General features: G+C 36.4%; 1 protein-coding gene across 1 annotated transcript; it reads left to right on the top strand.

Annotated features, from left to right (window-relative positions):
- The first annotated feature begins 51174 nt into the window (after positions 1 to 51174).
- Positions 51175 to 104954, top strand: LOC136712928 (transcription initiation factor TFIID subunit 4-like). Its single transcript, XM_066689758.1, has 4 exons — positions 51175 to 51223; positions 68647 to 68867; positions 79678 to 79726; positions 103040 to 104954. The coding sequence occupies exons 1-4, from the start codon at positions 51175 to 51177 to the stop codon at positions 103081 to 103083; spliced, it is 363 nt and encodes a 120-aa protein (XP_066545855.1). The 3' UTR covers positions 103084 to 104954.
- The last annotated feature ends 39225 nt before the right edge of the window (positions 104955 to 144179 follow it).

Below are 144179 nucleotides of genomic sequence, written 5' to 3'. Positions count from 1 at the left end.
TCAGTCTCCCTCGGTCTGGGGCTCCATGCAAGATCTCACCTCGTGGAGTTTGAATGATCATGAGAACGGTGAGGAATCAGCCCAGAACTACATGGGAGGATCTTGTTAATGATCTCAAGGCAGCTGGGACCATAGTCACCAAGAAAACAATTGGTAACACACTACGCCGTGAAGGACTGAAATCCTGCAGCGCCCGCAATGTTCCCCCGGCTCAAGAAAGCACATGTACAGGCCTGTCTGAAGTTTGCCAATGAACATCTGAATGATTCAGAGGAGAACTGGGTGAAAGTGTTGTGGTCAGATGAGACCAAAATCGAGCTCTTTGGCATCAACTCAACTCGCCGTGTTTGGAGGAGGAGGAATGACCACAAGAACACCATCCCCACCGTCAAACATGGAGGTGGAAACATTATGCTTTGGGGTGTTTTTCTGCTAAGGGGACAGGACAACTGCACCGCATCAAAGGGACGATGGACGGGGCCATGTACCGTCAAATCTTGGGTGAGAACCTCCTTCCCTCAGCCAGGGCATTGAAAATGGGTCGTGGATGGGTATTCCAGCATGACAATGACCCAAAACACACAGCCAAGGCAACAAAGGAGTGGCTCAAGAAGAAGCACATTAAGGTCCTGGAGTGGCCTAGCCAGTCTCCAGACCTTTATCCCCCCCAGGGGATCAAATACTTTTTTCCCTCACTGTATATACAGCACCTTTCAAAATTATTCAGACTCTTCCGATGGTGTCACATTTTGTGAAATCACAACATGATACACATTTCTATGAACAGAATATTTTATTCAAATATTAAATGCTCAAACTGAAGACTTTTAAGGGTATGATAAGTTAGATTAAAAGTCAGCAAAAACTAAAGAGAAAAAACAGAAATATGTTGATTGCCAAAGTCTTCAGACCTCTCAACTCAATATGTGGTGGAAGCACCTTTGGCAGCAATTACAACTGCAAGTCTTTTGGGGTAAGTCTCTACCGACTTTGCACACCGGCTTGTTGCAATTTTTGCCAATTGTTTTGGCAGATTTACTCAAGCTCTCTCAAGTTACTTGGGGATCACTTAAGGACAGCAGTTTTCAAGTCTTTCAGATGTTTCTCAATAGGATTCAGGACAGGACTTTTACTGTGCCACTTAAGGATGCTCACTTTTTTATTCTTTAGCCACTGCAGTGTAGCTCCAGATCGTTGTCCTGCTGAAAAGTGAATTTTCATCACAGTTTTAAGTCTTTAGCAAACTGATTTTCTTCTTGTATTTGCCTACATTTGCATTATTGTATTATTATAGTATTTGCACTTTGCTCCATACAGTTCTCCTTCAAGCTTTTCTTCAAGTATCCCTTAGCATGACCAGGCTTGACTGTAGGGATGGTGTTGACTGGGAGATGTGCTGTGTTGTGTCTGCACCAAAAGTAATGCTTCGCATTTAGGCCCAAATGTTCCAATTTATTTTCAATAGTGTGCAGTTTCTTCCAAATGTACTCCAACTCATTTTCTGATATCTTCCATTAGATCTCCATCTGCATTGATTTGTTGTCTAAGGTAGACATAACATTTAACTTCTTTAAGTATCTTTTGATCTACTTAAATGTTCTGATGAACATGTCTTACTCAAGTTCATTTTGAGGTCAGTTTTTTTTTAAGCTAAGCTCACACTACACAAATTTTACCCTGATTTTAGCCTGATGTGGCCCTTCTGACAAATCTGAACTGATCGTGACGACAGGCAGATTGGCTGGGGCGTGTCCCCACTACCAATGAACATGTAGTGTGAGACGGTCCACGATGCAATCGCTTGCCCTCTAATCCAATCATAAGCTAGTTGAAGCCCCTACGATTTGATCAGATATGTTTAATATTTACAACTCGAATTGTCACAGGTCTTCACATGTAGGGTGAGATGATCAGTGACACATTCAGAGAACAGAGACTGGCAGCAGCCAATGAGAGTTGAGCTGATTGATTGCAGTACATGCATTTTTGTTGAATAAAGCCCCACTTGAATATTGAGGGGAGACATTGTTTTACAGAATTATACAACTGATATAGGGGTGGCAGAAAACCAAATACTTTTATTTATAGACGCAAATTAAATAGTGGGTAATCTGAGGTATATTTCTCAGATAAACTTAAAGAAAGTGTATACAAATTGCTTTTTGCTACCTGGATTAATTGTCTCACACCAACCAAAAAAGATCAGAGGAGAATCGGTTTAAAGAAACAGTTTTATAGGCAGGGAAGTGCAGCCTCAGTAGAAATCTCTCTCACTCAACTCTGCTCCAACTCTGAATCTGAATCTGCCTGGACCGGGACCCCTATTTATTCCCACAGTCCCTGATTGCTACAATTATAATTTTGTTAAAAGTCATCATTTTTTTATGTAAACCTAAAGGCACATCGTAATTTTTATTTACAATTCCAAACTGTAGTAACTGTAATTAACATTGTTATATAAGCATATTATTAATTAAAAAGGACATGCTCATTCTCATTCCTCGCCTTGCAAGTTATGGAGAGAGAGGATCGTTTCCCCCCACAAATTCTCCTTGAGAGTTTTGTTGACATTCTTTGACTACAGGCCCAGAAATGGACCGCAGTTCCTATTGTAATGTACTGTGGGTCTGAATTCCAATATATTTAGATCTCTAGAGGTAACCATTGTGTTCTTTTAAACCACTGTAAAGAAATCTGGGATCATGATTGAATTATTACTGGTATTTGAGACTTGTTTCTGTTGCATTACTTTTGTTTTCCATCAGTGAACTCCTTTAGGAACATACAAAGACTGTACTTTGAAAATAACCATTATGACATGGAAAAGCAATACTGAAAAATTGAAAGTGCTTATTTCTTTACTCTAGGGCCACTTTAAGCCCATTAAATATATATTACAACATGATGGGATGACAACAGTTCTCACCATACAGAAAGCGAATTTTCAGCATTGAAGGGAGAGCTGGAAAAACAAAATGTTCTTATTGCTGAACATCATGTCTTCAAATAACTTACTTAACAAGGCACAGACATACAAATTTAATACCAATTGGTAAATTCAAACATGAATAGTGGGTACATGACTGTTATTTAAATGAGGGTTTATCTTCCTCACTCTATGCAGCACCAGTTTCCCCAAATTGAACTGACTCCAGCTAAGCCATTCAGCAGACAGAACCTGTCAAACAGAATGGCAAGGAAACACTCAAGCAACTCAAATAAATTATTCATTCTAGAGGGCACCTAGTAAACTGCCATTTTAATTAAAGACGTTTATAAATGGAATACAGATACCATTGTAGCATAACTGCTTCCCCAATAAATTTAATTATAATTACATTTTCAAAAATAATTTGACCGATCACATCTGCAAATACAAAATAATTAAATAAATATCCAAACATGTAACATGAGAAAATGGCTGGTTTATTTATTATTGTTTATTCATTTGGCTGCCATCCTTATCTTACATGTATCTGACATGTACAAGTTTGTAAGCATTATATGTAATATATATCACGCCTGCAAAGTTTATGATTTCATCTTTCCATCTTATATGTGGTTGTCTACAAGGTCTTTTTTCATCTGATGGAATCCACTCAATAGCTTCCTTTGTCCACCCTGGATCTGTATCTGGCCCATTGCTATTTTTAAAATTTCACCCTTTCAATGATGTAATATATTTTGGTTTGTTAATGGATCCATTTGTTTCTTTTTCTATCTCTTCTTGTTATTCCAAATATACAGTTATCCATGCTTCTTTGTGTTGAGCATAGTTTCTGTATAATGCGACCAAGCCGTGATCGCTGGTAGTATGCATTGATCATCTACTTTTCTCTTCAGGCAAACCGATGGATATCCTTTCAACAGACATAACTTTTGACTCCTTCAAGTGTCTGTTGATCTATTTAAAGGTTTTTAGATTGAACAAAGCTGTTAAATATGAGTTTTGTTTTACTCAGGTTCATTTTAAATCTCCTTGCTTGCATTTGAGTTATTGAGTTATAGATTTATATAAATATACCTCCCACTTAGCTGGAGAGTAACCTCTGTGGCTTATATCCAACCTTGGTTATTTGTTCTTGGACATGAAAAACAGAAGCTCTTCTATTGGTTATTTGCAGTGTGGTCCAGGACAACGGACACAGAATAACTTAGAATGCAAAGTAAGCCAGCAGTGTCGGCTGACAGTTTTTGACTGATGGCTGCAACAACAGCGGTTGCTCTGGTCAGCAGAGAATATCTTAAAGGCACTGAAGGCACCCTCCCCACATACTGGTATTTTTCAGAAAAGGACATTCCTGAAAATGGATAGAGCATGGCACAATAGTATAGGATCCATAACATGGTTTTAGAATTAATTGGCACATTATCTGTTTCTTTACTTGTGTCTTTGTCTTAAATATTTATTTGTTAAGATGTTTAACTGTGAAAACACTATACTACACAAGATACTACCCACTGCACTATTGACTGAACAGTTTCAAAGCTTATGAGTGTAATACTTGACTGCTCTGAAGGGAAAGTGCTCTTCTAATGTAAACAAATATTTGCTGTCATTTTTATGTCAATATCTATAGCCCAATTCTCTAAAAGGGGATTGCCAATACTGTTAATAGACATGGACTCTAATGTTTGTCACCCATTGGGACATAGTTTAACCTCATTAGTAATGCATTGAGGAATATGTTAGCTAAAAAGCACCATCTGTTTGTCATTCAAGAAACTTGTACTTCATTAAACAGAAATCTTTAAGGAGTATCCTTTATTACAAACATGAACAAATATTTAAGGTGCACTATATTAGAACATTAGCATAAATTACTGTCAAACAGTAGAGCTACTATCTGTCTAGCTTTTTAAACACACTGTATCAGGATATATACAACTCACTTTCATTTCATTGATATTCAAAAGTATATAGTGTGATTCAGAACGCTGACCTGTATTAATTGTGTATGTCAGAGCTCTTTTGGGGATATTATGAAACAGTCTAATAATAATTCAAGTCTGCAGGACTCATAGTTGCAATCAATTACTGGCCATTTGAACTCTGAATTCTAAAGGGTACCATTATTAAACTATAGTATCTTTAATAATGGTACCCTTTATCTTTTCAGAGTTTGCTGAGCAGCGATTTAGCCTACAGAAAGCGTTAAACTTCTAGGTGATTGAACTGAGACTGAGTAGAGTGAGTGAGGTGTGCCTAGGCAATGCCTAGTGTTTAAAAAAAAAAAAAACACATTGGTCATGCCATTCAACACTTTTCACATGTAAAACCCAAGCATGTAATAATGGAAAACCAAAATAAACTTTGAAAACTTCCTAACACATAGTATACATCTTGTCGCATATTTCCAATGAAAGCCCGTACAAAATTTCAGGCATTGATGATTTAGTCTGATTTGATTATGCCCCCCAAAGTATTTTACTCTGTCACACTGTCTGATTTTTTAATAATTTTAATGGACTACAGAAAAGCATCAGCTATGCATTGCACAGCTCTCTTGAAAAACAGAAATCTTGGTAAAATATAATTTCCTATCGATAAATTCCAACTGTTTAAAAATAAGAATTGGCTTGGAAACTTGAAAATGGAATTGAATACTAAAGTGAAGCATGTAGATGTTATATCAACAGTTACTACTTCAAACTAATTGAACATGAAAAGTTTACATAACAGCTTTCAGAGAAGTGTTTCCCCTGTTCATACAAAAAAAGACATTATCAAGTCAGGAAAAATACTTATATATAAAAATGTGACTATCATGGCACATAACTATGAGATACACTCACCTAAAGGATTATTAGGAACACCTGTTCAATTTCTCATTAATGCAATTATCTAACCAACCAATCACATGGCAGTTGCTTCAATGCATTTAGGGGTGTGGTCCTGGTCAAGACAATCTCCTGAACTCCAAACTGAATGTCTGAATGGGAAAGAAAGGTGATTTAAGCAATTTTGAGCGTGGCATGGTTGTTGGTGCCAGACGGGCCGGTCTGAGTATTTCACAATCTGCTCAGTTACTGGGATTTTCACGCACAACCATTTCTAGGGTTTACAAAGAATGGTGTGAAAAGGGAAAAACATCCAGTATGCGGCAGTCCTGTGGGCGAAAATGCCTTGTTGATGCTAGAGGTCAGAGGAGAATGGGCCGACTGCTTCAAGCTGATAGAAGAGCAACTTTGACTGAAATAACCACTCGTTACAACCGAGGTATGCAGCAAAGCATTTGTGAAGCCACAACACGTACAACCTTGAGGCGGATGGGCTACAACAGCAGAAGACCCCACCGGGTACCACTCATCTCCACTACAAATAGGAAAAAGAGGCTACAATTTGCACAAGCTCACCAAAATTGGACAGTTGAAGACCTGAAAAATGTTGCCTGGTCTGATGAGTCTCGATTTCTGTTGAGACATTCAGATGGTAGAGTCAGAATTTGGCGTAAACAGAATGAGAACATGGATCCATCATGCCTTGTTACCACTGTGCAGGCTGGTGGTGGTGGTGTAATGGTGTGGGGGATGTTTTCTTGGCACACTTTAGGCCCCTTAGTGCCAATTGGGCATCGTTTAAATGCCACGGCCTACCTGAGCCTTGTTTCTGACCATGTCCATCCCTTTATGACCACCATGTACCCATCCTCTGATGGCTACTTCCAGCAGGATAATGCACCATGTCACAAAGGTCGAATCATTTCAAATTGGTTTCTTGAACATGACAATGAGTTCACTGTACTAAACTGGCCCCCACAGTCACCAGATCTCAACCCAATAGAGCATCTTTGGGATGTGGTGGAACGGGAGCTTCGTGCCCTGGATGTGCATCCCACAAATCTCCATCAACTGCAAGATGCTATCCTATCAATATGGGCCAACATTTTTTTTAAGAATGCTTTCAGCACCTTGTTGAATCAATGCCACGTGGAATTAAGGCAGTTCTGAAGGCGAAAGGGGGTCAAACACAGTATTAGTATGGTGTTCCTAATAATCCTTTAGGTGAGTGTACATAAAATGATGAAAACAACTGAAAGAAAAAGCATATAACCCACATATTTGGTTTTCAGTGTTATTTAATCTCTCATGATGTGTGTGTATGTAGACTGGTGTATGTAGACTGATATCAATATTATCCTTCATATATATATATATATATATATATATATATATATATATATAGTTTATGGCTTCCAAGCCAGTATATGAAATAGTGTAGCAAAGTAATGTGAAAGGAAGTTTGCTATGGAATTAACATTAGTTGAAGAAAAATAATATATCAGACAGACATGTTGACTGATTGACAAACCAACTGATTGACTGACTGATGATTTGAATTTGTGAAAAAAATATTTGAAACACATTGTACAAGGGATGATGCTTATCGACATTAATTTTTCAATACAACAATTTGAAATTTGTGCAGAAACATTATCTCAGATGGCCATTTTGGTTTACAGTAGCTGCCAAGTTTGTATCACTTTGAAAATGTATATTAAAATAAAATACATTTTACAACATAAATAAAATAGCTTATTGAACTTAATGGAAGGTTTTGGAAGTGACCTTGATTCCACTGACTATAAAAAGACACAGAAGCAATCCTGGCAATATCACTCATTATCTTGGGAAAGTGTGACGATCTTAAGTAAAGTTGGACACCCAGTTTCAGACCATGGTGTCAAACACAGTCAAGCCTCCAACATTGGAAATTAGATTTTATTGGAGAGTGGACAAAGTTTATTAGAATTATTTTCTAAAATACCGAAAGTAAAATAACGGTTTTATGCATATTTACGTGTTACTATAGTAAGAAAGATGTATACCACTCTTCCAGATTGATTCTATCAAATAAGGAACTTTTAAAACTTACCAAATAATGACAGAGGTCAAAAGCCAACATATATGCTCCTTCAGTATTTCAGGATGTGTTGTGTCATAACTTCCTAGATAGCAGATAAAACTACTAATTCACCAGATTTGTCTTCTCGATGGTAACTCAAATCATTATTATGAAATCAACCAAATGTTAATGTTTCTTACTCCATATTCTTATGCCTTGATAGTACTTATTGTCTCCATAGACAACATGAATTGTTGGTGTGTCCAAAACTGTGGGAAAAAAAGTCAAGACAGAGTTATTATTTTCTCTTTTCCAGGAACAGATATGAATCCACAGTGGAGACTGTTTGTGCAAGTATAATCCCACATTCAAAAAAGGGAAAACATTCTGCAAGTACTTTTTTCGCTATCCAGGAAGATATGACATAAAACATCCTTAAACCCAGAACGAGCATACATGCTGGATGCAGAGATTGACATTTGCCATTATTTTATAAGTTTTAATTAAAAAAATAAATATAGCTTATATCGAACTGTAGGAGTAGTATACATCTTACTTGTACAATATATCAACACAAGAAGATGCATAAAACCATGATTTTAGGAAGTGTGTGTGTTGTCTTAATGTATATGTTTTCAATGTGGCAAAAATAAATGAACTTCAAGAAATTAAATTCCAATGTTGTCTTATATTTAAAACAATGATTAGCCCTTCATGTGTATTCAGCATAAATATGGTATTACCTTTTATCACCACACTGCTGAATAACAGTTTTGTCTGGATTCAAAGACTGCACTTCATCTGTAAATCCTTTTAGAGCACTTACCCCTGACAAAATGAATAAAATAACAGAAACATTTATGCACTAAATGTAGTTGGTAGTAATAATCTGTAAGTGGCTAACTGAATCTTACTAAAACCTTATTCTGCTCATGAATGGTAGCAAATTGAAAAATGGAACATAAAATATTCAATATTCTATTGTCCATGAATTAATTTAATTTTAAAAAGTGGTTTATTCTTGCACATGTAATTTGAAACATAATAGATTTTACAAAGTAATTGATTTGATTAATTAAAGTGTTAAATTGATCAAATTTATGGTACTGTTTCATGATTCCTATCAATATATTGGAGACTTAACACAGGTCAAATGTCCCCAAATTATGAATAATTAAATTGGAATTCACTGATTAAAAATAATGATTATCTGAATGGCTCTTTAATTAAACATATTTTAGGACAAAATAACATATGGGAACATGTGTGAATAATGAGATAAATCCGAATGTGGCAAGATGGCACTTTAATAATTAATTCTGTAACAAGAATGCTCTCTATATTGCCAAATTTCAATGAGGAAAACATACAATACATGTGTCAGAGTTGCTGATAAGCCATATTTCTATTTTCTCCCTTTGTCTCTAGTCTTAATGCTATAATGGATAATCTACTTAGAACACCAGTTAACATCTGAAAAGGGTGAACTTTCTAATTCAATTAGATTTTGGCCATTTAATAACCTAACTGTATGGATTTACTTTGAAATAAAGAATTGTATTGTAAACTAAACATATCTCCAAATGATGTGACAGATTTTGAATTATATATATTCATACTTCTTTGAATTTCATACAGTTCTGTAATTTAATGCCAATGCTGTATAAGAGCTGAATATTTGTTCTTAATCATTACTATAGTTTAAGAACAAATGAATACAGGGGAATTCAATCCTTTGACTGATTGCATGCTTTTCTACATATGTTATGTAACAAGGTAAGGCACAATTAACATAATTTATTTTCTAGCATTGCCATATTTGTTGAAACTTACTTTCCAACCAAATATGGTCTTCTGGCTATTTATTTTTTTATGAAGCAATACTAGTATTATTTACTAACACTCACTCATCATGAAGTTTTGTCAGTGCATCACTCCAATTCAAATTACCGGAACCTGGAGCACATCCAGTTAGCCAAACGACTCAACACCCATCAGGTGCGCTGGGCGCTCTTCTTCACCCGCTTCCAGTTCACATTCACCTACTGCCTGGGATCAAAGAATATCAAGGCGGACTCCCTCTCTCACCAGTTCGACTCCTCTCCTGCCCCTCAGTCCGCAGAATCCATCCAGTCTCCCTCCTGCATTCTAGCTCCCATTCAGTGGAGCATCTGTGACCAGATTCAGCGCAGACTCGCCTCCTTCGACCTTTCCAGCGAACCGGACCTACGTCCTGTCATCCATGCGACCCCACTTGCTGCGCTGGATTCATTTGACTCCTGCCTCTGGTCATCCTGGTTTCGCCTGCACTGTTGCCTTGGTTTGGAGAACATTCTGGTGGCCCGGTTTAGTGCCTGATGTCACCAGGTGCATCGGTGCCTGCTCCACCTGCACACAGTCCAAAGCCTTCAGACACCTCCCCCCCGTTCTGCTCGAGATGCTGACTGTCCCTCACCATCCATGGTCCCACATTGCTGTGGATTTCATCACAGATCTACCCAAATCGCAGGGCTACACCACCATCCTGATGACCATCGATCGGTTCTCCAAGGGCTGCCGGCTCATTCCAGTAAAGAGACTCCCCACTGCGCTCGAGATGGCGGAGATGCTGTTCAATCACGTCTTTAGCGTCTAGGGACTGCCAACGGACATTGTTTCTGACCGAGGTCCCCAGTTCACCTCCCTTGTCTGGTCTACCTTTTTCAAGCACTACACGTGAATGTCAGCCTCACGTCCGGATATCACCCTCAGTCTAATGGACAGACCGAGCCCCTGAACCAGGAGATCAGTAGGTTTCTGCGCTCCTACTGCAGCACGTCCCAGACTGACTAGGAGTCGCTTCTTGCTCTGGGCCGAGTATGTGCAGAACTCCCTCACCAGCTCTTCCTCCAGCCTCACCCCATTCCAGTGCACCCTCAGATACCAGCCTGCCCTGATCCCCTGGGATGATGAATCCACGGATGTCCCAGCATTGGATGACTGGTTTTGCCACAGTGCTATGGTCTGGCAAGCATTGCACACTCTGCTGCAGCGTGTGATCTGATGCCAGAAGACCAATGCGGACTGTCACCGCTGTCCAGCACCACAATAACTGCCATGACGGGAGGTTTGGCTGTCCACCCAGGACATCAAGATGAGGCTTCCGTCCAAGACGCACAGTCCCCGATATATTGGTCCTTTCTGGATTCTGTACCAGATAAATCCAATCGCTTACCACCTGCAGCTGCCCCCTCACTACCGGATCGCACCCACATTCCACATCTCCCTGTTTAAGCCTGTGGTGTCGGATCCCTTGCCTTCTCCTCAACCTGTCTCATCTCCTGCTGCTGCTGCTCCTCCTCCTCCCCCTCTGGATCTGGATGACGGTCCTGCTTGAACATTGCACTCTCTGCTCCGGTCCTGTCGCCCCCAGGGCCACCTGCAATACTTGGTGGACTGGGAGGGATACGGTCCAGAGGAGCCCTCCTGGGTTCCAGCATCCGATGTCCTTGACCCTTCCCTCATTTCTGACTTTCATGCTGCCCATTCCTCTGCACCTGCTCCTCGGCCCTGTAGCCATCCCCGCCGTGTCTGGTCTGTTTCAGCCACAGCTGATAGTGAAGGGGGGGTAATGTCACGGCCACAGACCAGCACTCTTTTCCCAGTCCAAGCACTTCCACTTTTCCCCACTTGATGTCACCATCACCCTTCCTTACCAGTCACTTCTGCCAGCTCAATCATTCAATCAACATTCCTGAAACCCCTGTGCACTCATGTGATCACCCTCTGCTCTCAATCGCCCTGCACCTCCCAACCTGGTTCTCTGCTACATAAATAAACCCCTCATTAACACTCAGTCATCGCGAAGTTTTGTCAGTGCATCACTACAATTCCAAGCATTCTCCCCGTGCCTTGTTTAGCCTTGTCTCAGCCTTCTTTCCTCCCACTTCACATCCCGACCATGACTTGATCCTGATTGCCTGTTTGCCTGATGGCCTGACCCTTGCCCATGACCACGGCCATGTCTTTGCCTTACCACTGATTGCCCTGTCCTGCCGATATCTGACCCCTGCCTGTCTTAACCATCCCACCAGCACTGCAACTGGGTTCCCCTGTTCCCGTGACCATGGTACGTTACAAAGGTATTGACAAATATTTTTATACCAGTTAGTAAGAAATAAGCTGTAACCTAACAACTCCAACCTAATTGTTTTTACTGGAATTATGTCTTTAGATGCTTAATATAACTATAGAATGAGAAAAAGAAAATACAATTAATAATCCAGATTCAACCCGTGTGTGCTATTAAACTAAGTAATACATTTATCTTAAATTCGTATTTCTTTCTTAAATAAGGCAATGATTAGAACCATACAGAAAATGGAAAGATATTCTTTGCTTTTTCATTGACACAAACATATTTTCTTTAATGCATGGAAATAAATTAAACTCTTTGAGGTCATGTCCATATTTATTTGAAATATATGACACATAAGTCAAACCAAAGATCACAAAGTGTCATGAGCTATTGTATCTTACCTGTGTCTATGAAGGAAATCTATCTCCATGTGAGTAGGTTGCTGGACCGTACACAACTCCTTTGTAGAAGTAATTCAGAGGATGTTGAATCAAGTCAATATTCATTACATTATCATAGAAACTCGATTTAGTGGATAATTGAATTATTTATGCTTAATCATGATGTGTTTCCATTGATTTTGAACTGTAATATTCAAATGTTCCTGTTAATGAAAAAAAGAGAAAGATGGATTTATATGTTTAAAATGTTTATAAAATAGTTAGATGTGTATGGTGGGAACAGACACCTTTCAGAGACTAAATGTGTGGTATTTATATATATATATATATATATATATATATATATATATATATATATGTAGTGAGGGAAAAAAGTATTTGATCCCCTGCTGATTTTGTACGTTTGCCCACTGACAAAGAAATGATCAGTCTATAATTTTAATGGTAGGTGTATTTTAACAGTGAGAGACAGAATAACAACAAAACAATCCAGAAAAACGCATTTCAAAAAAGTTATAAATTGATATGCATGTTAATGAGGGAAATAAGTATTTGACCCCTTCGACTTAGTACTTGGTGGCAAAACCCTTGTTGGCAACCACAGAGGTCAGACGTTTCTTGTAGTTGGCCACCAGGTTTGCACACATCTCTGGAGGGATTTTGTCCCACTCCTCTTTGCAGATCCTCTCCAAGTCATTAAGGTTTCGAGGCTGACGTTTGGCAACTCGAACCTTCAGCTCCCTCCACAGATTTTCTATGGGATTAAGGTCTGGAGACTGGCTAGGCCACTCCAGGACCTTAATGTGCTTCTTCTTGAGCCACTCCTTTGTTGCCTTGGCTGAGTGTTTTGGGTCATTGTCATGCTGGAATACCCATCCACGACCCATTTTCAATGCCCTGGCTGAGGGAAGGAGGTTCTCACCCAAGATTTGACGGTACATGGCCGAAGCATGGTGGTGGTTCCTTGCAAGTTTGGGGCTACATTTCTGCAAATGGAGTTGGGGATTTGGTCAGAATGAATGGTCTCCTCAATGCTGATAAGTACAGGCAGATACTTATCCATCATACAGTACCATCAGGGAGGCATCTGATTTGCTGTATGTTTGAGGTCGTTGTCATGCTGCAGAATAAATTTGGGGCCAATCTCATTAAGAACTATCTTCAGCGTAAAGAAGAACAAGGAGTCCTGGAAGTGATGGTATGGCCCCCACAGAGCCCTGATCTCAACATCATCGAGTCTGTCTGGGATTACATGAAGAGAGAGAAGCAACTGAGGCTGCCTAAATCCACAGAACTGTGGTTAGTTCTCCAAGACGTTTGGGCCAACCTACCTGCCGAGTTCCTTCAGAAACTGTGCGCAAGTGTACCTAGAAGAATTGATGGCAAAGGGTGGTCACACCAAATATGGATTTGATGTAGATTTTTCTTCTGTTCACTCACTTTGCATTTAGTTAATTGATAAATATAATCTATTAACATGTTTTTTTTTTTAAAGCATTCTTACTTCACAGCATTTTTTCATACCTGCCTAAAACTTTTGCACAGTACTGTATGTGTACTGTTTGTACTGTTTGGTCCATGGTCAAATATGCAACGAATACATTTTATTTTCATTGGTAAACATTTATTTAATTATTTATTTTTTCATGAAAAGTAATGTCTTGAATGATCAAACATGGTACAAAATTCTACACAAATTCAATGTTTTGGATTAGGGATTTCGATCATTTTAAATTGCATAGCCACCAATACTGTAAGTCATGTGAAGTACAATTCTTGCTGCTTCCCCTTCATTATGAATGAATTGGCATTGAGCTGCATAGTTATTTCATTATATAAACAACCTCCTCGCTTACTTGCATTGTTCCACAGGTCAGCCAAACCACATTGCCAGAAAATGAGTGATTCTCTGTGAAACTGTCAGCACAATTGACTGTACACGGGGTGATTAATGGTGCTAAGAATGCAAGAGTAAACAAAATCAATACATACATTGTTTAGGAATAGAGCACAGATACAGGAATACAAATTACACTGCAAACAACAAAATAAATAAATGCCATTCCTGAGACATGAACAAGAAATTGAATTAGGTCATTAGGCAATTTTAATTTGAAGAGATAAAACTAGGTGATTATTCAGAGACTCATTAGGTAATTAATTTCTGTATTTTAATAAAATCTATCAGTCTGTCAGCAAAGGTCCGTTATAACATTCACTGCTAGTATTTGTCAGGATAAATGCATCGATAAATGTGATATTGATATTTTCATTTGGTCTAAATTGATACATTCTAAAGTGAAAGCAATTACAATAAATAGTTGGTGCAATCTCACCAAAAGGAAATTGGACTAGCCTCCTATATGTCCTAGAGATGCCCACATTACCCAAAATACCATGCAAATGAAAGGGGTGCCAAATCTTGAAACACAATTATCTAAATTCAGCAGAAAATCTGTGGAATTAACTACAACAGAGAACCATGGTAAGATAGTTGAGCCCAATGTCCCTGTATTAGAAACTGAGACATGACACAGTATTGCTGCAGCCACCTATACGTCTTCAGCAATTAAACATAAAGATAAAGAACAAAAACTTAATAAAAAAAGGAAAATCAAATAATGATTGCCAAAATTCATTTCTAAATGCATTTTTTTTAATAACATGACATTTTCAGAGAAAAACTAATCAACTACAACAGCTGAAATCATCAGCATGCCCACACAGAGTAAAAACAATGATCACTTTTAAAATTAACTTATTGATTTTGTGTTAGAGTGGCTGCTATAAAGATTGAAATACATATAGAGACCACAAAGCTTTTGCTTGCTCACTATAGTGGATTGATACAGTTCAAGGTTTTGAACTCAAATCCCAAAAGAGCCAAGACAGAGATAAGCAAACAATGTGAATAAATGTACTCTCTACTGCTGAAATAAAACCCAGGGTTTTCCTTGTAGAATTACACAGACCTTAAGCTACAGCTTGTCATTTTTGGAGTTAGACAAAGGACATCTGCAAACTTGTTTTCAATGCAGGATTTAATGCAAGCAAGAGTTCAGCTTAGGGCTAGAACAAATCAAAACTTTGACCTAACCATGAAGTACAAAATAAAATCTGTAGCCTATCGTATTTAGATTTATTGTTAGTAGCTGCTTCATAATTTGCAATTCATGGCAGGGTCAAAGTTGTGATGTGGCCTAGCTCATATTCACGTAAACATAACATTCTGCGTACTATATTTCCATATTTTTTTCTTCCAAAATACTCTTACATCTTTAAATAATGTATCTAAATTAGCACACACTATACTGCTGCATATTTAAATTCCTACATTCAATTTCTGTCTTCCTAAAGGAGTGTTTGTTTTTTTGTTTTTTTGATCATGTTCAGACACATAATAGAACTTAGATTGTAATGTCGGTAATGGAAAATAAATGATTTTGACAAAAAAGTTTAAAGGAAAAAAATGTAAATTAGTTGAGTTGAATAAATATTTTGTGCACAATTTCAGTCTTAGCTCATACAATACAAAGCAGTGTGTCTTACCACATAACACCCATTGAAGTGAAAATTATAGGCAATGGTTTAAAAATCAACTAAATATGTATTCAAAAGTACTTTCTCAAAGCTCTTTAGCAAGAAGGGGGTCAAAAACAATGACAGCAGCTATGTTTAAAAATATATATATTATTATTCATTGTACTTCATGAGTACCCACACAATTATTTATTTAATTATTTTGTAACTGTGAAACATTACTATCCGAGAGGCAAGTGATTGATTGAAGACAGCAGCAGGAAAGGTGGCCAAGGTGGTTAATGAACTGAACAGAAACTTAGTTGGCACTGGATGGAGAGAACAGATGGTGGGCCCGATTCTGTGTCGCATATCTCATATGAACTTTGTGGTAACCTGCATTACCCACATGTGTAGCGAAGGGAAATTATCAGTGGAAACTGAGAAGACCACAAACATCTGTGGGATTAATACAAGCCCAGCTATGCTATTTGACTAGACTACGGAATAAGTTCCTCATTATTATTATTATTTACACTATACTGCAGTGGAGAATTATGTTGGTGGCAATTAAATGGTCTCATATGATCAACAGAAGTTAATTCACATTTCAGAAGGAAACAAATGGAAAATGGTGAAAAATAGATAATGCCTTCAATTAGATACCTCATCCATATGTTTGCTTTTAGTCCTGGCACTCACAAGCAGACCAGTATTGTGTTGCACATTTTGCTGTTTGTATCAGTGAGGCTTTATTTTTAGGAGAGAAAACAAATATTGATGAAAAAAACATCACACTGGAGAAATATTGCAGTGGCAGATTTTTAGACCAGCAACTATATCACAGTAGCAAAACTAGCTCTGACCAATCAGATTTGCTCACTTCCAAAGCCCATTCATTCAGCCTCTTTGCTCTTCAGTGGTGGGAAAATCGACCCTTATACATCAGGACTGCTCTGCCCCTGACCATCTTTTGGTTCCTTATCCAGACACATCTGATTAGACAGCACATGTGAGCCTTAAAGCTCTCAACCACATCCACCACATAAAGTATTGCATTATATTTATTTGATCTCAGTTTGGTACTGTAACTCACCTTGTTCTTGCACTTATTCACTGGAGACAAGAGATACTCACTGACTGCTTCCACTGCTTCCTGTCAGAACTACTTATATATGTTCTTAATTATGCTTGCTTTGTGTTGTGTTGTTTTATATCTAAAAAAAACCCTGCTTATCTTCCTGGATAAGGCTGTCTGCTAAGAAAATAAATCCTAAGAATACAGTAACATTAATTGTGGCATTGTATGACACATTATATGACTCATTTAATTAAATGAGGCAGTAATGTGTTGGCGACAGCAATGTAGTGCATGTGTGTCCTCTGATTGTGTCGTACTGCAGTGTACTGTACACCTTTTGAGGTGCCGCAAAGCCTGTGTGTGTCCTGAAGGTTTATGGAAAAGGATGAAGCTGGCCGCAATACACTTCCATTAGTAAGCTCCGAGTAGCATATCAAGATATTCATTTTTAATTAAATTACTTGGCTACCTTTCAAAATATACTGATATTTTAACATGATTACAGTCTTTTCAATTCAGTAGGTGAGTTTCAGGTGGCTCTTTTATATACATGTAATACTATTCCACACTATTCATAAATATTGTGTACTCTGCAATATACACTGATATTCAACCAAATACTTACACATTTGTTTTTTACAATATATCACAATTAGTAACAATACACTCACTGTCTTTTTTAATCCAGATCTGGCCACTCTTAAATGGTACTTTTGAAGTAATGGAACTAATCATGTATTTGTTTGTTCTAAATGTTTTTATATGTTCTGAAATTACAATAGAGTGGAAGGGAATCGTCAATCAGAATATTTTAAATTTGCAGCAGTCTTAACCCATCATGATGGTGCTGTTAGGTTGCAGAAGATGAAACACAAATTGGAAATTGTCAAGTGGCCCAATATATTGCACAGCTAACACGCTTAAATGAACATTAAAAATACATTTTGTTTATTATGATAATTTCTGCGCAATCTACAGAATAAAATAAAATAAAATAAAATAAAAAACAATGTGATATCTCAAGCAACACATGGGAATAAGCTTGCGACAAGAAAATTGGTAAAAGATGATTCATGATGGCAAAGGAAAATTAAATCATATCCAGCTTGCCAAATAAAGAGAACACAATGGAAGTCAGGAAAAGAACAGCCCTGAGGCAAGTTTTATTTTCAGTTTATTTAGGTTAGACTGTTGAAATGTTTTCACTTTGACACTTTAGCACCTTAGTATTTTTTGTCATCTAAGCGAATATCTGAACAATTAGATATATTTCTGTATTGTTTTTTGTTCCGTTTGTTTGTTTGTTGTTTATTTTACTTTTGTGTCACTGAGGCACAGTACTCTGCGAAACTTTGATATCATTAGGCTTTACACACCTGTTTAGTCAGGTTTTGAACAGTCTCTGGGAAGGTTTCAGCAGCTTTTCACAACTATTGTTAAATGTGAGGCCTGTTCAGTTGGAAAACTGGCAAACATGTTTTTAGTGTTCATTGAAAATATTTCAGCACCTGCTATAGTTGTTTTGAAAAGACTCATATGAACTAGAAACTGATGGTACTGCTAGAAAAAATGTCACTGAGTACATCATTCGAGATATTTGAGTTGTATGCTAATTATTTTGTTTCTGATTTGCATTTTTAATTTATGTACATCTAACATCCATCTTTAAAAAAAAATGATTGTGAAGTTTCTTCATACATTCTCTTGCCTGTAGCCAGAGTTCATATTTACCAAATTCAGGTGAATCCATAGAGGCACACAGATTGTCCACTGAATTACAAGAAAAGGTCAGTGGCCTATTGACAATAAAAATGTTTTTGACAGCTCAAACTGTCAATTAGTGTCACATGGTCAAATAAAAGCAAACTGTTTGTATATAAATTACCAAGACATTCTTGTAACCCTGCCCTGAACTAAGTAAAATGTAACTGTCTGACAATAAATGTAAATGTATTTTTATGCTAGTAAGTGCTTTGCAATCCCTGTGTATAGTGTTTTGGATGGATATTTTGTTTTGTACAATATGATCATGCTAAGTCAAATATAACCCTTGATACAACACACCATATTTCAGTAGCCTTAGATGATAAAGAAGGAATTCCCAGCACTTGATGTACCATGAGCAAGTTATTCTGTTTTATAACAGTTCCTGAGTATAGTATGATGGATTTCCCTGGCACTGTTCTTATAGCAGTCCTTCATTTTTCCTTATCAGAAATATATTCCTCTTGTTCAATTTCATCTATGAATATGTTCCTACTTGAAGAGCACTGTCCTTTGCTTTCATCTTGCGCAGTTCCCTTGAAGTTTATTGAGATTTTTGCATCTTGGATTTTTTTCCAGCATCTGGGTGCACTGTCAAAGGCTTCTGCCAAGGGACTGCTTGCACCTGACATCAATTTTAGAAATAGTTCACAGCCTATAGCACATCAGTTCAGCAAGCCTAAGTAATGCCTGCATCTTCATTCTTAAATGTGGTAGTGCTCATATCCACAGCAAAAGTCAATTTGGCTCTCCAATTCATCTACGTCTTTATCTGTGGGTTTGGAAATGTCTGCAAGGAGTGAGGAAGTTATATGTAGTAGCCCAAATTTAGAAATCATTTGTCTTATAGCTTAGCTTCACAGGCTATGATTCTCTTATAATGGGGGATGACTTTAAAATGGCCTGTCACAAACTTGGACACAGGTGATTAGTCTTAGAAAACATAAAACTTTGCTGAATTTAAGTTTTTTTCCCCCTTCAACATGGAGAGCTGAAGTGCAAAAAGCTTATATAATTGTTTTACATAAAATCTGTTATTCACACATCAAGAGCAGGGTTTTGAACCAAACATTTGACCTAAGCTAGAAGCACAAACTACAATTCAAATACCTGATGGTGGGTTTTGATTTGACAGACTCTCCATTCTAATTAAATGAATTATATGCAGGAAGTAATTTATTTGTAGATGTAGGTTTTAATTATTGGGATAAATATAGTGCCATCCAAATTCAGGCGGTGCAGCAGAACTGGAATCTCCCATCGATACCAGTGGAGCTAAGAAGTAAAAGAAGAAAGTGTCTGGAGCACTAGTGAACTAGTGGACTTCTGGCCTGTGAGACCAAGTACAAAGCCTAGGACTGCAGATCAATCAGACTTGTCAGTTTTCATTGATTAGATAAACATGAACAAACTATGTAAGTGGCAGTAGTGATGTTAAATAACATGGGACCCCTATGATTGTCAGAGCGATCATAGATAGTGGATAGTTAATTACTTTATTAACTATAATAATTAAATAATCTCAGTCATGACACTTTTGATTATTTATTGTTATAAAGTATTTCCTAGCTGCTGTTGGTGATGGTCTAATAATATGGCTCACATCACATTCTTGCTTTGCAGTTTCACTATCTCATTATTAATTGCTACAGGGCACTTTCATATAGCCTCCATAACAGAACAATTGATTAATTTGCTGAACCAATGCAATCTACTGATTTGAAGTTAAAAGGGATTCCCAAAACTAGCCTGTCATTTTTCCTTAGTGTCTTAGTCTTCTAACTCAGGCTTAAAGCTGTGGGGGCCCTAATGGTATTGTGTCACATTAAGTCTGCAATTCAGCAACACTTTCAGATGGTATAATCGTACTTAAGGGTGTAGCTGCAAAGGATCTGTTTTCTAATGTGAGCAATATGTCATGCTTATACTCTCTTCATGTTATAAAACATGATTTCATTTGAGTCTGCTTAGATTGTTTTATAAATATTGTTCTTGTTCTAACGCCTGTAATGGGAAAATACTTGTATTAGAGGCAGTTGGCAGTTGAAAAAAAGAAGAATGATAAATAATAATACATTTAAAAAAAATCATTGTAATTGATTACTTTTACAGTGATGCATTGCTTGGAAAGTGGACAGCACAATGATGTGTCAATTCTTAGGCCATATTGTAATGAAGTTTTAATCATTAAGCATGTTGTCCAGAAGCAGACATCAATGCACAGATAAATTATGAGTAACTAACAAAATCAACTATACAATTAAACAATAAAACTGTTCAGCAGAAAAGACAAGATTAAGTGAAGATGACATTGTCAATTACAATGGTGTAAGTGTTGGCATGATAACACAGGATCTGCATGAGACAATTTAAAAATGTTGGACAATCTTAAAAAAAGAAAATGTGCTGTATGGAACGATCTAGAGATAAAATAGAGGGATATTTTAAATCAACATAGTTAAAATATAGGCAAGGCAAACATATCAATAGTGTTTAAACACAAGCGATGTGCCATTTACCTTGTGTCTTAAGGAAATCTAACATGTGACATCATACTTTTGTCAATATCTACAAATTACTGGCTTAATACATTTGTAAAGCTGATCCCAAAAGTTGATAGTCTAGGAATGCATTTATAATTGCTCATCATCTTGTCCTGCTTGCTCTGAAGCTTACCCTTCCTATGCGAGTGGCTGAGAGTGCAGTCTCAGAACCACATTATTGGGATAAGATAAGCTTAATTAGTGAGGCCATGCATATTAAATGGCCACAGTGCAGAAGGCCAACAGTCTTTAAGCACAGCGTGTTACTGATGTTACTGAATATACCTGCAGGAATTTATGTTAGATTACACACATTACTGACAGCACATTTGAGTAGATTAACTGCAAAAAAACAAATTAAGCGAATAGGCTCTTATTTTTAATTTGTTTCTGACTTTGATGTGCAGAAATATGAATACAAATGAAGACAATTATTTTTGTTGATGGATAAAAATTAAAGATCAAATGGTAATTGAAATACTGTTAAATAACTATCCTTCTTGAGAACATAAAACATTAATATGTACATGAATAAGATCAATACCCAGCTAACCATCTGAAATCTGAACACAGAATAATAAGGCCTTGTGGCAAAACCAAATTGTACAGGGGAATTTGTCAAAACATTGTCAAATATTTTAAATTTACATTTAATTAACTATAGTCCACAGAAACAATATTCACAAACACAATACAAAGACTGAAAACAGTCTAACTAATTATGCTTCATATAGGCATACATAATAATTGAATCACTTTTGAAATGTATTGAAATTCCAGGAAATGTGCAACAATCGGAGAACAGTAAGGTGTGGTCAGGATAATTGTGTTGTTGTGTCATATTTGTGAAAATCTCAATACAACCAAACTAAAATCTCACACAATGTAGCCAAAACAAAATGCATTATTCTGTATTGAATGCATGGTATAGCTGCATGCTGCTTTATTTTTTTATTTTTATTTTTTAACACAAGATATTTGCATTCACCAGAACGAAATGTAAATTTAAGGGTTGGTTTGGGTGTAATGTAATTTGTATTAGCCAGTAGAAACAAAATCTATGAAGTGAAGAATGCTCTGTGCTTTGTGTAGCATCACTTAGGCAAGCACTTTGCATTCTTATCACTACAACACTTCTGGGTCATTTCAGAGTACAGACAACCAAACAATGATGACAAATTTGAATAAGGGGCCAGATGCACTGAAGCAAAAGCTTAGTTAATCTGTCCCAAGATGTTTGCTAGAATAAGCACATTGCACACAATGTATGAGAGTCAGATTATATTGATTCCCTTTCAAGTTATGACACCAGGCTATGTTTTATAGTAGATACTTTGCTAAATATGATTATATTGTGCTTTTCATTGATTTTCTGCCCCCTTTTTTGGTGAGAAATAAAATGTCTGTATTATTACATTACATTACATTATCGTGATTTAGCAGACGCCCTTATCAGTTAAAATAATGATAATTTCTGTCAATATTTTTCAATTTAAATCTAAATTTGGAATACCTATGCTAATTATTATTTAAATAACTAAGGAAAAATACAAACACTGACATGAAAAGGAAAAGGTTATTCAACAGATTTTAAAAGATAATGAGAGTTTCTTTCATATTATATGCAATCAATTATTGAAACTCACAATTTAATTCATGATTATATTTGTCCAAATACTTTTGAGCCCCTAAAATTGGGGGAACCACATATAAAAATGTGTGTAATTCCTACACTGTTCACCCAATTTGGATGTAACTACCCTCAAATTAAAGATGAAAGTCTTCACTTAAAGCACAACTTGATTGTTTCTTTTCACATCCATTGTGGTGGCGTACAGAGCCAAAATGATGACAGTTGTGTCACTGTCCAAATGTTTATGGACCTAACTGTATTTATATGTGATAAATAGTATAAAATAAAATTATATAAGCAGGTATTGTGTAAATAAAATACCAAATATTTTCAGTGTTCGTGTGTTTGGAACCTATGCACACAGTCAGTTCAAACTAAGATATTTCAGTGTTTTTAAGATCTCATAGAATTTGCTTACTTCGTGACCTTTTGAAGGTCAGTGTTCAAAGGATAAAAACAGTTTTGACTTCACTTAAGTGCTGCTGGAAATTAGTTTTTTCAGTTTCTCTAGTGATTTCGGTATTTACCATATCCAAACATGTATAAGCACCATTAAAAATATAACATGGAGTGTATAATTTAAAATTATTAAATTTAATAATAAAACATAAAATGCTATTAGAACATAAGAAAGTTTGCAAACGAGAGGAGGCCATTTGACCCATCGTGCTTGTTTGGTGTCCATTAATAACTGAGTGATCCAAGGATCCTATCCAGTCTATTTTTAAATGTTCACAAATTTTCAGCTTCAACCACATCGCTGGGGAGTTTGTTCAGATTGTGATGACTCTCTGTGTGAAGTGTCTCCTGTTTTCCGTTTTGAATGCCTTGAAGCCCAATTTCCATTTGTGTCCCCAGGTGCGTGTGTCCCTGCTGATCTGGAAAAGCTCCTCTGGTTTGATGTGGTCTATGCCTTTCATGATTTTGAAGACTTGAATCAAGTCCCCATGTAGTCTCCTCTGTTCCAGGGTGAAAAGGTTCAGTTCCTCAGTCTCTCAGTAGGACATTCACTTCAGACCTGGAATAAGTCTGGTTGCTCTCCTCTGAACTGCCTCTAGAGCAGCGATATCTTTCTTGAAGTGTGGAGCCCAGAACTGTACACATTATCTAAGTCCCTTTGAATAGCCTGTGCTGCCGAGATTGTATCTGCTGAGCCACCTATTTTAGTATCATCTGCAAATTTGACAAGTTTGCTAACTATCCCAGAGTCCAGATCATTAATATAGATTAGAAACAGCAAGGGCCCTAGTACTGATCCCTGTGGAACTCCACTAACAACCTCACTCCAGTTAGAAGCAACTCCTCTAATCGACACCCTCTGTTTCCTATACATCAACCAGTTCATGATCCATCTACTTACATGACCCTGCCTACAGCTTCCAATTTGAGGATCAGTCTTTGGTGTGAAACCTTATCAAAAGCTTTTTGAAAATCTAAGTATATCATATCATATGCTTTCACGTGATCTACAGCTGCAGTTGCATGTTCAAAAAATTCTAATAAATTAGTAAGACATGATCTGCCTCGTCTAAACCCATGTTGACTATTAATAAGAAAAGGTATCGTCCAAATTACATACTATAGGAAGACAAATGAAAGACTGAAAATATTTTAAGATACTTAAAGAGTTTTTTGTTAAGGATACATATACAAAATTTGTTATTGTGGTATGCACTGAGGTCACATTTCCAATTTCCAGTCCCTCTCCAGAGTGGTCAAGACGTCTGTGTTTCTTATTCTTGAGCTCTATAATCTGACAGCGAACAAATGCCACAGGATCTTAATACAAAGAAATACATTGAATGGAATTTACTTCTCTTTGGGGGAGGAGGCTTGAGCTTTGTGTTAGTATTCGAACAAGGACTCTCCCAAGTCTCATGTTCCAACTTTGTTTCTTGTTGATTATAGCTGATACAAATACAATACAAAACTCACCAGAAAATGGTGAGGCCACTGTTTCTTTCTCCCAAAACTAAATATCCAGGGAAAATATATAAATTTATGTACTAACAAATATCATGCACAATATACACCGATCGGCCATAACATTATGACCACTAACAGGTGAAGTGAATAACACTGATAATCTCATTATCATGGCACCTGTCAGTGGGTGGGATATATTAGGCAGCAAGTGAACATTTGGTCCTCAAAATTGATGTGTTAGAAGCAGGAAAAATGGGCAAGCGTAAGGATCTGAGCGACTTTGACAAGGGCCGAATTGTGATGGATAGACAACTGGGTCAGAGCATCTCCAAAACTGCAGCTCTTGTGGGGTGTTCCCGGTCTGCAGTGGTCAGTACCTATCAAAAGTGGTCCAAAGAAGGAAAAGCGGTGAACTGGCGACAGGGTCATGGGCGGCCAAGGCTCATTGATGCACGTGGGGAGCGAAGGCTGGCCTGTGTGGTCCGATCCAACAGACAAGCCTGTTCAAATTGCTGAAAAAGTGAATGCTGGTTCTGATAGAAAGGTGTCAGAACACACAGTGCATCGCAGTTTCTTGCGTATGGGGCTGCGTAGCCGCAGACCTGTCAGGGTGTCCATGCTGACCCCTGTCCACTGCCGAAAGCGCCTACAATGGGCACGTGAGCATCAGAACTGGACCATGGAGCAATGGAAGAAGGTGGCCTAGTCTGATGAATCACAAGTACAAGGTGTTGACTTGGCCTCCAAATTCCCCAGATCTCAATCCAGTCGAGCATCTGTGGGATGTGCTGGACAAACAAGTCCGATCCATGGAGGCCCCACCTCGCAACTTACAGGACTTAAAGGATCTGCTGCTAACGTCTTGTTGCCAGATACCACAGCACACCTTCAGAGGTCTAGTGGAGTCCATGCCACGATGGGTCAGGGCTGTTTTGGTGGCAAAAGGGGGACCTACACAATATTAGGCAGGTGGTCATAATGTTATGGCTGATCGGTGTATGTTTCCAAGTTTGTAAAACAAGCTAACAGTTATATTCTCTAATAAAACAATATAAAAATGTGTATTTATTATACAGGCATAATAAACCAAGGCTACAATAGTCCCCTCATAAAAAAAGAATACAAGAAATCTACCCTTACTTCTTCATGCCCATAACACTTTTTTTTAATTCTGCCTGTGAAAAAGAACCATTGTACAAAACATTTCTTAGAAGAGCCTTTGCAATCTCAAGATTTCCTAAGGACAATATACATACCGTAGAGCAGGCAGACATCAGTCAATCTTAATAATTACAGCACTTTCCATCCTGCCTAGATACCTCAGTGGCTTCCTCAATACAATGTGCATCTTTCAGGAGCAGAATTTATTTTTTTAGAGTGCTGTTCATTTCATAATAATGTATTATTCATTTCTAAGCAGACACCTTTTCCTGGGAAGACTTGTCACAAAATACATACACTTCAAGACATGTAGTACAATAAGAGAAAGGAAATACAATATACAACTTCAGACCTAATAAAAGTACTGCGCTCTCTAAACCCACTTTTATAGTAACTCCTCAGTTTCATATTGACCAAATGCACTTTGACAAATCCCTGTCCCCACTATGTGTGTTGTACCCTTTTGCAGAGTTGATGTGCTTTATTGCTTGCTCTCCTATTATCTAACTCATAGAGCTTGACTCTGTATATCTGTGGCCTCTGGTTCAGAGAAATGTCCCAGGGAGCCTCACTGAATCACTACAATCCATGTGGCTATGCTATACCTCTCAGAAGCACATACTTTGTTGTCAGTTCTCCAGTGTTGAATCCCCTATAACCTTAAATCTGTTTTCATTTTACATTCAACCTTTCCCGTGACACATTCCTGAATGACTTATAGTGAATGACGTACTATAGGTACTTAAGGGAAAGATTTTACCCAGTGAACACGCTGGGGTATAGACTTGTAGTCAAGGCAGTAGTAGTGAAGGGGCTATTAACGGATACACTATCCAAACATCACATTTCCTGTTATCATTATTGTAAACTGATGTCTACAAAATAAAGCACTGCATACAATCCAATGAATCAGCAGATTAAGGAATGAAGTACAGCTTAATTTAATGTAAAACGTACCACAGTTAATATTTTAATTGGAAAACTGTTAAGAGGTTGAAATCCTGCTAAAAGCAGTTGTGATTTCAATTCAAATATATTCATGAATGTAACAGTTTAACTCACAGTAGGAGTTTCATATAACACCGCAGCAGTCAGCGGTTTAATGCTAGCTATTCAATGTGCAGTTTATTAACACTTTTCAATTTAATCCTGCCTGGCTGAGTCTTACAGCAGGTAACTGATAACTGCAAAACTTAAATGTGAAAGACAATGTCAGCTACCTAATGTTTTCCATTAATAATGCCTAGTTTTGTATTTTTAAGTATTGTTTCTAAAGTTTTAATATGGCAAAATCTTGAAACAAAGTATATGAACTACACGCTTATGTGGCAGACATAATTTAAACATAAGTATACACAAGGCTAGTAAAAGCAACTGCAGAAAACACATGAAAATGGAAGAAGTGTGTCTAGAGATACAACAGTATGGCACTCCGATGTTTACATAAAACAAGCACATATTAGATGGGAATGGGGAAGTAGAAAAGCTTAGTAATTGAATGCACTTAACATGCTTCAGCAGATTGAAATGTAACAGTGAATGTAGTTTGGCAAACAGCAAATAGTTGCTGGGAGAATAAAAGTTCACAGTTGACTTCATACTCCACACAGAATAGAACTTTAACAACCCTAAATTGTGTATGACATCTAAGAGGAGTGATCTCTGATGTGGAAAATGTAATTGCTTATTAGCAGCTGCTTTACTTTAAGTTCAAACAAAGGTAAATGCATGTGAAAAATGTTATACAGCTGTATGTGTTTGTTTTTGTAAGCTAAAATTGATCTATATATCTTGCAATAAAGCAGTTTGGGGAATGTGGTGGATTGATTCTGATTTTTGTGTTGAGAATGACTTTAGAAATAGCCTTCATCTACTAACTGATGATGCCAATTCTTCATTTATTCTGATTAGATTTGACAGCTTTCGATGTGTATAATGTTTCTTTAATTTAGAGATTCTTTGAAATGTGATACAGCAGATGGAAGGTTCTATATAAGGTCAATTTTACTTGATCATTTCTTCTTTATATATTAAAGCACTGCAGCTACACGTTTCTGGAAAGGATGATGGAATAGCTTTGTATCTGTTGGGCGCTATAGTAACCATAACTTGTTCTGTTTTGGATTGTTTGCTTGTCTTGTTGTTCGGCTTTTGTTTTTATAGTCTTTGCTCTAAAGTAGGTTTCATGAGTATCGTATGGTTTGGAAATGTCTTTGTTTGGACTGTCAGAACTCCCTGTACTACAAGAGCCTAAACATTGAAGCCTGTGGCAATGTTAATGTATTTCAAAAGCACCCAAGGAAGTCATTTCTCATGTTTATCCTCATACAGCTGCCCTATTGGTAAAATGTTTAGTGTTGTTTTGTTTGCTAGAGGTTTTTATTAGAGGACTTTTCTTGTTTTTACTGATGTTGAATTCATCACGACATTAATACATTCTTTTTTGTATGCGTTATATTTTAACCCTTTACAATATATACATAGGGCGGCACGGTGGCCTCACACCTCCAGGGTCCTAGCTTCAAGTCCCGGGTTGGGGTGCCTGTCTGTGTGGAGTTTGCATGTTCTCCCCCTCTCTGTGTCAAAGATGGATGGATGGATGGATGGACAATATATGTAAACGTTTGCATTCAATCCACACATGGTTGCTAGGTTTTAAATACTGTAACAAGGTGCGGGGTTGGGCTAATGTAGTCTCTGCTGGACAGGTGGGTAACAAATGTCAAAACACAAGACTCAGGGAGAGGAATATTGTAAAATACTATTGTGGTTTATTTGTCTCCATTCTGGAAAAATTAAGATATGAAACCAAAACCTAGCTCCTTGTAGGAAGCACTATATGTAGAAGGGATGGTTTGCTACACACAAAACCTAGCTACCCCTGGACAGCTAAGCAGTTTCCCAGGTATAACAAACAATCAAAACAGCACACAAAACACTCTTGAGGAGTCAGGCAGTCAATGGGTTTTTCCGGGGTTGTAGTCATCCAAACCCCATTCAGGGTCCTCAGACAGTTCAATTCATCATCCAATAATCAATCCAGTCAGTTGTTGTTGTTGTTGTGTGCCTTCTCCTTCTCCTTCTCCTTCTCCTTCTCCTTCTCCTTCTCCTTCTCCTTCTCCTTCTCCTTCTCCTTCTCCTTCTCCTTCTCCTTCTCCTTCTCCTTCTCCTTCTCCTTCTGTTGCTCCTGTTGTTGCTCCTCTAGCCACCAGCTACTAAAACTAAGAAAAACCACAGGGTGGGGTTAAATAGCCGACTCACTGATCAGCTACACCTGTTCACAGTCTGGGTGATTCTTAATCCAAGGCAGTTGTGGCTATTTGTTTGGTTTCCCCATAGTGCTGTCCATGGTCCTGATCCACTGAGACCTGGCTGCGCTGTCCGTGGTCCTGTCTATGGAGACCTGGCTGTGCTGTCCGTTGTCTTGTCCGTGGCAAAAGAGAGCATTTGTGCAGGCGCATAACAGTGATCAAAGGCCTGGCCCCTCACCTCGTTACATACCTCTGGGGGGAGTGATATAACGAGGTGAGGGCACGGGTCTTTGATTACCATGGACAAAGCAAATACAAAGAGTGTAGGTGGGAGAGGGCACCGGCGTTGCACAACGCAAGCGCTGCACCACCTGGAAATAGAATACCTTAGACTCAAGAACCACTATGTTATTTGTTGGTTTACATTTAATCCAAGCCAGGGGAGCATAGATAGTATGTCATGGCCAACTTGATACCAAATACTCCTTTTCTATATTTCTGTATGAGCTCTCACAAAACAGCCCCCAGTCCTTTATCTGAGTCATCAGTCTAGACCAGGAATGATGCCAAGAAATCAGGTGATTTTCCCAGGTGTGACTGTGGATAATGACATCGTCTAGCTACACTGCAGCATGGGCTTGGTGGGGTCTGAGGATGTGGTCCATCATGCATTGAAAAGTGTCTGGGGCTCTGTATATTTCGAAAGGAAGTACTGTACACTGGTATAAGCCTCAGGTGTGGCAAATGCAGTTTTCTCCTTGGCTGCTTGGGTCAATGGAACTTGCCAATATCCTTTTGTGAGATCTGGTAGTGGTATACTTGTTCTGATTTTCTTCTCCCTGGTTGACAAATTAGAAAATTCACTGGGCTTCCCTTGGCCAGGGCTTCATATGGGACTCTCTAGGTGTCAATGAACTTACATTTTCATTGTGGGTACTAGGACCAGTACTCGGTCCCCTGTGATTCCAGGTGGGTGCTGTTTCCCTTGCGGTGTTGATCATCACTACTGGCTTTCCAGTGCAGGGGCAACAGTGAACTGGGGCGTCATTCCTCTGACACCCTCGGGCTCTTCTTCTGCACAGAGGATTTCTCATTCCTCTGTGATTTCAACAACTCGTTTGAGGTGTGACATTGTTCCACGAAGTCCACCACCTCATCTGCTGTGGTGAGGCTGTACTGGCTGACTATTTCCTTGAGTTCATATGGCAGACCCCTCATGAACCTGTCCATTACAATTCATTCAAACATGGCCCCGGGGTTGAGGCTGTCTGGTTCTAGACAATTCTTGGCCAAATGAATCAAGTCAAATGTTTGTGACTATGGAGCTTGTTCATTTTGAATCATCCAGGAAATAGATGAGCCCTTACAGCTGTGGTGACGCCAAGCCAAGCAAGAATTTCCTTATTTAACTTATTTTAGTCATTGGCATCGGCTGGCTCCAAGTCTGAGCAGGCTTTTTGGGCTTCCTCACAGTGTAATGGTAAGATGATTCCTGCCCACTTTTTCGTCAGCCACTGTTCACACTTTGCTGTCCACTCGAATGTCTTCAGGAAGGCTTCCACGGCATCATGTGTCAATGATGGGGGATGAGGATGCTTGTAAGTTGAGCTTGGCAACAGGTAGTTCAGCACCATCCTCTGCATTTCCATTTTCATAATGTTATGGCTGATCAGTGTATATAAAGCTCCGGAAAAGATTAAGAGACCACTGCAAAATTACCTTTTTCTCTGGTTTTACTATTTATAGGTATGTGTTTGGGTAAAATGAACATTTATGTTTTATTCTATAAGCTACTGACAACATTTCTCCGAAATTCCAAATACAAATATGAAAGCAATGGAATGGCTGCAATACATGTAGAGATGCTGATTTAAGAAAATATTGCAGTGATCTCTTAATTTTTTCCAGAGCTGTTTATACATTCATATCACTTTCATATTAATCAGATATACTAAACATATATTACAATTTATGAGCAAGGAATTTATAAAGGTACATGTTCTTACAACTAATTTTAAGTGTCTATATGGAAATGTAACTGATCACTTTTGAAATTGTATGGGACTAAATATTCATCTACTTAATTCAACAAACATTTACCTGATCATGGGTAAGGAATTCACATGTTTTATCCATTTTAATATATCCAGAGATGTACATAACCAATATCAGACAATTACATTTTGAAGGTACATGTTTTGGTTTCATTCCAGTGCTCGTATCATTTGTGTAAATGTAGGCTAATGTGATTGTTTGTTATTAACATTGTTTATAGTCTTTATTCAGTTTTTTTTTAAAGAATAACATACAGTAGCATGTATTTAATTATTTAAGTACAAATGAGTCACATTTATATGCATAAAGAAAATAACGTGTCAGCTGATTATGAAGTAGCACAATATAAGTCTTAAATATTTAATGGAAATAAAAATATACAAAAATAAAAATAGAAATGAAGGCTATCCAGAATGCTACCAGATAGATGATTTTATGGATGATGTACAGTGGCTCAACACCAGGAACACTATAGTATATATTATAGTATAGCATCATCCTGAACTATTCCCAATCATGGAGCAGTAAGACTCCTGCTTCATCCATGTGGTTATTCTTAATGATCTCATGATATAAAACCTTCACCAATGTTTTAGAGACTACAGCTCAAACATGTCAATGGTAATGTGCATCCCATACTTGTTTGCATTGCAAATTATGATTAAGTCCTTAGCATGGCTGCTCAGCCTTACAGACATAGCATACAACCCATTACAGCATCGATGGGTTTTTGGAGGTGGGGTCAAGAAGCTGGTTTAAGTTTGATCACCTGGTGTATCCTCCAGGGGGACAGATTGGGTTATTTCTCAAAAGCTGGGCCACATGCTTGGGATCATCAAATGGCAGTTTAAATGAGAAGAAGAACAGATGGAACAAGTATTTCATTAAGTTATTCAGCGACCTAGGAGGCCCCGGATTGGGTAGACTCCCTCCCCTGCTGGAAGATGGCATTTCAAACGGTTTGCTTCATACCTGCTTTGTTGCTCCCCCCAACTGTTTTATGAAATGAGGCCTCTACTCATCTCTCCTTAGAGAAAAAAAGTTATAGTTTAAAGCTGTATGAAACAATATATGATTGTATTATTCCTAGTTATAGGGGCTTTCAGGCCCCTTTCCCTGACCTGGCAACGACCGAGAAAGTATCAGGTTGTGGGGCCACTGTTTCACGGTTGGTTCTCACTCAGCTTGACAGAAATTCTAGTGAAGAACCACCTGGAACTGAAACTCAGCAAGACAGCAAGGTTCTGCCACACTGGTGCCAAGGACAATTCAGTTATAACATACCATATATTTCAAACTTAATATACTTTGCTATTGCTGGCATTATATTGAAACTTTCTTGAAATACAGTATAAAAATAAGTAATCAAATATCTAATACGCGGAAGTGCGCAACATATTAGGAAAACAGCAACATTAAATGTAATGAATGAAACACACACCAGAAGCAGAATATAACATCAATGAAAGATGTCTGTATTCATTGAATAGTTTTCCTGTCAAACGTAATAGAGCAGAGGTCATCCAGTGACTCCCATTGCTAAGAGAGTGAGTACACAGTGAGTCATCCATTTCTGAGTTCACTGCCTGTGTTCAAAATACTAAAGAAGTGCAGTATAGTGATGTGCTTCTGTTATTAATCTGAATGACTTTTCACAACTTTTGTTTTTGCAAGATTATGTTTTCTTTTGATGTATCTAAGCATGTAAACTGCATTTGGGACTGAGGATGAATTTGTTATGATTGTTAAACGTCCTCCCTTTGCAGGAGGAGTTGGCTTTGCTTTTAATGTCCTAGAGGTGAGGTGATAATTCTGACACCTGAAAAACAGCAATATCTCCAGCTGAACTGAAGGACTATCTATTCATTACAACCACAGTAGGATGGCCACACAATTAGATTCAAATGCTTTTTAATTATCAGCTCTCCTGGACTGCAAATGGATTTGAGTATAGAGGGGACTTTGAATGTGTAGGATTTGACGAAATCATAGGTAGGATGAAAACTAAACAAAAGAGAAACCTGAATGGGTCAAAAATAAATATAGTAAGCAGAGCTAATTATAGTGTTAATTATAAAAGCTTCAGGCATTTATGAGAGTCAGGCTCCTGTGAGTCACAAAGGCTTGTACAGGCTTTTTCTTCTCAGTCTTTTTAACTGTTTTATGGCACAATATATGTTCCAGGAAGAGAAGCAGCTTAGTGAAATAAGGAAATAAGTTTAGTCACTTCCATTATAATATACACTCACCTAAAGGATTATTAGGAACACCTGTTCAAATTTCTCATTAATGCAATTATCTAACCAACCAATCACATGGCAGTTGCTTCAATGCATTTAGGGGTGTGGTCCTGGTCAAGACAATCTCCTGAACTCCAAACTGAATGTCTGAATGGGAAAGAAAGGTGATTTAAGCAATTTTGAGCGTGGCATGGTTGTTGGTGCCAGACGGGCCGGTCTGAGTGTTTCACAATCTGCTCAGTTACTGGATTTTCACGCACAACCATTTCTAGGGTTTACAAAGAATGGTGTGAAAAGGGAAAAACATCCAGTATGCGGCAGTCCTGTGGGTGAAAATGCCTTGTTGATGCTAGAGGTCAGAGGAGAATGGGCCGACTGATTCAAGCTGATAGAAGAGCAACTTTGACTGAAATAACCACTCGTTACAACCGAGGTATGCAGCAAAGCATTTGTGAAGCCACAACACGTACAACCTTGAGGCGGATGGGCTACAACAGCAGAAGACCCCACCGGGTACCACTCATCTCCACTACAAATAGGAAAAAGAGGCTACAATTTGCACAAGCTCACCAAAATTGGACAGTTGAAGACTGGAAAAATGTTGCCTGGTCTGATGAGTCTCGATTTCTGTTGAGACATTCAGATGGTAGAGTCAGAATTTGGCGTAAACAGAATGAGAACATGGATCCATCATGCCTTGTTACCACTGTGCAGGCTGGTGGTGGTGGTGTAATGGTGTGGGGGATGTTTTCTTGGCACACTTTAGGCCCCTTAGTGCTAATTGGGCATCGTTTAAATGCCACGGCCTACCTGAGCATTGTTTCTGACCATGTCCATCCCTTTATGACCACCATGTACCCATCCTCTGATGGCTACTTCCAGCAGGATAATGCAGCATGTCACAAAGGTCGAATCATTTCAAATTGGTTTCTTGAACATGACAATGAGTTCACTGTACTAAACTGGCCCCCACAGTCACCAGATCTCAACCCAATAGAGCATCTTTGGGATGTGGTGGAACGGGAGCTTCGTGCCCTGGATCTGCATCCCACAAATCTCCATCAACTGCAAGATGCTATCCTATCAATATGGGCCAACATTTCTAAAGAATGCTTTCAGCACCTTGTTGAATCAATGCCACGTACAATTAAGGCAGTTCTGAAGGCGAAAGGGGGTCAAACACAGTATTAGTATGGTGTTCCTAATAATCCTTTAGGTGAGTGTACATATATGTACTTTGTTAAGGGTCTTCCTCCTTTTTTGCCTGCAAATTACAAAAATGTCGGTGGTAGGAGTGAATGCAAAACACAAAAGTCATGTTTTTTTAGAGAAGAATCAGCCAGGGGTCAGATCTGGATAAAAAAAGAATGAGATAGATACAAGTTATTTTTGGTGGGGTTGGGGGGGGGGGGGTAAATGTGTTTAAACTGCCCCATGGAAAGTTACAATGTTCCAAGCTCACAAACATATCTATGCCTACATAAAGCTAGATAAGAGCAATACCTGAAGGTTTTTTGGACATGTTTTGACAAGGCTTCAGAAAATGTTGGTCTTCCAGCATTCTAATTGCTTTACGTAACACCTGATCTTCTTGATTATATATTAATTGAAGAGGTAAAGTTGTGGGCTACTAGTGAAACCCTGTGCATTTTACCTTCTAATTATAGCTCACAATTATAGTGTTAGGAACTAATTTGAGCTCCCAGATGTAGGATTTATGTAGTGCATGTGATTCCAAAACCTGAGATTCTGTACACTGTCATGACATATATATTTTGCAGTTCAAATGCAAATATAGAAATCTTACCATTTAATACACAATAGATCAAATCACTGGCATACTGCTGAAAACAAAAGGTGAGGTGAAACATCATAATAGAATGAAAACAATTAATTCAAATACCCAGACACACACACATAAACTTTTTAATGTTAAAGTAAACCTTATACAAATCATTAAATTAATAAACAAATGCCTTCAGGGGATATATTATAATGTAATGAATGAAGATGAATGTATTTTGTCCATTCCAGTAAACATGCTTAAACAAACAAACAACAAGACATGGAGGTGGGAAAATTCTGCATTGTATTTCTGTATTGTATTGCTTTGTTTTCACTTATTGTACTAAAAGAATCATCAATATTATTACACATTATGAAAAACAATTGGTAACACATTGGCAGCTTCCAAAACACTATTTTAATTCTATTTTGTATAAATATAAATGGTAAATCATATCTTATAAAGGTTTATTGCTAATGTATCAATTTAATTATTAATGTTTCTTAACTGTTTCATAAACTGCCAGCTACCCCTCTGCACTGTGTTGCATTTCTGTTTTGTGTGTTCACATTTAGAGACCACAGCAATTTAAATCAGAAATCATTTATTGCAAATGGTATGGTCTTTCTTTTGGTGATGAAATCTGTACTTTCCGAATTTGGTTATGTGAAATGTCTATGATCAGTGATTGACAAATTATTATAAAGTGAAACACATACATTTGAACTGTCTTGTAAACCAGAAAATTAATAATATCCCCTAACTAGACATCACTGTCATAATAATATAAGTACTTTCATAGAAATTTGTCTTCTGTGCCTAGAAATAAGATTTAATGCCACAATGAGTTAAGTGAGTTTATAGATTATAACGAGACTACAAATCAATACATTATGCTGCAAGCTATGATAAAATATGTCAATGGATGCAACCACTGTTGGCCACATGCTTGAGCTGACGATAAAATTGACTGCTTGTACGAAAGTTGTTGTCACTATCCAAACAAATCCTTGACTTCTATTCTGCCAAAACACACTGGTGCTGAATACAAACTGTTACCTTCACTCAAGAAGCAGTGTGATCTTGATTCAAGTGCTTAATGCGCTGCATGGAAGAAAAAAAATTATAGGTCGTATTAATGCGGGATCAACTGCCAAAGATTTAATAAAGGCAGTAGTTTTTAAATGGATGGAGCTTGAAGAAAAGATTAATAGCACTACAAAAATACCATACTGGGTGCTTTCATCCATGTGAAAAACTGAATGATGAAGTAGTTACATTACATCAATACATATTTCAGATTAAATGCTATATTTAGTACAATTATCAGTCTCAAGAAAAAAACTGCAAGTTGAAAGGAAAGACTGTGAAATTCCTTTTTTTTTCCAGAACACAAACTGAAACATGGAACAAAGCCTGACTGGGCCACACAAATACTCCCAATCCGAAAATACTACAAATTCTCAAAACAAAATTACAAACTGTATTGCCCAAACAAGCAACTATGCTAAAGGACTAGTCTCCAAGCACAGAATATCCCTATGATTTCCCTATGAGCCAGGGCACACTTATTGGGTTGTAATACATCTTTTCATATGTTCCACTCAAAGCTTCCTTTACTTTTTAATCAACAAAACTGATGGCGTAACTCAGATTAAATTTACATCAATGTTCATCTGTGCTGTGAGTTTGTTTCTGTTAGCACCTCGAGTTGTTTGCTATGTATCATTGCAATAAGAATTTAAACACACAGAGACCAATATTATATTTTTTGTACAGGGATATATTACACATAATAGAGTAAAGACACAGGTGAAGTGAATGAGAAATACATTTAAAGTCAAACAGGATGATTTGAATGGTTAGTTTTGAAAATATAATAACAATATATTTTGTATCCTAATCCTGCCATTGTAAAAGACAAGCTCAGGAGATCAGTATCAGGAGAATTCATCCAAAGTGAATTCATCACACTATTATTGCTATTGCTGTTAGCAATACAATATTTTTTTTAACTACAAGTAATTGGTAGAAATGAAATGAATAGGAGGATATGTTGTGAATCTCAAAACAAACTAATTGGAACACAGACTAGGTTTTCCAGTGATGACCTTATTACAGCACTGAATGTTAAGTTATGACGTGGCTCAATGACACTATGTAACACAACATAAAGTCCGAAAAAATATAAATATAATTCAGACTAGTAATGGTAATGTAATGATGTCTTAATATCCATAGTTAAGGAAAACAACGGTTTTAAAGACAGCTAGGAAGATTCTGGTAACAGTGGTGTTTGTCTTTTTCAAGGATTACTGATAACATTTTAGATAATCAGAAAAGTGCAGACTTGCCAGGAGTGATAAAATCCTGTAGGCAAACTTCACTTATGACAGCTTCAGATTTCATGCAGCTGTCAAATGTTGCTCCAGTGAATTGTTGCCATCATCAATAATCTTCCACAGTAACTATCCAGCTTATATATACTGGTGGAAACCAAATTGTTGCAAGATAGTTTAACCCACTGTAACAATGGGTAAATAAATGGGTAAAGAAAATGAGGATTAATAGTAGAACCTGTCAGCAACTGCATTCGTATGCACTAAATATTTTTGTTGGGATCAAGATGTTTCAAAAGAGGTTTTTCATGTTGAGATTGTAATGAATAGATGGTGATTTTCTTGCACAGTTCAAAATTAAGTTAATATTTGGGTTATGCATATTTTTACAAAGGTTAAACTGTGTGACCTATGGAGATGTACACATAAAGGAGAATATGAAGTGATTAATTTGACCATTTTTAATACCAGAAAAATATGCCCACGATTCAAGTGCATAAATAAGAACCTAATCCCTATGCATTTACACGTGAGTATTTCCACATACTGGGACCAATTTTGGAGATCTTGGAATGCTTAGAAATTCAAATTAAGTTAAGTTATTTAACTCTAGCCAACAGAACACAAATATACAATATATAAACACAACTTTTTGGCAAACACCAAATATCATATTGTAATGAGAGGAACTCCATCTGATCCAGCGTGGGAATGGGACAGTGTGGAGGTTTTCAAATCAAATCCAAGAAGTCTATAGGCTTACAATGTTTTTTGTTTAATTCTATTTTTCTCCATTTTGTATCTGATACATAACGTTTGGAATTGAAAAAGCCTTAGAGGATTTGATCATCTGTAGACTTCATTTTCCCTGTTAAAAATATTACAGTAACTGTAATTGAGTAAAAACTCGCTTTTAGGTCTCAGTAGAACATCCTTTCAAAACAAGGAATTGTAAATTGCTTTTAAAACTCTAGATTAATCATGATTATATTAACAAGGGAAAAGTACATGTTGGGTAATATGAATTACATAATAAACATTACACTTCTATAGCGCTTTACATGTTAGCAGGTCACAACTCCACCACCACTAATTCAAAGCACCCACATGGATGACATTGGAACTCATTTGGGATACATTTTATTTTCATTTATGTATATTGTTAGGTTTATTTCCCTATATAAAATAACATTGTAGGTAAGTAGAAGGGAATTTATTTTTGATCTTGAAACAAATGCATTTGAATAAAGTAGTTATGTAAGCATTTAAATCATGAATTGACTCTAATATTTGATCATTCCACCAGTTCCGTACAAATTGCAAATCCAAGGAAAAATCGCCCACTTTGAACTATTTAACATGAGCAGATCTTATGATGGCAATCTTTTGATCCTAAAATGAAATTATTACTCTATAATGAAGATTTTCTTTGAAGGTATCTGGCAGATATCAATAATATCTACTATATATAAAACAGCCTGAAATGTAAGCAAAGCAGAGAATTAAAAAATAAGTAAAAAAATGTAGGCCTACCCTATCATATTAAACAGATAAGACATCTTCAGCAATGGATGGGAAAAATAAACGTTTCTTTACACACCATTAGGGGGTGTTAGTGAGACCATTATCTTAGCTGGTATCTGATAGCTGCTTATAATACAAAAATCCAAGTTTGTATTCCAATATGGTAATATCACAAGAAATGAGAGCTTTTAGGTCCATAAATGTATTTCCTCTGAGCCTGTGTGTTTCAAAAGCAGCTGTTCTTTTCCCTCCTGTGCCATCATCTGACGTTGTTTTTGGCGACACCAACATTTTTACAGCATGAGCATTATTTGAAGCTTCAGCGTCACTGACAACCATAATCTTAAAATTTGCATTATTACTTCCTCATAATCATAATCTCTGTCATGTGTGACCCCTTTTTTGTTCCACTCTTTTCCACACAATCACTGCAGGTAGGTTTATCAATGTTTTAGAAGTAGGGCCATTCGGCCACTCATTTAACTGAATAAACTATTTAATCATTTCGCAAAACACCCTTGACTTGACTCAAATATAGTCCATGAATATAGGACAAGATATATTTTTAAAATTGTATTTTTTTAAATACATTCTTATATTTGGTCATTGCTGTAAAATATGTATATGGAATTTCATCACATGAATGATATTGAAATAGTTATTATAAAATGGTGTTTATAAATTCCTCCAAATTTCTTGTAGTGCATACAAAATATGACATTTTATCACAGCAACCAACAATACAGTAATTAGTGCCGGGGATATTTTCAAAGCAACTAGATTTCCAAAGTGAGATAAGATGACGAGCAAATCATGAAACATTGTAGTCTTGCATCAAATTAATTTAGGGTGTGAAGAATGAATGACAGGAAATGTTATATTTCTTTGAAATTTTTAGAATTAATATCCTTGCCTTTCTAGAAATCATACATCATGCACATTAGTTCTAATATAACATCATTTCTATTCCATCTCTTCTGATATATATAATATATGGGTTATTTAAAGACGGACAGAGTCATTTACAGTTTAAATATGCACGAGGAGTCTAACCGGAATCTGTGACTTGTTTCAATGCAGTGTTTATAGCCAGTGTGTTATGTACCCCACCAAACTGTATTGTTCAGAATTTACAATATGTCCACAAAATAATTTGAAGGTGTCAGTTAAACATTTCCTCACACAGAAAACCTGTAAGAAAAACAACTTTACTGCTACTACTACTGCTGGTGCTGCTACTACTGTTGTTTAGTTTTGCAGATTAAAATATCAGTGTCTACAGCCTGATAAGACTGTGTTGGCTTTTAAAAATATATGTAGATGTAGACCTTGATTCCTGAAATATGAATCAACTAATCAATTAATCAATACATAAATATATACATTTGAAAAATTGCTGGCATTACATAGTTCCAAATGTAAAGAGTTTTTTTTTTCCTTGAATCTGATTAAGGCACTTAGTTTGAACCATCTATATGTTCAAAAATATATACTTTATTTATTTTTAATTCAGTTTGAATTCCCACTGTGGTCACTAAGGGCATATACTTCATGTATTCAAAGCATTGAAGTTATTAGCATTGATAAAGAAAACTACCAAGCAGCAGCTGTCATAATCAATGCCCTAAGGCTGCATCTTCCCTCGAGGCAGGGACTCAGATCCTGCTTGAACTCTTTCTTTAGATGCTTTCTATTAACAATGGAAAGTAAACTTATAGATGTGCTTGTAATTTAATAAGTCATGAAAAAGGTTCTAACTCTGATTTTGAATCCTAACCAAGTTTGTCCTGTAAATGATTTTTCAACCAATCAAATAAAGTAAACGTAAGGCTTATGAAGGACTGAAACCTGTACAGTAAAGTAGAAAAGAGTTTTATTAAGGGAACTATTGATTTAAAATAGAATTAAAACCTGCCGAAAACAAAGGAAAACAAAAAGTAAAACAAAATGAATCCAACTTGACAATTGCGTTCATATTGAATCTACAGAGTTACAAAACTGATTTACAGCTAGTTTTACAGACCTCAGTTAGCACTAATCTTAAAATACTCAACCAAAAAAAAAAAAACCACACTGGGTAACCAATGTTAATCTGTGTCTGTGAAACCAGCCCTTAGTGTCATTGCATGGCATACTATTCCAAAATGATATGCTGGAGCTTTAAAGAAAAAAAAAATGTAAGCCTGAGGAAAGGTTACATTTTACAAGCCTCCCCAAGCTTTTTGACAATTTAATAATTTAGAAAACTCCAACTGTGCTTGTTCAAGCAAACAATTTTTGAATCATGTTTGAAATGCTATATTATCTTGCTATTGAACCTTTTTGAAGTTTTCAATATGTTTTCTCAATGTCTGTAATTTCCATATATATATATATATATATATATATATATATATATATATATCAATCATAAAGCAGTTGATATATTTAGCCAGTTTTTCTTTATGCAATAAAACAAAAAGGAAAACAATAAAACAAATACAAAAATCAGTATATATGTAGCATTATGCATTATATATATATAAACTTGCCAAGGTATTGCATTCAATGTCACTATATGCACTCCAAGCAACAATAATGTTATGTTTTCAGGCTCTAATTGTTTATAATTCCAACAGGCTGATCAGCATCTGATGTTTGGAACATTTTCATATGACAATCTGTTCCCTTATCTGTTGTTATAGTTGCAGGCTAGGATAAAGATGCTCTGAACACTCAGATGCAAAGCAGTATACATTTTAAAACTTTACAGATCTAGTTTTAGACATCCATCTCTGATTTGTGTATTTTTGCATATGTTTATTTATTCATGTGAAAACATTATACTCTTACAATGTATTGGTAATGTATATCCTATAGTTGTATGCATTTTGTCTTATTGTATCATTTTGCTAAGAAAAAAATAAAATATTGAATGACAATTACCACAAAAACTTACCAAACTGAACTCTCTAGTAATAATTTAGCTAGATAGCTAGATAGATTGATATTGTGGCACTTTTGGGGGATTGCTATGGTGCTGGGCATTTGAAATAGGCAAAGTCTATGGAAACAGATACACAAAGGCAGGCTTCTGGGGCATGCAGTGCCTTTTTCAGGGCAACCATTTTGTGCACCGTTTAGCACTGCACTTCTCTCTCTCTCTCTCTCTCGCTCTCTCTCTCTCTCTCTCTCTCTCTCTCTAAGATGTGATATAGTATTGCTCAGCATTTATAACACAGTAAAAGCAACATACATTATTACATTACCTATTATCTAACAGTTGTCCCATCATGCTATCAGGGTTTTGAATATTTTTCCCAAAAGGTTCCTTGTACCAGCAAGTGCTTGTCAGGGTTACCCAGGCTAATAATGGAATCTGACTCATCATTTTATTTTTCCCTGTAATTATATTGCCGTGACAGGACCAATCAATGGCAGCAGAGATTGGGTACAAAGTTTATGAAGTGAATGAACAGCAGGTTGGATGTGTGCTAAACAATGTTTCTGTCATGGTTGGTGTCACAGGTTTTTAATGAAGTTTGAAGTGTTTTCATAGACATTTTAAAACAAAAACACAGGCTGCCATTAACTGAAAAAAGCAATTTTAACATTATATTGAAGTGTTTATAGAGATAATGCTGAGATAATGTACCTAATTATGATTACATAGGCTACATGGCTACCATCTTTAGATGAAGGGCATTTTTCATTTCAATGATTTATATTAGAAACCCCTTTAACAACCTAAATGTGAGGTGATGTTATAATAACCAAATTCTGTCCTCTTCCTTTATATGTGAACCAGGTTTTCTAAGAACCAATGAAGAGTTACTGTTTACACTTATGTCAGCCAGTACACTGTAACCATCTTGGAATATGTAAACCCCTGTCCCAAGAGTTTTGTTTTTGGCTACAGCATATCTTGCACACATAGCAGGTATAGCCCTAAGTCAGAACAGCTTTTCAATTACGACAGTAACACACTGAAAATTAACACAGCACAAACAGGAACACAAACTGAAGCACTAGTCTCCCAGTCCCAGTTGCATGTTATAGTTCATATATATATATATATATACACTCACCTAAAGGATTATTAGGAACACCATACTAATACTGTGTTTGACCCCCTTTCGCCTTCAGAACTTCCTTAATTGTACGTGGCATTGATTCAACAAGGTGCTGAAAGCATTCTTTAGAAATGTTGGCTCATATTGATAGGATAGCATCTTGCAGTTGATGGAGATTTGTGGGATGCACATCCAGGGCACGAAGCTCCCATTCCACCACATCCCAAAGATGCTCTATTGGGTTGAGATCTGGTGACTGTGGGAGCCAGTTTAGTACAGTGAACTCATTGTCATGTTCAAGAAACCAATTTGAAATGATTCGACCTTTGTGACATGGTGCATTATCCTGCTGGATTTAGCCATCAGAGGATGGGTACATGGTGGTCATAAAGGGATGGACATGGTCAGAAACAATGCTCAGGTAGGCCGTGGCATTTAAACGATGCCCAATTGGCACTAAGGGGCCTAAAGTGTGCCAAGAAAACATCCCCCACACCATTACACCACCACCACCAGCCTGCACAGTGGTAACAAGGCATGATGGATCCATGTTCTCATTCTGTTTACGCCAAATTCTGACTCTACCATCTGAATGTCTCAACAGAAATCGAGACTCATCAGACCAGGCAACATTTTTCCAGTCTTCAACTGTCCAATTTTGGTGAGCTTGTGCAAATTGTAGCCTCTTTTTCCTATTTGTAGTGGAGATGAGTGGTACCCAGTGGGGTCTTCTGCTGTTGTAGCCCATCCGCCTCACGGTTGTATGTGTTGTGGCTTCACAAATGCTTTGCTGCATACCTCGGTTGTAACGAGTGGTTATTTCAGTCAAAGTTGCTCTTCTATCAGCTTGAATCAGTCGGCCCATTCTCCTCTGACCTCTAGCATCAACAAGGCATTTTCGCCCACAGGACTGCCGCATACTAGATGTTTTTCCCTTTTCACACCATTCTTTGTAAACCCTAGAAATGGTTGTGCGTGAAAATCCCAGTAACTGAGCAGATTGTGAAATACTCAGACCGGCCCGTCTGGCACCAACAACCATGCCACGCTCAAAATTGCTTAAATCACCTTTCTTTCCCATTCAGACATTCAGTTTGGAGTTCAGGAGATTGTCTTGACCAGGACCACACCCCTAAATGCATTGAAGCAACTGCCATGTGATTGGTTGGTTAGATAATTGCATTAATGAGAAATTGAACAGGTGTTCCTAATAATCCTTTAGGTGAGTGTATGTATATATATATATATATATATATATATATATATATATATATATATATATATATATATATATAAAATATATTTTGCTCCTACCTTTCTAAGTTGTATTTCACTATATTCCTTGAGACTCTTCTAATATACAAATAAACATTCTGGCTCTTAGTATTTCACTTTGACATCTGTACTACTATTCCAGCTATGTGTTACCATTGCTGAAATTACTATTGGAATGTATCAGACATTCAGTGTAATTCACTTTCTCTATATTCCTGTTGTCAGACTTCAGTAGAAAAGTACGGAAATGAACTACGGAGAGACATCTTATCAGCAACCTAAACAAATTAGCGCAGACACAGGAACAACAACCAGGTTTATAAGTACTTCTGGAGATACTCTGTAACCATAGAAACCATTTCACTGCAGTGTTCAATACTAGAAATTGTCCTCAGTTACCAGATGAAGCACCTGCTGAATGAGAAAACATTAAAAAGCAAAGCAAAACAAACACAATAGTCTAAACATACAAACCTACATAAGGTCAATATATATATATATATATATATATATATATATATATACACACACAAGGCGATTTGATGAGATATATATTTTGTGACTAGAAGATCATATTTGATTGTTACCTGGAAAAAATGTGCAGAATATTTTACAAAACAAAAATGCATTTTATTATTATTATTATTATTATTATTATTATTATTATTATTATTATTTTGAAGATAACTAAAATGTAAATACAATACAATGTTAGAGGATTGCTTTTTTTTACCATAGGCTTGTTGCTTCTACCTAAAGGAAACCTCTCACTAGGCTTGTAGTTCTTCATTGCCAGGTGTTTTGATTGAATTTGGCAATGGGCTAGACTGCACAAGACTAATAGGTAATCACTGGACTAAGAAAATCTGAAGAGACACTGGACAGCAAAGAACAAGATCACCTGGACAATGGTAGATAAAATCAATCTGTTGGATTTTATTAGATCATAGGTGTGCATTGGTGGAGGACAGCCAAAGACATATATATATATATATATATATATATATATATATATATATATAAACTAATGTATTCATCCACCAATGAGTCGACAAGGTCTAGTAAAGAGGATGATGATCCAATATTGTGCACATCTTGTGAGAAAACATTTCAAGCAAATTTGTAATTTCCTGAGCTTTGCATGTAAGAAATCCACAAAGTAATCTTAGATTAGAAAAAAAAAACCATGACATTTCTTAGAAGTGTATTTGGGGAAATTATAATCCTGGAATGCAATATGAAATGCTGCTAAGTCAGCAGTTTCCCAGATGAAAGACTATGATTGGCTAATATTGTTGTAATGTAGTAATATTATGTTGGTGGAAAGAAATAAAGCAAGGGCAGGGAACCCATTTATTTTGATGTGGGGAATTCATTACATTCATTTTACTGCTGTGAACAGTTGACCCAGCTAGCTGTATCTGACTGCATCCTGTATCCTTAGTGGCCTTGAGCGTACGCAAAACATTCAAAAAAGAAGAAATAAGTTTATTGCTAAAGGCTTCTACCCAACTGAATTACTGTATCTAGTTTCTATCAATTTCTGGCTGTGTGCCCAGTTTCTAGAAAACCTTCCTTCATTTACTATAATGCTTTACTCCTTCAATGAGAAGATGATGAAGGGCAAGAGCATTTTTTACACAAGCTGACAATCTGTTTTCTCTAATCTATCAACAGATATTATTTTTTTCACTGTGATTCTCAGGTGTGTAGATCCAGGCAGAAACTATAATTCAAATGTTGTGTAGTTGCTACAATACTACATTTCCTACAGTTTTTCATCCTCTAGACTTTTTTGTCTAAACAATAATTATAATGATAATTAAAACTGGGAATACATTTTAAAGTATATACCTGTTTGTAATGTCTTTGTAGTATGAGGCATTTATATTTTGTATATAGGTTTACAAATAAACCAAATGGCAGTCGAATAATTCCTATGCCTGTTTACCATGCATTGTTTAGAAAGTGTGAACAGGATTTTAGAAATGTATTGCTATTTCATTAAAACACTAATGAGGCTTTAGTGTAGCTGATAGAGCAGCTGATATAGCAATACTTGCTGGATTGCATGTAGGCAGTATTACTACTTTTCAAAATAAATTGTGATTATGGGTATGAATACTAAAATCCAATTATTTCAAATAGGTGTATTTGATAATGTATACATTGGCTACTGTATCTATCACTGAAATTATTAACACCAACACTGACTCGAGAGTACGGTGGCTCATTGAGGACATGAAAAAACATCTGGTTATCTCGTGATCACGACATAACGAGTTGTTGTGTCGTGATCATGACATAAATTACCTCCCGTTAACTCGTGATCACGACATAATGGGCCGTTATGTCGTGATCACGAGATAACGTTACCTCTCGCTATCAGAGAAAATGGAAGTGATGTCATTTTCTTGAGAAAATGCTGAGACTGGGGCAGTGCTGTGTCAACACATTCGGTTTTATTTTCAACAAGGCTAATACAGACAGAAATTGTGTTATGCCTTTCAATAATTGAAGGACTACACATCAAAGCAGTGGCCACCCCTTTACTGGCGACACAGGGGCTTTAAATACTCTATTCAATTATTCATTAAACATCAAACTGCACGGGGACTGCAAACAGGGAACAGAAATTAAAACGTGCAAATGTGATATAGGTGTATTTAATCGAAGTGAAAAACGTACAGTGGGCTGAGACCGCTACATTTGTAACAGTTATAACTGTATAAAACATACACAAACAATGTCATGCTTATCAAAGGGGAGCACTGTGCGGTGATTCAGACCACTGGGACAACTCGTCAATGTGGTCCGGACCTCAGCAAGTGTACACAGACGAAGACTTAAAATATATAATTTCAATGAGGCATAACTAGACTCAGTGGTTAACAGACTTATTCCACCCCCTGTATTGTACGGAATAATAATAACAGTACAAACATATGTGACCAGTGCATTTGAAACACCCCACTCAGGATTTAAACCGCATTTCTTGAGCATCTCCACCTCCACAGCAGAGTGTTCAGCCTGCTACACAAAGAGCCTTCCTACAAGTGTGGCTTAATGCTGTTCTGAGGGGTTACGTCACTTGTAATGTGTTCATTATGCAGAATGAACCTATTTACGAATAGGCACACGTAGAATATGCTAAAATGAACATGTTTATAATTATTATGATTGTAGTTTGGATAGTTTTTAGGAGTTGTGTCAAGAAAACTAAAACAAATGCCAGGCGCGGAGGCCCGGACCACTCGGTTCGAACCCCTACTGGCATCGCGGACACACACTCAGACAACGGGCAATTTTGAGTGACTGGGTGGAAATGGGAGGAAACCAGAATACACTTAGAAAAGAAGCGAGATACGTAGAGAATATGCAAACTTCACAGAAGTGTAATGCATTAGGCACGTTTCAGTCCTGTGGGTAGCCTATACATTGACCATGAGGTTGTGTACAAACCTGTACATCATAGCATTTACATTTCTGATTAGAAGAAAGTGGCATCTTAGTAAAAATGAAGCCGCAACTGAGTACAGTTCTGTAGTTTTCTATTAGTGGGTGGGTAAAAGTTTTGATTTAATCCGGCCCATAATCTAATACTAGAGGAGCTGTGAGATCACATGCAGGTGATTCAATCGCAGGTATTTCTTTGATTTGAAATTGCGAGAATGTGACCTCTCCCATGGCATTGTTGTGCAAAGGAAAATCTGTGAGAAGTTTGTGTAGCACCATTTATCTTTGATACCATGAAGGTTTAGCAGATAATGCCTCTGCAAGCTATTTACAGCGTGAATATTTTTGATTTAATTGGACCCTTAGACCATAAGTGCACATAAATAACCAATCTGCATATATTAGTGATGGAAAACCAAAAACATCTGATTCTCTCTCTATTTTTTTAATAAATAAGTGCAGACCATGTCAACTGGCAAATGACCTCCCTAACATGTAATGTCAGGAGCAAAGCGTCTGCATTCCTACTGCATGCTCAGTAAACACTATCCATAGAGTCCTCCTCCATATCCTGAAAGAGATAACCATTAACCTTGAATGACTGCAATCAGATGTTAATGCCCAGTGGGTTAAGAACTAATTTGCTTAATAACAGCCAGAATCTAACAGTGTAAGGTGAAAATAGCCCACCAATCAGAGGATTAGATACTCAAGAACATTCAGTTACAAGGAGAACTGGAGTAAATATATGATCTTAACTGTCAGAAAATAGTGAATGTGGGAAAGATTGATATCATGTCTAAAGAAAAAATCCCTTGTAGGCTCAGAAAAAGAAAAGGAGGAACAAACTATTTGAAAGTCACAGTAGAAAGAAAGGTAGTTTCATGACATGCAAAATGAATATCCTGAGTAGATCTGGACACACATTACTTTTCTGTAATAAACTATAAATACTACATGACTAGCAGGTACCAAGTGAAGGACATGGCTTTTCTCAGGAAGACAACAAGCAGTGCTTCCCAAACATTATGAACGACAATGACAAACTTTGAAGCAGCACAATACAGCTTCAGTTATAACAGCCTGTATTGCAGACAGCATGGCAGCAGCTCTCACAGGTAGCCTTTCAGCAGTCATTGGTTGTCACAAAGATCGTACAACGCAAAGATAACCGACCTTCTCAAGTGACTGCTTGCTTGCTTGACCAATGAAATCGGCTTGGGGGCGGGTTTTGCGCTCCACTGTGCTGGAGTCAGAGCCATAGAGATTTCTCTATATGACTATCGACTATGTCAACAAACCGGGCAGGGCAGGCACCTTAATCCGCCGAAGCGTTATGAGGTAACTAGAGAATTGTACTAGTCGTCTGCTTGTAGTTCATTGCCATGATTCATCACCACCCAGTCACACGTCATCTGACAAATAGCTCCAGTGTGTGGTCGCGCTTCGTTAAACAGTGGCTGTCCATAATGAGTAAACTAGCTAGCTACCAACATTAATTCCATCCATCCAATGACCGACTGATATTATGATATGCTTTTCTTTCATATCCATGCAAAATAATCCTTGAAACATTTATGATTTCAGGCAATTCTTATGTGATGGTGTATTGTTATCAATGAACATTCATATAGATTAGTCTCTTCTGTATTTCCATACTGTTGTGTGGATCATTCATTGCAATATTAAACCTGATTCTCATGTATTACTGCTTGAAAGATCATTTATGCTACTGCACACTGACATGGTTTTAAAGCTATTATTATCCAACATCTTAAAAGGCACATATGTCAATCAGGGAAATCAATGTTCTTTGCCTCCCAACCCTGCTAGCAAACTTAGTTTTTGGACCTTGGTATTTTTAAAACCCTGCATACGGCCATGGTCTTTCCTACACTATATTTTAACACTGTTCTGTGACAGCCCTTACACTCTCCCCTCACAGTCATGGTCCCTTGTGTTATGACATAATTCCTCATCTTATCTCAGGTGGTACAAGGAGTAATATTAGGAATACGTGCAAAATACTTGCATTTCTCAAAAAGTCGGTGGCTGTAGATCACTTTGCTGACATTACTGAGCATAAAAGGACTACTTAACTAATAACCATGAAGAAACTGTTTTCTGCAGGGGTTACATTATCCATGTTTTTGTGCCATTTTCATGCTGTCATGGACAGCAGGTCATTTTTAAAGACAATTTTTTTTAAAGATGCATTTCACATTTGGCAAGAATAATAAGGACTTCCATAGCTTGCAGTATCTCCTCACTTTCCCACCAGAATGCCTCTGGGATGTCCTATGGATAGCAATTTGTCATCTCCAGAACCTTGATGTGATGCTTGATGAGCTGGCAAACTGTATGGAAGATGGCTGGCATCAAATCCCTCAACAAGCAATCACTCAGAAACATCCTAAGGGAACGGGGTCTGTATCAATGCCAGTGTTGGACCATATTGGTAACAGAGCAGCTACATTTTGATAAATAAAGATTACTGAATATGTTCTGAAAATACATATAATGCACTATTTTCTTATGGAAGTGCAAAAGTAGCATAGTGCTGTTGAATGTAGAAAAGGTTGGTTAATAATAATGCAGTATTTATAATGTACACAATTCATAAAAAAATGTGGTATGATTAAATTAGGATTACATTCATTACAGAACATTATATATATATTGTGTTGTTAGCAAAGGTATGTTAATGTGAGGACATTGTTTTTTCCCTTCTTATTTGTGAATGCATTAATCATGTTGTCAGGTGTGCCTGATATTTATGACGCTACAAGGAGATTCTGCTGCAGACCAACTGATTTGCATATTATAAATTCACAAAAGCAACTAATTTGTGGAGATGCAATTCAACTGTTAACTAGTTAAGTATCATTGACAGCAAAACGAAACAACTCAGAATATGATTAGTGGTTTAGAAAAAAAGCTGTCCAAATGTATTTGTTATCTTTGTATGTATTTATTTATCTATATGTGTAGATATAAAGCAAATTAATCTTACTTGCTCAGTGGAGCATGGCAGCACTAAAGGATTAAAGCAGTTATAGTTTTTTATTACATACAAACTGTTCAAAATGTAAGAAAATAAATAAATTGGAGCTATATATTAAAATGCTCCAGTAGAATGGGAATATGTTAACTGTGGCTAACCTCCAAAGACCCATATAGATCAGCCAGGTGGACAACAGCCAAAATGAGCCTCATCCTGCTGGGTTCAGCAACCCAGCAACAGCTGCTTTCAGGTAGACAGAGATAGTAAAGCCAGGCATTTCTGTACGAGGTTCCCAATACAACAAAGAGACCTATGTCGACTATTTTAATCTTGTAATTATAACACACACATTTCAACTGAGGATGTATAAAACCGATGAAAGCAGAAAGTGTGATTTGCCCACATAAAGAAAGATTGCATTACTGGTATAATCTAACTACAATTTAAAAAATCATCAGAATGAATGGCACAAGTCTCTCCCCCTCAAAAATATACTGAATCAAGGGCAATGCATTGGGACTGACAGTCTGCATTGTGAGATTTTGGGCAATGTACAGCTAGCATTGTTTGAAGCTGGGCGAGTAAACTCAGTTTCACTGAGTAAAGTGCTGAAAACTAGACAATGAAAGAGAAGAAAAACACAGGAGTCTTCCAGTCATCTATCGAGTCATTTAAGACAAGATTGTGTCTCCACCCTATTAATCATACTGTGAACAACTATCTTTTGACATTTAATTGCCCCACTAGTTTTAGTAATATACAGATATCCCAAACCAGTTTTCTGCTTGGATATTATTATTATGATGACTATGATGATGATGATTATTATAATTATTGTGATAAATGTTAGTGCCCATGGCATCTTATCCACATATAAGCAGCATGGCTTAAGGAGTCTATTTGAGAACAATGTTTTAAATAGATGAGGGTAGCATTCGGCAAACTATAACTAGGGAGTAACATAAATAATGCGTGTTGAAAAACAATATTCGTCTCCACACTTCAGTCACTGAATTTGCATTTTTGCTCTTTACTGATTACTGTTTAATATAGAGGGTATGCTCACTAATATTAATAACACTACACCTCACTTGAATACACAGCCATTAATCATAAACCAATGTAGCTTGTTGATAATTTTGTCATACGGAAATGCATAAAACTGCATTAAGACTAATATATTCACAGAGGATAATTTAAATTACAACTACTCATAAGTTTCACTTAATGCTATGCCTATAGCAGCGCTGGCTGAAATAAATTACTCTCCTTCAGCTACATAGATAGTCAACACCATCAGTATCATTACAATAACTCCATCTTAATTCATATATATATATATCAACATCAGTGTATATTGATCCACTGCTGGATGCCCCAAGATATTTCCATCTATTGCTTCTCTTTTCTATGTCATGCTTGCAAAGATTATTTAATCTTCCCATCTTTTATGTGGTCATCTTCTATGTGTTTTTTCATCTCTTGGGATCCATTCAATAGCTTCCTTTGTCCATTTTTGTTGTTCTAGCAATGGTTCCAGCCCATTGGCATTTAAAAATGTTCACTCTTTCAATGATGTCACATACTTTTGTTTGTTCTTGGATCCACTTTATTTTTTCTTTCATGCTTCTTTGTGCTATCTGCAGTTTCTGTAACATTTTTGAGTTATATATATGTATAGTACTGTGCAAATGTTTTAGGCAGGTGTGAAAAAATGCTGTAAAGTAAGAATGCTTTCAAAAATAGACATGTTAATAGAATATATTTATCAATCAACAAAATACAAAGTCTAATCCATATATGGTGTGACCACCCTTTGCCTTCAAAACAGCATCAATTCTTCTAGGTACACTTGCACAAAGTCAGGGATTTTGTGAGCATATAGTCAGGTGTGTGATTAAACAATTATACCAAACAGGTGCTAATGATCATTAATTCAATATGTAGGTTGAAACACAATCATTAACTGAAACAGAAACAGCTGTGTAGGAGGAATAAAACTGGGTGAGGAACAGCCAAACTCTGCTAACAAGGTGAGGTTGCTGAAGATAGTTTACTGTCAAAAGTCATACACCATGGCAAGGCTGAGCACAGCAACAAGACACAAGGTAGTTCTACTGCATCAGCAAGGTCTCTCCCAGGCAGAAATGTCAAGGCAGACAGGGGTTTCCAGATGTGCTGTCCAAGCTCTTTTGAAGAAGCACAAAGAAACGGGCAACGTTGAGGACCATAGACACAGTGGTCGGCCAAGGAAACTTACTGCAGCAGATGAAAGACACATCATGCTTACTTCTCTTCACAATCGGAAGATGTCCAGCAGTGCCATCAGCTCAGAATTGGCAGAAAACAGTGGGACCCTGGTACACCCATCTACTGTCTGGAGAAGTCTGGTGAGAAGTGGCCTTCATTGAAGACTTGCAGCCAAAAAGCCATACCTCCGACATGGCAACAAGGCCAAGCAAATCAACTATGCAAGAAAACACAGGAACTGGGGATTTTTTTTTAACATGTTTCCATTACTTTTGATGTCATTACCATCACAATACAGAAACTACTGAACAATAAATGTGTATCAGAATGTATCTATTTGGTCATATGCAAATGAGGAAGTCTTAAATATGAAGAGAAATTAAGGTCAATATTTTTAGTTATGTCATGTCACCAATCACGTTGTCACTTCTGTAAATTAATTAAAATTGAATATATATGGTATATTTTGATAAAATTATAGTTTACCAAGAGATACTTTTTCAGTATTATCTCCTAGGCCTGAAATCCTAGAGTTTAGTGCTACAAAAGTGTTAAATGCAGAAAAACGCATTTCAAAAAAGTTATAAATTTATTTGCATGTTAATGAGTGAAATAAGTATTTGACCCCTTCGACTTAGTACTTGGTGGCAAAACCCTTGTTGGCAATCACAGAGGTCAGACGTTGTAGTTGGCCACTAGGTTTGCACACATCTCTGGAGGGATTTTGTCCCACTCCTCTTTGCAGATCCTCTCCAAGTCATTAAGGTTTCGAGGCTGACGTTTGGCAACTCGAACCTTCAGCTCCCTCCACAGATTTTCTATGGGATTAAGGTCTGGAGACTGGCTAGGCCACTCCAGGACCTTAATGTGCTTCTTCTTGAGCCACTCCTTTGTTGCCTTGGCTGTGTGTTTTGGGTCATTGTCATGCTGGAATACCCATCCACGACCCATTTTCAATGCCCTGGCTGAGGGAAGGAGGTTCTCACCCAAGATTTGACGGTACATGGCCCCGTCCATCGTCCCTTTGATGCGGTGCAGTTGTCCTGTCCCCTTAGCAGAAAAACACCCCCACAGCATAATGTTTCCACCTCCATGTTTGACGGTGGGGATGCTGTTCTTGGGGTCATTCCTCCTCCAACAAACACAGCGAGTTGAGTTGATGCCAAAGAGCTCGATTTTGGTCTCATCTGACCACAACACTTTCACCCAGTTCTCCTCTGAATCATTCAGATGTTCATTGGCAAACTTCAGACGGGCCTGTACATGTGCTTTCTTGAGCAGGGGTACCTTGCGGGCGCTGCAGGATTTCAGTCCTTCACAGTGTAGTGTGTTACCAATTGTTTTCTTGGTGACTATGGTCCCAGCTGCCTTGAGATCATTAACAAGATCCTCCCGTGTAGTTCTGGGCTGATTCCTCACCGTTCTCATGATCATTGAAACTCCACGAGGTGAGATCTTGCATGGAGCCCCAGACCGAGGGAGACTGACAGTTATTTTGTGTTTCTTCCATTTGCGAATAATCGCACCAACTGTTGTCACCTTCTCACCAAGCTGCTTGGCGATGGTCTTGTAGCCCATTCCAGCCTTGTGTAGGTCTACAATCTTGTCCCTGACATCCTTGGACAGCTCTTTGGTCTTGGCCATGGTGGAGAGTTTGGAATCTGATTGATTGATTGCTTCTGTGGACAGGTGTCTTTTATACAGGTAACGAGCTGAGATTAGGAGCACTCCCTTTAAGAGAGTGCTCCTAATCTCAGCTCGTTACCTGTATAAAAGACACCTGGGAGCCAGAAATCTTGCTGATTGATAGGGGATCAAATACTTATTTCCCTCATTAAAATGCAAATCAATTTATAACTTTTTTGAAATGCGTTTTTCTGGATTTTTTTGTTGGTATTCTGTCTCTCACTGTTAAAATACACCTACCATTAAAATTATAGACTGATCATTTCTTTGTCAGTGGGCAAAAGTACAAAATCAGCAGGGGATCAAATACTTTTTTCCCTCACTGTATGCTAAGAAACACAAGATAAGTATTAAAGTAATATTAAAAAGGAACATTTAATTATCTATTTTTAAAAATAATGTAAATGACTATCAATGATAAAATAAATCGAATTTCTTAGAAATCAAATATAGAAGTAAAAGGTAAAAGTTAAAATCCTTTATATTTGCAAATAAATACACTCACCTAAAGGATTATTAGGAACACCATACTAATACTGTGTTTGACCCCCTTTCGCCTTCAGAACTGCCTTAATTCTACGTGGCATTGATTCAACAAGGTGCTGAAAGCATTCTTTAGAAATGTTGGCCCATATTGATAGGATAGCATCTTGCAGTTGATGGAGATTTGTGGGATGCACATCCAGGGCACGAAGCTCCCGTTCCACCACATCCCAAAGATGCTCTATTGGGTTGAGATCTGGTGACTGTGGGGGCCAGTTTAGTACAGTGAACTCATTGTCATGTTCAAGAAACCAATTTGAAATGATTCGACCTTTGTGACATGGTGCATTATCCTGCTGGAAGTAGCCATCAGAGGATGGGTACATGGTGGTCATAAAGGGATGGACATGGTCAGAAACAATGCTCAGGTAGGCCGTGGCATTTAAACGATGCCCAATTGGCACTAAGGGGCCTAAAGTGTGCCAAGAAAACATCCCCCACACCATTACACCACCACCACCAGCCTGCACAGTGGTAACAAGGCATGATGGATCCATGTTCTCATTCTGTTTACGCCAAATTCTGACTCTACCATCTGAATGTCTCAACAGAAATCGAGACTCATCAGACCAGGCAACATTTTTCCAGTCTTCAACTGTCCAATTTTGGTGAGCTTGTGCAAATTAGCATCAACAAGGCATTTTCGCCCACAGGACTGCCGCATACAGGATGTTTTTCCCTTTTCACACCATTCTTTGTAAACCCTAGAAATGGTTGTGCGTGAAAATCCCAGTAACTGAGCAGATTGTGAAATACTCAGACCGGCCCGTCTGGCATCAACAACCATGCCATACTCAAAATTGCTTAAATCACCTTTCTTTCCCATTCAGACATTCAGTTTGGAGTTCAGGAGATTGTCTTGACCAGGACCACACCCCTAAATGCATTGAAGCAACTGCCATGTGATTGGTTGGTTAGATAATTGCATTAATGAGAAATTGAACAGGTGTTCCTAATAATCCTTTAGGTGAGTGTAAACAGTTTCACTCTTTATTACATTAATTTTAACTTTGTATATTTTATTAAATTAGACTTTTACAATTGTGATGGCAACAACCTTGCTATGATGGCATTGAAAATGGGTTTGTTTGTAAATATAGCACTTTTATTTAATTTTCTATTTAATATTATTTATACTTTCATTTAATAGAAATCAATAGCATTTTGAAAACTCAGATGTAACAAATCCGTACTATATATATATAAGACATATTCAAATATTTTGAGATATCTTTAAATCATTTAAAGATATCTACACATATTTCAAGACATCTTCAAATAATTCCAGATATCTTCAAGTATTTAAAGATATCTCTAAATCATTTAACGATATCTGCAAATCATTTAAAGATATCGAATTTAAAAGTACATTTAGAGATATCTCTAAATGATTTGCAGATATCTTTAAATGATTTAGAGATATCTTTTAATCATTTCTAGATATCTCTAAATCATTTTGAGATATCTTCAAATGACTTCCCGTATGTAGCCCAAGATTATCACTTCCTGTTAACCTCTTAAACTGGCAAAAATGGGAATTTCCTCCTAAAAGGACCGGCCCTATTTCAAAAGCCCATAACTCCATACATATTTGCATCACATGCATATGGATGGTATCATTTGAAAGTAAATAACTTGTTTATTTTTTAGAAATGCTTAGAACATAGCTTGGAATAACAAAATAATTATAATACAAAATAACATGCAGAATACCCTTTTTTATGTTTCACATCACAAAGATGGCACCTCTGTATATAGTAGCCTGAATCTCCGCAATATCCCTTCAGTGACAGGGAGGGGGGGCACTCAGACACGCATAGATCCCTCACATTCGGTCGGATTTCTTTCCAAATAGGCTTGTTTTGTTCAGAACATTTTTAAATCCAGTATATATTATGTATAATGATTTATGTTCAATAAATCACAGAAAAGTTCAGATGCGATGATATAAGATAGTTGTGTATCAGTGCACTGTACAGAGAGTGTTCACTTCCTGACATTCTGAGCTCTGCATATATATTTTCAGATGTCTTTTATTCCTTCTCAGACTAAGTACCACCCCCCCAAAAATAATAATAATAATAATAAAATTCCTTTTTAAGAGTACCAGCGCCATCTGTCAGTTTAAGAAGTTGACTTGTTCATTAATTTCTATGTAATTGAATGAGGAAACAGGAGGTGATAATCTCAGCCAATATACAGGAAGTCTCAATATACAAAAATATACAATTCTCATCTTCAGTTTAAAAGTGCTGATTCCTGAAATGCATGGCAAGTCAAATTATAATTTATAGATATCTCAAAATCATTTAAAGATGTCTTCAAATCATTTATAGATCTCTTCAAATCATTTAGAGATATCTTTAAATGATTTAGAGATATTAAAATATTTGAAGATATCTTGAAATGCATTGTGAGATATCTCAAAATGATAATTTGGCTTGTCATACTTTTCAGGAATCAGCACTTTTAAACTGAAGATGAAAATTGTACAGATATGCATGCATAACTTAAATTGAAGATAATTTAGTACTGGCACTTTGGTGGGAAAGGTATTATTTTCAGAGGCATAATTGAATGCAGTGACCTGAAATTGCACAACTTGTCATTTGGTTGCACATGTGATGACTCAGTTTATTTTAAACACAATGGAAAATAACTGTTTTCCACATGCAATGATATGATTCCTTTTTGTTGAAGCAGAAACAAACAAATCATGGCAGTATAAACACATATCAAAACATAAGCTTTACATGCAATTTAATAAAGTAATGTTTGTTCACAAAATAATAGTATTCGGTTGTATTTCACTCACTGACACTTCATTTCTTTGTGAACAAAAAGTGGGTTAATGACAGAGATTACTAAGGTTAACGTCTACCACTTGTTTTTCTCGGTTTTCTCCATATTTTGGAAAGTCTAGTTGTACACTCCACATAACCCCTTAGGGACAAAGGCAAAGCACCCCTTTTTATTGATCCATTCAACAAGTAAAAACAAGAAAGACAATCTGTGGATTGTGGTGAACCTATAAAACTAAAATTTTAAGTAAAGGTTTGCACCTTTCCCTCACCAGAATTAAAGTACACAGACGTTAATTTGATGTACCATCGATACAAATTTCCACTTGACTGTTGTTAAAGACATATCATATGTATATGAATTTGTATTATTGTATTTTGGTTCATACATCCTACTGATATTTAAAGATCTTTAATTAGAATAGGATTTGGATTCCACATTGAGTTTTGATGCAATATTTGTAATATTTTTATCTTTCAATTAGTCAGGCTACATCAGACTGTTTTTGACAGATGTTCCAGTCCTCAGTCAGCAGACCACTATGAGATGAAAGCAAGTTTCCTCCCTATAACTCCATCTCACAAAAACATTCTAGTCAAATTATTCAAACAACACAGTTGGCCAACTAACTTTTATGGTTCTCTCAAAAGAATATTGATTGCATAAAGCATGACACAAACTTCTTTGGTAGGGGATTCTCACAGGATCTCAGCACCGGACATGAGAGATATATGAAAATCATGCACACCTACATCCCCATTGTTGGACTACTATTAAGTAGCCCTTATTATAGACTTATTGGTAACACTTTATTTTAAGTGTTTTTTAACACTGCCGAAGCCCAAATTCTAACACATTATTAAGTATGTTATTAATTGTTATATGAATATTACAAATCATAAATATATTATTAGACATTTTTATTTAAACTTTTTTGCTATAATATGTTATAATATATTTAATAACATACTTAATAAAAGGTATTATAACATGACATTTTCAAGCCAACATCAATCTATTATTATAATCTGCCATGCCATTTATTTGCTTCTATTAAACATCTTATAATGCTATTTAATTACATATACTATAAGAAGACTGCATTATATGTTATAGCTCTACCTATAAGGTAAGCTTACATTTATAAATCAATTTTACTGATGTATCTCTGCATTGTGATATGTTTTTGCTCTATAGTCTATTCTATGATATAATATATCATTGTGTTCTATTTGTATGTTTCTCATTACATTGCCAGGTATTCTGATACATTACAAAGAAAATAAATATGGTCAGCAACTTTTGTCTTCACTTTTTATATCCTGCAAAACATGCAACTGGGATAAAAATATTACATATCCCATTGACTAGATGTCTATACCTTCCATCCAGACCTGTGGATACTTGATAACCATGTGAATTACATTGTTTTTGAATTGTGTAGTTTCTTCTACATCCTACAACGTGTTTTGAGAGGTAATACATAACCCAGGTAAGTCACCATCATAATTATTTAACAAAAGACACCTATTACAACTGCTATTGCTTGCTCATAGTCATCAAAACATGTTTTACATTGTTGGATCTTTATCACATCCTGCATATTTTTACTATGGAGGGTGTGGTGGATATACTGCACACTAAACCTTCTCTGGCCCATGTCATTAAAAAACAAACCATTCTTGAAAACTGAACCCTGAAACCTGCTAGCTCTTCAAAGGGAATGCCTGGTGATTACTTGCTTTCATTTATAATAGTAAACACGAATTTAAACTCTAACACCATTATAGAGACCTATGCCTAAAATACAAGGTGTTACATTTAAAATAACAGTTGATAAGCTGTTGTTGATCATTTGAACATCATTTTGCCACCCCTAAGCTAAAGTGGTGCACATCTTTCATCTATAACAGCTATGTAAGCATAGACCCTCCTAAATCAAAATATGCTATAAATGAATGTAACAAGTAATAAGCTGTTCTTAACCATTTATAAGTCGTTTTGCAACCCCTAAACTAAAGTGGTGCACAATTTCAATGTAAGAGCAGTATTGATATATATCTCAAAGTGTCTCATAATTAAGTTGTTAATAAAGCTATAATGCTGCTGTTGTTAAGCATTTATTATACATTTTGTAACCCCTATACTAGAGTGGTGAACGTTTTAATGTATAACAGCAATTTAAATGTGTATTTTTGAAAACAGGCCATATTTCCACATTTTAACAAAAAAGGGCACATAAAAAAATTATAAAGTTTTATTTTTTACAGGAATAAGAAGTACCAACCTTTAAATACTGAATTAGTGGTTAAACAGTGGTTAAGATTAAGGTAACACTGACAAAGCTTAAATGTCCTCAAAATATTACAAATCTATATATATATACTCTCTCTATATATATATGGTTGATAATTTTTTTAACTTCTTTCAGTAAATAATGATCCTGTAAATATATTTTACAAGCCTGATAAAAGGATCAGTTTTGCACTGATTAACCAGTGTGCCCACTCTAATGCATTTAGAAAATTTAAAGAATTCTCTGTTCTGTTCCCTCAAAGACGCCAGATCCGATTTGGTGGTGGTTAAAGCAAAGTGCTGAATTGCCAAATTGCCCAGGTATCTCTGTAGGACTTCTTCTGGATTTTCTCCTAAAAGATGATTAATGCATCACTGAAACAGCAATCAGCCCAGTTCAATTTTCGCATGCATCATATTGCTAAATTGTTATCATATTTCACACACACAGTGTATAGATATAGTGCTGTGCAAAAGACTAACACGGCAGTGCATTTCCATATAATAATACATTATATAGCCCTTTGATCACAAAAGGGTAAAAACATTTTCTTTAAACATTTACATTTCTGTTAGTACCTTTCAGATGCAGCTCTGCATAGTGTGTGTGTCATATTTATATATATATATATATATATATATATATATATATATACACCGATCAGCCATAACATTATTACCCCTGACAGGTGAAGTGAATAACACTGATAATCTCGTTATCATGGCACCTGTCAGTGGGTGGGATATATTAGGCAGCAAGTGAACATTTTGTCCTCAAAGTTAGTGTTAGAAGCAGGAAAAATGGGCAAGCGTAAGGATCAGAGCGACTTTGACAAGGGCCAAATTGTGATGGCTAGACGATTGGGTCAGAGCATCTCCAAAACTGCAGCTCTTGTGGGGTGTTCCCGGTCTGCAGTGGTCAGTACCTATCAAAAGTGGTCCAAGGAAGGAAAAGCGGTGAACCGGCGACAGGGTCATGGGCGGCCAAGGCTCACTGATGCACGTGGGTAGCGAAGGCTGGCCCGTGTGGTCCGATCCAACAGATGAGCTACTGTAGCTCAAATTGCTGAAAAAGTGAATGCTGGTTCTGAAAGAAAGGTGTCAGAACACACAGTGCATCACAGTTTGTTGCGTATGGGGCTGCGCAGCCGCAGACCAGTCAGGGTGCCCATGCTGACCCCTGTCCACTGCCGAAAGCGCCTACAATGGGCACGTGAGCATCAGAACTGGACCACAGAGCAATGGAAGAAGGTGGCCTGGTCTGATGAATCACGAGTTCAAGGTGTTGACTTGGCCTCCAAATTCCCCAGATCTCAATCCAATCGAGCATCTGTGGGATGTGCTGGACAAACAAGTCCGATCCATGGAGGCCTCACCTCGCAACTTACAGGACTTAAAGGATCTGCTGCTAACGTCTTGGTGCCAGATACCACAGCACACCTTCAGAGGTCTAGTGGAGTCCATGCCTCGACGGGTCAGGGCTGTTTTGGCGGCAAAAGGGGGACCTACACAATATTAGGCAGGTGGTCATAATGTTATGGCTGATCGGTGTATATATACACCGGAGGGAAATTCCCCTGAACTCTCCTCTTAACGTGACAGCACCACCACACAATATGTACAGGGAGGTGCATCTCTCTGGAAATTACACAAACATCTAATGTGTTTAAAGTTAAATATATACAATATCTATGTATATGTGCTATACGTACATATATATACACACACACCTATACACACACACACACACACACACACACACACACATGTTATAAGTCTACCAATGCAGTTCAGTATTTAAAATCTTATTTATTTCAGGTGCAGAGCATTCATAGCTTCACATCAGTAAACAATAGATTCAGAGCGAAATACATTTCAAAGTGTCCGGCTTCTATGATGTAAGTTGACAATTTAATGTATGCATAATTCAAGTCCATCACTCGTTTAATCATTTGCATACAATCCAATCGCATTGAGTCTTTACTTCATTTTCAATACAGTCCTGCTCAGACACACTAATCACTCACAGCCATATACAGAAAAGAAAAACAAACTTATTTTTGAAACTCCACAAAATTAGAAGTAAATGATATAACTCTCACCATATTAAACAAAACATAAATAGTTCATAGTCTATGCAATATTATTGTTATATATTAAATTATAAACCATGTTTGGCATAAAACAACCAGGGACTGAGCCTTCCCGCTATTGTACAAAGAAAGCTTAAAAAATAAATATCCACATTTATCCATCAAATATGATGAACATTATTGATCTACATTTATATATGTACAATATTAATCGTTACTTAGGAATTAGCAAAATTTATCACGAGAAACTAAATAAAGACAAGGGTCATTACACGTAAACACACAAGGCTCAGACTGAAGTTTCCAGTGAAACGTAATAGAGGGAAATTCTCCTGAACTCTCCTCTTAACGTGACAGCGCCACCACACAATATCTATAGAAATTATACAAACATCTAATGTGTTTAAAGTTAAATATATACAATATCTATATATTTTTGCTTATTCTGGGAACTCATAGCAAAATCACTTTCCTCTGCACAATTTATTTTAACTATTAAATACAAACTATCAAAAAGAATAGCAAGATAAACACAAATCCATCACCTGTTTTAATCTATGTAAGCTAACACAACTAAACTAACACAAGAAGCAAATCAATGAGGGGAATATTAAATGGCAGTCATTTACCCACAAACTTTTAAATTCACGTTACATGTATTATAAGTATATGCATATTAAAATCACATATTAAAATTCTCTTGAACGTAGTCAGTTAAAATTAAGTGTTTCACTTACATTTCTCAGCTTGTAATCACATCAGCTACAGTCCTTTGCCTTTCTTGGTAATCTTCCAGGTCCAACTCTTTTATTTCTTATGGGGTGTTTGTTGTGTGAAAACCTGCTTTAAAGGCAATTGTTTTCTAAATATGCTAAATATTATACAGGTTTAGAGGGAAGACATACATATATATATACACTCACCTAAAGGATTATTAGGAACACCTGTTCAATTTCTCATTAATGCAATTATCTAACCAACCAATCACATGGCAGTTGCTTCAATGCATTTAGGGGTGTGGTCCTGGTCAAGACAATCTCCTGAACTCCAAACTGAATGTCTGAATGGGAAAGAAAGGTGATTTAAGCAATTTTGAGTATGGCATGGTTGTTGATGCCAGACGGGCCGGTCTGAGTATTTCACAATCTGCTCAGTTACTGGGATTTTCACGCACAACCATTTCTAGGGTTTACAAAGAATGGTGTGAAAAGGGAAAAACATCCAGTATGCAGCAGTCCTGTGGGCGAAAATGCCTTGTTGATGCTAGAGGTCAGAGGAGAATGGGCCGACTGATTTAAGCTGATAGAAGAGCAACTTTGACTGAAATAACCACTCGATACAACCGAGGTATGCAGCAAAGCATTTGTGAAGCCACAACACGTACAACCTTGAGGCGGATGGGCTACAACAGCAGAAGACCCCACCGGGTACCACTCATCTCCACTACAAATAGGAAAAAGAGGCTACAATTTGCACAAGCTCACCAAAATTGGACAGTTGAAGACTGGAAAAATGTTGCCTGGTCTGATGAGTCTCGATTTCTGTTGAGACATTCAGATGGTAGAGTCAGAATTTGGCGTAAACAGAATGAGAACATGGATCCATCATGCCTTGTTACCACTGTGCAGGCTGGTGGTGGTGGTGTAATGGTGTGGGGGATGTTTTCTTGGCACACTTTAGGCCCCTTAGTGCCAATTGGGCATCGTTTAAATGCCACGGCCTACCTGAGCATTGTTTCTGACCATGTCCATCCCTTTATGACCACCATGTACCCATCCTCTGATGGCTACTTCCAGCAGGATAATGCACCATGTCACAAAGGTCGAATCATTTCAAATTGGTTTCTTGAACATGACAATGAGTTCACTGTACTAAACTGGCCCCCACAGTCACCAGATCTCAACCCAATAGAGCATCTTTGGGATGTGGTGGAACGGGAGCTTCGTGCCCTGGATGTGCATCCCACAAATCTCCATCAACTGCAAGATGCTATCCTATCAATATGGGCCAACATTTCTAAAGAATGCTTTCAGCACCTTGTTGAATCAATGCCACGTAGAATTAAGGCAGTTCTGAAGGCGAAAGGGGGTCAAACACAGTATTAGTATGGTGTTCCTAATAATCCTTTAGGTGAGTGTATGTATGTGTGTGTGTTTAACGTTGAAATTACTTTTTCAATCACAATACCAGAATGAAATTTAAATGGACTTGTCCAGTTGGAAGTTCTCTTAATTTTGTCTTTTCCGTTTTTCAGGGAATTGACATATCTTGGTGGAAATTGACACTAGAGAAGCCTCTAAAAATATTGAAAATAAAGTATCCACCAACATGACCTTAAAATTAATTAGATGGCTACAAAAGAGGAGAATTGAGCAATGCTTCAGAATACCTGGCAATGTAATAAGAAACAAATAGAACACAATGATATATTATTTCATAGAATAGAACATATCACAATTCAGAGATATATCAGTAAAATTTATTTATAAATGGTACATATAAGCTTACCTTATTGGTAGAGCTATAACATCTAATGCAGTCTTATAGTATATGTAATTAAATAGCATTATAAGATGTTTAATAGCAGCAAATAAAGGGCATGGAAGATTGTGATAATAGATTGATGTTGGCGTGAAAATATCACGTTAGAATACCTTTTATTAAGTATTTTATTAAATATAGCAAAAAAGTTTAAATAAAAATGTCTAACTATATTGATAATTTGTAATAATAATTAGTAACATAATTAATAACATGTTAATAGATTATTTATAATGGACACTTAAAATACCGTCTTACCGACTTATTTACTATGTTCCAAAGTTTGGAACATTTGACATTTTAAATTGAAGTGTTATATGGTAGTGTTTGGTTATTACTCATTGATGCCAAAGCATTGTATTACATAGTAGAATATGACTGAATATAGTTTCTGTGAACATCCTTGCTACTTTACATTGTACAAATAAACCTGCATCATATATACCAGACTGCAGGAAGAGTGTCAATATGGTTTATAACAAGTCATAAAATACTTTAGTGAAGGGAATTGCTGACAAACAGTAAATATCAGTCTTTGTAGGACATCTTATATTTTTCACCTTGTTATCCTTCCACCAAAGTGAAGCTATATTTGCAAGGTATGCATGTATTTTTTTACTGTGTGATAAAAACTTTCCCAGTATTACATTTAAAACAGCACCATATTCTGGAGCAGCACAAACCTTAGCATGTCCTATTCATGTTCTGCACTTTTGCATTAATTTCTCATGTTTAATGAATCTTCACAAAATAAATATATTTTCCTCTGGTTTGCCACTAGCATACATTGTATTGCACATACATTTGATTGATAATGAGATGCTCACATTAAACTGTATATATATATATATATATATATATATATATATAAAGCATGTATCTGTGGAGCATGTATCTGTGGAGACTGTGAAATGCAATCCTGCATAAGTTTAACATTCAGACTCAGGTCATGCGTATAATTAAAAGACCATTTTAATTCCAAATCAAGCAGTCAAACACAATACTAAAAACAAATAAATACATTGTTTTCACAATTTATGCTAGTATGACAGCAATATGTCCATTCTTCATACTGCAGAGCTCAAAGAGAAATACTCCAAGCTCTAAAGAATGCACAGTAATAAAGATGACTGAAGGGACCGACTGACTTTGCCAATTCCATGAAAAGGACAGGCCAGAGTATGTCAATTTAAGAGTTGTCCAGAAAAGACCTACTGGAAATTATGTCATTGTACCTGCCCTTGGATACAACTGTAACAAATCTACAAAAGTAATTGCAAATTATAACAACTAGTTTCATCAAATGACTTTAGCATAATTTGATATGTAAATGTGTTTATCAAACCACAAACCAAGAGCAGTTACATTTTTTTTTGTGGGAAATGAGGCGACACCAACCATTGTTTTTAGAACTCTGTTGCTAATGCTTTTCTTTGTCTATATAGACTTATGGTAAACTACAATATTCATTTAAAGATTGCTGTTTTAGCATGGAAATGTATTTAAATTGAATGGACCATACAGATAACACATTATACCCTATTCATATAATTTCACACCACAATATATAATTGGTTGCCAGCCTTCAAAAATAACCATTTATGTGCACTGGGAGAACTGCATGGGCGAAACAGTGATTTCCCTAAAATGTTTCCAATAAATGCATTCTGTTTTTGCAACCAACAAGATTTTAACATCTGAGGATTATCTGTACACTGCTAATGCTACAGAATTTGACTACACTGCACTGAAAAAATAAATATGTAATGCTTTTCAATGACTTTGAAAAATGCCCTCCTAAAATGAACAGAAATGTCAGATGAGCAGACAAGTGCTGCTTATTGAAGCAGAATCAGCTGTTCTCTGCCTTAGAGATGTTTCAAATATGTCACAAGCCATGATAAAATTAGAAGGGATACCATATAATCCGTGACCTATAGTGTCTTTTTATTTTCTAGTATGTTGTTTTTCATTCAGATACCATACTTAATTATATTTGAATGATATGTATTTTTAATATAAATATTCTAATTATATATTAATTACATTTTCTACATCAATGCTTTGTAATTATGGAGCACCATTGATGTTGAGTTATGTTATTTTATCATGTTAATCCATGGCATTTGCTTTGAGGTTCAACAAATACAATTACGTTTTTTACTTGTTTGTTGAACTTAGTGTTTTCTTCCAAAGTACAGTTCACTATTCTAAATATGCATACACTTGCAATGCAGACATGACTAATGGCACTCACTAACATCATAGCTAAAACCAATCTTGTTGTCCAAAAAGAACCAAAACAAATGAGAACACCAGATTTAGTCCTAGAAATCTCATCCAATCAACTAATTGAAAATCATACTGTGCTTGTCCCCTGGCAACAAAGAAGTTAATTATTTTGTCCCAGAAATTGAGTTCAGGCTACAGTCACTCCTCTGAATTCCCAGGCACATGACTAATCTGCTTTAGCTTTATCTATCTATTTATTTGTTTATTTATTTCAATTTATAAACATGTTTTTATTTTATTTTTTCACCTGTTTATTACTTTTTCTCAGCCTCACTCAAATGTACCTGTTTATCCTGTGATTTCACTGAATTATTTATATTTTCAGTAAGTAATACAGGAGAGGATACTCCAAATTTAACAGATTGACATTTCACAAGCTTCCCCAGTAACAATGTTTTTGCATTCTTATTCAAACCTGACCATTGTGTCCCATGACAAAATACAATAAAACTGTAATTTGTAAGTGCCTCATGATTGATTATTTAATATTTCAGTTTACTACTTTACTTTATTTTTCTTTTTGAAATAATGGTGAGGGAACATACATTTAGTACCAGATTTGTCTTTTAATGTACTTCACATTACAGACTGAAAACCGAGGTATGTATGTAACATCTTTGTGCCCCAGGTTGCCTGGTCTGGGAACACACAGGTTGTATCATATCTGACTTATTCAGCTGGGATTGTTTAATAAAGAATCAGAGTTAGATAATGAACATTTTCATATGAAGAGCTTGTGTCCATTCAAAGTTGGTTGTTTATTCTGTGGATAGTCCTTCAAACTCATGTATAATTGAGATTCACCCTGCTCTTCTCTGTGGTCATTTACCTCAGCCATGAGAACCTGTGTTGCCACTGGCAGGGCCAAAGATGTGGCTTTGGTCACATAGATGTTTAACTGCCGTGATTCATTATAGTGGTTACTGAGGTCTCCTACAATATGTGAGGCAACCTTTGCAATTAAAATAAGCAAATATATAGAGTGTGGCAGTGTCAGAGGCAAGGCTGGGGTCAGGGCGGGTCTTTCAGTGGAGGAGACTACAAAACCCCTCCTCCAAGACTCCAAACCCCAGAAGCCAGCAGGGCTCCTGATGGCCATAGCCCCGCCCACCACTTCCCCTATAAAAGGAAGAAGGAAGCGAACCAGTGTGTGCATGCTTGACTGGGGTAGCAAGGTGCACAGGAGGGCCAGGGCCAGGGCCAGGGCCAGGGCCAGGGCCAGGGCCAGGGCCAGGGCCAGGGCCAGGGCCAGGGCCAGGGCCAGGGCCAGGGCCAGGGCCGGAGAAAGAAGGGATAAGGTCACAGTTGACGGATTCACTGGCTTACGACCCTTTTTCTGGACCTGGACCATTCTCCCTCTTAAACCCCGGACTGTCTGACAACCTCCCACTGGTAATGAAATTTGATTACGGACTGCCCCTGTCATGCTTCTGTTTGCCCGGTGTTCGGCTCTCCCGACCCGGGCATTTACTGTTATTGTTATTGTTTGTTTTGTAGTTGGGGATTGTTTACGTTTAGTTAGTGCTCGGACAGAGCTAAGTTTTGTTTTGCTTTTTGACACTGTGCCTGCCATTTAGGAAAGCAATAAAACAACAGCAAGCCTGTTTTGTACCCTTTGCCTGCCTTCCTACTGTGTGTTTCAAGACCAGACCCCGCCTACATACAGCCCTTTCTTGCGACGGGTCCCCCAACCCGTTACAAGAGATAAATATGAAAAATATTCCTTGCCAGTAGTGTCACAATGGTACTAATGAATTAAAGCATATTAGTGAAATGCAAGAAAACATCAGAGGTTCTCCGATGGTTTCACAGAGGATCTGGAGCTCTTGTAAGATTTCATAATCATCTTGTAGGAATTGACATGTCAGTGTGAAGTTAGAATTAATAAGATTATTTTAGGGTTATTCACCCCATTAATGCTGCTGCTGAGGAAAGGGTAAACATTCAGAAATCATAATATTTTCAACAAAGAATTTGAAAGCATTCATAGCTATACTTGGGAAGCAAGAGTGCAAATATTTATTTGATTTTGCGAAGAAACTGGTATGCTTCAAAAAAGAAGATAGCCAAATCCAAAGGCTCTCTCTATCGCAATTAGTGCTTCGATCTTCACTGTTTTCTTTTTCAGCTGTTACTGTTATCATCCTGTGAGTTATTTAAATCTGGCTCATTGCTTATAGATCACATTCAAAAGCAGCTTATATGACAAATGTTACATTTAATTAAACACGTGCAGGCCATACTTAATGTAAACTATTCCACAGAGGTTACCAGAATGACTTTTGACCAACTTTGAGGACAACCTGATTTTTAGTGCCATGCAAATTGGGCTTTAGAGGCATATAATGTGTCTGTTATTATTTGAGAATATTGAATCCTGTGAAACAATAACTTTTGTCGAGTCATCATAAAGTGCGTTTTAGGTTGTTGTTTTATTGCAGTTTAGATCAGAACAAATATTGTAGTACCAGAGTAAGCGTAAGCAATTTATAAGTAATTGCATGCACAATATGTATCAGGATAATGTTTTTTATCACTAACATTTCCTCAGCAGCATAACAAATATCAGTATTAATGCTTCAGTGTGTGTTCAATTAAGGAAGAGTCTGCATGTTAACTCTAGTGGATGCACTTTTTCTCTGCTTTAGTCTATTTTAACCTTCAGAAAATGTAATCTGTCAGTCAGTTGGTCTCATGTGAGTTAAACTGATTAAATGTAGAAAGAATAATTCCCAAAGCCGGTATAATAAATGAATCCTTAAACCTTGGATTATGGACAGGAGCTCCAGCAAAAGACATTGCTGTTTGTATCAATTTTAAGGAGGCCTAGACCAGCTCAAAACTTCATCCCATTCAACAACCACAGATGAACAGCACAATAATTCTCTGATGACCTGCGTTATGTAGAGGGGAGAATCCTATGTCAAATATCAAGAATTTGAATTTTTGTCCTTTTTGTTTTTAATTTCAGTCCTAACCCTACACACTTTACCACTAGATCAAAAGGAAATAGGAGAGGGAGATCGCGCTAAACACGGTTTCATTTACCACAGTTTCAGAACAACACAGTAAAATAATTAAGGGACAAATTCACTTTGCACGGTCAAGGTTTCAGAACAACACAGTTTGGCAGTGAGTGGGAGTGTGCTGACACCAATATCGAAGACCCTGCCCTTCACTGAGAATAAACCAAGAATAATTTAAAGTCACTCCCTGCATTCTCTCTCACCATTTTGGAAATAGATTACTGAAGTATTTCTTTAAGATAAATGATCTTACATCATTTGTTTAGAATTATGTACAAGTCTCATATGTTTAGTTTTTTAATTTCCTACACTTATTTAGCATTATTTATGTCTTGCTGGCTTCCATTTGAACACATTTGCATTTATAACGTGTATTCCTATGGAGAAATGGGTTTAGTTTGACAGGGTTTCAACTAGCACAGTCATTTTCAGGAATGCATCTACAGTACCTCCCTGTATTTTAAGAACTGGCTGTGCATTACAGTTTGCTTGATAGTTACAATATTCTATTCTAAGCCTTATTTATAATATAGTATTCTAATTTAAAATAATTTAGTTAAAAGTTGATGTGCAACATTAATATTCTTCACAACATTTCTTCAGAATAACAACTAAAAAATAAAGTCATTATATTGGTATATAATAAGCAAAAATAAGCATATTCAACCAATTAAAATGATGCTATATGAGCTACCAAGAGAAATGTAGAATTTGCAGTAAAAGGAAAAGCATATAGTAATTTTAAAATCTGGATGTTTGGAAATAATGCCCACGCAATCATGCACATCCAAATCGATTTCAGATTATTTCTGATTTTATTTTCTGTGCAGAACTTTCATAATGTCAGCTAAATTACATTCATCTAATATTACAGCTTTAACTTAAATATAAATGATTGTTATTACCTTGGAGTTCTGTAGGAGGAAACTATTTTATTATAATGTAGTTACTATGGAAATAATTTTTCAATGTAGAAGAGTAATACAACTTTCATGGAATAGTCCATTTGGATTAAAAGACAAGTTTTGAAGGCAAAGGGTGGTCACACCAAATATTGATCTGATTTAGATTTTTCTTCTGTTCACTCACTTTGCATTTAGTTAATTGATAAATATAATCTATTAACATGACTATTTTTGAAAGCATTCTTACTTTACAGTATTTTTTCACACCTGCCTAAAACTTGTGCACAGTACTATAAGTCGCATCACATTGCCTTTATCATATGATACATTTAGGGTCAGAAACCAAAATTCAATGTAACATCTATTTAACCTAGTAAATTGTGCCCAATGTGTCATCTATACATTTCTGTGTTGCCCAAGTACGTGTCCAATTTCCACCTATATATGCCATAACCTTCATGAGTTTGGGTTTTTGTATTTGCTCTTTGCACTTGTCTATTTTACCATGTCTGTATTAAATAAAGGTGCTGGTGAAAGATGATATAGTCAAACTACCACATATGTCCCATATTATTTGATGGACTCGACCAATGCAATGTTCATACATTTTTGGAGATTAAACCCTCCTTCACATGCCTAAAATGTGTTTTATTTAATAATGACTCAAAGCCTGCATTAAACAAGACAGGATGCACGGCATGTTCCCCCGATCACTTCAGGAATGCATTTCTAGGATATACACTACATGGCATAGCACTTAAGGGGTTAAATTACCAATGAGACTCTTCAGGCCACAATGCCCACAGTTTGCTTTGAGATGGCCAATCCAATCTCATTCCAGTCCTCCATTAACTTGTTTGTAGTTCTGTCTTTGAAGAAAGCTTGTGTTTCCTAAGGCTTTTATTTCCAATTAGCGATAGATATTCAAGTTGAAATAAACTGGGGAGGCCAGCTGAGAAGGGCAACCTGATTCAGGCATGGAATTAAGAATCATATTCAGAGATGGTTTCAAAACATTTCCTGCCATGTTTGTGGATGCTTTAGGACCAGAATGTGCCCAACACTCACACAAGGACAGGTTGTCCGTCCCCACCGATTACGTACAGCCTCATATAATAAGTCCCCTGTCAACAAGGATAAAACGCTATCCCAGCTCTGCATCACCAGAACACCTACAGCCTTCATCAAGAAGTGAGGATTAGGTAGGATTAATGTGTCATATACAGGCCTAATAATTGCTTTATTCTTACTCAAGCACCTTTCTGCAGCATACACTGATCCAGCTCTTATACTCTTTTGGCCAGGTTGGCATGTTGTATTTAGCTGGGCTTTGTGTTAAATAGAGCAGCAAACTGACACATTGTGTTAGCTGGTATTTGCTTGTAGGAGTATATATTTTCATAATATTTTTACGTTCTCACTTAGTCACCAAATATTTGAAATAATAAATTACAAGTTGAGGTATTTTATTATTTTCCCTAATCCTAGGCTGTTTTAGTCAATTGGGAGATTATGTATCTAACCTACCTTTGACACTTAAGAGCTGTTTGGGTTGTTAAAATCTACTCACATGTGAGCTCTGAATATATTTTTCTACAGGATCTTATTTATAGAAGTTTTTAAAACCCGTCTCTCATGGATTGATGTGAGTCTTTTTTTAACCACTATGTAATTTACTTATATAAGATTTGGTCTCTTTAATACTGTTGACGTCAGTCTGGAGTATTTAATCTGTTTGCAGTTTTAACCTGAGAAAACCCCAGCTTTTTCTGATTGAAACCTCTTGTGGCCTTTATCCAAATGCCAAGCCTTATAATGAACTTTTGGTTAGCAATTATAAGGATCCAATTCACACACAGTCCTTTACATATGAGAAATACATATAAGAGAATATTTTAGTGAACATTTAAAGCTATTTCTCTTTGAAGAGTAAAATTTTCTTACAAAAGTTATATGTATAATTATATGAGACAAGACTAATAAACCTTTTTGTCATTAATAGGAACCAGTTAGACTGAGTTAGGTGAATGTTGGGTGCTTGCAAATGAGAGAGAACTAGAAATGTGTCCATTATGTGCATTATAGTGATTTCTTACAGTGACCTGCCATCCTATTCAAAAGAAGTGTGACCCCCAAGATACAAAATGGCTAATGGTTAATTTTCAATACAGTTTGTTTTTATGTAAACCTGCCTTCATGCTACACTAATATGTGCAACAATATGGTACACTCAAGCAGTGAAAATATGATGCCAAGATGTTTTCAAGTTAAATACTTGACAAACTAATTTAAGGCATATGGTTCTTCTAGTGAAAATATAAATATTATCAATATGAAAGACCATTGAGTTCATTTATTTAATCATGTATGCATTTGTATTATTTATTATACTAAAATCAGCATAGTTTGTTAGTTTATATTATTTGTTAGCACTGATCAAGTTTTATTGCATATTTATTATCTGCAAAACTTTTACAGTATTAACAGTAATAAACATATTTATTACATGTTTTTGAATAGTATCTACTAACTGTTAAAACATAAGAACTAAGAGCTGAAAGTAAAATACATATTTGTAAATGTATGTATTACCAAGTTGTTAAGAAATAAAGCTGTAATCAAATAACATTTAACGGATTATTTGTAACCTAATAACTAAAAACAAAATAAATACTTACATAGCCCTTGGAATGAAGCCAAACTAATGGATCATAGTCATTTCTAATCATCACATTTCTGCAGATATGGAAACGGGTGTTTTTCTTGTCAACTGTTTGAATTAATTAGAGTATAACTGGGTGGGTTATGCTGCAGGTAATGAATCATACAATGAGAGTAAAATATCCTAGTCTAAGGTTTTCCCTGTTAAGTTAATAGGATCATTTCTGATTTACAACAATACAAACTGACAGCCCTTTCTTATTGGTCTCTGCTGGTAATGATTTTTATTGTGCCTCATTAATTTCTCATAGCCTGGTGAAATGTACCTACATTGCGATGCATACCAATACAAGGTTACAGAAAGTCCTATCTGCATAACCTCAAACCTACAGAGGTGTGAATTCAACATGAATAATATTAATTAGCTGAGAGATGCATAATGCAGGATATGATCTTCAGTTCAGACAGATTCATAATGTTAAATATTAGTGACCTGTGTGGAAGAGACCTTCATTTTTTTCTTGATTTAAATATTTTAAAAGCTAATTTAGGCACATGACAGCAGTACTGCAAAGTCAGATCATTGTGAACAGTGCTAACAGAAAGTAGGGGCTATGTGATTTCCTAACATAACTTCAAAATGACACAGGAATGGGATGTACGTGTGGGTTGAAAAGACATGCACTAAGGATTGTATTTTTCATATAATATCTGCTTTAAATGTTAGGGGAAAAACATGAATGTTCAAACAGTGAAATACTTGAATTTTCACATGAGGTATTCAAACAATGGGTTCAGGACAAGCAGTCAGTCATTTATTTTGTGGTCGATAGTGGTCAGCTAATATTCTCTAGACCAGAAGGATTGAAAGTGTGCAACTGCAAAACTGTCACATAGTTGGTCATCAGTCAACCCAATTCCAACTAACTGGAAATGGCACTGATTTATCCTGTAATAACTTGCAGTCAAGATTGACCTCTGCAGACTTTGTGGCAGATCACAGTATGCAACACCCAGACAGTTTCACACTGAATGCAGTCCTACCCACACTAGGGTTGCCACAGACATCAAATACTACAATATAAACAATGCTGAATTCCCACATTACCACGGATTTAAATGCCGTAGTTTTCCCTTTATATCATGTGATTTAATTTAAAATATCATGAAAATGCAATTGTTTTGCTTTGAAAATGTACTTTGTGACATTTGCAGAGGGGAGCCATGGATGCAGAACAAGCATGTGCAGAACTTTCTAATACTGAAACTGCAGGGGACTGCAGCATTCATAAAGTTTTGGTCCTCCAAATTCTCATCCTCCAATTCACTATGATACTTCTACATAAGCTTAGGTGCAAACAAGGGTCTTCAGAATTCATACAATAAGTTGTATCTGTGTGCAATAAAAGTGGTTTGTATGAATTCATACTAAGGTTCCATAGTTGGTTAGTGCATTAAAAGAAAAGATACTACCATGAAGACCAAGGAGCTTTCATAACAGTCAATCATTAAGAAGTATAAGGTATATGGCACCACTCAGAACCTGCTCAGAGCAAGCCATCCTCCCAAACTGAGCAGCTGGGTAAGAAAGGCATTTGTCAGAAAAGCCACAAAGAGGCCAATGATGACTAAGGGGAAAGACCTACAATGTTCCATGGCTGAGATTGGAGAAACTGTCCATGTGCCAACAATAACTCAGGTTCTCCACAAATCTGGACCATGTTAAACAGTAGCAAGTAGCAGAAACCCACTTGGAATTTGCAAAGAGGCATGTGGGAAACTCTGAAAAGATGTGGTCCAATTAAATAAAAACAGCAAATCACCCAGGCAACACCATGCTGTAAAGCATAGTGGTGGCAGCATCATGATATGGGGATGCTTTCCATCAGCATGAACTGGGAAGCTTGTCAGGGTAGAGGGTGAAATTGATAGAGGTAAATACAGGCAAATCCTTGAGGAAAACCTGCTTTGCTCTGCATGGAATGAGATTCACCTTTCATCAGGATAATGATCCCAAGCACACAGCCAAAGCGACACTGGAATGACTTAATACAAGAAAGTGAAAGTCCTTCAATGGCCCAGTCAAAGCCCAGACTTCAATTTGATTGTGAATCTGTGGCAAGACTTTAAAATTGCTGCTCACCAATGATTCCCATCCAATGTAACAGAGCTTGATCAATTTTTCCAAGAAGGATGGGCAAATATTGCACAATCCAGATCTGGATTGCAAACCTGGTACTGACTCCAAAAAGACTTACAGCTGTAATTGCTGCCAAAGGTAATTCTACCAAGTATTGACTCAGGGTGGTGAATACTTATCTATCCAAGACATTTCATTAAAAAAATAATAATAATAATTTCACAATCAAAATGATCTTGCCTCATCAAAGTATTGAGTAGGTTGCCTAAATCAAAGTGGGAAAAATATTGATTTAACCCTAAGCCACACAAAGTCAATTGTTCCCACTCCCACAGGTATGGTTGTAGGACTTCCAAGAGCTTAGTCTTGGAAGTCTTGGACTCTATTGACTACATGCAAAGGAAGACTATCTGTGCCTTGAACATGATACATAGATAGGTAGATAGATTTTACTTTATTAATCCCCAAAGCAAATTCATGTGTCAGTATCAGCATCCTTAATATGGAAAAGATCCTTAAAGAGGGTGAATTGGGTAAATGTAGGTGGCTGGCGACAGCACATGCTTTTGATCTCAGAGATAACTTCCTTTAGTGTTGGTATCTGACACTATGAGGTTTACCATAAGTGCAAACTGTCTCTTCATTTTTTTTTTATTAAGTTGTGAACAGCAACTCTTGAACATGACCCATTGTGGATGCTATGTACTCTATGGTTTTCACTGGGAACTGCCTCAGCATTGCTCCCTTTACTGTAAAACACTCGACCAGTTCACCTCTCTGCACAGCTTAATGTCGCTTAAATGCTTTGTGAGTGATTGGATTACATAGTCATTTAGTTCTGTAGTTAATAAATAAGCAGCAGCAAGCACAGCACCCCATAATGAAAACCATGAATAACTAATGGATTTGCATCTTCATGGTTCCTTCAACAACTTTATATTACTTCATCTTCCTATGCCCTACCATTTTTTGAGATTGATTGTATTAAACTTACGTTATATATATATATATATATATATATATATATATATATATATATATATATATATATATATATACACTCACCTAAAGGATTATTAGGAACACCATACTAATACTGTGTTTGACCCCCTTTCGCCTTCAGAACTGCCTTAATTGTACGTGGCATTGATTCAACAAGGTGCTGAAAGCATTCTTTAGAAATGTTGGCCCATATTGATAGGATAGCATCTTGCAGTTGATGGAGATTTGTGGGATGCACATCCAGGGCACGAAGCTCCCGTTCCACCACATCCCAAAGATGCTCTATTGGGTTGAGATCTGGTGACTGTGGGGGCCAGTTTAGTACAGTGAACTCATTGTCATGTTCAAGAAACCAATTTGAAATGATTCGACCTTTGTGACATGGTGCATTATCCTGCTGGAAGTAGCCATCAGAGGATGGGTACATGGTGGTCATAAAGGGATGGACATGGTCAGAAACAATGCTCAGGTAGGCCGTGGCATTTAAACAATGCCCAATTGGCACTAAGGGGCCTAAAGTGTGCCAAGAAAACATCCCCCACACCATTACACCACCACCACCAGCCTGCACAGTGGTAACAAGGCATGATGGATCCATGTTCTCATTCTGTTTACGCCAAATTCTGACTCTACCATCTGAATGTCTCAACAGAAATCGAGACTCATCAGACCAGGCAACATTTTTCCAGTCTTCAACTGTCCAATTTTGGTGAGCTTGTGCAAATTGTAGCCTCTTTTTCCTATTTGTAGTGGAGATGAGTGGTACCCGGTGGGGTCTTCTGCTGTTGTAGCCCATCCGCCTCAAGGTTGTACGTGTTGTGGCTTCACAAATGCTTTGCTGCATACCTCGGTTGTAACGAGTGGTTATTTCAGTCAAAGTTGCTCTTCTATCAGCTTGAATCAGTCGGCCCATTCTCCTCTGACCTCTAGCATCAACAAGGCATTTTCGCCCACAGGACTGCCGCATACTGGATGTTTTTCCCTTTTCACACCATTCTTTGTAAACCCTAGAAATGGTTGTGCGTGAAAATCCCAGTAAGTGAGCAGATTGTGAAATACTCAGACCGGCCCGTCTGGCACCAACAACCATGCCACGCTCAAAATTGCTTAAATCACCTTTCTTTCCCATTCAGCCATTCAGTTTGGAGTTCAGGAGATTGTCTTGACCAGGACCACACCCCTAAATGCATTGAAGCAATTGCCATGTGATTGGTTGGTTAGATAATTGCATTAATGAGAAATTGAACAGGTGTTCCTAATAATCCTTTAGGTGAGTGTATATATATATATATATAATTATTGCATTGAAAAAAATACATTCTATATTATTAAACAATCATGAATTAATGTTCTTATGAACATGTTTATGGATTATTTGATAAATGTGGCCATAGCTGCTATTGAGGCTCTTGGTGGTGAATTTACAAAATACAATACCTTTTCCTTTAGAGAAGTAATATGCATAAGATATTGTATAGTTAGGAAATGAAAATGGTTTACAATAAGCTATTGTACCAAAAAGAGTAAAAACACTTTGAAGCATGACTACTTTGAAAACTTAATTAGTAATTTATTTATTTTTGTATCATCCATAATTCCATATTTGTCAAAGTCCTTGACTGACCGATGTGCGACTCATTGTGATAGGTTGTGTTTGACTTGCCTATGTTATTGGTTGAAAAAAAAAAAGGCTTAACGGATATCTTAATGAGCTATAAAAGTGCTTTTTTGCACATTGTATAATTCGGCATTGAAAAATAATTGCTTGGTCAAAAGATGTGCACTGTTTTTGTTCTTGCAGTTTATACTTTTTTTCCTGGCTTATGAAGTCTTAGATTGCACCTTTGGCTCCATAATTCCCAGTGAACCTTTTAGTTACATCACTAATATTGCATGCTTTATTGTGTTGAGAAAATATTTATTTGCTATGTAAATTGAAAGGCACAGGAAGACATTTGCATTATAGCTGTGTCATGAGAAAACATGATCAGACAGTAAACTCCATTCAGTGACAATGTCATTGTAAGGGAACAAGTTACTTGCTTTAGCTGTTATAAATTGCAAATGGATTGAAAGTTGTTCATATGTGACCTGAGATAATTTAAGCTATGGGGGCTTGAAGCTTTTATGTCCTGATCAATAGTCATTTTGCTGCCAGGTAATGGTATCTCTGTCCAGATATTAAAGTATTACCTAGAAAGGCTAAGCATTCATATAGATTATAATACAATTAATCACAGGAGTGTCTTGTTGTATTTTTGTCCATTTAGTGCTTGCACATTTGGACAAAATGCTTGAGAAAAGACGGCAAAGTATGAAATTCATTCCTTGTGTGAAGGGGGAGCAGGGGTCCCCTGGAGACAGGTGAGAAACCCCAGAATAACCCCTTCATGAAACCAGATTTCGAATTTCCTTGTGACTACACCACCCTCGTGATTTAATGGTGATTTTTGATTTCCCTCATGCAGGTTCGGACAACTAGACTCCCAGATGACCAGCATGAACAACTGACATCAGGTACAAAACAATAACAATACTTTTATTCTCCTAAAAACAGTTTAACGGATTCATAAGCCACATGTAGTGGATAAAAATATATTTTCAGAACAGCAGAATATGAAAGAGATTAATTTTGAAAATATCATAAACCACTAGATTAGGCTGTCAAACTTTCAATTTAGATAGCATCTAAAGCTAGTTACAGTTTGCACTAGAAAAAAAAAACTAGTTACAGTTACTGATAAATTCTGTTGACTATTTGAACTGCAGTTTGCAGCCTTTAAATATGCACTTTATAGAAACAATATACATTTCACACAATAATTAATGTCATTAATTGTCCCTCACTGCTTAATACCTTGGGTAAAAAGTAGTCTGCTGTACCACTTCCAGCAATTGGAACTTTATGCATCTCAGCTGTTTTGCTTTTGTTCAGTTTCATCAGATACTTTGACTGTTTTGAAGGTGACTTGAAATAACTGCCTTAAGAAATACATAAAACATTCCATTTTGGCAGGTATGAACTTAAGATAGAAATCAGAGTTCCTGTTGAGTATTCTGGGCTCTTCAAATTGTTGTTTATACAAAAATACGTGTTTGATTTTGTATGAAGAGTCTCGTGATGATTTGGAAAAACATTCACAGATAATTGTCCTGTCATGTTATATGGCAGAGGTGGACAAAACTGGTGCTTGAGCTCTATATTGCCTTATCTTTTGTATTCCACCAGAGCTGTCAGTTATTTAAATAAACCATGTATTTGTTTATTTGTTTGAGAATTTTAAAGGGACCTACAAATCCTGCAAATCCTGGAATGTAGTTATGGAGTTTGCTGTTCGCTTTATATTTCCCCAAATATTTATACGGAGCATCTGAGAAGAGCTTGACAATTTGTCATTTTGTACGAGTCTAATACAACATTGGGGGGGAGGGGGGTGTTACTGGGAAAAAGGTTTTCATAGGTAAAGATCAAATAAAAAATATAAATAAAATAAACTGCAGAGATTCTGCAATCTGATTTGATTCATTCATCATTTGTTGCAGAGACAAGCAAAGCCTTGTGTTTTAATAAGATAATGTAGGACCTAATCAGTTAGTAACCACAGATTAGCTATAGTGGCTGAGTATTGATTGACTGTATTGATAAAACAGATTACCAATTGATTATTTTTTGACCCAGTTAGCTGATTGCCAACAACTTCCACATAGTTGCATGGATATTGTTCCACAACATCTACGTAGAACAGGCCAAAAAGTCGATAGGATTTATTAAGATATCCTGCTCTCAAATTAAACTGCATTTAAAATGTTCTTTCATAATTCCTACTCTGGATCTGTTTTTTTTCTTCTAGATTATTTTTGTATGGTATTACTTTTTGTGCCTTATTGTAGCAAACTAGTCTTTTAAAAATAATTCACTATATAACACACACAATGGGCTATACTTTGAGCAATGAAACATTTGGCAAATGCAGAAAAATTGTTACTTTCTCTGTATTAAAAAAAAATCATAACATGAGTAGATCTGCACTTTCAAGCAGAACCCTAAGATTACCTTTGTTGGTAGATAATAAATTCCATGTTAGTTACTACAGATTGTTCTGCATCAATGTTTGCTGTATCCAAAACCATTCAAATGTTATATTATGCAAATTATTCTAATTACCTAATTAGCCCTTATAATGAAAAAGATATAAGACAGTATTCTGAAACTTCAGATCTTATAGTTATACACAAATATTTATTAAATTCTTAGTCTAGCACAACCTATACACATCATTAATTGTAATTGTGAATGATTAAATGAAGGCCCACTTGGATCGCTTCAGAATTAATGCTTTATTTATAGTGGCATAGACATCAAGTCATAAGTTTAATTCCTGTAATATTTATGTACAAAAATATTCTGTCAACAATCTGCACCGTCTAAAAGAACATACAAATACAAAATATTCTTAAACACCACCCAAGTATTTCAAATGGCTATTCTCTGGGATATGAACTACATAAAAAACATACAAAAAACATACTTCTTCACTCCATGCTGTGGAGAGGAAAATTACTGTAGGGACAAATAGCTGTGAGGTGAAAAAAAAAAAGAAAGCTATGTTTACTGTAGTAATTGAAACATCAAAACAAGAACCACTGTCTAATGGGTAAATCTGCACTATGCCTGTCTATTTATTTACAGTATGCTGCCTATTTGGTGAAATCTTGGGTTTCAACTTAATTCAAGAAATTGACATTATGCTAATATGCTAAAATAAATACAAAAAATAGATTCCACATGGTGACCCAATCAGATCTCCCTTGCAGACAGCATATCAGAAGAATGATTCAGTTATGATATGGTACAGAATTTGTGATTCATAGGTAGGTCAAAGTTTTGATTTGGTTTAACCCACAGTAGTATTCAAGAAGCCTTAGTGTTGTTACAGTCTCACCGACCTATGCGACACAGACCAAATTTAGTACCACAAAGGTTGTACAAATTCTAAAGAAGCTCTAGGAATATTAGCAAATGTGTGGATTTTACACACACGCATGAACACTTTATTATAATAGTATCATTGTCTTTTACAAAAATTGCCCATTCAAGTATAAATACCCACATATATCTAAGTAATATTTGTAAGGGGGGAAAAAAGCAGTGATTCACACGATAGTTCTTCATCACAGAGATAATGTGACTGTGTGAACCAAAGGGAATTATCTCATTAAGAATGCGCCATGTCCCACAGGAAATACCACCTTCTGCCTTTTTAATGTTATCTGAAGGATTGAACACCTTCTGAAGATGAATGGTGGCAGGTAATGCAATAGCACTTAAGGGCACCTTACAATAAATCACTTAGGATTCCTGTTTTACACCCATATTGGAGCAGAATATTTTGGCATACAGTATAACCACTGGGGCAATACATCAGACATTCAACCTCATAAATATACATAAATCATTGTGACGTCATGACCATTTGCAATATGTACCCATTAAGGAAAGGAGCACATCAAGTTGTTTATTTGGTTTAGTAGCTAACATTTAAATATGTTATGTAACTATTCAATATAATTTAAAATGTATTTTTTATCTCTTAAGGGGTCTTAACATATTTACCAGGTAATACATTTTGTTTTGTATACAATGATTTTTCACAACATTAGGAGAAAGATAGTAGACAATTCTTGAGCATTCACGCCTCCAACATAGACACTATAGACACTAATAATCTTCTATATTGCCTTGTCAAAATATTTAGGATGAAAACTTTGATCCGAATCTCATGCATGCTGCCACATTGATCATATTGTTAAAAACAAATTGAGAACAATACTGTAAATGTAAATGGTTGTTTCTCTATACAAATAAAAACCTGCAATTGCATTGTAAGATATGCTAATACGTGTGCATGGACTATATTACAGTATAAATAAAATATTTTATATTTCATGGGTTATAATGTTCTAAGGAACCAATGTAACTTATGTACCAATAAACAGTTTTGCAAGGAAGTGTATTGCCTATGACAATGCAAATACGTAAGAGTGGGTGATAAAGACAGTGGTTAAGATGTTTGTGTGTGTGAGAGAGAGAGTGTGTGCAATAGTCTGGGTGAGATTGTGCAGGGAATTCAAACAAGCTTGTTTTTTCATGTTTTTATGAGAACCTAATTACTTAGATGACTTTTTTGGTTGTTGTTTTTTTTTGCCTTAGTAGAACTTTCAGGTTCAGTGCAGTGAGTATATACTAATGAAATATATTTGCTTATGAAGCAGTTATTTTTTCCTGTCGTTATTAAATTATCAACAAGAAATTGCACTCTCCACTAATGTAAGTGCAGCAAAGACCAATACAAACAATATTTCAAGGCAATGATGAATGTTATGGTTTAAAAGGGGACATTCACTTGACATTATATCTTCTTATTGAATAATTGTATATCAATGCAGCTCTATTTCAGCACTCAGTTGATATATCAGTCCAAACTTTCAGGGCATTGTTAAAATAACCAAGAAACATAGACATACTTATGGAAAATTACACAAAATTTGAGGCAAACGTGTGTGTATGGCTTCACCAAGGTCAAAAGTATAATGTGTAGCATATATATTCACACAAATGATGGGCACAAAAAATGTTACAAAAATCCTATTAAGAAAGGAATAATATTCAAGGTTTATCATTGATTTCAACAGACAATATGACAGTGAATATAGTTTACTGGTATTGAACTACACTATAGATATAAGCTCAATTAGAAGGCTTTCAGGACCTGCAATGAGACACAAGTTCTATGTGCAAAGACGAAAAGATGATAACAGAGTAGTGTACAATGAATTAACACAAATTAGGAGACAAAACAAGGTTGTTCTAAGGTTGTTCAGTGAGGGGAAACTATTTGTTTAGATAACAATTAATGGGTAGCTATGCAAACAAAAGTAGCTGGAAATTGAAAAAAAGGAAAACAACTACAAAAGAGAAAACATACTGATCGATCAAATGAAAAGCAAATTATTTATATTCCAACATTCAGCTTGAATTTGATTTAAATTCCCAATCATATATTACCACTTTAACAGGAAAAATCAAGTCTACTTTGAGAACCTGGTAGTATAGGGAAAGTTATAGCCTTTGATTGCACAAGGAAACCATCAAATACACCTCTAATGAGTACTATACTGTGAAGATTAGTCAAACAAAACAATTGTAATGAGCAGATAAACATTGGAATTGTTCGACCAAACAGTTTAAGGTGGAACATACAGTAGGAAGGGGTTTTCAATAATATTGTATATTGCCTTTAGTAAAACATTTAAAAACACATTGATTCAAAATACAAGGTACATTTATAGATTCCCCTTAGGAAAGAAACTTGTGGGTGAATAGCCTGTTTTGCATGATAATAACCTTAAACATATAACCAGACTAAGCATAAACTACTTAAATCAATAAGCAAAACAGCAAGTTAAAATTGAGGTGCTGGCCTTCGAAGTAACCTGATCTCAACTATATCAAAAAGTTAAAAGGAGAATGAAAAAGATTATTGTTTTTGATTTGACTGATTCTAAAATTAAAGGCCATTTATAGTCTTGGCCCTACATATTTATGAGATGTGTTGACATCTTAGGTTGTCAATAATAATTTGAGACCAGTAAATGCTTAATGCTCAATTGCCCCTATGAACATCTGAAGGCAGGACAGACCTGAATCCTTTTCTGATAATTTCCCTGTCTTTGGATTTTCATCCCAAACCTCATTTTAATTCCTCTTTGTAATTAACAGTTATTATAAATATAATGTAATTAAATAGTTAGTAAGTCATGACAGGTAAGGATGTTTTCAAAGAAATACATAATAATAATACAGTAATAATAATAATTAAAATCAAAAATATAATTATAGTAATAATTGTAAAAAAAACTAAGTAAACTCAATTTTATATGCTGTGCAAACAATATAAATTTTCCATGGGAGATGGTTAGGAATGTATCAGCAAAAATACATGGTGACACACAATTAAACCCATTGGCTTCTATGGAAAGGTGGTCAAACGTTTACACTCTCCCTGTTCTTACTTGGCTCAATCAACTGGAATCTCTAGAGCTTCATGTAGGCTAAATTAGTGTTCGACACACTCTGTAAAAATAGCATTGATATAAAGTATAGTTGAACAATATTGATTAAACTTAATGAATCATAGAATAACATTGTTTCAAATTACTAAATATTCTCCTGTGCATTTTATTATTGTTATTTTTCTTTTGTTAACATATATCACTAAGCCTTCACATTATCGATCATTACTATCTAATTAATGTTCCAAGTCTTTAATTATTTAACTCCCTAGGTTTACTATTTTTTACTCCGAACCAGTATTTAATTAAAAACCTAATTAAAAAGATTTAGAATTATAACTCTCAAAGGTACAATGAAACTAACTGCTCTTGAAAAATGCTTGAGTGTGGGTTTATAAAAGAAATGCATATATGAATAAAAGCCGTGCTTCAAAAAGAGACTCCTATTTTAAAAATGACTCAATAATATTCAGAATACAAATACAAATATTTTTTTGTTACTTTATATCATATTTTTTTCACACATTCATTTGAAAAATATATTTGTATTGCATATAGTGAGTTTTCATGGTGAGTATTATCTCAAACTTCTTTACAAGCAACATGAAAGTGGAATTTAGTAATATTTGCCGAGATTACATATCTTAATTCGAGTTTATTAAATGACACTTTCATTCAGTACATTCGCCTAGCTATGTTGGCTTTATCCTGTATGAAATGCATTCTTGGATGCTCCTGTTTGACGTCTTTACGTTCAATGATACATTGCTCTGATTGCATTTTATTACTATGTTTCACGACAGGATGCATACAATGACATTAAATAGCATTTTTCTCTAGCTATTTCACTATTTAATTACTGCTGTAGGTGGACTGAAACACATATGCCTCATTATTTTTAGATTTTTTTTTTTATGTTGGCACTCTTGCAGTGAGAGTAACATGAACTTGGAGGCTAATGGGACCATTCGGGATGGTGCTAAAACACGTTATTATTGTTTCACGATCTTCTGGACTGTCTCCCAAATGTATAATAAATGAGAAGAACAAAATACATAAAGGTTACGTGGCACTTCATAGTGTCACATTCCAAGATTAATGGCTTACTGGATTTTACTTCACCACATCTGATTTGCAGACAAAAAGCTGGCACAGTAGAATGCATATTTAGGATTCCCCAAAAGTCCTTTTATATGATTCAGTGAATATGTGCTGGAATTCTCTATGACACACTAGGCAAACGACAAGATAAAAGTTAAATGTATTTATTAAAGACATTTTAAGAAAAATACACAAGAGAGGCAGTTTATCATTTAGGAGGATTTCCCATTCTACATCAGTAAGCACAACTTCAAACAGTAGTCACTTCAGTAAGGCTTATTTTATGTAAATTAGAAGTAAGAAGTATGCATGTTAAATGTATGTGGTGTTTAATGTAGTTTGGATAATAGGTATGTAATAAAGGTAGACATATGTACAAAGCAACATCTTAAAAGTATGTCTGTTAAATAGTTGTTTTTACAAATAAATACAAATAAAAGAACAGTATTGTGGTGTGAACTAGGAAAACATGTTACTCTCAGTGAATATCTGCCTATTTAGTAGATCTATACCAATTGGATTTGTAATGAGTATTTCTAGTTAAGAGATAATGTTGAGGATGTTAATGTTTATACAATTGGTGTTTGACAGTGGGATTTACGAGGTTAGACATAAAAACGAGAGAAGGTTATGAACACTTTGCCCATCTTCCCCATTATGGTTCTATTAGCTAACTACTAGTGCAGTTATATACTTTTAGAAATGTTGTGACTAAAATTTAAAGCAAAGTGAAAAGTTGTTGGAGATTCACAGGAGGGAATCTCGCAGCACAGCTTCTCGTTGAATTAAATCTAAAATATCAGGACCTGCGAACAGCGAGGAGACTCATGTTTAGGGTGTGATTTCCAAAATGGGCAGACAGCCCAAGAGGCACTGCAAGCCAATCAGTGTTTGTTATTCAAGAGAAAATGGAAGTGGAAGAGCCAGTGCTCCCTGCAAGAGGAGAACACAGAAACCTGACCTCCTGCTGTAAATTGAAAGCATTAATCTCCCTGCTGATACAAAACTACAAGTCTGTGCTTACTATTTTAGCAGATATTTGCAGTTATTTTCAATATGTTCTCCAAAGAATGATTGTATTTTGGCCACACTGACAAAAGATGTAATGCAGAAATCAGTGTTAAATGTTTAAACATCCATGTTAAATATGTGATTGTGTTACACAGCTATATTTACACTTTTACCATTATTTAAATTGCATATCAACGATACATACATATATTTTTTTGTTTTATCCACCCAATGTGCAGTGCACAAACACAATACATTTGGATGTGTACTGGCTTGCAAGGTAGGCAACCATATACACCTGTAAGAATATTCTGTAAATATCACCCGAAAGTCTCCATGTGCTTTAGCTCTTTGTGTAAAAATTTTAACAAATCAAGGGGATGACACAGTCTCGGTATGAAACAAGAATGTTTATTCATAAACAGGCGCAGGGTTTATTCAAAGAGGCACACCAGAGCAGCGCCACTCCACACAGGGCACCAACTGGCTTGAACCGCACGCAAACCCCTAACACATATCCCCACTATGCATGACTAATGCGCAGGTCCAACCCCCCTGCCAGTAGCACATCTATACCTACACGTTCACCCTACTTCAACATAAACACATGGTAGGGACTCAATTTAGCAGGTACCCTCATGCAATCACATGCACAGTGCCCTAGAACTCCTGTTGTATACGGCATATTAGTACACCAGCATGCATGAGAAACTAGTCCCCAACAGGACTGCACTTACTACTAAAAGAAGGTGTAGCCCTCTGACACGCTACACTATTCATAATAGCAATTATACTGTATGTTTACGCTACAGCCGTTTTGACAACAGTGGCGTTCCATGCAGTGATCATCTCTTAAAAGTCATCTTCACTCCCATATAAAGAGAGATAGAGATGCATGGATTATTGAAAATCTGTACTGATATGCCCGAACTTAAAAACACTCGAAACAAACACTGACACATTGCTGAACAAAAACATGATATCCAATTACCTTCAATATCAACATATTTTCTATCTGCCCACAAACAATAGGCAACATTTAGTTTGTGTGTATGTTATTATTATCACCCGCTTTCTTAGCAGACACCCTTATCCAGGGTGACTTACAATTGTTACAACATATCACAATATTTTTATATTTGTACCCATTTATACAGCTGGGCAATTTACTAGAGCAATCTAGGTTAAGTACCTTGCTGAAGAGCCACAGAGGCATGTCAGTAAACCTATAGAACAGCACCTATGCAAACCTATGCCGAACAGGCTTTCTTAACATTATGGCATAACCAAAGGAGGCATTTAGACAACTTCCAAGTCATCCAAAACTGGAGGAGCTGTGAGAGCATTTCTAGGTAGTTTTCTCACAAGTATTTTATTCCACTCGCACTGTATTGTTGTGAGGGATCAACTAGCAAACTACAAAACTGTACATCATGGCAGATACATTAAAAATTAGATAAAGCAGCATCTCACTAAAAATGAAACCACGACTGAGTACAGCTGTGTACTTTTCTATTAGCAGGTGGGTGAAAGTTGTGTTTTATTCCCTCAAGGTTGTTTTGTGGCGCAAATTGTGATAGATTTAATACCACAAAAATTGGGCAGTGCCATATCCATTCGCAAATATGCCGCTAATGCTTCTGTGAGCAACTCACAGCACATTTTTTATTTAATGGGGTTCCTTGTTTAGAAATGCACTTTAATGTAGTCCACAAACTTAACATCTACAAACTATGCATCATGCATATGTCTCCAATACTTATGTAAATCAGGAAGAACCTAAATCAGATCCTTATGATGCTCCAATTTTTATCTACACCTTGGTTGTCTACAAGAAAGTTCTCAAAACAGGAGCATACTTTTCAATATAAGAAAATGTTTAATGTGGAGTTTAACTAAAGCCTTATGGAAATCTAAATCTGTTACTGACTTTACTATAATAAAATAGAAATTAAAAAAATGTTGAAAGTGTATAAAATGTACATGTTAAAGAAATGTGGGTGTGGGTGTGGGTGTGTACCTGAATGGATTAGATTAATTGAGATTATTTATGTTTTTCAAGGCATATCTAGAATAGTCCCTGATCCCATAATTCAGTAAATTCACATTTTGTATTTTCTTGTGGCTGGCTGTACTGATTTTATAGTATAAAGGTTATTTGTTCTGTGTCCCTATTTTCCTGGAATCTTCACAAACGGCATGATTAATCTTGAGGGGATTTTCTGAGAAGAAAAAAAAAGGTTTATATTAAAAACATAATAATCTCCAGGAGGATAATTCAGACCAGGTATAATGAATATAAAACCATTGAATGAATGCATTTAGAGAAAAGCCTATGTGATTTATAATACAAGTATCTTATGAATAAATTCTATTTAAATGTGAAACAAATAATAAAATCTAGTGAGACATTCAGATATTAATATTGCCATGTGAACTATGCAGAACTGAAACTATATTATACATATTACAGCACATTTTCTTTAATTTATTTTCAGGATTTTGATTTATATCATTTACTTACTATGTTTCAGAAATCCGGATCTGTGGGATTTCAGCCTACACCTGGTGTGTAATTTGTATTAATCTGAGAAAGTTACTTTACTGGGACACACACTTAATTGCCTCTTCTTTCTAGTAGGACATCAACTATCCCACTAGCCTTGAACTTCCAAAGAATGGACTGTAAGGTAAATATTGATGGTCAGTCCTCATCAGGTTTATATAGGTTTTTATTCTGTGACCTCTGATCCATGATAATAAAAAGAAATTGACCTTTGGTCCCAACATAAATAATAATAATAATAATAATAATAATAATAATAATAATAATAATAATAATAATAATTGCATCTATAAGAATATCAAGACACAGTGTTATTATTATATTGAGGCCTTGCTGTTTAAAAGGTGAAGTTCACATTTTGTCATGTCTCAACAGGATCCGATGACCATGGAGCCATATGGTCACCTTAACTCAACTCAACTAATTGTATAGCCTCAACAGAATTTTCAGAGGATCCCCCAGAAATAGGTCAAATTCAGTGCTGTGAGCATCAGCTTGTCAAATATACACTGTAAGAAACACTACACAAGTTCATGAAAGTTCTTCACAAAGCCCTATTAATTTAATACTGGACTCATCTGTATGCAATTAGTATAAAATATGCAAATTACAAATTATAAATGTTTAATAACTAGGCTATTAACACTGAATCATTAACTTACAAAACATTGCAGAAGCCAGATGCTTGACGCTTATTGAGAGTTTTTTTATATTCCAGGTTTTAAATATTCTATAAATACAACTTGTGTATCTTAATCTATGATCTACCAACACATCAGAACATATGTTTTATATATTTAGCAGTATCAACTTCATGTTATGATTCGAAGAAAATAATCATTTACAGCACCTAACACACAACTTCCAATGCATGATACCAAAACAAAACCTCTCCATGTCCTATAAAATGAGCATAGAATCATATCACACAAATGTGTCATAGTGTAAAAAACACACAAACAACCAAAAACACCTGTTGACCAATCCACAGTTTTATGGATCAAGGCATAAAATACATAGAGTTAAGTCAATAAATATTTGGACAATGACACAATTGTCATTAATTGTGCAGATGGACAATGACCTGAAGCATACTGCAAAAGCAACCGAAGTGGAATGTTCTGCAATGGCCAAGTCAATCACCTGACCTGAATCCAAATGAGCAGCATTTCACTTGCTGAAGGCAAAATGTCCAAAGAACAAGCAGGAACTAAAGACAGCTGCAGTGCAGGCCTGGCAGAGCATCACCAGAGAAGAAACCCAGCATCTGGTGATGTCTATGGGTTCCAGACTTCAGGCAGTCATTGACTGCAAAGGATTTGCAACCAAGTATTGAAACTCACAATTTAATTCATGATTATGTTAGTTTGTCCAAACACTTTTGAGCCCCTAAAATTGAATGGGTGAATACAAATGGGTGAAATTTCTACACCGTTCACCCAATTTGGATATAACTACCCTCAAATTAAAGATGAAAGTCTACATTTAAAGCACATCTTGATTGCTTCCTTTCAAATCCATTGTGGTGGCGTACAGAGCCAAAATGATGACAATTGTGTCACTGTCCAAATATTTATGGACCAAACTGTATATTTGATATTGTAATCAAAAGTTGAACTCATAGATGAAAATAAAGTAACGAAAGCATTGATTATTTCAAATAAATGAAGTTGTTGGCAGTCATTTATTTACCAGCCATAGACTTTATTTACCAGTTTATACTTAAATGGTGTGAATGCAACCCAGGTTATCTGAAAAAGAGAAGATTACCCAAAGGCTGCAAGGTCGTGTGGGAGTCTCTTGTCTTCCTGCAAAAATAGGCCAATAGGCAGCTTTGTTATACAAAATGCATTCACTGAGGTCCCATGGTAACAACATAGACCCCCCCCCCCCCATCCCCTTTGGGTAGTATTCTCGACTTGAAAGATAATCAGTTAATTGTATCCCATTTTCTCAAGGAAATATTATACTTTTCTTGCAGTCCAAAAGATCATTATCTACTAAGCTGTCCACCCTTGTTGTCCAGCATGCTTCATTGCATCCCTCTAATCTAAATAGAGAAAAGTAGCTACCAGACATTCTGTAAAATTATATTTCAATCTTGTATTAATCTTGTATTTATTTTAAAAGGAACAACAAATTACAACACTGTAATTTGTACTGGTTTCAGAATGAAGACACTGATGACATTTAATATGTTCAGTTAATCATCCTGTGTAATCTTGAAAATCATGTGAGTGAGCAGGAAACACCCTTAAAAAAACTATAGATGAGATTATATGAAATTATATGAAAATGTTTCTATCCAAGAGACTTCAACTGCTGTATGATTAGTATAAAAAGACATCTCCTGAGAGAAAATGGTGAGATCTCAGTTGCAGTTAATTATCTTAACCATTGCATTACTGTATAATAGTTCAAGTATTGATCTGCAAGGAGAGGAAATGGTGACACGGTTTTTAAAAGCTGCTCTGAATCAACACAGTGCCCAAGGTAAATAATAAAAATAACTCAGTACTGTAGTAATGGGGAAATGTTAGGGCTCACCAACCACTTTCCTATGGCAAGCCAAATTATCATTTAGAGATATCTCTAAATGCATTTAAATATATCTTCAAATATTTAAAGATATCTCCAAATCATTTAAAGATATCTATACATGATTTAGAGATATCTTCAAATAATTTAAAGATATCTCTAAATGTACTTTTAAATGAGATATCTTTAAATGATTTGCAGATATCTCTAATATATTTGCAGATATCTTTACATGATTTAGAGATATCTTTAAATATTTGAAGATATCTGGAATTATTTGGAGATATCTTTAAATATTTTAAGATATCTTTAAATATTTTAAGATATCTTTAAATGATTTAGAGATATCTCTAAATGATAATTTGGCTTGCCATACTTTCCATTAACCTTTTCTTTACATTTTTACCTGACTAATAATGGCAGTCATTATTATCCACATTATGTGTTTAAGTATTTTGTTTGCTCTATTTAAATAACATTTCTGACACATGAAACAGAATCATGGAAAAAAGTATTTGATCCCCTGCTGATTGTGTACGTTTGCCCACTGACAAAGAAATGATCAGTCTATAATTTTAATAGTAGGTGTATTTTAACAGTGAGAGACAGAATAAGAACAAAAAAATCCAGAAAAACGCATTTCAAAAAAGTTATTCATTGATTTGCATGTTAATGAGGAAAATAAGTATTTGACCCCTTCGACTTAGTACTTGGTGGCAAAACCCTTGTGGGCAATAACAGAGGTCAGACGTTTCTTGTAGTTGGCCACCAGGTTTGCACTCATCTCAGGAGGGATTTTGTCCCACTCCTCTTTGCAGATCCTCTCCAAGTCATTAAGGTTTCGAGGCTGACGTTTGGCAACTCGAACCTTCAGCTCCCTCCACAGATTTTCTATGGGATTAAGGTCTGGAGACTGGCTAGGCCACTCCAGGACCTTAATGTGCTTCTTCTTGAGCCACTCCTTTGTTGCCTTGGCTGTGTGTTTTGGCTCATTGTCATGCTGGAATACCCATCCACGACCCATTTTCAATGCCCTGGCTGAGGGAAGGAGGTTCTCACCCAAGATTTGACGGTACATGGCCCCGTCCATCGTCCCTTTGATGCGGTGCAGTTGTCCTGTCCCCTTAGCAGAAAAACACCCCCAAAGCATAATGTTTCCACCTCCATGTTTGACGGTGGGGATGGTGTTCTTGGGGTCATTCCTCCTCCTCCAAACACGGCAAGTTGAGTTGATGCCAAAGAGCTTGATTTTGGTCTCATCTGACCACAACACTTTCACCCAGTTCTCCTCTGAATCATTCAGATGTTCATTGGCAAACTTCAGACGGGCCTGTACATGTGCTTTCTTGAGCAGGGGGACCTTGCGGGCGCTGCAGGGTTTCAGTCCTTCACGGCGTAGTGTGTTACCAATTGTTCTCTTGGTGACTATGGTCCCAGCTGCATTGAGATCATTAACAAGATCCTCCCATGTAGTTCTGGGCTGATTCCTCACCGCTCTCATGATCATTGAAACTCCACGAGGTGAGATCTTGCATGGAGCCCCAGACCGAGGGAGACTGACAGTTATTTTGTGTTTCTTCCATTTGCGAATAATCGCACCAACTGTTGTCACCTTTTCACCAAGCTGCTTGGCGATGGTCTTATAGCCCATTCCAGCCTTGTGTAGGTCTACAATCTTGTCCCTGACATCCTTGGACAGCTCTTTGGTCTTGGCCATGGTGGAGAGTTTGGAATCTGATTGATTGATTGCTTCTGTGGATAGGTGTCTTTTATACAGGTAACGAGCTGAGATTAGGAGCACTCCCTTTAAGAGAGTGCTCCTAATCTCAGCTCGTTACCTGTATAAAAGACACCTGGGAGCCAGAAATCTTGCTGATTGATAGGGGATCAAATACTTATTTCCCTCATTAACATGCAAATCAATTTATAACTTTTTTTAAATGCGTTTTTCTGGATTTTTTTGTTGTTATTCTGTCTCTCACTGTTAAAATACACCTACCATTAAAATTATAGACTGATCATTTCTTTGTCAGTGGGCAAACGTACAAAATTAGGGGATCAAATACTTTTTTCCCTCACTGTATGTGAAATATAAATGGTCCAATGGTTGGTTTAGCTAATGGTCTTTCTTTTAAGACCAAACATGGCTTATTCATGTTTTGGTTCTGAGGTAGAATTACTTAAGTGTCATTAAGTTAGTTAAGTCACCTTTAATTGTTTGTTATCAAACTTAGGAAGAAGTGGGGTAACACTTCTGTTACCAGCATGTAGTTTGTATTTGGGTTTGTTGCTCTGGTCTAAGAATTATATAAAGTACCTTGAATGCCTGTGTTTCACAAAATAAATTTTCAATTGGAATTTGGGCATGGCAGCCCATTTGTCAGTAAGGGAGGGCTTCCAGCACGGACGTGTTATCTGTCGTACTTTGGTGAGCACAGGCCTTTCGTAAAACATAGAACTTCAAAGCTGTCTCTTTAAGTCTTTTACCACAATCCTAAATTTCTCAGTTAGGAAGTTATATGCATTTCTGTATATATTTGCCAAAATAAGGTTGTATGATTTACAAAGTGTAAAAGTATTATAAATGCAGTTACATAACTTTATAAATCAAGTATCTTCTAAGAAAGGAACAAAAAAATATAGTCAAGATACTGGATGTTATAATTGTCAGGCATCAAACTTGAGCTTTTGATGTTCAATCACATCTTCAGAAAATATATACAGTATTTACTGATAATAACATTATACTAAGGTTACAATAATAGTTCTTAATGACTACATGGAAAATGGTTTGCTGTCAATCATCTATTAATTAATATTATATTAATTAATTATTACTGGCTATAGAAAGACCTTATAATAGAAGTATTACCATCAAGTTATGAGGTAAGCACGAATCAAATCACGACCGTGTTTTATCTGAATACTTACCGTGTTCACTGCTGTATAATGAATACTATTCTGTGGGGTTCAAATGACTAGCACATATCTTAGTTATTTACTCAATTCCTCCAACATTATAACACTTCAATTTGGCTTAAAATTTCAATGATTGCTTATCTAGCCATCAGCCCTGTACTAACCATGCTGACATACTGCAGGCAATCTCTATCACTCATCAGGCCAACTCTAATCCCAGCATTCACCCTAAAATACCTGTTTCCATAACAACTATACAAATTCTCTCAATGTAAAGTCTGTACACTAAATCATAGTAATTTTGTAATGCCTATCTGATAGAGATCTTTTATCCCATCAGGAGTTTTAATCCTTGCCTTATGCTAGAAAGACCACTGACTCAAAACAATGTGACATGGAAACACACATTTATTTTAATATTATTATTATTTACACACATATATTTTAATATTTGTAAAAACTACCCTTTTAATTTGTTCTACCGCTATGAAAAAACGTTATACCTATAGGATCATTATGATATCCAGCAATACAGAAAATCCCATGGTCCATTTGTATGATGATGATGATGATGAATATTATTATACAGAAAATACCTTTGTATTCATATAATTTTTCTATGAGATGCATATTCCTATCTTAATGCGGCTTACGGGAGTGTTATTTGCCACGCTTTTTGACTTGAAGTATAGAATTAAAGTATCCAGAATAAATTATTACTAAAGGAAAATAATGCACTACACCTTTCTTAACCAATATGGTCCCTTGGCGATGAAAGATAGCATGGATGAAATCAGCATGGGCCTCAATTCAAGTTAATGCCGGGTTCCATATATTTATGACCATGAGGAATAAGGTTTGAGACTTGGGAATTCTTGCTTAAAAGGTTACCCCTTGATCAATACTATTTAAGTCTGCTAGAGGCAGGCACTTTATCTTTAATTAATGCATTTTCAAGGGTAGTGGTTGAATGGACCTAATGTTAAAGACCTTGATGTTGTTTTCATCATTTGTTGTATTGTAGCATCAGGAGAACACATGCATTTGGATGTTTATTGGACTGTAAACTTAGTACAACATGGTGTCATATGTTATTGTTTGTCATTTCAATTGCATTGCATAAATTGTCCTTTTGGTCTAACCTATCAAGGTACCTTTGCTCTCAAAGTAACTCAATCAAAGCTAATTATAACCAGTATTACCAGTGACAGGCCCAGGTAGGGGGGTTGTGCAGTTACAGCTCCCCAAGGCCCCTACCTAACATGCAAAACCACACTGTGCATATATTCTTATGGGATTAAAACTTAGATCTACCTGCAAGTTTCAAAAATACAAATCTTTACTTTATCACAATTTATTGTATTGTCAGAAGATACTTTCTATCACTTATATATTGAGACACCATAGGGTACAGGTTTGTGATTCGCTGGAAGATTGTAGCCTAATAAAATATATTTTGTCTGATAATTGAGCTGCTGTGGCTGCCTGAAAGAAGTATCACTGTTTGTAGTATTAATCAAAACACAATAAGATATTAAGCACACAAGAGCATGCTAATGCTTTTAGTGCTGGGAAAATACAACAAAAAAGTTAAACAATAATATGTTTAATCTTAGGGAGGACAGAAAAATATATTGCCAGTTAGTGTTATTTACTACAGGGGGGGAAAAAGTATTTGATCCCCTGCTGATTTTGTATGTTTGCCCACTGACAAAGAAATGATCAGTCTATAATTTTAATGGTAGGTGTATTTTAACAGTGAGAGACAGAATAAGAACAAAAAAATCCAGAAAAACGCATTTCAAAAAAGTTATTCATTGATTTGCATGTTAATGAGGAAAATAAGTATTTGACCCCTTCAACTTAGTACTTGGTGGCAAAACCCTTGTTGGCAATCACAGAGGTCAGACGTTTCTTGTAGTTGGCCACCAGGTTTGCACACATCTCAGGAGGGATTTTGTCCCACTCCTCTTTGCAGATCCTCTCCAAGTCATTAAGATTTTGAGGCTGACGTTTGGCAACTCGAACCTTCAGCTCCCTCCACAGATTTTCTATGGGATTAAGGTCTGGAGACTGACTAGGCCACTCCAGGACATTAATGTGCTTCTTCTTGAGCCACTCCTTTGTTGCCTTGGCTGTGTGTTTTGGGTCATTGTCACGCTGGAATACCCATCCACGACCCATTTTCAATGCCCTGGCTGAGGGAAGGAGGTTCTCACCCAAGATTTGATGGTACATGGCCCCGTCCATCGTCCCTTTGATGAGGTGTAGTTGTCCTGTCCCCTTAGCAGAAAAACACCCCAAAAGCATAATGTTTTCACCTCCATGTTTGACGGTGGGGATGGTGTTCTTGGGGTCATTCCTCCTCCTCCAAACATGGCGAGTTGAGTTGATGCCAAAGAGCTCGACTGTGGTCTCATCTGACCACAACACTTTCACCCAGTTCTCCTCTGAATCATTCAGATGTTCATTGGCAAACTTCAGACGGGCCTGTACGTGTGCTTTCTTGAGCAGGGGGACCTTGCGGGCGCTGCAGGATTTCAGTCCTTCACGGCGTAGTGTGTTACCAAATGTTTTCTTGGTGACTATGGTCCCAGCTGCCTTGAGATCATTAACAAGATCCTCCCGTGTAGTTCTGGGCTGATTCCTCACCGTTCTCATGATCATTGAAACTCCACGAGGTGAGATCTTGCATGGAGCCCCAGACCGAGGGAGACTGACAGTTATTTTGTGTTTCTTCCATTTGCGAATAATCGCACCAACTGTTGTCACCTTCTCACCAAGCTGCTTGGCGATGGTCTTGTAGCCCATTCCAGCCTTGTGTAGGTCTACAGTCTTGTCCCTGACATCCTTGGGCAGCTCTTTGGTCTTGGCCATGGTGGAGAGTTTGGAATCTGATTGATTGATTGCTTCTGTGGACAGGTGTCTTTTATACAGGTAACGAGCTGAGATTAGGAGCACTCCCTTTAAGAGAGTGCTCCTAATCTCAGCTCATTATCTGTATAAAAGACACCTGGGAGCCAGAAATCTTGCTGATTGATAGGTGATCAAATACTTATTTCCCTCATTAACATGCAAATCAATGTATAACTTTTTTGAAATGCGTTTTTTCTGGATTTTTTTGCTGTTATTCTGTCTCTCACTGTTAAAATACACCTACCATTAAAATTATAGACTGATAATTTCACTGTCAGTGGGCAAACGTACAAAATCAGCAGGGGATCAAATACTTTTTCCCCCACTGTATGTTAGTTTCATTCATGCCTTTAGGGTTGTAATAAAATTATAAGAAACACAAGTAAAAGTTTTTGTTGTTGGGAAGTCAAATACACCTGTAATTTGCAATTGCAGTTAGATGATGAGATAGAAGTTGAAAGTGGTAGAAGTCATCATTCTACTTGCTTGTTAAAAAATACAGACAGTGCTGTGTGCAACAGTATCTGCTTTTCAACTTGTGAAGAAATCAGTATTCAGGACACCATGCGATCCATTGATGGCTGCTTACAAAGAAAGTTCTGTTCTAAGAGTATTCATTGACACCCTGCACAACCCATTCGGACAAGACATACAGACAAAAACATACATGAACAAATAAAAATGGCAGACACTATGATGTGGAATTTTCCATGATTCTGGAGATTTAAATGCCTGAAATCAGTAAAATATTCCAATTGTAAAATTATCGTACAGTAGATGTTTTGCTGTCACTTGCTGTTGCATTTCTAACTGTAGTACTCGACATTCTCATCATTGTTTTCAGTATAATTGCACTGACAGTTTTCTTCTTGTGATGATGTGTTGTAAGCAGTTTCCAGTGGTAGTTACCAGATCCTCTACAATGACCTAAAGGCAACAAGGAACATTGTTTATTATTACATTTGTGTATCAACACTTGGGCTGCTAACACACACTAGACACACAGCCCCATCATTCTACTCTTCCCCAGCCTAAAGACATCATCCCTCTTATTGCAGCCTTGCCTAACATCCCACATTAACCCTTAAATCGCCCCCTGGGACCTTTGGTGCTTTCATAGGTATGAGCGATGACAGGCTGCATTATAATCAGTCATACATACAGTAAAGGCTGTTGTAGTCACAGACTTAATATTAACTTAAGGCAATCAAACAATATGTAATTCATTATAATAAATGTAATATTATTATACAAATAATACCAAGAATACCAAGAATTGGCTTTGATGCACCCTGGTGTATACCTGCAATTTTTTTCGTTCTTGTTTCTCAGTGTGTGTCATTTTCATGGGACTTTTTAACCATTGCTACTTCACTATGAAAACATTTGGTAAAAGGATGTGATACTCATTCACCTCCTGGGCAACTCTATAGCCTCAGAATAATATAAATGCAAATTTAAAAGTACAGAGCAGAGCTGTAATATTGCCACAGCAGTTCCTCATACTCTCCAGTATTATTTAAGATTATAAAAAAAGAGGGAAAGTGATTGCTCCCTGCAAAGAAGCAGCTAAAGTCCTGTGTTATTATTCATTCTATCAGTGATTCTAAAGCAGTAGCATGACTACACAATCTCATTTTCACATAACATGCACGATCAACTTTAGGGACTGCACAGAAACGTCAGTAACTGTTTCCATTTGCATATAACGAATGAGATAACATCTACTGTTGATGTGGATTACTGAAGCTGCACAAAAGGGCTTCTGTGTAAAAGTTACTGTTTGGACAGGAATAATAAGTGACTTCTGAAATTAATGTACAGAAAACGATTACTACAACCACACGCTATGTGGAAAATATGATGTCTTGGGCAGATGTTAAAATGTGAAGCAAAAACTAAATTATGGAACAACTGAGATAGAAATGAATATGAATAGGAAATGTTACCCACTGATCTTAGGATCACAGAATTGCTTAAAAGAAAAACAAGATGATTAAAAAAATATATAATCTAAATACTGTAAAAGGCCTGAGGCCTACTGAGAATGGACATGCAAATTGAGCTTGAAAAAGAAGCTCACGTAATACACATACAGATATATAAATATTTGAGAAATTAGTAATGAGGAATTATGTACTGGAATTTGCATTATTTGTATTTTACGCCAATATACAATATGTATCTCTTTTGTTACAAGTTTGCTTTCACTGCTGTAACCTGTGTATTTATTCTTGGCCAATGATGTGACACTGCAGTGCTTTTATTGTGGCATGCAGTAGTTCTAGCACTGTGGTCCTAAGATAAGACTGCCCCTTCATATCTCACGGTGTGTTAATTACAGCCCCCCACTGATTTAGTGTGTGCAAACAAATTGCTCATTTCATTATTATCAATTTGCATATTTTGTTGATCAGATGCCAATCAAAACCTGGAATGCAGCCAATAAAGCATATCATAGAGTGTGTTTGTTTCACTGCAGTCATTGTTGGACTTCTTTTGGAACAGGAAATGGCATGTGGCATTGAACTGCTTTCTGTTACCATTGCAACTGCAGTGATAAATGCAAATGAATGTTGTTGTCACTTGGTATTTTGTTGTGATAAGGGCAGATCATCTACTATTCTTACACCAAAGGATAAAAGAGTAAGTCAAAATTAATCAGATTGACTGTGGAAACAAATAACAAGGATGAAAAACTCATAACTGTGAGGCTGAATACTCTCTGAAAGTATTTTGCATATGCAAGTAAAGGATTTTAATTTGTATAACAGCTTAAACAACATCTGCCCTGCATTATAGGATTTGTTATCTTTTAGTGCCTTGTACTGTAAATGCCAATGTAAATGTACAGTAGGCAGTAATGTTGTCAGGAAAATATTTGTTCTTTTATATATATATATATATATATATATATATATATATATATATATATATATATATATATATATATATTATGATATTGTTTTTGTAATGATTTACAACCCTGTAGACAGATCTCATTCACCTTTTTCACATACTGTTGCTGTTGAAAGAGAACTAAGACAAATTGTGGATATACAAACACTTTACATTACCATGATTCTTTGATGTTAAGAGTGCAAATCATATGCTGTTTATGTCAAAGCCTCTTCAGTGTGGTAATATCGAGATGTCTTGGTGAAAGCATAATTCAGAACTCTGTGTTCCTCAAGTATGAATGCAATAATGGTCCACCGGTGCTGTATTGGTTTTAGAAAAAAAAAAAAAAAAATCTGTGCAGCCAAACAGCACGTTTCAGGGTTTGTTTATGGGTTGTAGGACCAGTAGCTAAGGCAATGATAATCAATTATTTTGGAAAGGATCCCGGAAATTAAAAAAATATTGATTTGTGTTCAGAGCTGCAAATATTGTTACATCTGTGAGATTAATATTTGTCAAGTATATCTACATTGTCGACAGCAATTTTCTATTTGTAGGCTATATCACAGTCATATGAGTTTCATCTTTTTTTTTTCTTTTTAGATTGTACATCGTAAAGTGGGGTTTACTTGCCCTTGAAATTATTGCTCATTTCATTACATATGTATTGTATGTGTGTATTCGGTTCTCCGATGCATATTGCACTTGTTCATAGTGCTGCCACCTACTGTGATTTTCAGGAAATGGTTGCTGTACTATGGAAGATAGAACGTATCGTACAGATGTTTATTTCCTGTCCATGGCTCAAATTTTGTGAAAAAATGTATGACACTAGGAATTACTGTATTATTTATTTTAATCAAAAATAACCTTACTGTAATCTGAATATGTACCGGTTTGTATGTTTTCTATTCAATACGGACCATTTTACTTGTCCTTTAATGTCTATATAAAATATGTTTTACTCAATCTAAACCCAAAACAAGGTAATCATATTCAAAGCACATCATGTAGTCATTTTGCTTTAATTTTGGACCACTGAAAGACAGCAGTGAATCTAAGTTAAATTCAGCTCAGATCAATAAGAAACAATGACAAAAGAAAAGCTAGTTTTCTGTATCTTAATTATGGATTACATTATAATATCTTGTTAATTCCATAAATGCATGAGCATACAATATTGCATAACATTCCTCCTCACTGTGCATAAGTAATGTACTATTTTGTAAAGCTAAAATGTTATATTAATACACAGCAAGTAAAATGTGAAATTGTGAAATGAATGGAAATAATTTTTAGGTCACTAACTAGTAAATTATTTAAATTGCATGTTAGGTTGCAGGTGACATAATTGGTAATAATCATGTCTGAAATTGAAATCAGCTGCAGAAAACCCTCTCGCAGACGGGACTAAGAATAATAATAAAAATAAAAAAAGCGAAAGAGCAGCCAAGCAGAAAGCTGTCAGAGCGGTGAAATGGTCAAGATAAGCTGCTTGGCAGATGCCAGCAGAAAGCATTCCCAGAGTGGATCCAACTCTCCACTCAGCAGCAGCAAACACGATGGACACAACAGCATTATGGAGGCAACTGTAAGCAGCTAACAATGAGAGATTGGGTTGGGTGTGCAATTAGCTGGGCAACATAGGTGTGGTGGTATTTCATCAGATAAACTGTTTGTTCTAAGAGTCAAAGCCTGCTTTTTAATAATAAGATTAAGTTTTTCAATATATCAGATGGTTGAAATTGTTGTATCGGCTGTACTTACAAATGTACTAACATTTAATTTTTTCTTGAAAACTACAGGTGACATGGTTCTGCCCCACTCCATTGTGAGAATGAAGATCTAATTAATAACTTATTTTTAGTTTTCTGTTGTTACAACTCTCCTTTTACGTTTTTTATTTGTATTGCTCATCACTGAATGTGTTAATAATAAAACAATGTAATTCCTCTTGCTTGTGTTTATACAGAAATACTCTAAACAGGACATCATGGCTATTCTTGTTTATTTTTAAATTAATGCTGAGAGATAATGAAATATAACTATCAGCATTTTATTAAAAGTGGCATTATACAATATACAAGATTCACTTGTATAGTAACATTAATCCAACTACAAAGGGTCTGATAGTAGTTGCCAGCGCCATACAGTATATATTATATATTCAAAGCAACTTAGAGTTTCTTTCTAAAACATTACTCTGCATCAGAATCAGTGCCAGTATTTCTGTTTAATGAGGATAATATAAATGTATAAACTATGCACAGTGTCTGTAGGAATGTGGTGAAGAAATATGACTTCTTTGTGTTCTGAGAAGATACATGCTTGAGGGATTATTATGACAATGTAAAATGTTCATGTGTTGCTGTTCTTTTTTAAAAAAAAAACATGATAATTCCTCTAACAGCAGGATGAAGCAGCTTGAGGCTTGTCTTAATGAATTATTTTCTGTAAAATGAGCTGCCTAACAAGGTCCCTATGTTCAACAAGAACTGGACTTAATATGTAGACACTTGCTTCATTTCAGTACAGCAAATTGTTTGGCTTTTGGGAAATACAAAATTATAATTTACTCAGTTCTGTGCTACCAATACATATACCCTAGATACTATTTGTTTATATATCAACATTATATGTTATAATTATAATATAACAAACTCTGCCACTTAATGATGACAATTTTTTCAGTGTGAAGCTTGAACAATGGCTTGATTTTAACTTTATTGAATGCTACAAATACAATTATTAGTCACATATTCTCATCCAAACACCAGTCAGCTGCAACTGCATTATGTTTAGTTTCCATATACTAATGACATTGGGCAAAGGCATACTTACTATTTTTAGTGCCAAATGCACTCACTCTTTGTTGTTACTTGTTACCTTGGGTCCTCGTTGAATAAGTGAGCTTAAAGGAACACTAAGATAGATTGTGAATATAAAAATGCTTTACATTTCCATGATCTTTAAATGTTAAGAGTCCAAATCAGATATTGTGTCCATGTCAAAGCCTCTCCAATGCGGTAATATTATTATTACAAAATACAGTAATTTGAACTGCCTAAGTCAGATGTCTTTGTAAAAGCATAATTCAAAACTCCATGTTCCTCAAGCTATGATTAATTGAAAACAAGCTATGCAAAAGTTTATGTAGTAACATTCGACACAATGCTTTTCCTATGTATACCATGTGATTGTACAGCACGGGTGCATCATATAGCCATAAACAGAACCTAACCCTTATCTTTTTATGATCAGGTCTGAGTGTCCTCAAAAGCCAGAAACAGAAGTATATAATATATTGTTATTATTGTGAGCCTGTTACTTGTCATGTTGAAATAAATTAAAGTCAACCCTGTTTGAATGACAGCTGTAAGATTTTATATTGAAACAGATTATGGGAATTATCTCTGAAGATGTATATTTAACCTTTCAAACAGGCACTGCTGACCTTCCAACTTCCAGCATCCCTATGCGCCTCTTTCATGAAGATAGACAAAATGTGTGCAGACAAATAATACATTTTGCGGTTTGTTTTATTAGTTTTATGGCCAGTAGCTAAGGCAATGATATTCAATAGTTTTTGAAAGTATTCAAATAATTTGAAAGTTATAGCTGTATGGCAAGCCAAATTGTCATTTAGAGATATCTCAATTTACATTTGAGAAATATGACAGGAAGTCAATTTGATATATCTCAAATTCAATTTGAGATATCTTAATATAACAGTAAGATCTACCCCATTTTATTTGTCTTTTAAAGTAATAATTTGAGCTATGTCAAACCACATTTTCAATCATTTTGCATAAATTAATCAAATCCCCCACCCCTCCAAGAATCTTGGTTAAAACAAGAAACAATCTCTGTGTGACACTCTTTTTGATATTCAAACCTTTTTCATTATCATGGTTTAATGAAAAACTGTTGTGTAAAAAACAAGAAGAACATGTCCTTTTTATTTTCGCATGTATCAATAAGTTATCCTGATTCTTCTTAGTTGTTCTTCAATATGATTTCCATGCCACCCCTTAATTTTGACTGCCAGAGAAAAAAACAATATTTTGTTGGTCTCAGATTTTTAATCTATTTGGCATACATTATGCATTAATTCATGTCCCAATTAATTCTATCATAATTTTCTTTTCAAAAACCTTATCATTTGGTACCATGATTACATGTATACAAGATTAATGTGAAAGACATTATATAAACTCAACTGATTGATATTTTTTTATTGTAGACATGTGAAGCTTAGACAATCAATAATTTACATCTCCTCATTTAATGTTGACTGGAAAGGAATGGTCATATTTTTGAATATCAAATACAGGCAATGTAAAACAACTTGTCCGCAACCCTTTATAAACCTTTGATAGTTTCATTACATAAACTGGTTATGTCATCTACTGCCCAATTACCCTGTCAAAGAATATAATTTATCTATACATGGGAGACACATCAACAGTTTTACTTGGCGTTTTGTCAAGAATACTGGCAGAAGCAAAGGTTTCTCTGAAAAGAAGAATATTGGATTGTTAAAACTGTCAGACATTGTATGATATTGTTCTTTTTTACAAATTCCTTTGAGTAGTGTCTGACAATGTGCTAAGACATTGATTTTTGGATTGTTTATAAGTACAAAAAACAACTAAACCATCCCCTTAAATTTCAATAAAAAGTATACAAATTAAAATGATGTTCTCTAGTTTCATTATCTAACATAACATTCTATAATATTACTGCCAATGAAATCAAATTGTAACCATTAAGATAATAAACAGACAACACAATGGAGACAGGCAGAGATTACAAAGTTTAACACGTGGTTGAAAGCTTGGTGTAGGGAAGAGGGTTTTAAGTTTATGGAGCATTGGTCTTTCTTCTGGGATAGATGGGACCTGTACAAACCGGACGGTCTACATCTAAACAGAAGGGGGGCTAATGCATTGGGAGAGCGTATGTGCAGAGTAGTTGAGAATCTTTTAAACTAGGGACCAGGGGGGCAGGGAGCTCTGACAATGGGAGATGTTCCACTAAGGAAAGAAAACCAAGGGAAACTGCTAGTAGGAAAGTCCTGAAATGTTTGTACCTCAATGCCAGGAGTATAAGGAACAAGATGTTAGACCTAGAAGCTACAGTGCTGGCGTGTGACTATGATGTTGTAGGAGTGACGGAAACATGGCTTACAGAAAATGATGGGGATGAATACAAGTTGAAAGGATACACACAGTTTAGGAGAAACAGGCAAAATCGAAGAGGTGGTGGGGTAGCATTATATGTCAGAAATTACATTAAGGCAGGATAACTCAAATTAAATCCTAGTAATGAAGCAGAATCTTATGGGGTTAAATAAAAGATCCAGAGGATTAGTGGTAGGACCACCCAATTCAGATATTCAGAAAGATGTTGAATTGTACAGTGTAATCAGGACTGCATGTAGCAAGGATGTGGCTGTTATAATGGGGGATTTCAAGTATGCAAAAAAATATCAAGAGAATGAAAATGTTGTATAGCGCATACAAAAGTTATAGAGTCTAAACAAAATACAAAGAATATGTGGAACTGCAAAGAGATCTTAAGAAAGGGATCAGGAAAGCAAAGAGGGAAATAGAAAGAAACAGCTCTTGGAGCTAAAGCTAAAACTAACTAAAAGCTTTTTTCAATACTACAACAGCAAGAGGTCAATAAGGGAGGAAGTGAAACAGATAAAAGGCAAAAATTGAAGTATCTTGGAAAATGAACGAGATGTGGCAAATGTTCTAAATGAGTATTTCACAGAGGTTTTTACAAAAGAGAAAACAGATAACATGCCACAGGTTAACAATCAGTCCAGTCCAACCCTAAGAGACATCAGGAAAAATAAGGAAGAGGTACTAAAGGGACTAGCAGAATTAAAATCAAAAAAATAACCTGGGCCAGATGGTATATTTCCAACAGTACTTAAAGAAATTAGGGAAAATATTTTTAGGCCACTAACTCAAATATTCCAAATGACACTTAGAACAGGGGATGTGCCAACTGACTGGAAGACAGCAAATATCATACCAATCCACAAGAAAGGGGACAAAACTTAGCCAGGAAATTACAGACCAATCAGTCTCACCTGCATCACTTGTAAAACGTTGGAAAAAATGATTAGACAGAAAATAGAGGAGCATCTTAATGAAAACCATATTCTTGGAGATAGTCAACATGGGTTTAGATGTATTCGAATTTTTTTAACATGCAACTGCAGCTGTGGATCACATGAAAGCATATGATATGACATACTTAGATTTTCAAAAAGCTTCCACACCAAAGATTGATCCTCAGAGTGGAAGCTGTAGGCATTCAGGGTCATGTAAGTAGATGGATTATGAACTGGTTGATGTATAGGAAACAGAGGGTGTCGATTAGAGGAGTTGCTTCTAACTGGAGTGAGGTTGTTAGTGGAGTTCCACAGGGATCAGTACTAGGGCCTTTGCTTTTTCTAATCTATATTAATGATCTGGACTCTTGGATAGTTAGCAAACTTGTCAAATTTGCAGATGATACTAAAATAGGTGGCTCAGCTGATACAATCTCAGCAGCACAGGCTATTCAAAGGGACTTAGATAATATTCAGTTGTGGGCCGACACCTGGCAGATGAAATTCAATGTGGACGAGTGCAAGGTATTAAATGCAGGTAACAAAAATGTCCACTATGATTACACTATGGGAGGAATAGAACTAGATGAAGTAACACATGAGAAAGACCTAGGAGTCTGTGTGGACTCCTCACTTTCTCCATCCAAGCAATGTGGGGAAGCAATAAAAAAGGCAAACAGAATGCTAGGGTATATTGTCAAAAGTGTAGAATTGAGAACAAGGGCAGTGATGTTCAGACTGTACAATGCACTAGTTAGAGCTCATCTGGATACTGTGTGCAGTTCTGGGCTCCACACTTCAAGAAAGATATCGCTGCTCTAGAGGCAGTTCAGAGGAGAGCAACCAGACTTATTCCAGGTCTGAAGGAAATGTCCTACTGAGAGACTGAGGAACTGAACCTTTTCACCCTGGAACAGAGGAGACTACGTGGGGACTTGATTCAAGTCTTCAAAATCATGAAAGGCATCGACCACATCAAACCAGAGGAGCTTTTCCAGATCAGTAAGGACACACGCACCTGGGGACACAAATGGAAATTGGGATTCAAGGCATTGAAGATGGAATACAGGAGACACTTCTTCACACGGAGAGTTGTCACAATCTGGAACAAACTCCCCAGCGATGTGGTTGAAGCTGAAAATTTGGGAACATTTAAAAATAGTCAGGATAGGATCCTTGGATCACTCAGTTATTAATGGACACCAAACAAGCACGATGGGTCAAATGGCCTCCTCTCGTTTGTAAACATTCTTATGTTCTTATGTTCTTATTTTAGTTACACTAGAAGTGAGATTTCAACATGCCTAAGCTGATCTTCAGTGAGAGAGGCAATAAATCCCAAACTGATATTGTGAATGTCACACCCAGAACCCTGGTGGGGGTGCTACTGTGAGGAAATGAGGTGAGCTGCATTGTGGGAACAGCCAGACGGATAGTGTTCATTTATCTTTTTTATTATTATTATTAAAAACAAGTAAAATACAAGCCATTAAAATGGTTAAAATACATCAAATCAAACTCTGACATAAATTATTTCCATAACACAAGAGTAGACTGACTAAAACTCAACTCTCACTAGGATAATCATTACTTACCTTTCCAATAACCTAAAGTGATCCATCTACATGTGAGTAATCTATCTGGGTCTCCAACCTCTTACGTTTTCTTCCGTCTGATGATGTAGGTATCTTTCCTTCTGGTACTGATGATTGAAGTATAATGCTGACTCAAGAGATCATCTTATTTTGCCTTCCCAGCACATCAGCAGACGCATCAGGAGAAATGTTGTCCTTTGCGTATAATGTTTTGACACACTACCAACGAGCAGTACAAGCGAGAGGAGGCAGTGAGGATTTAAAATAATGTATTATTCTCATTCTTTTACATTTCCTCTACTCACTGCATTTACTTTCACAAATGGCTCGGTGCATCCCCTCACCTGCACTGTTCGGGGAGTGGCCTAGTGCCACAGGGGCTTTAAATCCTTCTAAATTTTATTCAGTTATCCAATTAATTGAACTGCTTTGCTCTGCACAGGGACTGGAGAGGGAGAACACTAATTAAAAGCTGCAAAGCAAAATGTGATCATTAAATTTTAAAAAACAAAATGAAAAGCATGCACTAAATAGTGGGCTGAGACCGTAATATTTTTTATTACACTCCATAGGAAACGAACAGACTGCAGTTCAATCAACTGGATTATTCATAGCTTTCTCTAGGCAGAATCAGCATGCAATCAACTTTTTAAAGATATCATGAATAAGCAACTATAGTTTAACTACAAGACACCTACAAAGGCACATACAATGATAATTAAAGGCATCACAAAACATATAGAACTGTATCAGCACCAATAAATTACCCTGAACTTTGGGAATACTGGAGGACATGTAACTTTATAATAGGGCCCATTGTGTGTATGAACCTGTAATGGTGATGTCACTCCCATAGATTCAGAAGGCTGTTCATATCCGTTGTGTAAGGGGACCATTCTTTTGGTGTAACAGATTAATTTCTTAATGGGGGAAAACTGATCAGCTGTTCACTAGTCCTGCTGCCAGTGAATCAGCATTACTGATTTGCTTGGGAGAGAACTTGCATGTTGACATTTTTCTTGCAATTCGTTATTAATGAACAATCGTTAAACATTGACTTTGCCACATTAATAACTGGAAACAAAACAAAATAACTAAGACAGGTGAATACATAGCTATAAAAAAAATGTTATAGCATTCTTGAAGTTTAAAGAGTAAAAATGTTTAACTTTCCATAGGCAAAAGTTTCAATAATGTCAGTAGATAACAGCAACTGCAAAAGCTAATTATCTAAGGCAATGTTTTGCTGATATCCTTACATCCTGGTAGTTAACTAATTTCAGTTGCGTGAAAATCAGCCATAATGTAAGATAACAGCAAATATCATTTAGCAAAAGAAAAATGATTATTCATTAATTTATATCTGGTGTGCTGCACATGGTATAACTGTAAAGCATGATGTATAAAAATCTGTAATGAAAACTGACGGCAGCTTTAATTTTAACAGTGTTTGCCAAAAATAGAAATAATTATCAATTGATGGTTGTTATCCAGAATGCTAAGTATTATACATTTGACACATTGACATAATGTTGGACCTTGTTTCAATCATGTTTATTTTCCTCTGAATTACAATATAAAATTCAACACATTTGCTTAATGAACCTTATATTGCTTATCATACAATATGTAAGAGGTAATACAGCATTACAGAATGAGGGGTGACTGAATAGTGAAAGGCTATTAAATTATTGAGGTTAATGAATTAATGTATACTTATATTTTAGTTCTAATAATAATACATAAAATGTATGTAATTGGAATTAATGTGACTTGTACATACAGATGGGTGACAAATTTAAGAAAAACAACAAAGTGTCTCAGTAAGGTGTTGGGCACCACGAGCCACCAGAACAGCTTCAGTGCTCTTGGCACAGATTCTACTAGTCTCTGGACTCTACTGGAGGGATGGAACACCATTCTTCCAAAAGATATTCCCTCATGTGGTGTTTTGATGATGATGGTGGTGGAGAGCGCTGTCTAACACGTCGGTCCAAAATCTCCCATAGGTGTTTAATTGGGAGATCTGGTGACTGCGAAGGCCATAGCACATGATTCACATAATTTTCATACTCATCAAACCATTCAGTGACACCTCGTGCCCTGTGGATGGGGGCATTGTCATCCTGGAAGAGACTACTCCCATCAGGATAGAGATGTTTCACCATAGGATAAAGGTGATCACTCAGAATAACTTTGTAATGATTTGCAGTGACCCTTCCCTCTAAGGGGACAAGTGGACCCAGACCATGCCAGGAAAATGCCCCCACAGCATGACAGAGCCTCCGAACCTCCTCACTGTAGGGGTCAAGCAGTCAGGCCTGTACCGTTCTCTTGGTGTCGCCACACATGCACTCGCCCACTTGTCAAGAACATGGTGAAGGATGACTCATCTGACCATATCACGTTTTCCACATCTCTGTAGACCAGTGCCTATTGTGTCCCAATAATGACTTTCAAAGTCACTTAGATCCTTTCCTCTTGCCATCTTGATCCAAAAGTGAGGTCAACTGGGCCTGCTCAGCATTATTATACATGCCACAGAGCATGAAAGGATGTTGATTGCTTAATTGTATCATGCAGTACACCTCTTTGGAGGCATCTGCATTCATTATGTTCCTCCACTCATTTATTCAGGTTTTTCCTTTAATTTGTCACCCGTCTGTACATTAAAACACCCTGTCAATATAATCTGTAGAAATCTATGCAACTTTTTGGTATACTAACTTCGTTTGCAGCTGGTTTCAGTCAAGCAATATGTATTTATTTATATATAATTAATGTTCATCTTCATTTAGTCTCCTAACTTTTCAAGTCTAACTGAAAATGTCCCATAATTCCTGTGGTTTCACAGATAATTCCATTGATGACTTTATCTCCTCTGTTATAGAGAGAAGTTATAAATGCCTGTTTTAGGCTAGGATTAATTCAAAACTTTGACCCACCCGCTAATAGAAAACTACAGAACTGTACTCAGTTGTGGCTTCATTTTCAGTCAGAAATGTATGGGCTCAAATTAGCGCCATAAGTAACAAATTCAAAATAAAAAATATTGTAAACAACTGGCGGCAAAAGCAAGGATTGCAGCATCACAATCAAAGACAGGGACTCTTTTGCTTTTGATATAATTATTTTTGTTTACAATTCTGTACATTTTGCTTTCGATTGTTTTAATTTTGATCTCAACATCAGTTTTTTCTGAACTTTATTTTTTTGTTTACAATATTTTATATTTTGAATTTGTTACTTATGGCACTAATTTGAGCACATAGAAATGTAACCACTATGATGTACAGCTTTGTAGTTTGCTATTAGCAGGTGGGTCAAAGTTTTGATTTTATCAGGCCCTTAATCTATCATCAAGAGACCACTGCAATTGTTTCTTACATCAGCCTTCTACATGTACAGCAGCCATTCCATTCCATTCATATATATATATATATATATATATATATATATATATATATATATATATATATATATATATATATATATATATATATATATATATAGATATAGATATATATATATATATATAGCTATATATATAGTCATAATGTGCTTTTTTTATCAATTCATATTGAGATAAGGCTAAAATGCTGAGATTGATGAGCTGAAGGATTAGATCCCTTATGATATATCTGATTATGTAGCAGGCCCTAAAGGTTGTATAGAGCACAAATGATTTTTCTATTGCTGATGAGACAAATGCAAACAAGAAGACAAATGTGCTGTGAAAAATATTTATTGATTTTTTGCATCATAAGTGACCTTACATGGGGAAATATTGAGCTGGCTGTTGCTGTTGAACAAGGACAGGGTGCTTTGAAAGAGCAGCTTGACTCAAGTGAAAGACAGTGACATGCTTGGAGAAAATAATATCATTGGATTACTGTGTTAAATGTAGAACCTACCAAACATCTCTCTCAATTTCTGGAAGAGGAATTGGATGAATACCATGTTGACAGGGAGCTTCTGTTTTATTTTTCTCACCTGCCAGAAAATAAAGGTTATTTGGGTTAATTCCTATTCAGCCAAAGACTATTTCTATATATCAGAAAGCTAGCCAGTAACTGGCTAGATGAATAATTCATGAAAGTACTGACAACAATGTGAACACAACAATAGGTCTGTTTCTGAACACAAAAACACCTGACAGTGTAAATAACGACCATAGTTAAGTGTGAAGTGCAGGTTAATGGAATATATCTGACCTTACTAAGGCATCTGCTGACACCCACTTATAAAAATCATTGTGCCATAACCCACGCTATACAACTTAACAGGGTATTTGAAGTCCACATTATAATTACACTTTCATAAATCCCTAGAACTTCATGTGTACCTGTCTACAATATGTCAATATATGATCATTAATACTTAATTACATCATATACTGTATTGTTTTAAACTATTTCGGGTGATTATAAAGTTCCTTTATGTATTCTGTTGTTTCTGTATACTGTATATTCTGTTATTCTCCAAAACACTATTGACTATTTATAACTCACAGGGTCATGCAGTTTATTCTCAGATTTTGCTAATGCAGGGTACATTTTATGTATTGTGACAACATCTCTGGGTCACACTTTATTTTAGGGTTTACCTACTATACATGTATTAGCCATTAACTGTTCAGTAACAATTATAAAATAAGACATTTATTGGCACCGAATAAGACTTCAGAAAGAGCTTATTACACTTGGCCCCTTTTAATTGCTAATTTTGTGTTATAAAGTATTTGTAACCCCTATTCTGAAGTAAATATATTTTTTGGCCAAAGTAGCAGCTTATAAGCTGCTTGTTAATCATCGATCCCATAGTAATAAATGTCCCAAAACAGTAATCTGAGAAAATGTCCTGGATGCATACAGGCATATGTTGTTGGTCACCAATAAATGGTTTTGCAGTGCCTATTCTGAAGTGAAGTGAACTACAGAACTGTTTTCCTAGACCCCACAGATCTATCGAGCCCAGCACCATGATCAACCCCCCACAATGCCTGAATTTAAAAGAATATATGGACAGATGTGTGCTGAGAAATGTATAGGCATTATTATGGGTGGATCATTTGCAGGAGACATTATATTGGTGGACTGGTAGTTATTACATTTGTGGGAAATATTACATTTGTTGGCATGTGGTGATTACATTTGTGCCATATTATATGTCTGGGCAGTTATTACGTTTGTGTACTGTACAGTATCTTATGTTCATGTGCAAGATGTCACATTTTCATCCCACTATGAATTCAACATAGTGTAAACAGGTATCCATCATATTACATTATCTATTCTGCGAGCACTCCATCCAATCAAGGTACTTGAGACATCATGCAAGATAAGCCATTCCGATTTTTTTGTATTTTGTATTTTTGTATTGCCATAGTCTGTGTAGAAATGGCTTTCTCTTGACTATGACTGAATGTGCTCTTCAGTTTGCACACTACATGCAAATCCACATTAATCCTTGCCCCTGTAGAAAAATGACTGTTTTCCTGGAGGTGGTGGATTTGCCATTCACCAAATCTGCTGTGCGCATTCCATGAGATGGCTGTCTACATATCAGTTGCACTTGCAGTGATTCTCAGGAACACATGACACAGTGCCCACATGTTTTACATAAAGATAGTTGGATAAAGACAAGACCTATCTAACAAGATGATTTCTAAATGTTTGAACAGTGTAAATATAACATCCTTAGAAGATACTTAATGGATGAATGAATGTTGGATGACTCCCAAAAATTTAAATAAATAAATGGGGGCGAACCTGACAGCTCTGCATTGATTCATTTTATCCCACAGTGCCCTAGTGTTAAATTATTATTATTCCCAACTAAAATGAAAGAAAACAACAATGCCTGTCTGCATTAAATTAATTGAAAACTATCAAATAACATATATTTAATTTCAAAGATGTGCTGTGGATGAACATACAAAGATACATTTCAGCTACTAAGAATTGAATTTCAGACTTTTGATTTGTATCCAGTTGATATTATTGCTGTTGTTGGTGTGCCTCTATTAAAATCATTATCCCCAAATTTTGACTTCATGCCATCCATTTGTACTCTGGGGCCATTGACTTACCTTGTAACTTCTTTTGTACACTATCATACTGCATTAGTGAATAGAGGGTGATATATAAATCTGGTGTTTATTTTTGGTACATTTAACTAATTTTTCCATTAAATAATAATACATATAAAGGTGAAGTCTATCCATTTCTTTCTGATGAAGTAATTTCTGACAATACAATACTTTAGATTACAATAGATTCTACGAGTCTCTGAACTCTACTGGAGGGATGAACACCATTCTTCCAAAAGATATTCCCTCATGTGGTGTTTTGATGATGATGGTGGTGGAGAGCGCTGTCTAACACGTCGGTCCAAAATCTCCCATAGGTGTTCAATTGGGAGATCTGGTGACTGCGAAGGCCATAGCACATGATTCACATAATTTTCATACTCATCAAACCATTCAGTGACCCTCGTGCCCTGTGGATGGGGGCATTGTCATCCTGGAAGAGACCACTCCCATCAAGATAGAGATGTTTCACCACAGGATAAAGGTGATCACTCAGAATAACTTTGTAATGATTTGCAGTGACCCTTCCCTCTAAGGGGACAAGTGGACCCAAACCATGCCAGGAAAATGCCCCCACAGCATAACAGAGCCTCAGGACCCCCTCACTGTAAGGGGTCAAGCAGTCAGGCCTGTACTGTTCTCTTGGTGTCGCCACACAAGCACTCGCCCACTTGTCGAGAACACTAGCCAGTTGAGCGTCTTTGTGACTGAAGCTCCTGCCATTCGTGCCCCAATAATGACTCCTCTTTCAAAGTCACTTAGATCCCTTACTCTTGCCATCTTGATCCAAAATCGAGGTCAACTGGGCCTGCTCAGCATTTTCATACATGCCACAGAGCATGATAAGATGTTAATTGCTTAATGGCATCGGCATTTGTTCTCCACTCCACTCCATCTCCACTCATTTATTCAGGTTTTTCCCTTTAATTTGTCACCCGTCTGTGTATATATATATATATATATATATATATATATATATATATATATACAGGGGTATCTGAAGCTACAGTACTGTTAGTTTTCCAACTAATGCACCTCAGATATTTGGTTCAAAGGCATCTAAGGTGAATTGCAGATAAATATGTACCTGCCTGTTTGAAGGAATTAGATAAACAAAATATTTTAGTATCTGTCTGTAGGTGCTGGATAAAACATCCACCCAGTATCAAATCTGCACTGGATGTTGCTCCAAAAAAAAAAAAAGTAAAATTGGGATACATTTTATTAATTTGTTTGTATTTTGAAGATATCCAAAAGGCTAAATGTATCACTTTCTACCATTTCAAACTTAAATGTACATGTATTGTTAACTCAGCTAGTCTGAAATGTGACACCAGCTACCACAACATTACTACTAAAATGAATACAACATGATTCCAAAGTTGCTGTTAGTTGTTCTGCAGCTAGCTAGTCATGAACATGTTCATTCTCAGCAATCTTTTTTGGCTTAGGCATACGAAATAAAGGTGATTACTGGTAATGTCCTTCTCCAGTTTCAATTAAAATGTCGTAATAAGTGAGGAAAGAATCATAAAATAGATTTAGTGCATTACAATCAATTACATTATCAACATTCCTTTTCCAGAAAAGTGTGAAAAGGTTACTTTAGTGATTGAACTAATTTATAGTAAAGTAATGAGATTTTTGTGTGCAATAAATAAGCAGTCATTTTCATCTCATAATTAAAAGAACAGCACATATCAAGCCTTTTTATTGATTGCAAATTGATTCCGTTTTAAATTTATGGATAGATGTGACAGAGATTTCATTACCTTTATTGTGTCATTTGGAGTTTGAGGCTTTGAAGCGTGACTTCCATTTTGAATATGATCCACCATTGTCCCTCCAGTGTGTCATTTGTCAGGTGGTTGTTGGTGTGATGAATATGCAGTGAGGCTTTCATCAGTTCTCCACTGCCCTCACTCAGTGATTATTTTATTTTCTGATATACTGGTGTGCATTTTTCTATTGTGTCAGCAATGTATTCCAACCTCCCTGTCTATAACAATGTATATGCAAAGCTTTACCATCTCAAAATGCGCAGCCTCCACGTAGAGATAATATGCATATATTATATATCTGAGCTTCATTAGCTTGCCACTAATAGAGACACCTGCTGTGTTATCAATTTGTTTTTCTAAACTGAACACCTAGCTTCTTTAGCATACAGTTAACCAATAGGGTTAATAGGGAACTCTCTGGATTTGTATGGAAACTTAAAGACACTAATGGCTGAGAACACACTTCTAAATTGTAAAGAAGACCACTATAAGACTTGGATGGCCAACTTAGTCAGAATCTAATTAAACTTATTGAAGGTAAAGCTTAATTTAGAGATGTAAATGTCACCTTGTTTGTCAACACACAGCTGGAAGTTGCATCTCAATGTCAAGGCAATGTGATGCTGCAATTGGCTAGATGCAAGGATAGTACAAAAAGCTGTGCCAAGGTTAAAGTATCCAGGCATGTAACTATGGAACTGAGTCATCTGTGATTGACAAACAGTAAAAAGCCTGCTGAGAGTGATGTAACAGACTCCATACATTGCCTCCTTGAAGCAACTGAACAAGAGCTCTTCAAACATTGGACACTTTATAATTTTTAAAGATATCATATATAATTAATTTTATATTAAATGTTGAGCTCAAGAACATGAGACAACAATCAAATTGCCCACAATCTTTAAAACAAAATAGAAAAGCTAGTGATAATATATATATATATATATTATAAAATACTGTTCATTAGTGCTTACCGTTAGGTTTCATAAGGTTCAAATGGCAGTGATTTCCAATACAAGTGTAGTGAGACCTAAAGGTAAGCTAAAATTCTAGCCTGTTTAAATAAAAGATGAATTTGAGCATTTCAATTTGAATTAGCCTCTTTGGCTTTTCATTTCTAAGCTATATAAAGTATATACTCTACTATGTGATCCTCAATTTCTCCACTCATGTATCTTCCTATTCTAGTGACCTTTCCATGATTGAACTACAGATCTAAAAGTTCAGTCTTATTATCTCTTCACTACAATGACCTTTTACAATTAGAAGGAGTTTAATTCTTGGTGCAAGAATACTTTAAAATTGTATATAGTTCGCAACACAAGAGAATTTTAGAAAGATTTAATCAAATGGAATGATATTTCATCAGATTTTTGTGTCAATCCTTCCATTATGAAATCTTTCATCATATGTGGGGTTTATTCAGGTTTATGAACCTTTCTATCACTGAAACAATCCAAGAGCCTTTGTAATACACCCATAAAAATAGCATGACTCTCCAAGGTAGCCAACAAATAATAAAAGGGAGCATCTGTATAGATAGATAGACAGATAGATAGATAGTAGGATATCAGTAAGATTTCAAGGTAGGCAAAAAGTTTTTATGTTTTGGTGTATACAAGATGGTTATATGATCCCTATGAAATAATTTTCACTGTATATTTTCCACAGGGAGTTACAAGCTAGTTGACAGTTGTATTTGAAAAGACCTTTTAAAACAAACTTTTGATGTAATTTCATAGTAATAAGCATAGTGCATTCTGGAGGACATAATAATTGATAAGGAGAGTTCTGGAATAAAAAGGTTATAATATTAATGTTAATTTAACTCGGGTAATCTTTTCGCATTGCTTTTAATTAAAATACAAATTAGATTTTCCCTAGTCATTCTAACATAAAATTAGTGTAATTAACAAATGTATTTTGGAAAGAATTGCATTGACTGTTTCAGCCACCAGCCTATAATTACTAGCTTTCCTTGCATACATGCTCTGAAAACACTGAATCTAAGAAACTAATTTAATTTAAATCATGAAGTGGACAGTCTGATCATGAATTATGAAGCACTGAAATATATTGTTGATACCACCTCTGGTTCAAAACATACTATACCATCATCTGATTAATTTAAAGTGTGGTGAGGTACAGTAAAATGTGTGTTTTTATATATGTTTTTCCTGAATTATTGAGCAGAATAAGGTTGGTCCCTGACCTATTTGCCTCTACACACACCACGGAAAACATTGTGAAACGCTGGAAGCAGAGATCTCCTAAGGCCTGGAAAAGCTGCTGATGAGCCAGTCAGCTACCATTCCTCTTCTCTCCACTATAGCCCCAAGCTGATGGAAAGAGCCTTGCTGGCCCAGCTAATCCCCATCATGCACTAATTGACTAATGCAACCAAGTCCTTATTTCCATATATCCAACAAGGATCTTTTCTGGCTCAAGATAAACAGCACATTCATATACATGGAAGACATGGCTCTAGCTGCATAGGACTAGATGGTACAACATAATTTCAAACCACAGATAACACTTACAAGTACAAATTACAAATAATTGTACTAGTAGTATAATATTTATATGTTTGAATTATATGTAAAGTGTGAACTATAATTCAAATATTATATATACTAAATGTGTGTTAATCAGACCCATTTCAATATCCCAATTATACTTATGTAATATATATTAGTATACAGTCATCCCCCAATTTGCGTCGTCTCGTCTTATGTTGTTCTGCTCTTACATCAGCAACATTGCACTAAGCAGCGCATGGGAGCGGTTCCAGAGCTTCATTCTGCAGTCAGCGCTTGTATCAACAACACGTCTCTGCTCTCAAATAAAAAAAATTTAAGGTTAATATAATTATAATAATAATAATAACATTTTTTAAGGTTAATTTAGGTCTGGTCTCGGGAACCATTTACGATGTCACTTCAGGGGATAACTGTAGTTAATTTGTGTCCCATATATTAAATATGGAGTAATTAAACACATAAAATATATACTAGATTATACTGTGCTTTTTACCATTTAAATACAATTAAACCACACTACAAAGACACTAATAATAAACTGAGAATGTACACAGTGCCAGTCATGGGCAGTGTCAATGCATTCAGATTTATACTAGACTGTTGTTCTCCAAGTGTTTATTGAGTGACAAGCATGTTTGCACAGCCCTAATGTTCACTGCTTCTAGCACCCACACACACAAACACTCAAAAGGGGGAAAAGTACAAAGCTGACTGGATGGCACATACCCCCACCGGACTTGCAAGTCATCGTTCCCAGGGGGAGCAATCACACAACAACAAGAAACAAGAAACACAGCCATCTATAAGAATAATCCACCAAATAATCTGGCAGGAGTGACATACCATTGCTAATAGACTAATATTGTTATTTTTGTAACCATTATTTTATATTTCAAGCTTTAATACCTTTTCAACTACAAATTGTGAATTGCTTTCATAAAAATATGCTAAATGGATTAATATTACACTATTACAGAAGGCAACAATAATTAATTGCAGAGCAAAATTAGGTCAAGGTAAATCAAATGTAAGTGTAAAAGTGTAAAATAATACAGTTATTAAGTTGATTATTAAGGCATGCTTTTCATTCCATATTATATAAAACAATCTAAATTAGTATGTTAAACTAAAGTTAAATATGTTAAAATTTCAAAATGAATGTATTAAAATAAAGTATAATTCAGTCAGGACAACTCATGCGATAAAGTAATGTTTATTTACAATGTGTTACATTTACATATCTTGTCTTGTGGCAATTTTCTATTACCATAGCTTAACTTGAAGTATACTACATTTTAATGTAGTGATTATAAGTGCAGCGATATTATCTGCTTTAGTCCTGAGAGGGCGCTTATTGGTGTATATTGAGAATTTAATATTTTTAATGCCTGCAAACCAACCAAACAACCAACCTTCTCTTCATTACGGAGAAGGGAAAACAGAATCATAGATTTAAGGATTAAAATGAAATAATTATTATAATAATTAGGGCCTTGCATTATTGTGACTTGGTTTTCAAAACTGAATTGTAGGCCTCCAGCCCCAAGAGGCCGATATAACTCCTCATAAGCTACCTATTGAACAATCGTTAAGAATCATCCCATTGTGTTACTTTTTCACATCTCAATTAGTCATTATATTGTTACAAGTATGTGCATTAGCATGTTGGCATACATGCCCAGCAAAGCCACCATTAATTAAATCATTGTTTTGTGTTTTGTTAATAAGTTGAATTCAGTAATATCTGATATCGGTACATTTATTACCAGAAAATCATCTATAAAATATATGTAAACCATACACAATATACTTATAATTAAAAAAAAAAAATGATTTCAAGAAATAAAGTTCTAGTGCATTGTATTTGCAATTGTATTTAAGCACGCATAACATTTTTTTTTAATCAATCTGTCAAAAATTCGCTATATGAAGAAATAGCCTTTTCATTGTCCACAGAATTTTTTATTATTTTGTAGTAAACTGGGAAATGGTATTCTGCTTTAATTTGAAGGTCATTCAAAGACATTGAACCTTTTAAATTTAAATTAGATCTGTATATTAAAAGTGCATATATTTGCAATATTTTTTTTTATGTAACTATATGAAAAGTATATTATAATTACAATATATACTTTTTACTAGAGCTTTCAATTTTGGAAACTGTGCCTCAGTTCATTTGAGACTGATGAAAGCTTTCCATCCTGGTACCAAAAGCTGCCAATCTAAGCCTTGATGCCACCAAGACACAAGGAACCTGCCCTGGACTGCACTCTTACTTGTTTACAAGGTGAGAGTAGTTTAATAACCATCTGTATATTCTACTGATATTTTTGAGAAAATCACCAGATATGCTGACAGGTTTTAAGAAGAAGAAGAAGAAGAAGAAGAAGAAGAAGAAGAAGAAGAAGAAGAATTGTGAACATGTTAGAAACATTATGTTCAGGCAACATGTCCTGGTTTGGCCTCCAGTCTTGAAAGCCAAGTAAGTGATTACAGACCCCATAGGGGTCAGCCTCTAGCATAAACACAATTCCTCTGAATTATCCTCCAGTCAATTCAAGAATCGTATTACTGGCCAGCCTGCAGCTAGAACCATATAGCAGCTGATTTAGGTCTCCCATAGGGTATTCAGCCTCCGCCATGTAGAGTACTCGCCACCGACAGATCCTAGTCACAGCCGAGGAGTGCTAATGGGAGCTGTTAAGTAAAAATTCAGCTGACTAAGGCTTACAGTGAATAATATGTCTTAATAATAGTAGCAAGCAAAAACGAGCTTAAACGCAAGTATCTAATTAACTATATATATATTACTTTCTAAAGCCCTTTTAAGTTTATAAAACTAATATTAAGTAATTAATCAGCTGTTTATAAAAGAAAACTTTCCAACATCAAGTAATCAGTAACACGATCTTAATATGTAATTTTTAAATGTGTAATACTCAGGTATGACAGCAGATTTTAACAGATTTTAAATATTGAATCCTCTTAATCGAGCAACGGGTCAGTTCAGGACCCAATATCAACAACAACATATATATATATATATATATATATATATATATATATATATACACACACACAAATATTTCAGTCGTATATGTTAATTGTCACCATTCTAAAGTGTACACACCATGCAACAAAATGATACCATATTTCTGTCTTTGGCTATCTTAGCTACCCAATAATTATTTGCATGAGTATTTCTTTATTTATTTACTTACTTATTTTAGAATTTGAATTATGGCACTTTAAGATTACTCACACCACACAGAAGGTGACTGGCCAGTAGCATCACAACATTTTACAAACATCTCAAATAGAATCCAAATAACTTTTTCATTTCATCTGTGCTTTTCTTCAGACAAGCTTTCACCACAAACTTGATGTTAGCTTGAGCCAAAAAAGATGAGAAGATGAGAAAATTAGACCACCTGCGCGCACTGTGTAAGTGTAGCTGAATACAGATTGTGACATTTTGCAAACATTATGTTCAGGTAGTTCCTGTAGTGCTGACCCACACATTATTTGTGATTGGGAGACATCTGCATGCATAACCTAAGCAATATTAATTAGACAGACATTTACATTACCATATTTAATTACCAACTTTGATTAATTCAAATAATCTAAAAAGAAAACATAACATGGTAATTCTCCTTACAGAAGATCATAGGAACTTGTTTTAATTAACTCAAACTTGTTACTGGATTTCTTAAAAAATATATAGACATTTATTAAATTAGATATTTTATTATGCTCTCATCCCAACATCGATCCTCAGCAACTGTCAATTATAAACAGAAAAATAAGTTGCAAAGGTGAAATATTTGATGTTTTTCCTGCCTTTGATCAAATATGGCTTTCAGTTTTTATTGGGGAAATTCAAAAGTAATGGCTTATTAAAGTGGTTTTCAATGCTACACTCTAGCTACATTAGTGAATGAACAGTAAGAAACTTAAATGTTGGTTTGCACAAATTGTTTCAACATAAGCCCTGAAAACCCCTTAAAAATACATTTGACTAAATAAGAACTATACTGGGCAACTTTAAATCAGGAATTACAAAGCAGTGTTATAGCCCTATGGCTGCAGAAAGATAATTAAATAAGCCATAAACATATTTGTATATTTTCAATTACAATTAGTTATCACTGGATTTATTTCAACACTTTTTTGTATTATTCCCTGTGCTGCAACCTGTGTTGTTGTTTTTTCCCTTTGACCTAAATACTGTAGTTTACGGTGGAGGCTACTTTTTTTTTTAGTTGAATCTTAGAAACAATCAGTTCCCTAAACAGGCTTCACAGTCTATGCTTCTATCTCCATGCTGTATCGCTCTCAAGGCAGATGTACACACTCCAATGATTCTGAAACTGAGGCTCAACTGACAAAAAAAAAAACACTAGGGTGAATCATGAATATTTATAGATTTTGGAATAGCATTCATTTTCTAGGTCTGGACATTAATGCAAGGCATATGGGTCTATTTCATCAGAGAGGTGTCAAGGTTAATGGCGTAGAGAATAAAAAAGCCCAACTGCTGCCAAGCTTGAGATGTCGTTTGTGACCACAAACAAATTGGTGTATAAGTAAGTGCTTCATTTTGTCTTTAAATGCCAAGGTGTATATGGTATTTACTTCCACTGAATATAATTTTCAAATGCATTTGGTAGACAACCATACTTTTTATTGACATGGTAATTTGCAGAAAATTGTAGAACACAAATACAGTTGCCTCCTAATTTAACCTAAGTACATGGTACATGTTAAATATTTTATAAGAATGTCATATGAAAATATGTGTGCATATTTGTATGTTTACAGGTATTTTGATTTAGAAGAGTTGATGGTTGATGACAACATCCACTTATCACAAGCAACAGTGTGACAGCTCATATGATCCAAAACACACATCAAGGTCTGAATGGTTCATTGAGCATAAAGTCATTGTTCATGATTAGCCATGACAATCTCCAGATGAAAGCCAATAGATTTTCTGTGGACGTGTGTAAACACTTTGTCCTCATCTAACCCACTGAGAAGAACACACAATCCTTAGACACCTCCAGTCCATCCCGCGGCACTGGGGGGCCATCTGGGGAGGGAAGCCTTCCCCAGTCATGCAGTTTCTGGCCCTCACCAGGGGGCAGTGTCACGGTCCATCAGCACACTTCTTCCCCCATTTGACCCTTCTACTCCTTACCCCACTGCCGCTTTGATTGCTGACTGATCGTGCCCCCTCTTGATTGCAGTGCCATTACCGTGCTTCACGGACCAGCTGTTTATTCACAGGGGATGGGAACACAGGGCAACAGCTGTCCTTCCCTGGATGCTCCAGTTCAGCTCCACTAGTTGGCTAGCGCCTTGTTCTCAGCTGTCGCCAGGTCTGTCTCTCTCCATGTGGAACCCCGGCTCCATCCTCACCCAGCTCCCCATTCTGAGGCCCTTTCCTTTCCTTTCGTGCCAGACTCCCCTGCCAGTGCTGACCATTCTCCTTGCTCTCAGTTCTCTCTTGCACTCCACTATCCACTTATTCCTTTCTATCATCAGTTGGGAACAGCTCAGGTGCAGGAAACACAGAGGGGAGGCTATTACCGAACAGTAGACTACATACCTGCAATCAAGCACACCTTTAGGGGAAAACCATTAGGAACATCGCCTAAACATCACCTTCTGTGACACAAAAAATCCATATACTTATTTTGTTTCTTGACAATATATTTGCAGAAATTAATCTCTCCATATATTTTCAATGTTTAAAATAAATGTATTTACTACAGACTAAAATATATTTCCATTGTGTGGGTAACCCTTTTGTATCCTTCGATCTCTTTTTGCTCCTTCAAACCTGCCTACCTGTCTCCTCCCCCATGTCCTTCACCCTCAGATCTGACTGACTCTCCGTTGCTGCATCACAAACCTACCACCCATAAATGGAGTTTCATTCCCTCTAATCTCTTCCAGACTGTTGCTCCTGCTTTGCATCTTTCCATTTCCTGTCTTCTAAAAACCCCTCTCTAGTTAATTTCCTACTGATTCCAAGAAGCCTGTTCTCAACAAGCCTCTATTGACCTCTAATGACCCCAAGAACTATTACCCCATCTCTTAACTTCTCTCTCTATCTATAAACATTCTCTGTCTGTCTTCTACACTGCTCTTTCTCTCTGTTACTGACTCTTCGCTCCCTGCTCGTGCTGTCTCTTTCTCGTCAGTCATGATCCGGTCTCTGTATCCTGCGTCTTCTCCATTCTCTTACTTGGGAACTTCAGGTACTGCTCTTCCTACATCCCAGACTATTTCTTTCCAATCTCTCTCGTCACCTAAACGTCTCTCTACAGGTGTCTCCTGAAGATCACTGCTGGGACCTGTCGCTCTCTCTCTCCATGTTGTCTTATCTATTCATAACAGTTAGCCTACTAATTCCATACAGACGATATGCTATGGTTTCATCTCATTCCCTCCCTTTGACTCTGGCATTTCTTCCTGCAACTTTATCTGCCTCTCAGCCATCTCCTCCTGGATGCCCTCACATCACTTCAAATTCAATTTCTTCAAATCTGATCCCATCTCATCCCTTCTTCTTCCTCACCCTTCCCTGACCTCTCTATCCTTTTTTTCCCTTGACTCCACCAACCTCTCTCCTCCCTTCCCTGCATAGCATCTTGGTGTCACACTTAATCCTCTCATAGTCTTAGCGCCACAATTCTCTGGCACACTCTCACCATTTCCTTTGAGGCAGTTTTGCTAATGTTAATTAAAAAAAAAAACATCAACAACAACTGTAGACAAAGGTCTTGATGTTGCAAAGAACCCTGCATCTGGAAGTGTGTTTAATAATAGCTTATTTCAGATTGTTTATTAAGTATTTTATTGTTCTCAATAGTGAGAAAGGCTAGAAAAGTTGACACACCACAAGAGAGGGTGTAATCAAATATAATACATATTTATTCATGTATTTATTGTTATTACCCATAACTGGAATTTTCAAAATGATTTGCATTCTACTGTGTCCTTGTGAATTGATTTATATAAAACATTTGACAAATTATTATTATTATAAACCTATTCTGGGCAGTAGAATACTTTTATTTGAAGCCTTGAACTTGTACATACAGTATAGTAAAGTATTACAAATATTATTACTATATTACAAATATATTATTTGTGCTGGAGATGTATTATATCTCTCTCTTTTATTTCAATATGCATCTTCAAATTTCAGATATGTCCCTGTTTGAAATAAGCTGTTTTCTGGAAATGTAATTTTATTAGCAGTAGCAAAAAAACTAAATTATACTTTAAATCAAATCCAACAGGCTTCCCACAGAAGCCATTGTAAGAATACAATACGCATTAAACAACAAGCAGCATCCATGTACTTGTAGGCAGATTTTGTAAGACAAAGTAATATTGTGATTTATTTTATTTTAATTAACATATAAACAGACCCCTCCTTATTCCTGATCCAGTTTGAGCCCTTGTTCACTGGGTCTGATCACATAACATTTTCTTAAAGCTAAAAGGACAGGTCTAGAAATGTATAATTGACACTGACTTGTAAGTTATACATTTCTAGATCTGTCCTATTTTACATTTCCCTGGGATAATGAAACCTGGTGTAACCTCAGCAACACTTAAATAATAAAATTAAAATTAAAAACACTATCCAGAGATTCCAACATAGCTGTCCCAAGACCGTGATGAAGGAAAAGCATTGTGTTATTATTGTTCAAACAGACTTACAGTAATGGTTGAACAATTACATTACCATTTTGCAACAAGTCACTGAAAATGTCAGTGTGGAAGATTGGATGTGACAAAAAGTCAGAGGTCATCTTGCATGTTCTGAGGTCAGGCCCTCAGTGAAGTGTATGAAAATTGTTAACAAAATCAACAACAGTAACACAAAGCACAGAATAAATAGTGGCACAGCATTCTAGGACCTGACATGTTTTGCTAGACACTGAGTTTTAAATTGCTGTAAACACACAAAAACACTATTTATGCCGTTTTGAAAGACAGAGAATCTGCCTCTGCTGTATGCTATGTAAAATGGCATAAAACACATAATACAACAAGGACATATATGCATGCAATGGAACAAATAAAGAGACTATATATATATATATATATATATATATATATATATATATATATATATATATATATATATATAATATCATGCAGTATATAAAAATATATATTTTCAAATGTACCCAAATACTTCAAAATATATTCAAGACATGGATATCTTATGGTTATGATTAGTGGAGCAAAATAAGTATTGGTTTTAGTTGCTCTCACATGTTCTGGCATGTCTTCCTGATTTTTTAACGAGAGAAGCATTCATTGAGATGACTGCACAGGCATAGAAATTGCTGGTTGAATTGGATCATGGGTCCTTAGGAGTGTTTTACTTGGGACGGTGCAGTAGCTTGGCGTACAGCTGATTGTTCAAGGGGGTGAAGTTGAGTCCATTTCAGAGAGCTGTGGAGAGTCCATGGTCAGTGGTAAAGTTGGCAATTCAGGAAATATAGATTAATTATAAGGATTGTCTGTACTATGGAAAAAAGAGGATGTTCGAGTAATGTGGGCAGAGAGGATGTTAGGGTCAGACAAAACTTGTGAGGCTGCTTCAGAGTGCGTATACTTAAAGGAACAAATATAAAGGTATTTATACATCAAAATGGGGACCAAAAGCTTGCTACTGCAACATTTTATCTTTGTAGCTTTCTCCACATGGCTGAAGAGTAGTACAGATACAAATCATATTTTTAACTCTTTAATCATTGTTCCAAATTTGGAACAATATAGGATATGTCATTTTTTGTTTTAAACAAACCAGGGAGATTTATACCAGTAAATGACATATCCAGCCTGTGGTGGACTGGACATTTAAGGGGAACTATTGTCCAAAAAAAATAAATCTAAATGAAAAATATCTAAACTACAAATAACAAAATAAATAAACCACTCCAAACAGAGTAACACATTAAAGCCCAACCCATAGCAGGAGAAAGGTAACGCCAGGTCTGTATAACCCCTCAGTAAGATGGCCTCTGTAACCTCCTTTTCCTTTACCAATATGACTGTTCTTCAATCATACCCAAGGTAAGTCTGTTGGGTAGTAAGGAAAAGAAAACCTAATTAACCCCTTCTAAAATATGCTTTATAAGAAATCACATTAAGGTTAAACAAACAAACATATCTAATGCTCAGATGGGCCTTGCTCCATCACACAGCCACATAGTGGTAGTCTGTACCAAGACATCAATAATTGGAGATGGGGAGACAGATGGGGAGACAATACAATGTGTATTCAAATGGTTAGGCAGTGTAGCACAGTCCTTAGAGGGCAGAGGTTTTCAATAATGCAGCTCATTGTTGTTTAGTCACCTACAAAATGTTGTGCAGTGCATGATGGGATTATTAACAAACATGTCATTGTCAAGCAATAGATATCTAGCCTCCCATGTTGTATTTAATTAAACAATGACACTCTGGTTACAGGCATACAAAGTTAAACATATCTAAGGCTGTGGACTTCATTAAATTACATACTTCACTAACATGTTCACAAAAATCTATAACTGACACCTTCATAAAAACAACCGATAGTGCCGTAATTTGTGGTTTGTTCTGATTTCTAGACTAGGTATATATAAGTATGAAAAACATTGGGTGATAGCAGGTCACAAAATGAGTAATGTACTGTTATCTGTATTGTAGATTCTATTGACATCATATCAGGCTTAATTGACCAGGGCTGCAAGAAAAGGACACCTTCACGTCTCATCATTTTACATTAGTATTGGAATTATAACAATGCCACTGAGCTTGTTTGATGTATTGCTTATTAAAATCTTAATTGTTTTCCATTTACAACCATGAACAGTACTTATCAACCTTGGTCCACCTCAGCCTTTCTGTTACATATTGTTGTGCTTATGCAGCAGTTTCAACACTTTAACTTTGACTGCTAAAGTAAAATAAGAACAAAACAAAACAGTCAAAACAAAAACAGGAAAATAGTTATAGATCTGGATTGTTTTAGCTTTTAATTGTTCTTTTCTGAGTAATGAATCTGTACTTTCAGATCAATTCTGAAGAAAACCTACATTTATTTTCAGAAATGTTGTGCCAGCCAGGTAACCTCTCTTGTTCTAGATGCTGAACAAAGCACTTTGCAAAATTATGTGACTACATTTTTTCCATCACCTATTTGACATTAACTGTTGTTAGATCTAATTTCACTTTGCTAGCCTTGCTTTTACTTTATTGCCACTTTCTTCTAGCCTGATCTAAATTCTATATTACTTGGCAAGTCCCTTAAGAGGTATAGAAATTTACGAAATTTACTAATTTAAAGCATTTGCATTTAAATGTTAAACTCGTAATTTAAATGTAACAAATTTGTTAAACCACATTTTTTAGTGTATTGAAATAATAAATACATAATATTTGAAATAATGAAATAATGTACACTATGCTATAATCATTGCATAAAACAACCTGTTCAGTAGTCAATGACAGATTAACATATACTCAAATTACTTATTGAAAAATACAATTATAATACATTTAACACAATATGAAATGTATAATGCACTACAATACACAATCGATAGTACCTGAGATAGTCCCTCTCAGTCTTTCAGTCCCATTCTTGTCTCCACACTATTAAGAAGGCACACTGCAGAAATAAATAAATAAATAAAAGTCCACAGTCCTACTTGATAGTTTCCCATAAACTGCTATCTGTTCACATGTGTATGTCTGTCACAACTCTACTGGCAGTTTCTTGATTGTTACTCATCAGTTTAGCTGTGAGGAACTGGCCAGAGGCATCCCCAGGGCTCACTCTATTAGTGGGTTTGGCAGAAAGAATAGGAAAGATAAAGCTTAAATGACCATGTTTATTAAAATCAGATAAGGAGGCTTTCTAAATGTGTGGAGAATATAAGTCAGGCATCCCAGGCATTTATACAGCCTAAGGTAAACAAAACTCAACCATAATGTTGAATGCTTGGGTTCCATTTAACTTTCTGTTTCTCACTCCCCGTTCCATACAGTCTCGTTAGCAGAGAAGTAAAACTGCTATGGCAAAAGATGTCTGTCGCAAGGGACTAATACACTCAGAGAGAAATTACATCACCATAACAAGCTTATGCACAATGAGACCCATTTTATATATATATATATATATATATATATAGTGTGTGTATATGAAATGCAGCTTCAATTTCAAGACCTCTCAGATGCAAGTAAGAAAACTAGACTCAAAATGAACTTGTTCAACAGCTTTGTTAAAACTAAGAATATAAAAGTAGATCAAAAGATACCTGAAGAAGTCAAATGGTATGTCTACCTTGGACAGCAAATTGGAACAGATACAGGTCTCATTGAAGAAATCTAAAGAAGGGTGAACATAGGATAGAGTACATCTGGAAGAAATTACACACTATTGAAAATAAATCTTCCCATTTGCCTGAAGAGTAAAGTATTGGATCAATGCATTTTACCAGTGCTCACCTGGTCACTAAAAGTAAAAATTATACAGAAACAGGAAACAAGGCAAAGAAGCACATGAAGTTGCATGTTTTGATTAACAGGAGGAGATGGAAAGTAAAATGGATTAAACAAAAGTATGTGACATTATCTGAAGCGTTAAAATGGCAATAGGGTGGACGTATTGCAAGAGGAACACATCAATTATGAATAAAGAAGCTATAGGATGGATTCCAAGAGACAAATTCCACATAAATGATGGGAAGATGAAATGAGATGCTTTGCTGTTGATCGATACAAGTGGGAACATATTTGGGAGGCTTTCATCCAGCAATGGATCAATTTAAAGTTTTCTATTTATTTTTAACTAAAATACTTATGGTAAATGGATCTACCATTGTCAACACGTTAGTCAAGGGGTGGGGCAGTCAGTCTGATTGCAGCTAAGGAATGTGTGCTTTGTTTGATTTTTGACTCACTGTGGATTTTAATAATTTTATTTTTTAAGAACATAAGAACATAAGAAAGTTTACAAACGAGAGGAGGCCATTCGACCCATCGTGCTCATTTGGTGTCCATTAATATCTAAGTGATCCAAGGATCCTATCCAGTCTATTTTTAAATGTTCCCAAACTTTCAGCTTCTACCACATCGCTGGGGGGTTTGTTCCAGATTGTGACGACTCTCTGTGTAAAGAAGTGTCTCCTGTTTTCCGTTTTGAATGCCTTGAAGCCCAATTTCCATTTGTTTCCCCGGGTGCGTGTGTCCCTGCTGATCTGGAAAAGCTCCTCTGGTTTGATGTGCTCGATGCCTTTCATGATTTTGAAGACTTGGATCAAGTCCCCACGTAGTCTCCTCTGTTCCAGGGTGAAAAGGTTCAGTTCCCTCAGTCTCTCAGTAGGACATTCCCTTCAGACCTGGAATAAGTCTAGTTTCTCTCCTCTGAACTGCCTCTAGAGCAGCGATATCCTTCTTGAAGTGTGGAGCCCAGAACTGCACACAGTATCCAGATGAGCTCTAACTAGTGCATTGTACAGTCTGAACATCACTGCCCTTGTTCTCAATTCTACACTTTTGACAATATACCCTAACATCCTGTTTGCCTTTTTTATTGCTTCCCCACATTGCTTGGATGGAGAAAGTGAGGAGTCCACATAGGTCTTTCTCATGCGTTACTTCATCTAGATCTATACCTCCCATAGTGTAATTATAGTGGATATTTTTGTTACCTGCATGTATTACCTTGCACTTGTCTGCATTGAATTTCATTTGCCAGGTGTCGGCCCACAACTGAATATTATCTAAGTCCCTTTGAATAGCCTGTGCTGCCGAGATTGTATCTGCTGGGCCACCTATTTTAGTATCATCTGCAAATTTGACAAGTTTGCTAACTATCCCAGAGTCCAGATCATTAATATAGATTAGAAAAAGCAAAGGCCCTAGTACTGATCCCTGTGGAACTCCACTAACAAACTCACTCCAGTTAGAAGCAGCTCCTCTAATCGACACCCTCTGTTTCCTAGACATCAACCAGTTCATAATCCATCTACTTACATGACCCTGAATGCCTACAGCTTCCAATTTGAGGATCAGTCTTTGGTGTGGAACCTTATCAAAAGCTTTTTGAAAATCTAAGTATATCATATCATATGCTTTCACGTGATCTACAGCTGCAGTTGCATGTTCAAAAAATTCTAATAAATTAGTAAGACATGATCTGCCTCGTCTAAACCCATGTTGACTATCTCCAAGAATATGGTTTTCATTAAGATGCTCCTCTATTTTCTGTCTAATCATTTTTTCCAACATTTTACAAGTGATGCAGGTGAGACTGATTGGTCTATAATTTCCTGGCTCAGTTTTGTCCCCTTTCTTGTGGATTGGTATGACATTTGCTGTCTTCCAGTCAGTCGGCACATCCCCTGTTCTAAGTGTCATTTGGAATAATCGAGTTAGTGGCCTATAAATATTTTCCCTAATTTCTTTAAGTACTGTTGGAAATATCCCATCTGGCCCAGGTGATTTGTTTGTTTTTAATTCTGCTAGTCCCTCATTTATCCTGATCTCTCTTAGGGTTTTACTGGACTGATTGTCAACCTGTGGCATGTTATCTGTTTTTTTCTTTTGTAAAAACCTCTGTGAAATACTCATTTAGAACATTTGCCACATCTTGTTCGTTTTCCAAGATACCTCTGTCTGTTGTAATATTGAAAAAAGCTCTTTGCATTGGTTTTAGCTCCAAGAGCTGTTTCTTTCTATTTCCCTCTTTGCTTTCCTGATCCCTTTCTTAAGATCTCTTTGCAGCTCGACATATTCTATGTATTTTGTTTCATCACCATCCCTTTTGTATGCGCTATACAACATTTTCTTTCTCTTTATAATTTTTTGCATACCTCTATTAAACCATTTTGGCCAGTATTTTTTGGTCCTCAATTTGCTAAGTTTTGGTACATTGGCTTTTAAATTACATAACGTGACGTACCTGATTGTTTTTTTTTAAACAGCTATGCCATCTATTTATGCAAGGTGAGAGTTTTAGTTTTAATATTGTAATATTTTTTTTTTAATTTCATTTTATCAATCAGTAATTAATTAATCAATCTGTGCTATATCGAATCTGTGCATAGTGAGCAATGCGGTGTATACCTGTTGTGAAGCCACGCTGGGACTGTGCTGTACTGCCCTGACTGCTGCTTCCACCTTCAATTAAACAGGAAGTTCCAGGCTTTCTGATGTGGAGAGCCAACTTGGAAATTGAACTTGGATTTAAATGCGAATTTGTGATTTGGACTGGCTGGTATTGTGTTTGTTGTTTATTTAGTTCATGTGTTTAGTTAGCTTGGGTTTTGATTTGGTTTCTGTATGTATGTTTGTTTGTAGCACCATAAATAAAAGCATATCTTTTCACCGTGTCCACCACACACAGTAGGCACATTTACAGTGCCTTGTGAAAGTATTCACCCCTTTGGCATTTTTTTCATATTTTGTTGCCTTACAACTTGGAATTAAAATTGTTTTTTTGGAGGTTTGCATCATTTGATTTACACAACATGCCTACACGTGACATCATGTGACAGATCATGTGACACTTACATTGCACACAGGTGGACTTTATTTAACTCATTATGTGACTCTGAAGGTAATTGGTTGCACCAAATATTATTTAGGGGCTTCATAGCAAAGGGGGTGAATACATATGCATGCACCACTTTTCCGTTTTTTATTTTCAATAATTTTTTTCATTTCACTTCACCAATTTGGACCATTTTGTGTATGTCCATTACATTAAATCCAAATAAAAATCCATTTAAATTGCAGGTTGTAATGCAAGAAAATAGGAAAAACGCCAAGGGGGATGAATACTTTTGCAATGCACTGTACTGTACGCTGCCATTTCTGATCCACATCAAATGCATCGGTAGCATTTGATCCAGATCAGAAATGGCTATGTAAATGCTCGGCAATCAGATCAAAGCTCAACCGGCTCATGTTCCTGCATGCATTGCGGCGGCGTGTGTTTTAGAGAGAGGGTGGCAGACTGTGGCAGGGAGGGAGTTAATTGTCCCTCCCTGCCTGCTCATGGACTGCAGGTGGCTGGGGTGATTGGTCAATCAACCCCAGCCACCTGCTATATAAGGAGGCCTCAGCCTCCCATTAGGGGTAGAGGGTGTTGGAGAGTTATTTGGGTGTGGGAGGAAATCTGCCCAGATTTGTGTGTGTTGTTTTGAGTGTGTATGTTACGTGTTTACACAGTGAAGACCAGGTCCAGCCTGTGTATTATTCTTTGAGTTTTGTGCATCTTTTTGTTTGGCCATCGTGCCAGTTTATTTTGTTTATTTAATAAATACTTACTTTGTAACTGTGGTCCGTCTCCAAGCCTCCATTACTGGCTACCCCGCCACATATGGTGGGATAGCGCCAGCAGGAGGCTTGCAGCAGTACCACCCGTTTAGTTTTGGAAAAAAAAAAAAAAAAAGATAATGGGAAAGAGGAGCAGACAGCAGCAGGTGAAGGAGAGGTGGTGGTCCCGGGTCCCCAGCCGGTTTGGGCCCCCGGACTGGGCTGCAGAGCAGGAACAATGGAGGGCTGAAGGGGCCCCCATGTGCCCGGCCTGTGGCGAGTTCGGGCATGACTGGGTGGACTGCCTTTATGGAGACCCCAGGTTTGAGGAAGCCTGGAACCAGGGCCTGGTGGGGGATGCAGCAGAGTTGTTCTGGGTGAGAGACCAGGCCCTGTCGCCTCCGGAGCCCGTGCGTCCAGCGCCCAGAGGGGGTGGGGCTGGGGCTGCCTTCCCCGTCCCCGGAGCCAGAGGGGGAGGAGCTGGGGCTGCCGTCCCCGTCCCCAGAGCCAGAGGGGGAGGAGCTGGGGCTGCCATCACTGGAGCCAGAGGGGGAGGAGCTGGAGGCCGCACCCCCTGATTTTTTTGGGGGACGGGGGACGGGGGCAGGCATGGTTGCTGAGGAGAGCCCAGTGGATGCGTGCTCGGTTGCCGGGGCTGAAGCCATCCCCAGCAACAGAGGGGGACATTACGCCCTCTCTGTCGTCTGCGGGGGACGTCCTGCCACTCCCACATCTGCCCTCTAATACTGTTTATTTGGTTTAGTATTTTACATTTCATAAAATAATAACAATTCAATTTTTTTTTAATGCTTGTGATTAAAATCATTAAAATATCAGTCCTTAAAATCACTTAAAAAATTTTAAAATCTTTGTGATTTTAACAAGGAACAAAACAATTAACTTAAAAATAAACGTGCCCAAAACAACAAAACAAATGTGATAAAAGCAAAAACTGCTCACCAACATAGAAGTCAAATACATTGAAAATAACTGAAAATGCATTGAACAAAATAAAGAAACAATTAAAAAAGTAAAAATAAAAAACAAACAAAAAAGGTCCAATGCATTTTAAATTAAACCCAAAACGGTCAATGTATTTGACAAAAGAATATAACAAAACTATACCTAAAACCCTAAACAATGTGATTTAAAAACAACTAAATCTTTAAAAACAATTAAGATTCATTTTTAAAATCTTTTTTAAAAACAATCATCCATAAAATCTTTAAAAGATCTTGGACTCGGGCTCCAGCAGGGGGAACTGACCGTCCCCAGAGGTGGGTCCCATCATGGGATCCTGAGCTCCCCCAGATCTTGTATACGCCAGTTCTTATAGGCTTCCTCCTTGCCCCTCTGATGGACCTCCAGATTGACATAGTCTCTTACGAACACCATGCCCCTCCGCGCGATGACGATCGGGTCCAGCTCCTGCTTGTTGAACAGACAGATGTTCCGTCCCTCCCACAGTGCCTGCTTCACTGCGCAGACGACACGCCACCAGCACCTCAGGGTAGATGATGATATTCCCCTGGCCGGACCGTACAGGATCTGCTGGGCGGTCGCCCGCGCAGGAACGGCAAACCTGTGGAGGAACGGAGAGAACAGGAGCCAGACCCTGTGGGCGGAGGGGCACTCACTAAAGATGTGAGCCTCCGTCTCCTTCCCCAGGCAACCCTTATAGGGGCAGGTGTCATAAGGAGCTATGCCCCTTCTGTGCATGAACACTCGGGTGGGGAGACACCGACTCACAGCCATCCAGGAGACATCTTTCTGCGTATTCGTGAGGCAAACGTGCGTAGCGTTAGCCCAGATAAACCGGCAGGTTTCGGGAGGGAAATCTTCTATCCGGCTGGTCTCCGCCCTCTAAGGCGGAACTCCGGCTGCTTCTGCCTCAGCAGCCTGAAGAGGCTGACTTTCCGAAGCTCGAGAGGGAAGTCAGTCTGCCGCTGCCGCCGCCCGGGGAGGACGCTCCCGCACCGCTGCCAGGGAGATTACCTGACCCAGAGGTAGAATCTGGAGGGGAGGGAGAACCCAGACGGTGAGAGGCACCATTGCCTCGCCCAGGGTCACAGAAAAGGGAGGACAGTGCCAGAGTGTATGACCCTGGGTGAGGAGGTGGCCATATGTGGCGGGGTAGCCAGTAATGGAGGCTTGGAGACGGACCGCAGGTACAAAGTAAGTATTTATTAAATAAACAAAATAAACTGGCACGATGGCCAAACAAAAAGATGCACAAACTCAAAGAATAATACACAGGCTGGACCTGGTCTTCACTGTATAAACACGTAACATACACACTCAAAACAACACACACAAATCTGGGCAGGTTTCCTCCCACACCCAAATACAGTGAGGGAAAAAAGTATTTGATCCCCTGCTGATTTTGTATGTTTGCCCACTGACAAAGAAATGGCAAAACCCTTGTTGGCAATCACAGAGGTCAGATGTTTCTTGTAGTTGGCCACCAGGTTTGCACTCATCTCAGGAGGGATTTTGTCCCACTCCTCTTTGCAGATCCTCTCCAAATCTTTAAGGTTTCAAGGCTGACATTTGGCAACTCGAACCTTCAGCTCCCTCCACAGATTTTCTATGGGATTAAGGTCTGGAGACTGGCTAGGCCACTCCAGGACCTTAATGTGCTTCTTCTTGAGCCACTCCTTTGTTGCCTTGGCTGTGTGTTTTGGCTCATTGTCATGCTGGAATACCCATCCATGACCCATTTTCAATGCCCTGGCTGAGGGAAGGAGGTTCTCACCCAAGATTTGACGGTACATGGCCCCGTCCATCGTCCCTTTGATGCGGTGCAGTTGTCCTGTCCCCTTCCGGCCTTGTGTAGGTCTACAATCTTGTCCCTGACATCCTTGGACAGCTCTTTGGTCTTGGCCATGGTGGAGAGTTTGGAATCTGATTGATTGATTGCTTCTGTAGACAGGTGTCTTTTATACCTGTATAAAAGACACCTGGGAGCCAGAAATATTGTTGATTGATAGGGGATCAAATACTTATTTCCCTTATTAACATGCAAATCAATTTATAACTTTTTTGAAATGCGTTTTTCTGGATTTTTTTGTTGTTATTCTGTCTCTCACTGTTAAAATACACCTACCATTAAAATTATAGACTGATCATTTCAAAATCAGCAGGGGATCAAATACTTTTTTTCCTCACTGTATATATGTGTGTGTGTGTGTGTGTGTGTGTGTATGTGTTACAAGTACAAGATAACAGCTAAGGCAGACATTACATAGCATTTTTAATTACTAATCAGTCTTTCCTTCCACATACCAGGATTGGAAGTACCCACTTTGAACAACATAAATAATATAACCAAGGAAGTATTAAGTTACATTATAATTTAAATAAATTAGTAATGAGTGAAGAATATGCATAAATTAAATTATAATACAGAAATGTATAATGTGTTTTAAGTCAACATCACATTTTGCCACCTTATGACCTTTCAGTATACTAGCCCTGTAAACAGTTCTAGTGCTGATGACATGACCTCTTTTCAATAAGGGTGCAGTGGCACACTTCAAGGAAATTGGATTACAATAATTTTGTTGTACAAGTGAAAGTAAATGGTATACCAGTCATATAATTATGCAGACATGGGCTATTATACATTAGAATTTAGATAATAGAAACAAACAAACAAAAATGAATCATGTCATTAACTGTACATGTAATATTAGCAACATGAAATTTACTAAAGTCGTAAGAATAGGTATTGTACCTGAAAGACCTGAGGTCTTGTCAAATTTAAATACAATACATGACATATCAGCTCTGCATAAATATTCAAATGTATATGAATATGTATATATATTTCCTTGAATGGAATATATAAAATGTTGTTGTATAGTTCTGTCTGTCTGTCTCTCTCCCCCTGCACACCCGCTTTTCTGGTTCCACGTGTAAAACGTAAAAACACGTGTAAAACATGTGTAAAACATGTGGAACAACTCTTCCCTCCCCCTGCACAGTGACTTTTCTTTTTATCTGGTTCCACATGCAAAACACATCGAACCACTGTCTCCCCCACAGTCCTTTACGCATCCCAGAATGCTTTGCGGAGGAAACAGCGACGTCACCCCCGGTGCTTGGTAACCCTACACTCCAAAGGAGGAAGAGGAAGTAGAGAAGCGAGGGCTGAGCCAATCCACATGCACATCCGGGACACTGCCCTCTGCTGATTGGACATTATTCACCTTTTGTTTACTACTGTATAAAAATGCAAACCCGGAAGAGATCTTTAAGAAAGCTGTTTGAACACGAGTTCACTCTGGTTTTCTTCCGGGCCGGCCTTATTAAAAGACTTCTTTACCATTTGCAACACAACTCCTGCGCTGCCGTTTTCGTCAATTTAAGAGGGTTTCTTCAGTACCCAAATAGTTTAAACTGAAAAAATGTATAATTTATCATAACTTCTCATAATTTATTGGCACTTCTTTTACCACTATTAATAATACTACTATTTATATACATTATAGAAAATATAAGTAAAATTTGAGGTAAGTACTGAAACTCTGTTGGATACAAAACATACCCTAATCAGGTTTTCAAGTACTGCTTCAGATTAAGTAATCTGCTTCAGTAATTTGCATATGGCTACAGTTTCACATATGCCATCAGACTCCTGTTTCGTTAGATTTCTCTGCACATTTGATTCTACATGGACCGTGAGTAATTGTTATGAAACATTTGTAATCTCATATTAGTCATTCTGTGAAAATCTAATGTAATCACCATCAACACATTTTAAACTTTTATGATGATTATATACAAACCTATGAATTGTTCTCGGTGCAAGCTGATATGCCTGAAATTCAGTCACAGATGGCTATAAATAAGTTAAAAATAATCCTGTTAAGTGGCTCTAAATGAGGATTAGCACAATTCAACCCCTTTAACATTACTTTTGATTATAAATTCATTTTCCCATTCACAACAGTGAAAAGCTCAGGTACCTTGTACTCTACAATTTACATCTCAGTTAGCTGCAATAATCTTAGAAATGTAGCTTCCTGTACAGCAGTAGGATCTGGCCCATTGCCTAAAACTCAGTCAGTGCCAACAGTAAAATTTGCTATGTGATTCAAAATATATATTTTTTTATGATGTCAATAATATATATACATTTCCTTCAATGTTTTATACATTTTAATTATATATATATATATATATATATATATATATATATATATATATATATATGTCTTTGGATACAGCGAGAGGGAAATCACTTATTCGTAGGATTAAATAGTCATGATTATTTTTGTGGATAATCCAAAATCACAGACTAAAGTCTTAATCTTACACTTCTAAGTACTTCTGTGCCTTAAAAAGCAGATTCATTTTGCAGCCATCTGCTTCAATATGGTGAATTGGGTTATTTGCCTTGAAGTTCATCCAGGTCATAATAGAAATAGAGGTGTATACAAACTGTAAGTCATAAAATGAATAATATATTCTTATGTATAAGAATATATTATTTCCTACTGCTAACTCCAATCCTATTTCACAGGTATGAGAATATATAATAAAATGTATATAAAATGATATAATAATATTGAAATCTTGGTCTTTGTCTGAATGATTCATCATAACACAGAATAGCAATTCACAATTATAAAGTGTACCAGTTTTGACAATCTGGAAAAAATAAGTATCTGGATATGAATTTAGGTAATGAGATCATTTGTGCTACTATTCCACCAACCACGGTTTATCTTGCGAGGACTAACTGGAGTGAGATTGTTAGTGGAGTTCCACAGGGATCAGTATTAGGGCCTGTGCTTTTTCTAATCTATATTAATGATCTGGACTCTGGGATAGTTAGCAAACTTGCCAAATTTGCAGATGATACCAAAATAGGTGGCTCAGCAGATACAATCTCGGCAGCACAGGTTATTCAATGGGACTTAGATAATATTCAGTTATGTCCACCCTCGTGGGGGTGGACTGTGTGCAAGCTTAGACACGTCTTGTCACCCTCTGGCTCAAGGTCACTGCCCAGTCGCAGACTCGACCCACGTTGCGCTGATTGAGGCGCTGCTCTCTGTGCTCTCACTACCTGTGCAGCCCAGATGCTGGAGCTAATGTTCTTTCAGTTCTCTGGCCCACCTACACTGGCCCCTCTACCATGGCAGCTGGCACCACCCCAAGCGATGCAGCAGTCTGTGTCATTCAGTCGGTCTGTCTGATACTATGTGTTAATGCATTCCTATGGTAACGGGGAATGTCCCATCCCCTTTGGGTAGAAATCTCTTTCTCAGATATCCAGGGTTGAAACCTATCAATTCAAGGGCACTGAAAAACAATAAAACAATCTGGTGAGTAGAACTGGCATATAAAGAAAGGTCTACCTCACTGCTTATTACAATTATAAACCCACTACAAGACAGGGGCTTGTTGAAAGCCAGTGTCCTCTTGTCAAAAGGAGATCCATAATCATGTTCTGGGTTTGTAATTTCAGATGTATTATTTTTTATGTTTATTTTAATTGGGATCTAGGTGCAAAACCTACCTATTCGACAGCCTTTTTCACATTCTCCTTTTTCTGACAGCACAGTGGGAAATATAATGCAACAGCTTCATGCGCTCTCATATGGCACATTGGGCAGCTGGCTCGATTGCCTTCATGTAATGTCACACCCTGCTGGCAAGAGAAATTGATCTCTGATACAAAACAATATGCTTTATTTGCCAGTATACCCATTCACATAGCCACTTCACATAGCCACAGTCAAACTAAGGCAGCAACATTTGCTGTTTTAAAATGTAATGAAAATACAATCTATAATACACTGTAAAGCTGTCTCCCAAAACAGTGAAAACACAACATAGATTAAAATGACATTTGCCATAAAATCTTGAAAAAAAACAGTAAAACCTTTTTTGTTTTAAATATGTTTAATTCAGATACTTCCTGAAATATATATTCCATCCCCAAGGAAAGCAAACAAACAAATCTATTTAGTTTGAGGTAGCTATATTTAATTAATTGGTTCAATTATTCTTCATAGTAGTCTTTCCTGAATTACAATTCCTTTGATCTGCCAAACACAGAAAATTGATTATGTACACTAACATTAAATAAAAGCAGCTATGGGATCCTGAGAAAAAATACATTATATTTATTCCTTGCTCATGGATTCATTCTTTTTAAGATGTTATGGAAATACCACCAACAATTATACATACATATGTATTAAGCATTGAAGGTGTTGATGATTTGTTAATTTAAATGTAAAATCATTTGACTTTAGAGCACTTAGCATTTACTTTCATAATACATTAGAAGGAGGATGAATGTAAATAGAAGGGATTCATTTATAAGAATGTTTATATGGCTTATATATATATATAACCTGTTAAGGAAATATAGTTTAGGTTAATATCCATTTGTTAGGTATTACCTTCTTTATTACAGTTCCATTTCTATTAAGCATATATTAGTGTTAAAAACAATCCATTTTAATGAACATTTATATCATGCTGGTTCATTATTAATGCTTACAACGTGATCAGTTCTTAATTTATCATTTTGATGATATGAATAATTGCTGCATTTCAGAGTAAAACTTGAATGTCTGCGTTAATTATGAAGAAGTCCAGCTCTGTAAGGAATGGTTTAAATCCTGTGCAATCTGTATATCTTGGGAGATTTTATATTAAATTTGGGTAATTTAAGTATTATAGTGATAAAACCTTCTGCCCCCAAAACCTCAAAAAGGGTTATATTGCCTGGAATAATACGAGATCAAATACCAAACAATATTTTTTACAAATGTTGCAATTCTCAGCACAGGATTGACCAACATGGATTACCATTGCCTTAATTCCAACATATGCTATTTATGTACAGCCGTAACTCCACCACTGCCCTAACATTGCTGTGAGAATTGATTAAAAACTAATTAAGTAATTACAGTTCCTCCAGAAAAAAAACATGCATATTAATGAGAGGTAGGTTCAAAATGAGCTGGACATTAATCAGGCAAATGTTTCATACAACCCCAAAATACAGAAACATACAACGTCCAGAAGAAATTTATGATATAGCCTGTGACTAAATCTTAAACACCACTAAAACACAACAGCAACATTAACAAAAATGAACATCTACTAATTGTTATATTTATACAGTATTGATGAACTTCAGGCTATATTTTTCTCAGTAAAAAGATGATTAAATGACTGATATTATTTTAAAAGAATGCTTAGACTTTGAGAAGGAAATCAATTGAAATCTGAAAGCTTTCTAAATTGCTAGCAGCACTTTCACCACACACTGTCCAAGAAATCAAGGCTATTTTCTCTACAGACATTTTCTCCATGCTTTCTAAAATGATAAGCAAACTTGACTTCAAATTAGCTGTGATTTATTATGTTTTTATTACCAATGTGTTTAATGTTACCTAACTTTGCTACAACAATTGCATTAATTATGTGATTCACATATAAAAGACACATTTTAAATAGGACTTCTTAATTGATGAAGGTTTGAGGTGTTCACTGATTGTTGTTAAATGTGTTTCTTCTTTTCATATACTTAACATGACAATCTTGTCATGATAGATTTATGAACTGTTTAAGCCACACTTAGAACATTTTGCACTGGATTTATCAGTTAGCATACGAAAATAGATTTATATCATAAAGTTTACAGAGCCAAATATGAATATATTCTTTATTCAGAATTGTTGTCTCATTTGCTTTATTTAGCTTTCTTTTTTAAAAAGCCGTGTACTTAAAATTCCTGAATGCATGCAAAAGTGAAAGCTTACACTTAGACATGCAGTGTCCCCCATTATTTAGTCAAGGCCATTGTCCTATGATGTTTCTTTTTTATTTCTTTGGCTTCTGTTGGCCTCTGCATCAGTTGTGTCTCAGTCTGTCAGATGTCGCTGAGCCACCATGAGGACACTGTAGAGTAGATTAATCAGTTTACAGCAAGGTATTTGTTCCCTACAAAATAGAGAAGGAATAAAATTTAGTGATGAGTGTTTCTCTTATGGGAAAAATGTTTTCTCATCAGCACTTTGACCCAAAGTGATGCGTGAGATGAATGCTTTATCCATTAATGCAGAGAATATGTTCAGTTATTCTTCTTTATGTGTCATTTTACTCATTTTACATAGAAACCTACATTATACATTTTTCCTCCCTAGTCAGGGATGTTCGAATATGCAGTGACAAGGACAATGCAAGGAATCTTAAAGTGCTTCTCAACAAATTATAGGAAATCAAACTTAGGCCTGTGCTGAATCATAATGTTTACCCATCTGCCAATTGCAAATTACAATTCCAAAACTTGAGCTTAGCTTTTCGTTAACAAGAGCTTCCTCTTACCCACAGTAAAACAAAGCTGCCACAAAGTTTTGTATATTTGGGTGGTTGGTTCAAAGTCTTGAGCTAGTCCAGTGGCCGGATTAAATCAAAACTTTGACCCACC

The sequence above is a fragment of the Amia ocellicauda genome, chromosome 2 (assembly GCF_036373705.1).
Source record: "Amia ocellicauda isolate fAmiCal2 chromosome 2, fAmiCal2.hap1, whole genome shotgun sequence".
Classification (NCBI taxonomy): Eukaryota; Metazoa; Chordata; class Actinopteri; order Amiiformes; family Amiidae; genus Amia; species Amia ocellicauda.
This window is presented reverse-complemented; position numbering and strand designations above follow the sequence as displayed.

Excerpts from the sequence above, each read along its gene's own strand:
- LOC136712928 (XM_066689758.1), top strand. The coding sequence starts at position 51,175 with ATGAGCCTCATCCTGCTGGGTTCAGCAACCCAGCAACAGCTGCTTTCA. Across the intron at positions 68,868-79,677 it reads TGTCTGACAACCTCCCACTG|GTTCGGACAACTAGACTCCC; the intron begins GTAATGAAATTT and ends TCCCTCATGCAG. Across the intron at positions 79,727-103,039 it reads GCATGAACAACTGACATCAG|GTGACATGGTTCTGCCCCAC; the intron begins GTACAAAACAAT and ends TGAAAACTACAG.